Source organism: Myzus persicae, unplaced genomic scaffold (assembly GCF_001856785.1).
Source record: "Myzus persicae strain clone G006 unplaced genomic scaffold, MPER_G0061.0, whole genome shotgun sequence".
Taxonomy (NCBI): Eukaryota; Metazoa; Arthropoda; class Insecta; order Hemiptera; family Aphididae; genus Myzus; species Myzus persicae.
In genome coordinates, this window is record NW_019101277.1 from 23157 (window position 1) to 135835 (window position 112679).

At 27.1% G+C, this 112679-nt stretch overlaps 6 protein-coding genes and 1 long non-coding RNA gene across 12 annotated transcripts; 3 read left to right on the forward strand and 4 right to left on the reverse strand.

Annotated features, from left to right (window-relative positions):
- Positions 1–3384: 3384 nt before the first annotated feature.
- On the forward strand, positions 3385–5990 carry LOC111028531. The gene is made up of 4 exons (XM_022307218.1): positions 3385–3549; positions 4100–4273; positions 4739–4902; positions 5593–5990. The coding sequence occupies exons 1-4, from the start codon at positions 3520–3522 to the stop codon at positions 5735–5737; spliced, it is 513 nt and encodes a 170-aa protein (XP_022162910.1). The 5' UTR covers positions 3385–3519; the 3' UTR covers positions 5738–5990.
- A 367-nt stretch (positions 5991–6357) lies between these two features.
- On the reverse strand, positions 6358–13414 carry LOC111028526 (protein scarlet-like). The gene is made up of 14 exons (XM_022307210.1): positions 13282–13414; positions 12774–12966; positions 10163–10211; positions 10043–10092; positions 9852–9985; positions 9390–9781; positions 9163–9322; positions 9045–9082; positions 8733–8838; positions 7826–8050; positions 7636–7759; positions 6832–6937; positions 6657–6757; positions 6358–6574 (listed from the first exon to the last, which is right to left on the reverse strand). The coding sequence occupies exons 1-14, from the start codon at positions 13300–13302 to the stop codon at positions 6399–6401; spliced, it is 1875 nt and encodes a 624-aa protein (XP_022162902.1). The 5' UTR covers positions 13303–13414; the 3' UTR covers positions 6358–6398.
- Positions 13415–19520: 6106 nt separating this feature from the next.
- LOC111028506 (unconventional myosin-Ia) lies at positions 19521–33546 on the reverse strand. 4 transcript variants are annotated; one of them, XM_022307170.1, is made up of 21 exons: positions 33017–33047; positions 31808–31937; positions 29456–29571; positions 29172–29362; positions 29061–29107; positions 28896–28959; positions 28812–28825; positions 27770–27854; positions 27362–27471; positions 26480–26627; positions 25823–26244; positions 24534–24697; positions 23475–23611; positions 22535–22724; positions 22099–22446; positions 21978–22035; positions 21746–21886; positions 20392–20634; positions 20174–20326; positions 19888–20117; positions 19521–19831 (listed from the first exon to the last, which is right to left on the reverse strand). In XM_022307170.1, the coding sequence occupies exons 1-21, from the start codon at positions 33025–33027 to the stop codon at positions 19708–19710; spliced, it is 3126 nt and encodes a 1041-aa protein (XP_022162862.1). In that variant the 5' UTR covers positions 33028–33047; the 3' UTR covers positions 19521–19707. The 4 variants fall into 4 exon arrangements, with proteins under 4 accessions (XP_022162862.1, XP_022162859.1, XP_022162858.1 ...); XM_022307167.1 differs by lacking the exon at positions 33017–33047 and adding an exon at positions 33431–33546 and having other exon boundaries at positions 21978–22446; XM_022307166.1 differs by having other exon boundaries at positions 21978–22446.
- Positions 33547–42839: 9293 nt separating this feature from the next.
- Positions 42840–50709, forward strand: LOC111028507 (titin). The gene is made up of 5 exons (XM_022307171.1): positions 42840–43176; positions 47450–47502; positions 48773–48944; positions 49007–50280; positions 50441–50709. The coding sequence occupies exons 3-5, from the start codon at positions 48782–48784 to the stop codon at positions 50594–50596; spliced, it is 1593 nt and encodes a 530-aa protein (XP_022162863.1). The 5' UTR covers positions 42840–43176; positions 47450–47502; positions 48773–48781; the 3' UTR covers positions 50597–50709.
- Positions 50710–53758: 3049 nt separating this feature from the next.
- Positions 53759–70547, reverse strand: LOC111028513. Its single transcript, XM_022307181.1, is given in 20 exon segments — positions 53759–54247; positions 54324–54472; positions 54622–54774; positions 54837–55003; positions 55069–55172; positions 55243–55391; positions 55473–55547; positions 56333–56406; positions 57962–58067; positions 58146–58319; positions 58806–58929; positions 60297–60471; positions 65335–65410; positions 65480–65672; positions 65751–65914; positions 65975–66079; positions 66170–66272; positions 66348–66541; positions 67573–68214; positions 70198–70547. Coding segments are annotated over 19 exon segments (3099 nt in total). The 5' UTR covers positions 68213–68214; positions 70198–70547; the 3' UTR covers positions 53759–54073.
- Positions 70548–73342: 2795 nt separating this feature from the next.
- On the reverse strand, positions 73343–77220 carry LOC111028508 (actin-5C). 2 transcript variants are annotated; one of them, XM_022307172.1, is made up of 5 exons: positions 77114–77220; positions 74935–75087; positions 74633–74872; positions 74152–74549; positions 73343–74076 (listed from the first exon to the last, which is right to left on the reverse strand). In XM_022307172.1, the coding sequence occupies exons 2-5, from the start codon at positions 75058–75060 to the stop codon at positions 73710–73712; spliced, it is 1131 nt and encodes a 376-aa protein (XP_022162864.1). In that variant the 5' UTR covers positions 75061–75087; positions 77114–77220; the 3' UTR covers positions 73343–73709. The 2 variants fall into 2 exon arrangements, with proteins under 2 accessions (XP_022162864.1, XP_022162865.1); XM_022307173.1 differs by lacking the exon at positions 77114–77220 and adding an exon at positions 75870–76042.
- A 5482-nt stretch (positions 77221–82702) lies between these two features.
- LOC111028532 lies at positions 82703–103729 on the forward strand. Of its 2 annotated transcripts, none has more exons than XR_002603911.1 (3): positions 82703–82982; positions 103032–103122; positions 103194–103729. It is a non-coding gene; the product is annotated as an uncharacterized LOC111028532 (long non-coding RNA). The 2 variants fall into 2 exon arrangements; XR_002603912.1 differs by lacking the exon at positions 82703–82982 and adding an exon at positions 90905–91148.
- Positions 103730–112679: the final 8950 nt, after the last annotated feature.

Here is a 112679-nt window from a genome sequence, read left to right on the forward strand (position 1 = left end):
CGCAAATTTTCCTTTTTTGACCCGACTAATTACACCACGATTGCGCAAAAAATTTGGAACACGATTGCGCCCCGATCCCTTTTTACCTGTTAAAATCACAACACCATTGCGCACCAAATGATATGTGTATATACTATAAATAATAATTTACATACAATATAAAATAATGCATACAATATACATACAATACATACTTTTTATAACTTGCATATTATACATATTACATGCACTCAAATTATAAATTCACAAAATGCACTTTTTCAAATGAAAATATATAGTATTATAAATTATATTAAAGTCAATATACTCAATATTATTTGTTTGTTGATATTATATTATTAATAGGTAATAAGTATAAGTCATAGACCTAATAACTAGTTATATGGTTCAAGTGCGTGTATATGAAAATGTATTGAATGTATACATTATTTTATGTTGTATATAAATTATTATACATAGTATATAGTATATACACATATCATTTGGTGCGCAATGGTGTTGTGATTTTAACAGGTAAAAAGGGATCGGGGCGCAATCGTGGTGTAATTAACCGGGTCAAAAAAAGAAAAATTGCGCAATCGTGTTGAAGCGGATAAATTCATACACCATATATACTGAGTATAAGGTCAGTACATATTTCTTACAAATCTTTGTGATGTTACGTTTTTTTTTTGTCAGCTGATATACCATATTGAACCATACAAACTAGTCCACAAGTTAAAAAATATTTTTTTAATGCATTTTCTCACCAGTACCCCTAGATTCTAGACAAGATGTTCGGAAAATTACATTATTTTGGAAATTATATTACAAATCGATTTACTTTTAAAAATTATGATTTTATAATTCAATTACTTTTAAGTTTTATTTATTCGGTCAAGTTATGTTATTTTTTAGTTAAAAAAATAACTTCATTACAATATTAGAGTGAGTATTTATTTTTATATTCAATCATATCACTTGAGCTTAATAATAATGTTGTCAATGCATAAACTGAGTACAGTAAACAGTAGATGTCTAGAGAGGTCACTGGAATGGATATGTTAAATTTTAATTCAATAGTATAAGATTTTATATCATTGGATGAAAATTATATACGAAAAATTATTCTGAACGAAAAAGATCTATCATCCTAAAGTAATAATTAATAAGTATTTTTTTGTTAAAGAAAGTTACTTTGTTATTGGTCATTAGTAATATAGTAGGTTCAATTAATTTTTGCCAAAAAATTGCATTTGCAAATGCCATTGTGTGTATACAATATAATAAATAATAATATACTTTAACCCTTTAAAAAGTGAAAAATTTTTCAATATAAGTTTCAAGCACCTACCCACAAATAATATTTTTAAATAATAATAATATAATAACTAATAACAATAAAATAACCAAAATCGTTAATCTTAATTTAAATATCTAATTTTGTCCAAATTGTACCTTAAAATATCTATAAAAAAAAAACTGTGTTTATATTATATTTTTGGTTACTGTAGAAATACTTATTGAAAACCTTGTTATATTGTTATATATGTTCAATCCTTTGCTATAAAAATTGAACAATTTATGCATTTTTAACCACATAAAATAATATGCAAATTTTATCTAAATTTTAAATTCCATCCTTAAAAAAAATAATCGTGTGAAGTTTCCTTATTTATTTTTAAACAGCTATAATAACAACATATAAGTAACCTTGTATTACATTTTCAAGCTTAATGAAATTATATTAATTAATCTATAGAAAATGACAAAATAAAAATTTGGTGAAAATTGCAAGTAGATACTATACAGTGATTCGTTAATTACAACAATGAAAAGTATTAGATGCGAATTCCTTCATTTACGGGTTAATATCAAAACAATTTGAATTTTAAACGATCATCATTGATTAATTTGAAACTTTTATAAAATTTTTTTAAAGGTAAGACAGTTGATGAGGAATCTTGTATTAAGTATTAATAAGAAGATATAAATTTGATTCCAATAAAAATTCCAACAAAAGGTAGTTTATGTCAAGGCTTAACTATTACTAACTGATCATAGATTACTCGTCATTACGTTTCATTTATTACGTCATTATAAGGTCGTCATTTTGTTCTAATGTCTATACTCAGTACTTTTTTTTTTTTTTTTTTAATTGATCCTGAGCCCGGCAACTGTGGCCATTAGCTATTAGTAGGTACTGTAGGTTTTTGTACTGATGGTTTGTATGTTTTTGGTACGGTAGGGGGGAACACGTGTGTGTTTGTTTTGGCAGAATTTCGAATGGGGCACCCGTAGGTTTCTGCCATGCCCCGGGGGTGGGGGATGGCAGCACTTGATCTCCGGTCACCGCGACTTGTCCGGAGAAAAATGCCGCCCGGTGGCCGAGGATCGAACCGCGACCGGCTGAGTCGCAGCGGAAGAGTCAGACCACTCGGTCACCTCGTCCCCCATACTCAGTACTGTATCATAATTTATTGTGGAATGTATAAGCCATAACATGTTATAGTACCTACGCACTGTTATTAATATCATTAAAAATTAGACGTATCCACGCAGTTTATATTTAATCAAACAACACGTACCTACCATATGTCAATTTTACAATATCTTTAATATCTGTATTATGTTCCTGTCATACATTCATACCTCGTATACTATATAATACATAAAATATTTAATTATACTATACTCTGTGCCACGAGATAAGTAAACCTTTTTGAGCATGCAGACTGGCGGCAGTTATGATTGTCATGAGGCCCCATTTCCCCCGTTACCCCCATTCTGTACCATTCAGTGTAGTATAAAGATATTAATTTTATAGTTTTCAAACTAGGAACAATTAATTTATTTTATTAATCTATGGAAAGTAAAAGTACCATTATTTCTCGGAATTAATTTGTTTATTCTCTTTTCTTTCCTGAGCAATCTATAACTTTGAAGTTAAGTGATGTTGCAGTAACGTCATTAACTATTTGTCTCAGTCGAAATAGTGTTTTTCTGTATTGTAGATTTTGAAAAAATTAATGTTATAAACTTCTAAATAATAATATTATTTTAGGCAATACAATTTTTTACAGTTTTAAAATAATAATAATAATAATATAATATGATGATTTAAAATATTGAAATATTATAGGTATTACAAATTTCCTTAAGCTCATTATATTGAATTTATCTCATTAAGACAGTGATAACTCCATTAGGAACTTCCGTGATATTCATATTTTTATAACGTATTATATACCAAATGATTAAAATATTTTATCATTCCTGAGGTCGTTTCGACGTTTTTGCTAACAATACCACAAGGAGGGCCCTTGACTTGAAGTTATTTTTAAACCAATCGATTGGCATCATTCCAAACCTACAAATGTGGATCATGGAACTGGCTGTTCTAAAACATATGACATATTTTGATTTTTCGACTTTCGTTTAGCACACATACTTTATTCCTAGTCGAGTAAGATAGTTCACTTCATTAGTATTACTATTTTAATATTGTTGTTCGTGTAATCGTGTTCGTCATATAATATTATGGACGCCTCTAACCACGGATCCGTTAAGGTATGACTACAAGACCAGTTTTTAATATATGCATACTATAATTTATAACCATGAGCATAATAATTAATAACTAAAAGCATACAAAATTGTTTTAGAATTTTTAATTATTAATCTGATCATTCAACATGTAGAATCATTATTATATCTTAGAAAATGTTTCATAAGAAAATAACACACACAAACAAAGTATAGCTAAAATATGAAATTTATACAAATTAACAAATTTCCAACTTAACAAACAATTTACCCACCAGGTGTGCCTATATACCTACTATATCTACATTTTATTATACGGAAGACCTTAAACCTGAATCAGACTAATTAATATTAAAGCCCATAAATTGTCTTGTCTTGAATTGAAATAATTTTAAAAATCTGTACAATATTTCATCGTTTGACGATTCTGTAATATTACTCCCATACGTTTCTGTTATACTAATCAGTAATCAGCAATCACGATATCTCATCGAGTGGGGAAAGTACAGTACATTTTTTTAATTAATAATCGTTTATATTCTCTGTAATACAACTGATAAATATTATGTTATAGGATATGGGAGACATGGGTGAAGTGCTACGCGACGTGTCTGATTTGTCACCTGAAGATTTGAGAAAACAGAACAGAAATCTACAGAAATTTTTAGTTAAAGTGATTGACTTGTTAAAAGAAAAAGCCGACCGATGCGTCACACAAGAAAAACACATTGAAGCGCTCACGTTACAAGTTTGTGCGATGTTAACCTAATACTATAAATTAACTGTGCATAATAAAAGGTATTAACCGATACCACATAAATAATGAACTATATAGTATTTGGCCTCATACATACCCATCCACCTACTATGTCTACGATCTACCCACTTTCATCAGTCCTTCTAAAACTTAAAAATGTACGTAACTGTTATTACACCTAATGGGAATAGTAATTTAACTATTCAAACATTCACATAAATTATTAGTTCTATAGATTGTATCTCAATTTTTGAGAATCGCAATTTTTTTTTGTTTGATAAGCCAAAATATTCTATGAATGGTATTAACCATAGTTCTTTAATACAGTTATAATTTTTCATATTTAAAAAAATCAATTTGAAAAAAAACAACTCGATAGGCATGTGGTGAGACGTTTGGTGTGTTATTTTATAGTAATAAACCGAGTAATTGTGTTTTGCGGTTTTTTTTCTACAGACGAGTTCATTAAAAGAAGTAGTGGACATCACAAAACACATGTTGGCTATTCGTAACACAGAAGTGAATCGTATGACGGAAGATTTAGAAAGTCTTCAAGGTAAAATCAATGAGGAGAGAACACGCCACAGTGCAATAATTGAAAAAATGAATTTAGCTGCGAAGTAAGTATATAATGAAAATAATTACAAACGAGTGCATTAAAGTATTCAACAATGCATCAAAAATAAATTGCATTATCATTCAACAGTCTTGTTTCGTTTACTTTTGAACTTGAAGCTTATTATGATATTATCAAATTTAACATAGCCCGTTTTTTTTAATGTACCCATAAATAACTGCATTAAAGTATCAAAAATGTATTCATTTTGTGTGGGTAAATACGTAATAAGTAGTTCGATTTAAACAGTTACACCAATAGGTACACCAAAAACCAACATGTTTTATATACATTTTTATGAACATATTCAACATATTATATTATGCTCAAATTCATTAATTTGTACAACATTTAATTAGTAAAATTCATGCTTGTATAGATGTATATATGAGTATACTCGTGTAGACATATCAGGATATCACATACAAAATGTATAAAAAAACATTGCCACATCGCCCTTTAAAATATCTGATATCTTGAATTACATAAAAGTGTAGTTTACTTTTAGCCATAGACCTTATACTCAGTATAAGAGTACAAAGTCTATGCTTTTAGCACACATTATTAACAAAATAACAGTTACCATGATTAGAAAATTCAATGTACGTCAAATACTATCCGAATCAAAAACTCAACAATCTACAATATATTTATATAACATGTCTTCTTATGAGAAAAAAAATATGATTTTCAGATTGAACGATGAACTGAGATCTGAATATAAACAACAATCAGAACGTTTTGAAAATATGCGCGTTAAGTATGACGAAAAGTTTTCAATACTTTCGGAAGAAAATAAAAGATTACAAGATGCATTACCCGCCGAAACGACTGATTGAAGAACTTTTCTAACTGTCTAATTTTAAATATTTATCGAACGTAAACAATAACTATTGTCTATTATAAAACTAATGTACAATTATTTAATATTCTACAGAAAAATAAAGACACCCTGATGCACAAAACTTCCAAGTGCATAATTTCCTAAATAATTAGAAAAAAATCACAAAACTATAAAATCTACAATAAATTTGACTTGACTGTTATACAATGATCTTTATTTATTAAAAACATTTTATACTATTATTGATATATGATGTATATGAATATATAGCATATACTTATACTACTTACCTTTATTAAATTATATCTAATGTATTCGTATTTAGTTATTTGCGTTAAATGTTTTAAATTTTGAATCATGAAAGTATAAAAACAAAAGACAAATTTAGTATAGTTTCAGCTTCAGCTAAAATAATTTCCATTGAACTATATTTCATATCCAACACGTTTTTACAAAATTCAGAGAGGTTCCATTTATTAACTATATTTCAATAATATTTAATATAAACAATTACAAATTATTTAGATAATGAAAGTATGATAAATAATAATTGTTATGAATGTTTAAAGATAGTATATTTTGTTTTCTATTACATAGTATGTATAATTAATTACATTTATATATATATTTGTTATATTTATGAAAACATTTACATTTTAATAGGCTGGTTGTTTTTTCATTTTTTTAAGAACACTTAAGTAACCAAATATATTTGCTATAAGGCTAAAAATAACTAATATCACCATGTCTGAATAAATTTCAGTACTTATGTAGCCATATTTTCTTAACACTGCTTTCCCGCTATCCAAACAATTAGTAACATCAATACACGCTATAAATTACACAAAAAAATATTATTATTTAGAAGAAGTTCCCTAAAGCTGAATTCTAAATTATCAATTAAATATACTCACGTAAGGATTTGATTCTGTCCCAAAATAAAACTGATACTGTTTCACAGCCAAGGAAGAATAGCGAAAAGTATCTTAGAGAATATATCGCTTTTGGTAAAGACCTAATTTTCAAATTAAATATATATTAGCTAACTAATAGCTTTAAGGAAATATTATCAACTGGGAATCAACTTACATAAATGATAGATAAGCACCACTGAGAGGCAATGTCAGGAAATCGTATATTGTTGCAAATATCATAGTGTTTTCTAGACGAATAAAATATGCTGACAAGAAACTTCCTGAAATAACAATAATATTTGGGTAATAATTGTTGATACCTTATAAATAGGACTCGGATTTGAACGGCAGTATAAACAATAAAGGAGCATTTAAAATTCGAAAAAAGGCAACAAAATCATTTAATTTATATAAAACAGCAATTAAAAACTTAACAATGTTATAGACTTTTATACAATTTTACTAGTTTGTCAATGTTATATTTATATAAATTTTGTTCTGAAAAAATAAAAAATAATTTATTTTATCACTAAAAATAATTTTAAATATGACATTGACAATGCGCCGTCTTTGCAAGCTCTTATGGATTTGCACCATTCATACGTATGTCATATATAATATTATAGGATAACTTGAAAATCAAACACTAAAAGGTATTTATAAGTAAAAAGGCAAAAAATATATCCATTAACGCGATATTTAACGAAACACATTTTTATGTAATAATTATTTTTTAAATAAAGGTTTTTGCCTTTAAATCCGAGCCCTGCTTATACATTATAAAATATATATTTTTTTTTTATTATAAATAATTATTTACTGACAATAATTTATTCTTCACGCTGAACAATTATCAAAATAGTCTTTTATATTTACATTCAGGTATGTGTGAGAATATATGATGATGAATACAGTTTGAAAAACCTTTCATTTTTAAATTGAAATTGGTATTATGTATTGATAAGTCGGGTATAATTACCATATGAAAAGGCTGCAAACGCTATTAAATAGAACACCAATAATTGCAAGCTACCCCAATAAGCACCAACAATCCAAAACGCAGATATACAGTAAAATAGCATTTTTACCATTATCCACAAAACCTATAAGATAAATATTTTTATGATATGATTGTTATGTAATCAATGTACATTTATCATGTTGCATACCACTATCATCAGTTCAGACATGTAATATGCACTCAACGGATAAACTTTATTGTGAACTTCTCGGTGGACAATCGCAAATTTAACTTGGTATGTTGATATAGCAGAATAACTGAAGTGGAACACATAGTTAATGACGAATATTAACCAAAATCCTTCCCAATTTTGTACTGCATTTGTATCGAGTTTCAGATTCGAAAATGGAGCAGAAATAATAATACCTAAAAACTATAAACATAATAAATACTAAAAAAATAAAACATTTATCAAACATGTCTGAAAAAAATGGTTAGTTATGTATAGTAAAATAAAACTATACAAATATTGAAGAATACCTAAACTAGAGTAATTTATTACAAACGTTCTCATAACCATCTCCGAAAACTTTTAGTTAATGCTTTTATTTAATCCCACTACATAATATCATTGATTATAGAATAGAGTATTCTATAATTAATGATAATATTATATAAAACATTTAGTTTATTAAAATAAAAAATGTTCTATTTGTAGTCATAAAATTTCAAAACTTAAAATAACTATGCGTTTTGTGTTTTCACTTTTATGTCTATTAAAAAATATCTTACGTAAATGTTAGAAAATGATATATTTCTTTTAATGGAATGCGGATTTATCCAAACTTATATTTGTGACCATTTGCCATATAAATCAAATGAAAAATAAAATTTTAAATATTTAAAATTATATTATTTTTTTTTAATTACATTTTTTCGTGAATTTATTAAGCAAATACCTACTCAAAAAATGATGATATTTTTACACCACATATATATTTATGTAACATAAAACATTACAGTAATTTTATTAATTATTCATTAATATTCAACAACATATTTGTTTTTTTTAAATTTAATATTAATGAAAACATTATTCAATGTATAGTAATTACCCAAATAGTTCCTAGTTCCATTAGATTGCTCTTATAATTTCTTACAAAGCATTTGACGGATCTATTCAAAACCAAACCGAACTGTGTTGGCCATGTTGGTTTTAGTCTAAATAAAAATTAATAAAATCATAATCATTTTTTCTTATATTTTTAATATAATCTGCAATACAAATATGTATTTAATATTATTATTATTATTATTATTATTATTGTAATTCACCCGACTTAATGCATTATAAATATAAAATAATCATGATAAATTGTAAAAGTTACAAAATGCAATTTAACAAAAATACCTACACGTTTACTTACGTTTCTAACGTTTCTAAATTTTGAGTATCAAATTTAATCTGAAAATATTGTAAATATGTACATTATTCGTAATTACTATATTACAAACTTATTTCTAAAACTATTTAACTCTATTTACCTGATTATTAAATAAATCATAGTTTAGTTTCGTTTGCTGGTCCGTTGAAGTTAACTTGCACATCTCAATTACATTTTCTTTCACTTTTTCATTTTCAGAATTAAGAATAGAAATCACAAAGTCAGCTTCGTTGAACATATCAGGGCATTCATAATTGAACCTAAATTATATAATACACATTTATTTTTAATATTTTATAGTCATATACAATTTTGAAGTATTAGTACTTTTGAAATAACTGATGGACCATTTTGACAGGGCCTTGATATGCTAACCGTCCATTTGATAGCAATATTACTTCATCGAATTTTCCAAAGACACCAGACGCCGGTTGATGAATTGTGCAGATCACAATTTTACCCATTCGTGCGACACCTTTTAAAGTGTTCACAATATGCGCGGCCGAGTAACTGTCCAGACCTGTTGTTATTTCATCACAAAACAATATTGGAGGGTCGTTTAACAGTTGAACTGCTAGAGCAATTTTTTTCCGTTCTCCTCCAGACAAAAACGATATTCTCGTGTCCAAGAACTTAGTCATTCCCAACGTGGAAATTATTTTATCTATGTGTTCTTTCAATTCTATTTTGGTTGTTTTGCGAGAAACTTTCAAATTGGCCTTAAAATAGCAAAATAAAAATAAAAATTAAGTTTTATACAATATTACACAATGCTATTTAAGTAAGTACCATAAAAGACAAGTGTTCTAATGCTGTCAATTGATCAAAACTGATATCGTGTTGTGGAACAAAACCAGATATCTTAATCATGACTTCTTCAGATATTGGTTGTCCGTTAAGCAATAATTCTCCTTCGAAATTCCCTAAAAAAAATAAACAATAATCAAATAAGGATAAGATCTTTTATACGCCTTACAAACCTTTAGTTCGGTGACTTATGGTAGCCATCAATGTAGTTTTTCCTGAGCCACTAAATAAAAAAATTATGCTATATAAATGAATAAAAATATTTAGGTATATTAAAATTAATTAATGTATACCTTGGACCCATAATTCCTAGAAGGTTTCCACTTTGTACGTTTCCACTGACTAAAACATTCAAAGCATCAAATTAGTAAATACGTGGCTTGAGGAAAATATTATTTTGTATTGAAAAGCAATAATAACAGAATATGTGTATGTTCTACTCACGATAGTGAATTACTCAAAAATATAAGTAAGTTTATAGGTAGTATTAGATCAATGAAAAATTTAAAATTAAATTACATAGTTAAATTTAATGAGTATTTTCTAATAAAAATAATATTATTATTGTTATCAATGTTTCTTTTGAATGCCGCTATTTAACATTATCTATCCTCATAAATCAATGTATTACTTAAATAAAAAAGCAATTATAATTATATTAAGATTATAACTACAATGTGTTATCAGTAGACAATACATTAGGTGATTTCATACCCATCTAGCAGACTCGACCGAATTCCCAAATCTATGAAGTATGAGTCTAGCCGATCATTAAACTAAGGACTATTCAACATTTATATTACAATTACAAGTAGTTTAAATTTTGGTCAAAGACAGAGTTTAAATAGGTATTACTATATTAGCAGAAAATTAAATTTAAAAATAATACCAAAAATTAAAACTATTTCGAAATATAGTGCAAAGTCACGATTAATAGATAATGAGGGGAGATCGATTACACAGAAATACAATCTTTGATTTATTAATTAGCTTAAACGTTTAATAGCATATTTATATAAGAAACAATTACTAGTAAGGAAAATTACGTCGATCAATTATATCTCTATTTCCTAAACGTAATTTATGGTATTATAATTTATAGTTCTGAATTAAATATAATTATCATTACTCACTAGTTATATTATGTTTTCCAATTCAATTATATACAGTTCATATTCCATAACTAAAAGTCTTAGCCGATAAACATATATTATTAAATTATTAAAAACCCACGATAACGTTTGGCTACTTTTTAAAAAATATTGGACAAACAAAAAAATTAATAAAAATGTAATAGATTGATGTCAGTAAAATAGTATCATATTATGTATATTAAATTACATTGTTTGTGGTTACTACTTTATCTCCCAAACTTTGGGGTTATTTTAGATTTTTTTAGACTAAGAAAAAATGTTGATCGTTTTTTTACAAATAATAAATATTTATTCCTCCAGTGGTCTTTTTTTTTACAATACATAAGTAATTCTTCAGACGCTTGCCATACCTGTTTCATCGAACTGTTAAAGTTAAAATATTAAAAAAATATATATATTGTACTTAAATTAGTTTTTTTAGAAGGGGAGATAGAACTGTCAAATCCCAAACATCCTTATCAAATATCTATGAAAACTAGATGGGAGAAAATGCAGATGTGTAACTCAACTTAATTTTTTATTTTATAGAATAATTTGAAAATATTTTATATGTATGTAGGTATACAGATTTACTCACAATTATTTGAGTAAAAAAAGTTGATTGTGTTTGAAAAACATTCATAAAATCCTATAAAAAATTCGAGGATTCAAAAAAATTGTTTTGAAGTAGGTATTCATATAACTCAAAAAGTCAGAAATGAATATGTAGATGAGAATACTTGATGATCACACTTAAAAAATTAACTTGTAGTATAGGTACAGGAGTTTGTTTTGTTCCTATCATACATTATAAATTATAATAACTATATCATTCAAGAACAGGTACTTAAAAATCTAAAGAATTGCTGATATAATGTAAATAAATGCTATAGGGCTATAACCCTCAAATTTAAAATTCAAATTGATCTTTGATAATTACAATAGATAAGAGTGTGATAAACTATTTTAGTTGTCTGTGGTCTGTTTAATAAACTACATAATCAACTTGTTGTAGGTATTGATATGGATCCAAATAGCTGTTGTTTTGACTTTTATTCTAGTATAATTTGAATATCAACGTCTGTACTTTTGCCCCCGTAAGTGTTATAGTGTTAATGTAAACAAATAAATTAAACACGATTCCAGGTTTAATATCATTAATTAGGAAAACAATTTTTTTTTTATATACATTTGACCGTTATTTGTTATATTAATAATAAAATGTTATTTTTGTTATTAAAAAATCTCAACAACTTAAACAACTCATACGCACTGAAATATAACTATTATTATATCTTAATAACTTTTTATAAAATATAAATTTTTAATTAAGTTTTAGTAAAGACTGAAATAATATATTTATTATATTTATAAATAGGTACCTAGGCATTACAAATAAAACATTATTTTTCCATGAAAAATAGTGTGCGAGCATGATATTTTTGCTATAATAATATATTATGGCTTTGCGTATTAGACACCCCTATAACATCGATATAAGTATTGAAAATGTTATAGGTACCTTTGAACCTATTTGGCATATAATTATACCTTTTTGTCCTTAGTTGGAGTATGTTTACTTTAATATATGTACTTGGCTACTACATTCTTACATAATATTATGTAATTATAAATATTAAATATTGTCTTCAAATTTTATCCTCGTGTCGTTACAAATATTTAAAAAAATATTTTTTGAAATTCAAAAACCGAGTAAGTATAATATAGGTATAATCCTGATACCAGTCAATATCTAACATTTCGTAATCACCGTTGTGTAATATTTGCTTGTACGTGGTTTTCGATGGCTGGAAAAATTTTTGGGTGATTTGTTCCACATACACATTAATTTTTTTCCAAGACAACACGAGGTGTCCGTGTATGGACTCTTTTGGCGTTTGATGTCCATTCGTGCCGTCCCAATCGTTCCACATCTCATTGTACCGCAAATCCAACATTCTTCTCTATAAAAACCCAAAAAAAAAAATTGTCAAACCGGTATGATGGACACGAGTATGAAATTATTAAGAATAGAAAAATCAAGTGCAAATGTACCGGTTTTAGAACTTAAATAGGTAGCTTTTTTTATACTAAATAGTTAGAATGCTGACAAAAATTAAAAATCATAAAAAACATGCTCGTATTCAAAAACCGTGATAATTAAATTCTTTACTCAAATGACTTAAAAAGTACCTATACTTGGGTGGAAATGGATTGCAAGAGGACAAAATGTGTGTGCGCTGAACTATCGATAATCGGATAACGTAATAAACACTCACTTGCAACTTCGTGCCGAACATGTTGAATAGCCGTGGAGATGGTGTAATATTAATACGCCGAACAGTGATCGGAGATGAACTCGCCGCCGTAGCTCCAGCTCAACTGGCGTCTCTGAGCATCTTTCTAAATCACAACATTTAACTTCAGTACAATATTTTATCCGCACGGCCGGTCTTGCCACCTCTATAGTCTATACATAATTTTACGATTAACGTATACGTATATATATAAATGTCGCATGGCCGCGTGTACGGTAAATAATACAACATGGTTGATACTGACTATATATCGTATAGTGAATGCGTTGTGAAACCGGTTTAGAGGTCAATCCAGGAGATAAACTCACTCTGAAACGCGTTTTTGAATAATTATTTTTAATTTACCACGCATATATACTTATATTTTTTAACTATTTCAACGTGGTGGTAACTACTTTAATATAATGTTATTTTTGTTATGTAAGTAAGTGTTACGCCTTACATAGTTTCAGTATCACGGCATATTATATTATTATTGTTGTTGTTACTCATCATTTTGGCATGGGTTTTGAAAAAATGATTTGTCTGGACACTGAACAGTGGACGTGCACGTTTTGTTCCACCAGTTTTAGTAAGTTGTGTGAAGTATTCGAATATAAGGAAATGTTTATTGCGTTTTCGTTGTGTCTTTTGCGGAACGCAACTAATGAGATTTTTGAACCGGAATTCGCCAATTCACCTATTATTTAATACTGTAAATTCAAGATTCACTTATTATTAGAAGTCATAAGATTTTAGAAAAAAAGTTACCAATTTTTAAATCTAATTTTCGTCCATGGATGATTGATACGATGGACTGATTTTTGATAAATTTCTGATTGTTATCGCATGTAGCAAACGCATAATATGTTACAGCGGTGATGGTGCAATTAATGTATACACGAACATGTATTATACATTTATACCTCACATATTATAGTGGACTACTAATGTGTATAATATAGTCATATTTATACCTTTCGGTGCAATTGACGTATACGCCAACCAGTAGGTATTAAAACCTTTACGAATCCCCATATTTTTTTTTTTTACATGTGATTTTTAGCGCAATTCATATAATATTATATCCATTTGAACAGTAATAAATACTAATAATGAATAATGACTAATACTAATGTAATTCAAATATTATTCTACGAACGTAATAGTTACATAGCCTTCCACTCAAATTAAACCCAGACACCCTAAAAACTTCAAAAATCCCAGTCCTAAAACTCAATTTTTTTTGGAAACCTAAGTTAACCGAAATTTGAATAAAGCATACTGGGTAATTTGTTTTACAAAATTGCACATTATGTAGCATTTTGAGTGTTTTTTAGGTTAATTATATTTTGTTGTTAGATTCTAATAGTTATTTTTGTCATGAATAAGTATACAATTAATAGGTATTAATTATAACATACATCCATTATTAATTGTTTTAATTGAGAAGCGACCTCTAAATCTTGTGTAGGATGCTACTATGTCATTTTATTTACCAGTAAAAATACAAGTCAATATCCGTAAATATAAAACCGTTTTAACACTATCATATAAACTTACTAATAGATTAATTTTTAATAAATCATAGTATGTATTTTGTTTATTGATTTCCGTTTATTCGGTGGCAAAGAAAACGTTACTCAAAAAAAAAAATTGGCTAGAAAAAAAAGTTGTATCAAGCCCAAAAACTAAAAAACATATTATAAATTGCTGGTTATTAACTAACAAATAGTTCCAAACCATTTCTGAACGTGGCGGAAACAATATTAGGTGGTAAAAAAATTAATATGAGTAAATAAGTAGGTATCTAGTATCTACCTGCTTACTCTACAGTTCTACACATTGTTTCACAAATATTATTTTTCTTATTTATTCCTCAAGAAAATAATGGGCTAAGGATCTTATTAAGTATTATAGTAGTCCGATAAAAATCAATGTCTATACGAATTCATTTTAGAAAAATCACACTTCTCGCCCAATACCACGTCTTGGTCAAGACAAAATATATAAATAACGTTTAGAACTTAAGACTTTTGGGGCAAAAAAATGGGAATACTGGAAATTTATTATAATACATGGAATGTCTATATTTAAAGTATACAACTTAGTAATAAAATACAGAATTTAAAATAACATTTTCGTTTTCTAAATAATTAAAACAAAATTTGATTTATTAAGTCTTGTTAAACTAAAAGTCAAAAACTTTTATTCTTACATCACCTAGAAAAGAACCTGATAAATGCATACATACATTCAAAACAGTAACCTGGCATCAAGAACTACATAAACTAACCTTCCACTTTTTCGTCCAAAACCACATAACAGCCTTAACATTTTTTCAATAGTTTAAAAAAAACGATTGTGCATAATATTTTTATGTGATCGATGTGAGGACAGGTGATGATGGTGGTATACTCCCTAATCCTATAGGTTTCTACTGTTTGTCGATTATGCCACAAAATGTGCACCATCCCCCTTCCCATCTATAATTTATGAATGTAAAAATGTTTTCATCAAGAAGCATCATGATCATAGGATTCAGTGCATAATGCTTTTCCGTTGATCGGAGTAATTGGAAAATAATGAGAAAAAAGTTTTACAACATGACCACAACATTTGTTACAAAAAATAACAATTCAACAAAAATATCGATTTTATTCACATCCATCGTACTTTTCAGTGGTTATTATGTACCACTGCTTACACTCATTCACAGCCCACTTCACGCCATCGCGCATCGATATACATTATACATCATACACCATAATATAATAAAATACAAAAGGTGCCAGGAAAATGAAAAAATGATGGTGATGAACCTAAATTGCCTATTCATAACGCCGTGTAACCATAATAATTTTAGATTTTGAGCGAAGTGATGAGTGTATTCATTTTATAATGTTTTTTTTTTACTGTCTATCATCATTGTTTAGGGCAGTAAAAATGCTTTAAATTTCTACTTCAGCATCTTTTTTGGTAGTAAAGTAATTCTAGTCGGCACTTGGGGGGTCAAAAGTAAAAAAAAGCAAGTAATTAGTAATTACACTAATTAGTTATTTTGTTGTAACTTAAAACTTTTATATAAGGATACTTGAATTTTTTAAGTACATATATTGTTATATTGTACACACTCTATGATATTTTAAAATTCAATGTTTAAAACAAGTATACATATAGTCTGATAGCTGAGTCTACTCAAAATCGGATTTCGTATATAATGATTTTATATCATTGAATTCAAATTCAACACATCCATTACAGTGACCGTCAGTCGACACGACTCATAATGTACAGCAGAGTTGTACCCTTTTGCCCACCTTTTATACAATGGCATTTTTTGAAAAAATATTATACTTATGAATATTATGTATTTTAATACTGATTAGTTGTAAGTCCTTACCTTACATAATATACTTATAACTTATATGTTATAATGTATTTTATTAAAGTAAACTTGAATGAATATGAGAAGAATTTGGAGTATCGAGATACTTACATTTTAAATATTTAGATACTCGCGATCGAACTCGATACATTTGAAAAAAATAGTCATAGCCTACGACGTATAGGATTTTTTTAAACATTTTTTATACACAATTAGGTAGGTTATGAATCTAGACACATGCATTTAACTTTAAATTTTCAAATATTAATTAAGTATAAATGTATCATAATAAGTCAAATGTTAAATTACATGAATTAATAAAAATAAATTGTAGATATCATATCGAATAAAATATGACTCGACAAAAAACTTACAGCAAAACGTAAAGTCCCATTCAACGTGTATGTGTGGTGCGTCACAGTACACAGATATAACTTATTATCACCAGTGCTGTAGTCCTAAAAAAAGCAGAGGGTATACTATGAGTTATAATATTAAACATTGTGTTAAAAACAATGTTTTTTAATTTTGGTACGAAGATTTGATAGTTGGCTGGTACGATCTTTCCCAAAAGCCTCAATTAAACCATTACTCCACTCATTAGAAATCCGTAATCTTTCTTTCTTTGAAGCCCCCAAGCATGTTATAGACGAACAAATATTACATCCAAATTTTCCATCTGCATTAACAATCCACGGATATTTTTCTTTAAATTCGATCCATTGAGACTCATTCCATACCATTGGCCATTTTTTGCTTTCGATATTACTACTACTACTACTAGGACTCACTAACGTTACATTATCGATGGTTTTAGATATTTCTTATTTTATTCGATGGGTTTTCATTATTTGCCGATTTTCTTTTTCTTTCTAATAAACTTCCCATTTTTAACCAACTATCCATATTATAACTGCTTATTAAAATAGATTTGCAAATAAAATAAACACGTACCTTTTTATTGATCGACTGGACATAACTTATACACAGATATGATAAACGAATCACTTTCAACGGCAAAATGAAAAATAAACGAATGCATACACTACACAGTACACAGTATTGAGTATATAGTACACACAATACATACGGTAATGTGCGACGGCTGGACATTTTATTTTTATCTAAAATACAGAAATTACAGCACTAATGTTATTTGATTGTTATATTATCTAATCTACAGTTCATTGCCGTAAATCGCCCAATATATATATATTTAATTATATATATATATAAATTATGTTTTATACAAATTGTCTAACTTAACATTCTTAGTTTTTCTATCAAAAATTTTTATAATAATCTAATGACTTTTATCTTTATATTATTTGTTAATTTCACTACAACAGAGAGTATACGACTTTAATCAGAAGGTATACGGAGTTTATATTAAAAATAACCAGAAAGTGTATACCGCCGTATACCCTCCAGTCTCCACTACAGCACTGATTATGACTAATAGGTTGAAAAATAAATTCGTACAAGTTGTACTGAAATTAAATTTTGGATTTATAAATTAAAATTCATCGCTCATATTATTTTACACATATTATAGTATTATACTAAAACATAGTCAAGCAGTCGCGGTTAGTAGATAGGTGAGTAAAAATAATCCTAAAAAATTAATTTTTTAAAGTATAGCATTAGTATCGAGTATTTGTTGACAAAATTATTTTGTAAAATACTCGAGAGAGTATGAACTTTTTAAAATTGTATCTGTTATCCATTAAAAAAATGTGCTCATTTATCATAAGCACTCTAGGCTCAATACAACCATTGTGATATTGATATATGTAATCGAAGTTCATGTGACAAAAGTAGGTATGCATACGTGGAAACAAATAATTACATAATATTTAAATATTCACATAGAATTGATACAGTTAAACAATATACAATGTTATTGATGTACTCATTCATTGCTCATTTGCTCCACAGTAAAATAATATTTGACTGCTCAGTATTTTCTTTATTTTTGCACCACAATAAAATATACAACAAAATATATTTGTGCAATAGGTACTGTTAATACTTAATACGAACCAATATTATCTTATTAGTTATTATGTATAGCTAGCATAGGGTACCTATTTGATTTGTTCTTGTAATATTCCTAGCAAATATACAATAGTAGTATTAAATAAGTACATGAATATGGTGTGCCAGTCTTTAAAAAAAGTGATGGGGGGATATGACACCCCAAATCCCTCCAAACTCTCCCCCCTAATTATGCCACTGTATTACGCACTACTTTATCATGTGCCAAGGTGAGCAGACAGAAAACAGTTTAAGAAGATAACAATTAACTATCTCTATTTCCTGTAAAGCTTTATAATTTTTAATTTTTTTCTATACTTTGTTGGTGTCGTGCAAAAAGTGATAAAGTGAATTTATTTCAAAATTTGAATTCTCATTACTTTATAATCATAATATTATTATTTCACTTAGTCAATTTTCAAATGTCTAAATCACAACATAGTTGCCAATATACAAAAAGTGACAAAGTCAAAAAAACAAAAAATATGTTATATACCTAAATTTTAAATTAAAAAAAAAAATTATAAAATGTACATTAATTGATCACTTTTTGAACGAGGTCGGCAGTTTGTATATTTATATTATTTGACCTTTGCTTTTTTTTTTACAATTTGCAAAATATTTTTGTAGTTCCATAATCCGCACTCTTTACAATTTGAGCTAAAACGTTTAATAACATAATTATGTTATTATATATAATTATATAATATTTAAAACATAAAAAAACATTTTAAATGAAATAAAGATGATTTTATTTCATATTATTAAATTAACAAATAATAAAACATTTTCAACATAGTGCAATACTTTATAGTTTATAATAAATAAAAATGTGATTAATTTTATATATTTAACGGCTTTACAACCAACATTTCCAACATGGCTTACTGATACTACAACAAAGTATTAGCTACAAAATGGCAGTGTCAGCCTCAAATATTAATATTTTAAGGCACATAGACGAAACATTACTGACTGTCTACTTATACAAATATCTCCATCTTATTGGTTTTACGAACAATTTTGATTTGACCGGGTGCTATGTCTGGTAATCCTAAATATTTGAATGCTATAGTTACAGTTTGGTCACCAAAACTCGCATCGAACCTGCAGAAGGATCATTAATTAATGGTTTTAAGTTGTAAGGTTGACTAAAAAATTACCTAGTAGATATGTTTACATCTGGTGGACTACCAGACACGTTTTGAATAACTAAAAACAGTTTGGTGACTATTTCTATGACGTGGCTAGTTTGAAGAACAATATCTCCCTTTTTTTTATAAGAGCTATCTGAAGGACCAACAACAGGTCCTTGGTGAAATAAGCATCCACTTGGTGATGGTGACCACTCTCCACCCAAATCATCTTCTTCTTCGGGACATCTCACATAAGCCTAATGAAATGTTTTTACATACAAAAAATGCGAACTTAAATAACTATCTAACTTACTGATTTTATATGAAATACTGCAACATTATCTAAAAATGGTGATAATGATAATCGATAAATATCTTCAGCCGGTACTCTGTATTTAACTTGTAAGGTTCTATGGTCTAATATTAACATAGACTTTGTTGAAATCACAAGAAGAGTTGGTACAAACTGAACAAAATAAAAATGTATTATTCCTTAGTAAAATGTTAAGAAAGCAATCACAAAATAACTACTTTGCCGCTACTCCGAGTAATTTTGTTTACTATATCAGCAAACACAACATGATGATCATCACACTGCAAAGCAGTCTTTTTCCATTGAATATGTTGCCTTAGGCGGACATAATCACCAATAAATGGGTGTGCAACACTCTGACTATAGCTTGCTTTACGATTTTTAAATATGATGCTGGCAGTGACTTTCTCACGCATACGATTTCTTGACGTCTGATCTAATTTATCCCGATATTTATGACACTAAATTCAAACATTTTATTAATGAGAATAGAAAATTCATTATATTATATTTTTTATTTGAATATTTTACATATTTATTATTATTTATTAATATATTCAAACTTCTAATAACTTGTTATTCAGTTACATAAAATCAAGATTTTAAAAACATTTATTATTTTTAGTTGGAAATAGAAATAACTTTTTGTGGTTTAAAAATAATTTTTAAAACATTTTCAGAAAATGTTGTTTTCAAATCAATGATTGTACCTCTTCATCTGGTGTCTCAAGTTGTTATCTATACTATCTGTTTTTATTAGTTAATAGTGCAAAATTAAATTTACTAAATGTACGCTCATTGGCTTATTGCATATATTTATGATATGAAACTATGAAAGTATTTCTTTATATTCACTTGATAAACAATTTTCAACTCCTTCAAAATTACTAAAATTGACTTTTCTTGGGCCAGTTCTTTAGATTTATCTTTTAATATTTCGTAGTGTCATTCCAAAACATTTACTTGTATCAAAAACCCATTGATATCTTATTCATTGATACACTTCATTAATAGTATCTCTGTTTTATGTCCAATTAAGTTTAATTTGTGATTTAGGTTTAATTTGCACGTTGAAAGTTCAAGTGGAAAGGTATTTAAAAATTAGAGTTTTATTAAGCAAGTTGCAGGTGACTTTAAATTGTCAACATATTTGAAGTCTATACACTGCACATTGCTTAGGTCAATATTAGAATATGGTTTTGTTCTAAAGCGAAGGTTCTTAACCTATGGTCCACGTAGATGGTTATTTGGGGGTCCTTATCTTTAGGGGTTTATTTACTATTTATCACAATTTATAGTTGCATTGTTTGTTACTAGGTGTTAAAAAACTGTATGGCGTTTATTGTCAAAAATAGAATTACAATTTTAAGTAAAAATTCAAAAAAGTTTAAAAGGATGCGATACCCATATTTGTTACCTCAGTCTTACTTATACACCATAAATGTACACTTGGGCATGGTTCATACTTTTTCTTATTATTTTTCTATTCAATTATTAATAATGACATTTATTCAAAGTACTTTTAAATAACATACTCCTGTTTTTTTATATTCATACAAATCTAGAACTTACTCTCCATTTGTGATGTAGTGTCTCTAATAAATAATGTGTGTGCGCAAATCGAGCATTAGACAATGGTACCCAAGCTCTACAAATAGGCGACTCAGTAGCTTCACTTAAGCTTCTTGATAATCTCATCAAATATTGACGTTTCTGAAATTAAATATATTTTATATTATTTATTAAATTCAATATAAAACTTATATTTGTTTGATGTTAAAATATATTTAATATTATTTCTTACCTGCCAAGTTAAAACTGTTCTAGTAATGCATTTGGCAGCTGAAATTGTATCAGTAATCCTATACCAAAACAGTATGTTTAAAAACTTATAATATTTTTGATTAATATGATAAATGATATACCTAAATTGTTGATATTTATTTGATAAGTTTTGAGAAGAATTCTGTCTTTTATGTCTATGCCAAGCTTCTTGCACCAAAGCTGCAAGTTGGTTAAGACGTTCTGCTCTTAACTGTTCTAATTCCCATACGGACCTTGGAGAACGTACAAATACTTTGGATACACCATACACAAACTCTCCACTGGGTATTGGTAAGCACACAACTAATGCCCGTATAGAACGAGCTGTGTTGCCATACCGAGGTCTAGGCCAAGTAGCTGGACTAAGCATTTTATATCGTGCAAGAAATTCTTCAAATGTAAGTCGATAGCAAAAGCCTGATCTACGCAACCGAACAATTTCAACAAGGCTAAAATTCAAAAAAATAACATTTATAGTTTAAATCAATGAATTGAAATTAAGTACAATTAATTATTTATTATTTATTTAGTGATTACCTAAACCATCTAACTTGTTGCTGTACAAAAGAAGAGTCAAAAGAGTTTACTTGACAATGACGATTAGGTGATATGCATGTTACATAATGGCAACGGCGACCAGATAATGTTGCAGAAAATGCTTCTGCCCAAACACGTAATTGACTAGCTGGATTGGAAACAGTAAATGATGACATTCTTTCTGGATTTCCTGAAAAAAATAATTAATAAATTTCAAAAATGTGTTTGATTTAATAGAAATTGATTATTTGTATTTGATTGTATTTTAATTAATGTATGTTCAAACATCAAAATTTACCATCATGAAAACTTTAATGCTGTAAAAACAACAATAACATTATATTTTTGTTAACATACACATATTTTGTTTCATTTTTAAAAAAGTTTAAAATATTTAAACAATATAAAGTTCATGACCATACGTTTTTGAATTGAAATAAAAAGCAGGTACACCTTACATAAATCAAGGACCTTATAAATACTATGTATTGAAATATTGAATAGTATCTAGTTGATATAAATATATAAGCTTTCATAAAATAACCTACATGGGTACAAGTATACTTCATTCAAGTTAAGAAGGAACCAACTCGGCCAGTTTTTTTTCAGGCAACACCTGTCTGTAACCACCGCTCAGTCATGTTGAAGTACCCTATTCCTGCTTACAATTCAGCCTCCAAGATACCTTTTAAACATGAGTGGAGAATAAAATAATATGCCCATACCACATTATGTTAAGGTTAGGTTTACCTAATTTAAACGGTTTTTCTACAAAACAAGAAATACAAGAGTAGCTTTGCTAGTTTGTAGGTATTGGACACTGACACAGATAACAGATATTATGCTAACACCCTGTTAATTTATAAATGATTTTGCAGACTTTCATTATATGGTCAAGGATTGAATTTAAAAACACAAACATTACAATTTAATATATTACCTTCAGGAAACAAAGACTTCAATAATGGATGTGTACCATTATACATAGTAGAACATAACAAAGGACTCAAACTGTTTTTATTTTTGTCAACAAAAGTATTAATATTATACTTAACTGGGCCCATAAAATGATTTAACCTGAAAAAATAACAAATTAAAATCAAAAATAACAAAAAATACTCTAAGAAATATGAATTTAAAAAATATTATTGTAGCCAATTTTTTTTTTTTTTAAACCACAGGTATAATATATAACTATGATAACTTAACAATTAAATAGATAAAATTTTAAAATAAATAAATTTTAATTTGAAATGTAATTTAACCTTAAATAAAAATTGAAGGTAAATTAAAAATAATAAAAATAAATGATAAATAAAATTCATTAAGAGGATGCCACACCCGCATGTGTTGTCTCCGTCTTACAAACGTACAACATAGCAAATACTGTTATGAGCGAAATAGAACCACTAAAACTGTAATCTAAGCTAAGTTACCGAATTTTTACACTAAACAATAGAATATTTACCGTGCAATATTGCTTTTATTTTTTGATATCACAAATACAAGAAAAGTTTTTATTGTTTAAAAATTCATTATTTCAAACTTTAAAAATTTGTTTTGTATTTGTGATATCGATTAAATAAAGACGATATCGCACAGCAAATGTTCTCTTGTTAATAGTGTGAACATTTGATTGCTTAGATTGGACTACAATTTGAATGGTTCTATTTCGAGCATAACAGTTTTTGATATGTTGTACGTTTGTAAGACGGAGACAACACATGTAAGTGCTGCGTCCTTTTAAATAAAAACAACTGTTTAAATACTTTAAATACTAGTAAGTGAATTAATTTAAATAGGTGCTTATTTAGTTTTATTTAAATAATTTGATGACATTTAAAATTTAAAACATATTAATAAGTAATGATATTCAAATTGAAAATTGATATAAAATGTCAGTAGTATTATTTTATTTTGCAAATTAATTATTTTTTAAACAATGTAGTCATTATTGGCAGTAAAAATTATCTTATCATAAAAAAATTATTATTTTTACATGAAACTGTCATTCAATGATATTTGCTCAACTGCAGAACTGATTTGGTCTTCAGAAGATGATGAACTGTACTGTCGTTGTAATGCACAAATTCGTTTAAAAACTGTTATACTATTACTATCTAATATTAAATCATCCATTATACTCAATAATCCTCCATATGTCTAAAAATGTACATTAAAATTACTATAACTAAATGTTACATAAAATGTATTAAGTTAACTCTCGATTATTGGCAAAATAGGATGGCACAGCACCCCAAATAAAGGAATTTCTCAGTTAATTCGCAAAATACAAATTTAAACAAAAATGCTATTATTGTACTAATAAAAAATTATATTATACAGGGTGATTCACCAACTATTCTCATTCTTTTTTTCTTCAGTAATGCAGTTATTTAAAATCAGATTTTTGGCATTTTTAAAAATATTTCAACCATATTTTTAAATTTTTGAGGTTTTTTGTATTACTTAAGAAATGTCAACTGTAAATTATTCAGTAGATAATTTTTCTAAAAAATTAGACGTATCAGAATCAATACACGCACATGTAGTTTTTGAGTTATTTAACTTTACTTTAGGTTTTTGGTAATGTATATATAAGATAACGGAACTATGGTGATTTGAAAATTTTAGTCATTTATATTATTCTATCGATATTAAGAATTCTTAAAAATGGCCCAAATACAATAAATACTAATTCCAATATTAAGTCCATTTTATATTTTTGTAAAACTATTTTTAAGGGCTACTATCCTTAGTACAAACACTTTAATAACTAAGAAACTACTCATTCAAACTTTGAATTAGGCATATCAAAAAAAATTAATTTACAGTAAAAATAGGAGGGGGGATCTCATTTGAAAAACAACAAATTTGTATTGCCATGAGTTACCCCTCAAGTAGTACGAAAAATTCAAGAATTTGAAAACATATTTATTATATTTAATTTTAAATAATTTTTTTCAGAATTTGAATTAATTCATAATTATAGAAAAAAATAGGGTGAGCATGCTTAGTGAAAAACTCTGTATGGTATTAATAGTATTTAAAGAAAATTAGATATGTACATTTTGTATTTACTATTTGTATTTAAACATTCATATAATAAATATAATGTTTATATTTATTTTTTCCTAAAAACATATTATATTGTACATTAACACTATTTTTAGTAGCTTCCGTGGTACCCTGGGGGACCACAAATAATCGAGAGTTTACTATACAAATTTAATTGTATGTAGTTTTATCCAGTAAATATTTTATCTACTAATCAAACCTAAAACATACCTTGAATATTAATTCACAAACTGATGTATTATCATAAAATGGAATAAGACACCATTGTACTCTTTCTATTGCATATTCTTGTTGCTCATCTTTTAATGTTGCTGTTATTACTAAATTATGGATTTTATCATTACAGGAATTCAACACAAAATTATCCCAATCCATCTGACTATCAGAATAATCAAAACCAAACGCATCTAAAAATCCTAAATTTCTTCGTTTATATTTTGCTTCAGCTTTAACACTTTGGTTGAGTCTTGTTATCAACCATGAAAATAACCTAGTGTACAATGACTGAGCAAGCAGGTCCTTGATGTAACGAGCTTCTTTTGCAGAAAGTCCAGATGATAATACTGATGATGTAAGAACTTTTTTTAAAGCCTCGCCATCAGTTCCTAATAATTCACCAAGCTCGTATAACTCTGAAAACAAATGTAATACAAATTTTATTAATAAGCACTTAAAAAGACTTATTTCTGTTATCCTGAATTTTCAAATTATTTTAATGACTTATGATTATCTAAATCTGCTAAAATGTTTTCTTCAATTATTGAGCCATGTTTAATGTATTTAAATAAATACTAGTTAAAGAATACCAACTATTGTAAATATTAATTATTAAAACTGGGAATAATTTAATTAATATTTAAGTCATACCATAATCATTTGTAATAATACACCCTTCAGTTCCATCGATGTTATTAGTAGGTACCAAATTCAAATTGCCCAATTTTAATATACTGCTAATGATCTTAAAAATACTAGTTATTTCAGATTCACTAAGTCCCAAAATCTCAAATCCATACTGTAAAATGCATATAATAAATATTTTAAGTTATTATTAAGAATACGAGTATAAAATGTACATAGTATTACACAAACATTAATTAGTAAACATGTTATTTTTTTACTTAATACATAACATATTTTTTTAAATATTAAAAAAAATAATTATATTAATTATACCCATCAAATTAGGTCAAAAATACAGAACTAAAACAAATATATTTAAAAAAACATTAATTTTTTACCTAGAAAATACAAAATACTTGAATATTTTTTTTCTTTCACATCAAACAAAATATGAAATAATACAAGCACTAAAAACATAAAAATAAAATACTTTAGAGGGTATGTGCCAGAAAGACCTGACAGATAAAAATAAAAATTTGATACTTGTTCAACGTATAGCAAAAATTATGAAAATCATATGGATGATAAATAACTTATGTAATATACTTGTAAAAAATAATATTTTGAAAAAATTGAAAAAAAAAATAAAATATTGGACTTAAGTAACGTTTTTACCATACAATTTTTTTTTTATAAAAATTAAGACTTACAAATGCTGTAAATGACTTTTTTGTTTGGCTAGCTTATTTTAAATGTATGTAAAAAAATTGGATTAAATATTAATTACAACAAAAATTATTTAATTTTTCAGGTCATTCTGTATATCTAAAAACTAAGACCAACAACTATGACAAAAAAAAAACAAACTTTTATCAAATATTAAATCATATTATTGAATACAATTACCTTTATTGATTGATATTCTGATTGAAAATTAACAACATCAATTTGTCTAATACGATTACTGCATTTTAAGTAAACATAGTTTTCTGAATTTCTGGTAAGTTTTAAGGATTCTGAAAATCAAAGAAAATTAGTTAAAAATTGATTAGAATTAACCATCCACCTTGTGAACACAACTGAAATAGAATGGTTAAATATTTAAGTAATAATTATCTGAAGTAGCATAGTTTAAAACCGCTATTTTATTACATTTAAGGATACACGTAAATAGACCAATTATTAAGTTATTAATTATTAATATATAAATAATTCTTTACTAATTATTTATAAATATTAAATAATATAATTTAATTGGTAAATATTTTTAGTTTTGATAAAACTATAATATTTACTATTTCAATTTAAACTTACTCAATAAATGAATATCAGCACCATAAATGAGTTGATAAAATATATGAAAATTCCTATTCAATGCACTTTGCGACGTTACCCTCGACTATAAATAAATAAATGATAATAAAAAATTACAAATTTTCACACTTTAAAAACATTCAAAATCTTAGTATAAAAATAATAGGGATATCATACAAAACTGAAATCCAAGTCATTTTCGAAAATAAATTTTTCTTTTATACACAATTTAGTCAAATATTAAATAAGCAAAATAAATTGGACATATTAAAATACCACAACTTTTTGTATGCTAATATATTTAGCTAGCTGTATAAGTGTATAACCTGACTTTGTTCTGGGAAAAAATTAACAAATATAAAATACAATACTATACAGGTATTTCAGTTTTAGTGTATCTCAGTTTACTAGCAAATTGTTGATGTACATAGCTTAGTGAAATAATACAACCGGAATGGGAAACCAAAAGTCGCAGATTGTATTAAGTACTTGCTATATTTTTTAACGTGGTTCAAACTTCTAACTACTCTCAAAGCTTTTATGATCTCTAAAAACAAACTCTGAGATTTTCGTCAAAATCAATAGAGTATATTTTGAGTATACAAGCTAACAAACGTATACATTTGGTTTAAAAATACAGTTTCTATAATCAAGATCATGCAAACTCTATGAATTGATGCATGATCTGCTCAATTAAACCAATGATAACCATTTAAAAACAAATAAAAAAATTGAATTTCCATCATAAATTTCAAAATCATAGTGTGATAACCCTCTTTAAAATGCTAACTTTGAAAATCATTTTTAAGTACAGGGTCGTAAGAAAGGTACTATAAAAAAATGTAGACTCCAGCTATCACAGTCTCATTACTCAATTAAATACTTTGTTAATTTGATTCTCAAAAAGATACTAAGTGCAAAAAAACCACACATGATATAATAAGAGTGATGTTAAATCAATTGCTACCCAATAAATATGTTTGTTTGTCATTTATCTTTTAAAAGTAGAAGATAAAATTATAGCCAGTAATCAATAACTCACTTTATCCAATAAATCTATTTGCAGCATACAGAAAATGAACAAATTAATTATTTAATTATTAGAATAAACCAGAATTACACTTACATCCTGTAATTGTAGCACCCACAATATCTCCTTTAAAATTTAATTCTAGATCAACATGTTTTATCTGAAACATACAATTAAATATCAATCATGAATCAAGTAATTTAAATTAAATTAAATTATATATTTAACTAGTAAAATTACAAAATAATTGTAATTACTTACAAAACGGGAAGCATCACTATGAATATGTGTTTTGGCATTCCCAAATGCTGAAATAACAATCAATACAATGAAAAGTTATTTACAAAAATTAAGTGTTACAATCCAACTTACAATTTAATATGATGTTAGCATTCAACAAACGTTGATTGAGCAAATTATTATGATTATTGGTCCCACATAAACAATGCAGCAACATTGAAATAGAATGGCTTTTACCTGAGCCAGAAATACCTTGTAGGACAACACATTGATCTTGAGCAGCATCTACCAACCATCGAAAAGCCCAACTAGCTATAGCATAACTAAAAAAACAAAATCAACATTAACACTGCATTATTATTATTTTATACAATTGTATAATAAATAGTAAATAGATATATTAGAAAGATCATTACAGATGTGGTGGTAAATGGCCTGATCTTGGTGACATATATATTCGACATAGAGGTATAGAAACTTGATGTGCTTCTTTATATGGATTCACAGCAATAAGCATATTTCCCATGTATGTCTAAAAAATCAACATAAAAAATTTATTTTTAAAATACTATTCAAGTATTATGAATGAATAAGAACATAGTTTATTATGTAATAAACAAATATTAAACAATGATTACTCATTAAAAAAATTAAAGAAACACAAACAACAATTAACACAAACTATTTATAAGCACCTTAGACATTAAATTAAATAAAACAGAATTTAACATTATAAAAACATTATGTAAGACAAAACAATTTAAAATTTAATTTAAAAAAGGTAGACAACTGGGTACCCCCTCGTGCTATACAGTAGGCGTCGAGTAGGTCACTGTAATGGATGATATTACATTAGAAATACATGATATAGGATTGTATACAAAAAAAATAATTTTTAGTGGAGATGGTCTGTCAGCATATATCAAGTAAATGTCATAATATTATGTTTTTTGCTATTGCTATTAAAGTAATTTATTTTACTATCAGAATTATTATAAGTTGATTTAACTTTTTCTGAAAACATTAGATTTATTATATTTTAATATTTAACTATTACAATAGTTTATATTTCTTTTATATCATATTACACTTATGTTATTACCTAAATTTTGAGTCAATACCACCTTGCCATAGAACAAGTACAAGTAAATACGATCATGGTATAAATAGCTAATAGCTTAAAATTAATTTATATAGGTATTTTAAAAATATCATTCCATACAATTAAATGTATAATATAAGTGAAAGTATCCATAAATAATATTTTCAAATTACAACAATATAACTAATATTGTAATTCTATGTTTTAATTTCTAATTTTGTTTTAATGTTAAATTAAAATATCTAAAAAAAAAATCTTTGTAAATATATTTTTTAGAAACAGTATGAAATGAAAAGTTACTAGAGAAGATATTTTTTAGTAATAATCAACGACCTATGAGGAAGGAACCTTGTATTCAATTTTCAAGTTTTTTGACTGCAAAATATTAAAAAATATAAAAAAAATATTAAAATTAAAATTAAAAAACAAAAAAAAAATTAAAAATTACATGTCTTTAATCAGCTCGTGTGAAAATATTTTAAACATTTTAGCTCTTAATAAAATTACATTATAAATATATGGTGAAAATTTCATTAATTTAAGGTTGGTCATTTTTGATTTACACCAAAAATCCAAATCAATTTTTTTTAACACTAGAATTCTAGTTTATCATATTTTGTTTTTTGTTTCACCAGGCTATTTTGAAAAGCTTTATAATCCATATTTATGTTCAAATTAATAAATATTAGATTTAGAACATTTAATCCTGTTTAATACTTTAGAAATCTGAAACAAGTTCCAAATAAAAAACATTATTGTATAAAACCAATTGCAAGAGAATTTTCAAAAAAATGTAGTTTAAAATGTATGCATAGAATATAATATATATTCGAATAATAAATAATTGTTTATCTTCTTGACCTTGTTAATAATAAATAGTATATAGGTTAGGGTTATATTATACCAATATTACATAGTCGATAAAAATCTTAAATTAATCATTGTATCATAAGATACATAAATACATTACTATAGCCTGTAGGCAATAGATCAAAATAAGATAACTGGTTTTACTGACATAGTGTATTAGAGCCACTATTAGTGGTAGTGTATGTAGAATATAGACAGTTTATATTCATAGCCCATAGGAAATAAATCATTTTCATTAACATTTAATAACCATACAAATATAAAGATTTTTTTTAAATACAATTACATAATGAAAGATTTTAAAAAACCAAGTAAAAGGTGAATGAAATTCATAATGATGTTTTAGGTCGTGGGTAAAAATTAAATTTAAAATAATTAATAAGTAAGTATTTAGATCATAAAATGTTTTAACTGTAGTTTCTTGTTGAAATAATTTTTAGATTGGATTAACTACCAATAGTATGATACTTATATTTTATACCACCACGTTTAATATTATTTTATTGTAATAACTCATCTTTATTTTGAATTTTAAACTTAAAAAATATTTATACATATCATCGGTTTTTAATATTATATTGTAATGTTGTATTATTAAATGAACCATATAACTGGTCAGATTTTTTATATCAGTTGCAGACGTTTCATAAGTAATTAAATTAAATTATTTATATACTAAGCAGTATTATACAATTAAAACATTTTGAAATACTGACTTTATCTACAAAAGTCTCTTTGTAATCAAGGATAAACATATATTTTAATTTTGAACACTTATAAGAGTTAAATTACTTACATAATTAGTATTTGAGTCATATCTACAATTCAAATTTGAGATAAACGTTTCTTCTGTCAATGGCTCTAGCAATACACTGTCCCAGATTCCATCTTCATCATTGAGATCCATTAGGAAGTGAGTCTTATATCTATAAAATCCAAACTGAAACCTTTAGCATCATAGAATACATTATAGGCATGAAATGTTATAGTATGCCGTGGCAGGCACTATCTGGTACCATATTGATTGTTCACATCTAATCCACTTATTATTATAACTTATAAGCACCTGTCAACTATAATAGTTAGGTATCATTCAAAACAGAAATATAATTGTTTTCATCTTATGTATTAATTTATACTAATAAATTGTTAATGAAGATATACAACACAAATATTTTAAATAACAATTTATTAAACCTTAATTACCAAACATCAGATGAATACTAAATATAAACTATTAATAATATTATACCATAAACAGATTTTTAATTTTGATCAGTACCGTTTTATATACATATTTAATAAATAACTTAATTTTCTAATAGATTAATACTTCATAAAAAAAATATCAAACGCTCATTTCTCATTACATTTCTTTGAGTAAAAACTTTATATAAATCCAAGCAATTTAATTTTATGGTTAGAACAGACGAAATTCAGTATTCTACTATAGTAATATTTTATTGACAATGAACATGAAATGTATCATTCTAAAATAATGACCTTCCAACTTCAATCCTTTTCTTTGTTAAAAAATATTCATAAATGGCTACACAAGTGTATCAATAACAATGTAGTTGCATCATGATTTATCTGTTAACACTTCTCATCTATTTATATTTTTACTTTATGAAACTATACATTTTAAAAAAAAGTAGAAAGGAGAAACTTCAATCTGTGATATACTAACACTAAACAACTAAATGTATGATTAATTTTTAATTCAAACAACTATATACCGATCAATAATAACACATGTCTTAGCTTAAAAATGTATTTAATAGGCCCATAAATAAACAATTATTATGAATTAACACCTGAACTATAGCATTCAAATAAAGAAATTAATTTAACACTGAATGTATATGAATACGCTTATTTTAATGAATTCAATATTATCAATTAATTAAAAATAAACCACATACCAATATTTATAATATTATATTTAATTTAAATTGTATAGTGAAACGCATATCCATTAAACACTTAGACATATTTTACTTACAATAGGTACATTATTTTAATACACTTAAGTAGGTAGTTCCATAAAAATCAATGATAAACTCAATATTTCAAACGCCTAACTAAAAAAATAGGAATTAAATATACTAAAATGAATATTTATTAGAACTAGTTAAATGACTGAGTATTATATTATATTATAAAGATTAAAGGTGGGTACATACAAGATAACTCAAGTTTTAAATAGGTACCTGCAATTTCATTGAATATCAAAAATTAAGTGTTTAAATATTTAATACAAGTGCAGTTATCATAAGTGCTAATTTAAAAGTACCTAATATCCACTAAAATAAGTGCATATTTTAGTTTACTATTTAAGATAACTTAAGCACATCAAATATTTGCTACTTACTAGTAGGTAACTACCAACTATCAAATTAAAAAAAAGATAACTTACTTTAAAGTCAACAAATTGATGGAAAAAGTTAATAGATACTATTAAATAAAACTAAAAAAAAAACAAGAAATTTATAGAAACTAAAACGTTTTTAAATAGCCTAAATTTAAAACAAAATTTTTGAAGAAAAAAACTAAGTATTGATAAAATTATCGGCTGGTACAGTGATAACTGATAAAATAAGCAGTGCAAGTAAATCTGTGAGAAATTAAAAAAAAAATTATACCTTAATTATTACTGTAATTGTACAAATATATTAGGCGTACAATAGTTAAATCCTAAATAATTAAATTATGCTTAAATTTAAACGATTTAAACTCTTTTATTAAGATATTACATTGTTGAAGTATGATAATTATTTATTTATTTCTACTCAAATCGTGATTAAATAAAAATCGTGTATATGTTTTTAATAATGAGCAACAATGGATGGATATCAAACGATAGACTTATAATTGTATTTAAATTTTAAATCATATTATGTTTGTAATTACTAATTATTCTTAATTGATTTTATACATTACCCATCTACTATTTACTATTTGCATACAATTTATGTCATGTTACATATTATTAAAGTTATAATGTCACTATGGTTACCTATAGTGATTGGATTATATGCTCGGGGTGTATATGTATAAAAGAGAAAGCTTAGAATTAAATCTTAATAATAATATATTGATTTTCTTTTCTGGGCTTCTGCTCCCCTGCTTTCGTCCACCGGTAACGTTGTTATGTATTCGGGTGGTCGCGGGGTAACAGTACCTAGCTAATTTGAAAAATAAATAAATATTCAGGCCTAGCTAAAACGAATTGGTTATTAGTTATTAGGTACTTAATAATTACTACCATAATGAGTACCTAATAATTAAAGTCAAAATACCTAAACATATTATTTAAGACCGAAATACATACAAAATTCAAAATCACTTACAAGCTACAATGTTTTCTATTGCTGGTATAGTTTTTGTACATATTGAAATAAGTAATAACTATAAAAAACAATATAAAGTTTATATAAACCTGCCTAATTAAAGTGTTTCTTTAAATAAAAGTATTTTATAGAATTATATTATACCGTACGTGCCCACACATTATATATATACTTTTTCTATTGATAGTATGGTTTACAATATACATATAGATTATACAATGTCTATAATGGCAGCCTAATTTTTTTGCCAGTGAAACAAGAAAATTTTAGTCGTAATATGTTGTGCCACCCATACGACTCACATATTTTATTCACTCGGTACCATGTAAAGACCCTCTTCTCCCAGACAACTTAACTTGATTTCGCGTCAAATGTATTCTACAGGAAATTTGTATTTCATACTTCAATAAAAATAATTGTTTATGATTAAAATAAGTAATTTCTTATTAGGAACAGATGTAGTTAAGCCCTCAAGCGATTTTTGGTGATTTTTTTTCAAAATGTAAATTTTTATTTACTTAATTTAATAAAACTTTCAAAAAAAGTTATTCAAATTGTCTTTGGTCTAAATACTCCAAAATCATATTTTTATGTTTAAAATTAAAAAAACAACTTTTTTTTTAGATGTGAGTTTTTTATCCTCAACATTTTGATGAAGTCAGAAATTACCTATCGCCCTTACCCACCTTTTTATGTTTTTATTAATAAAGTAATAACGACAAAAAATTCGATGGAGGGATCGGGTGAGAATATGGTTAAATTGACCAATGATTACATACATGAATAGGAAGGTGTATTTATTATGATTACCTATAATGTTTTAAATATCAGAGGTACCTTCTATTGAATAAAGTTTTAAAATTACTTTTTTCGGTTTAGATTCGTGGGAAAATCTGCGTTAAAATACGTAAAATCGTGAACTGCAGAGGATTTTAACTTTAACCCGAAAATCGCTTTACACCTATAAACTGCATTTATGCTTTATATAAAAACTGCTATCATGAAAGTCTTAATCATTATTTATAAATAAATTAGAATTATGAAAATTATATGGCCTTTAACTTTGTGTGTGTGTGTGTGTGTGTGTGTGTGTGTGTGACTGTGGGTCAGCTTTTTGTAGAAAAATGTTTCAATCTTCAACTTTGAAAGCTTGTTGCAAATTTGCAAAGTAAAAACAAACATTTTTCACCAAATACCTATTTATATAGCATTTTCTAGACTTGATAATTTTCAAAATGTTTTGGTTCTTTTTCCTTTATAAGACTAGAATTGTTCTACTTTTTTAAGTTTTTCGCTTTATGTATGGTAACATTTTAGTTTGTAGAAAAAAAAGCTTGAAAGTGTAATTCAAGCCTTAAAAAAAAACATTTTTATACTTTTTGATTATTTTTCTTTTAGATTATTTTGTAATAATTGTAAGAAAAAAGCACCATATGAAGGGAGAGTATTAATAATAATATATACTTATATTAGTATTTTAAAACCTATGGACATTTTTTACTTGCAATAATTATGTTTTATAGAAATTGTAAATATAACTTGGAAAATAATTTTTTCATCTAAAAAAGAACTACCTGAACCAAAAAAATACATTTTTATAACTTCTAATGTGAAAACCCAGTGAAGTCACTATGCTGTATAATATACTTTATATACTATACCTATATATATATTAATATATCATCTGTAGTCCTGTAGACTATAATTCAGTGTCGTCATTGGGTAGGTCATTAGTCATTACTCAATATAATACCTATGGATGTGTTCAATTTTAGTCAAATAAAAATTCTTTGCATATAATAATAACAAAGCCGTTGTGTTGGCTGTTAAATCCTAAATACACTATAATATTTATTATTTATAAACTATAAAATATTTATTATTAAGCAAATATTGAACTTACAGTTATTAATATATCAACAGTGTTGATTCAACACTTGATACACAATAACCATGACCAATTATGATTTTCTCGTTCGAATTTCAAGTATACCTAGATAAAAAGTTGTTACAAAAATAAATGCAATCAAAATATAACTTTTATTTGCTAAAATACGTGTTCAGGTAGATACAACTACGATCACACACAGAACCATGTATTAAGCTCGTAAACCCAGGTTTTCTATATATTTCCTATAAGGCTATAGTTAGAGCAAGTTCCTCGGTATTTTTTATTTTAAATATTTATACATATTAAAAATATAAATAATGCATAGTATTATTGCATACCTTAACTTTTAACAGTAAACACGAACAATGAATTTTTTGCAGTGAATTTAAATAAAAGTATATAATGTAAAAGCTAGATGCCGAGTCATATACTCATTACTCATATGGACCTATATGGCGACTATATGTCATATTACGGTTATAACTTCAATTACACGAAAACAGTGATTTTGTCTTTGACGAAAAAAATTTCAAATCTATTAAAAATGCCGCATGCATTTATTTGAGGTTAACTTAACTTGTTAATAAAAAGTAATCTAATTAAAAAGATACTAACAAGAAAAATTATGAATTAGGTATAAAGCTTACATAAAAAGTAATTTCAATAATCCTATCATATTAATAATTATTGCAGTGGTTTTCAACCTTTTTTCGAACACGGGAAACTGTGCTTTTTGCAATATTTTTACTTCACAAGCCAGTGAGTTTTCTTCATCAAAGTCGAAAGACCACTATTTTAGGTCATTATTAAATTTTTATATCAAATTAGATTAACGAATTTGTATTTTACTATATATATATTTATTATATTTATTAATATTTTATTACATTATATTTTTATTAAGTTGAATTATTTAATTATTATAAAAAAAACTCTTGAAAGCTCGTGGCACACCGCCTTGAGCATTCTTGAGGCATCTCCTGTGTGCCGCTGCACATCGGTTGAAAAATACTGAATTAGTTAAGACTTTAAGAGTGATTATCATATATTTTACTGCATATTAATTTGATATATTAATAAAACTGTAATTGCAGTATTTACTAAATAATATCCTTAAGCCATTGTTCATCATCACCACAAAGGCACGAACTAAGATGATAAAGAGAAATAGAGAACTTGTCATAGCTCACAAGGATAGAGGCCGTTTCCCTAAAAGTATGTACACTAATACTGCAGTTGCGATCTTTTGAGTTAAAGAAGATTTCACCCTTTAGCAGTTTAGCTATACTATATAGTAGGTACTATCATCTATACATCCTGGCAATCCAAGAGGGGATGGATGTTGATACCTTCCAAATTGCACCCAATTTGGAATACGCAAGTTATACATTTGTCTATTTTAAATTCAATATTATAGTGATTTGGCCCTTGTTAAATTTCTTGGCCATAAAAAATGGATAAATTCCAGACAAGATTGTGGCCTGCCTAAAAATATGTGCTTCAGAAAAAAAATTAATAACACCACTGCTCACGATTTCCTGGTAAATTTGTATAAAAATTCTCAAGTATAAAACTTACAATTTCATTATTATTTGTTTTGTTTAAGGTTTTCTGCGAATTAACAAGCGACAAGAGTGTCACAATAACCTGCAATGCATAGACAGTCAGAGTCGGCAGTCAGCACTGTCAGCAAATATTACTTTATGGCTCTTAGTCTATACCTACAAATTACATTTATATATGACTAGTAATTTATTTAATATGGATTATTATATGTATAATATAAAATACTAAAATTCTAGAATTCAGATATAGCTACAACTATTTATAATAGCGTTGTCGGTTATATCGCACGTGTAAGACGCAATCGACGAGGGGGGAGGAGTCGCTGAAAGTCCATGATTAGATTCTGAGAGGAGCGATGCATGTACAACGTACTTATTGGTTTCACAATATGTGTCTTATATTTGTTTGTGTCGGTACTCTGTGTCACCTTTAGCCTTTGGGAGAAATTACAATTTTTAACATCGAGGGTGGCTTCTAGCTGGTAGATAAAATTTAAACTATAGTAGGTAGGTATTCTGAGAGTCCAAAGTTAAGTTTTAAAATAATTAAGGAAAAAAAAAATCAAGAAAAATGGGAATTTTTAGCAGATAATCTTATAAAAGCTAAAATAATCCTTAGGGATAAATAACATAAGGTAGTATTTTACTTACATAATTTTGTACAAAATTATTTAATAAAATAAAAACCTACTAAATTATTTAGTTACTATTTTCTTATATCTAATGTATGGTACCTATACCAGGTGCGGATCCAATGGGGTGAAGGGGGTGAACGCCCCTCCCCTCATAAATCCCTAAAAAAAGGTTTGTACCTCCTATGTATAATATTATGTATATGATGAATTGAATCCAATTTTTCTTTTAAATATTTCTGGTGATTAAGTGGGCAACATGTTTTTTGACTTCAGTTCCTTTTACGTGTTTTGTTACAATTTAGGCGGCTTAGTAGTAAGTTTAAAGACAATTAAATGTTAATTAAATTAAAATTTCCATTTAAATTCAATGGAAAATTTTCCATTGAACATTTCTGGAACCACCTATACCTACACCACAAACATGACATATACTGGTATTTTAATGTATATATATAGTCTTTGAGCAACACTAGGACACAATTATAAGCCTACAACTTTTAAACCTATTTCCTATTAGTTAACTAAACACTGTACGATTTCGTATAAGGTATATAATTGCATTACGATTACATTTTTTAGTTTATATAGTAAAGTAGTAATGTAGGTACAGGTACACTTATATAGTTGTAAAAGTGCTGAATAATCAATAATATTCACTTTTAAACCTTGTACAACTGTATACCTACCTACAATAATAATAATTCAAATAATCAACATAATTATCGTAATATTAATAAAAAATATTTTTAGGCTATGAATAATGATTGTTTTATACTAATATAGTAATATATAGTAATCGTATACTACTAATATATCATATCATTTTATTATATATTATAATATTATGATTATTGATTAGTGTATTTGTATTAAGTAATTAATATGAATATTTTGTTTTGGTAGAGAGCTGTTAACATTCGTTTCTATTTAAGCTTTTGTATAGGCATAGATTAAATGTACACGTATGTTTAATCTATAGTACAGGTAAGTCCTTTGTTCAAAATTACAAATCAATATTATAGTAAGTTTATCACTCACAGATAACCGCTTAACAGCCAACAGGTGAATGTCATAAAAAGGTTGTGATTACTGATTAGTGATTAGGTATTCGAAACATTGACATTTTTAATTAACATTATAGAAATATATAAAATTCGATTAGATATACATTTTACATATTGCATAGTATGTAAATCTGTACTATAGGTATAGGCGTATTATAAAATCATATATTTCAAATATTATAGTGTCTATGTATAGGTACCAATAAATATATGAAATATTTTGAAATGAGTTTGTACTTTCTAGATTGATATTAATAAAGACTAGCTAGGTATTCGACTTTAAAAGCTCGTCTAGGCCGAAGAACTTACTTGCAAATATTTGAATGAAGGTAAAGGGTCAAATACATGGATATACATAATCAATGTGTTGAATTTGAATTCAATGATAAATCACTGCATATGAAAAATGATTCTGAACGGAGATGATACATTGATACTTATACCTATAATATGTCTATTCCGTACTTTTTTTGTTTGAGTGTGGTGTAAATAACCATACTAAAAAGGACACAAAATTATAAGTATTTTCCTTTGTAAATGTTTCAATTTTGTTTTTTTATGTAAACTGAAAGTTTACATTTTCAATTTTATTGGTGTGGCAGTTTTGCAGTGACTACAAATTACAATGGTGTTTAGTTTTTGTATCTTCTGCTGCAGCTTATAGATAAATTCGACATGGTTACATAGTGCCAAATCATAATGTACCATTGATCGGAACTATCTTATTAATTGTTAATTACATTTTATAATATTAATATATCTACCTATTATGATTAACTTGTTCAAGGTTCGTAATACTTATTATCGTTTACAGTTTTACTGCACCTAACACATATGTACGGAGTAAAATTGCACGTAATGTTGCAATTCTTTTTAGAAAAATGTAATTACTTTTTTTGCTTGGTCGGTATCATAGTTTTTGACTTGACTTATTTTATCTATTGACTGTTAATATTCTAATGATCATCAAACTATGAACCTTTACAAAAAAGATACACAAGCAATATTGTTATTTACAATAACAAACATCCTACTATAGGACATATAAGTGTATAACTCTTTATATGACTATAGGTGTCTAGGTATACAAACTTGGTTCATAGTATATTTGTGGTAGGTAGTAGGTACACAACAAATATATATATATATTCGTACATATATAAATTATATAATTTAGGTACATATACAGAGCCGCCAAAAATGTTGATAACGTTGCATAAAAAAAATGATTGATAAAGATTTCGATTGAATAGACTAAAAATAAATAATATACGTTTTGCGCGTTTACATTTGAAAGTACCGACGCATTATTTATTATATATACATATACATATGTACGATCAGCGCAAGGTTCGAGTTGACAAATTAACAGCAGTCGATACGTTGGCCGGGATACACCCACACAAAGGCACAAAAGCTTCACGAGGGCAATGCACTCTCCAACATGGATTCCTGTGGCCACCTCAGTAACTAAAATGAAAACTACCCAAAATTGAAAATACTTACGTAATTGTTTAATTGTATATGTATTATATTATTTTATTCGTATACATAGGTCGTTGTACGATATGATGGTGGTCGTTCAATACAGATATAACTGTATCATACATACATGATAAATGTAATGTACTGATATACCATATACCTACTATTTATATCAACTTAATATGCATGATTTATTTTTATTTTTTTTAACGGTATTTATGTATAAATACGTTGTACGGGTTAAAAAAACAAGTATAGATAGATGGTATTTATTTTTCCACAAAAAATTAGGTATTGGACGACTGCCAAAAATCGAAAACCTTCACATTCTATACATGTTGACCCCAAAGGCCTAATTTGAGTAATTACTGCAAAAATGTAAAATATAATAATATACGAGATAAAGTATTATAATGTACGAACATTATGTTGACAAATTGTACACTTGTATGTATAATATAAATAGTGATGTTAAAAATAACAAACATCTCAACAGATGGTTTATTGAGTAAATATTAAAATATGGGATGACATTTGGCTAACTCTGTGACTTCCGACTTTGTATACCACTGGTCTATGGATTATTGTTGACGATCGCGATCTTACTGTGGTATTTTGGTAACCAGTAACTGGTCTATGATAATACCTTATAGTTTATAGCTATGTAATACATGTTACATACGAGGCGTTATATTATATTATATTGACATATTGTTATGTATACATATTATTATACAAATATATCAATTAAATACGTATCAACGTATGATATATTATTATTTATTGTGTCAGTGTATAACAGCATAACGACTATAACAACGTTGACATTTTAGTGTCATAATAAGTAAAAACAATACTATGTTGGTTTTCGAATAAAGAAAACGGATTTTGCTACGAAATATTTGTGGAAAGTAAATTGACTTTTGCTATAATATAATACATTTTCATGTACAGGGTGAGGCTATGAGGTTTCCTCGCAAGTGTAACACTGAAATATATATAACATATGCAATAAGGCTCCAGTCGTCATGGAAACCGTAATAATAATAAATTGTACTGTCGATTAAAAAAAAGATTTCGTGAATTTATGTGTCGGATGAACTGGTGGGAAAACAAGACCTAAAAGTCAAAAGACAAAATATAAAATAATAATATGATGTTTTAAATTATTTTATGATGAGCAATTCGCTGAAAATAGTCGGTTTATTGCAGAGACGACGGCAAGACGCAACAGACGACATATTATTATAATATTACTGCGTTATTATCATAACCGACTAACCGAGTGCAGTGTTTCATTGTCTATTTGTCTAGCGAGTGTAGTTGTTATCTAAACGTAAAATAAATAAATAAACACGCAACGTCGTTTGATGATAAGTAATAATATTATTTGCACAATAGTACAATACTGTACATAAGTTAAATACACGAAATACACACATCAATATGGTCGTAATGTTGTATAATATAATATATATTTATTATTATTATTATTATTATTATTCCGAAATGGTCACTGCTCGACGCTCAATTACTATTTACTTGCTGGTCGTATAATCGTGTGCGCGCGCACTCTCGCTCAGGTCGATCTATACATAAACGTTTTACACACGGTTCGGTGTTACAGCCGTGTTTGTGTGTGCGAGTTTGAGCGTGTGTGTGCGTGTTTGTGGGCATGTGTGAGCGTGTTTGAACGTGTGTGTACGACGGGGCTTACTTCTGGTGCTGTTGTGTATGGTGTTGCGACGGTGATCAATACGACGCAGTTTGTGTGACGTCAGCCCCCCGAACGAGCTCGGCGACCAATGGTGGGGGTCTGTCGGTCGGCCTGTAAAACCAAGAGGAGAACCCGATCAGCTGGCTTTCATCTGTCTCTCGCTCTGGTTGTCGGTCCGTTTTCATTTTTTGTTTTCGTTTTTGTATTATTGTTTTTAAATATATACATACATATATTTTTTATTTTTATTTTAATTGTTTTTAATCGTAATAATATATTATTATATCACACTCATAATATATATATACAATTATATATAGATATATTAATTTATTAATTTCTTGTACAGTATAATAAAACGTTAGTCTTAATTTTTATCGTATTAACAGTTTACGAAGATCTCTTGTAAATATAAAAACATTTATATTCTACTGCTATCTGCCATAGTATAAAAGGTGAGTCGTTTTTTAGTTTTCTAATATATTTAATTGTCCCAATTGTATCGGAGTACTGTAATTATTTATGCGATCTGTGAAAACAATTGTAGATTAATGGGCGTTTTGCGTTATATGCCATCCTTTGTTCTCGTTGCGTGTAATAATATATACTTTGCGTATGATAATTTACTTTTTGAAATAAAACATTATTGTGTAGATTAATAATAATATACACCGTACGTCAATTATCGACATTGGTATTATAAAATATTAGAATATTATATTATATAAAAAGGTATTTAAATATTTAATGTAAATAGTTGCACTGTGTAATGGGTAATCGTGTCATTGGCTCACGAGTATTATATCTTCTTTGAATTATTTATTATTACGTCTCTACATTTAACAATACGTCCCATTAACCCAAATATTATCGCACACAGAGGAGTATGACACTGTACAGCGATGATATCGCCTTAAACTGGTTGTCTGTGAAATTTCGGGGCTGTTGTACAGTGTTCGATCGTCGGACAGCGATAATGATTTAGGTAATGGACGAATAGATAATATTATTATGTAAATAGTGAGAAAAAAAATCAAACAAAAACAATAATAATTTTCAATAAATAACACGATCAGCTGTGATCTATTTTATCATCCGATCGTTATAAATATTATAAATAACATATCATCGGCCGTTCAGGGTCACGTCACTACGGACATCGTTGACGGATTCGAACCTTTTACAGCTTATCGTATATTACCACCTAATGCCTATTGAATCGTACAAACGCAGTATTTTACCGAACCCGCAGTTGTCGTTACAAACGCGCGATTGCCGATTGGGTATGACAACAACAAAGTATAATAATAATAATAATAATAATATTATATTTTACATATTTTAATACTGCGATCGAGGATCGTCCGGGCCCTGCGCGTCGTGATGACAAGTGAAGAGACAAAGGAAACGCACACACACACTTGACGGTGTCGTCGAAAGTCAGTAGGAGATCGGTGAGCGTCGAAAGAGAGAAATAGAGAAAGATGGTGATGAGAGGTGATGATATATACAGAGAAAGAACTAAAGAAGGGGTTATTTTAACAGCTATGTATACAATATACATCATATTCTATAATATATTGTTTCTATATACATACGAATGTCTTTGTTCCCGTTCGCCGCCCGAACGCCGCGCGCCACCGCCCACCCGTACTCGTTCGGTCAGCTGTTTCTGTCGCTTTTGTTCCGTAACGATTTATTTTTCATTTTTATTCTCCGTTTACTCGCTACGGGTGCCTGCTATTCCGTGTAATAATAATATAATGTATACATTTTTATTACTGTATGCTGTATACCATTATTCGTTACCTCAGCATTATATTAAAATCGACTTCGAAAATAAGAACGAAATATTTTAACAAAAAAATCGTTATTGCGTAGGTACGACGACGCTAATATGGCTGTACTAGTGTACGACGCGGATATCGTCCGAGTGTCTTATTGTGGCCCTGACGATCGGACTCACCACCTTCCTTCATAATAATACAAATTATAAACACACTCGCGCGTCGAATATAGGACGTTCGGAGGTCATCCGAGAAATTTTTAACGTTAAAAAAATCCGCAATAATAAGTATTTTTAATGTTATATTATTTAACTTGCAAATCGTGCCTACTTTCCCAATTTGATTGAACGCATAATATAATTACTATGTATTTTTACCGTCCTACTATTTCACGTAGGTATATGCCTACGAGGCGACCAATGTCGGTCATTGTTTTCCGAAAATGCATCGCATTAACGATAATTATTCGGATGCAAAATACATTATTACGGCATTATTTGTGAGATGCCAATTACACTCCGCCGGACCGTATATCCCCCGGCAGATAACAGATCTAATATGGTTAGAATAATAATAATACAACTTATAAAACCGTTGTCAGTACCTATAGTACCTACTCACTAGTCAGTTGCATACGGTACAAGATTTCGTCGCAGTGCCATTACTATTACAGAAATACAGAATTACTCATTATATTCGTCTTTGTGTTGCACTGTTGCGATATAACTTGAGGAAATCTAATGCAATACGTATATAATTGCATACCGCCGATTCAGTATTATGGGTTATGACTTATGAGCAAGATAGAGCATTGATGCACAACAAGCATTCTTGTTTTGAGAAGCGCATCGGATGACGATCGAAGAAAATATGACAATAAAATATAATGACCTTGTTTTAATTGTGAATGCAATTTTTGTTTTTAACAAAGCTATATTGTCTCATTCTGTATTTCTTCCAATAACATTTTTTAAATCTTTTTTCTGGTAATATTGATTTTTAACGTGTTAAACTCAAACGAACACTTAAAATATTTCCCGAAGTCATTAATATTTAATCGTTAAAAGGTAAAACATTAATCGCCTCGGGGTGTAGGTGCCCTTGACGCTATTGGTGCTGGATGATCACCTTGTTGTATTTATAGGTAAATAAACAAAATTAAATGTGTATGAAAAAAAACTTTTGTATGAACATTTGAGGAAATTCCCATACTGAGTTATTGTGTTGAACTTTCTCTGTTATCGCGTGTTAATAAACTCTGATAAGTAGTTATTTTTTTTAATACGCAAATTCGTTCCGATGGTTGACCTATGTTATGGTCTAAATTTCAATATACGAAATTATTAACTCATGATGTTGATAAGCGATGCGTAACAACTAACAATTGTTTACCAACTTAGTTCAACAGTCAATACTAAATAAAATAATTAATCCCATTTTTAAATACGGATAATGACCACATATCTTCATCGTCTATTCGTCTGTAATCTAGTCAATAATATGTTTCATTTTCCGTTTAATATAGAAATGAAAAATGCATAAAGTAACCATAATAAAAATACCCAATCGTGTACAAAAGAACGAATCTGGTGAATAAAGGATCTTTTTAACTTGCTGCGCCATTTAAAATGAACGTATCAAACGAAAAATGTCGAAGAAAATAGGTTGGGTAGTGGGAAGATGAGCGAGTGAGAGAGAGTTGGATGATCCACAAACCGGTTTGCTTTGTTGCCTTGTTGTATAAAACTTTGTATAATATATAACTATATACTCGAAATGTACGATATAATGATATTACGACGAATTTCACAATGGCTCTAAAAATGATAATCCGAATCTAAACCAATTTTGAGAATAACTACGTGCTCAATGCTCATAATCCTTTCTCGGATATTTGTAGTATACCTTGAACAATACGATAAAAAGAACACTGTTATACAGTGCGATAAAACCCTTTGTAGAAATGTAGAAGTAAATCAACATTTTTTAATGTTTGTTAAAATTCTTTAGTAAAATGTATTTGCTTTTCGTTGGTATAACTAGTGATAGAATAACAAAATATCAACAAATCTGACTATCTGAGTTCTCGGTATAAATACAAAACTACTGCTGATGAAGTTTGCCAGGAAACTCACTCGAAACACGACACTGAACATTATTTGTACTGATATAAATTATTAATGTATTGATAATGATAGGTACTGCAATTTCAATTTCCGCTTTAAATAACGTTGATGGCCACAGAATCCTTGGAAAATCTGTATAATGTATTAGGAGCACACTCGTTTTATAATTAATTCACAAACAAATATAAAATATCTATTATATTAATTATTACTATTGTATTTAAAAAAACTGTCTTTAATGGACTTTGCAAATGCGCCGTGATTAGTTTTATTTATTTAGGTATCCTACCAACTGACAACAGCGTTGTAATTTTATTTATAATTAGATAGTTACTTGTTAAAGATATGGGTATCTACTATGTGCCGAATCAGATAAAACATATAATGCCCAGACCTAATGAACTTTATTCTTATGTGAAATTGCGTTGGTTTTTGATCGTTGCATATAAGTTAAGACTTCTAACTTAATAAAAATGCAATTATTAACGTCGTATTTGCTAAAAGTTTCGCAGTTTTTCCTGGTCACTGTTTGGCAAATTATAATAGATTAATATTTTGCTTTGTGTTGGCAAAATGTATTGGCAAAGCTCAGCTCGGTGCCCTTGGCTCGAAAATGTGTCGTGTATATGTATATTTGTTTTTGGTGCGTTAAAGTCCACTTGTTTATTAATTTTCGTTCGCTTTCACTTGCCAAAACTTTTTTTCGACATTTTAATTATAGACAATTTTCACTATTTTATTTGCGCAATTTATGATTTTCCTATAAAAATAAAACTTTCAAAATTTATAGTTTTAAATTTTTATTTTTGTTACAGTTCCTGACTGACCACAACTATTCGTGCCACAATTCTACAGAGATAAAATAAAGGTATGTGTACTTGGGTGCTCATAGTTTCTATACCTAATATTATTTTATAATTTTAAATACGACGGTCTCTTGTAGAACTTTAAATTTTAATATTTTACTTAGAATATGTTTAAAATACTAAGTACTGCTGTATAATTTTACATATTTTGACTTGAGTACATCACGCATGTACTCAATGACATACCAATTCTTTTTATGCCACTTGTAGGCTCAATTCAGTTTAACAGGGTCGGTAAACTCCATATGGCCTATATTTTCGATACTTCAAAGTTATTTATTGAATATTGTTCAAACACAACCATAGTCTATTATAGCTCGCAATATATAATGTGTCTTTTACAATAGGTTGTTGGTATGGCATATAGTATACACTATACAGTTAACAATATTTAAAGAAATTATGCTTTGTAATAAAATATTTGCTGCTTACATAATTTTTATAAAAATTAAAGACATACAACTACACACAGTAATAAATATATATATGGATTAATATCAAATTACACAAAATAGAAAAAAGACATATTAAACGTTTACAATAGAACAAATTAAATCTATATTCTTGAAGATAAAACAAAAATAATTCATTGTTTACATTTTTAATTGTTTGTTGCTAATATTAGTCATCATGTAATATATATTATGTCTTAGTAAAAAATAATTCTACTTTATAACAGATAGGTACCTGTTTTAAACATAATATAATCCACATTTAATACGTTCAAGGTCACTACTCGCCACTTTCCAATATCAACAGTGTAACAATATTACTATTATAATAACAAATACGCATAACATAAATAATGAAATATGTATTAAAACGAAACTAGTTTTACTGAACTTGACATTGTTTATTTGTATGTAACTATGACACGTGCAATCAAGTTGTATAATAATTAATTAAACAATTTAGTTTGCATTGTATTTTTTTTTCATAATTCGGTTTACATAAGTCTAATGGGTCAATAAAACTCTGCAAATAAACCAGCTTTTATTCGTTGTTAGCTATAAGTTTATAACTATCATATTTTATCAAGTATTCGCTGTAATGTCAACACATAAAAAAAACCAAAATGATAAACTATTTTTAAGTGTACATACAGCTAATAAAACTGCTATCTTGAAACCATTACTACTTATTATACTTACTATATCTAGTATATCTACTCCGTTTTAACTATATCTTACTAAACTCACGTCATACTTAGGTTTAAGAGTGGTTTATAATTTTTTCTTATTTCTTTTCTTATAACTTGAGATTTGTTTACAGCGAGCCAAAATGTTTTCTAACTTATCCAGCTGGTTCTACGGAAGTAACGCTACCGAAAAAAGTGACGATGTGGTCGTCACTGATCCCTGCCCAGACTCTTTAATCGAAGTTGATGAAAACTTCGAACCCATCGAAATTGACGAATCTGACGACTGGGTTATCCTTGGAAAAGGTAAATTAAATTGAAAAAATTTGTTTTGTTACCAATTTAGTACTTATTCTCGTTTTAAACAGGTGAATCCGAGTCGGATTCTAAAAAGACTGATGATGAAGGGTGTGGAGGTGTTGTCGATCGTCACAGTCGATCATCTTCTTCCTGTCAAAATGAAGAAGGCTGGTTTGTTACTCCTCCTCCTTGCTTCACGTCTATTGGTCCAGCAGACATGGAGACGACACCTTTGGAGAATCTACTCATTGAACATCCAAGCATGTCTGTATATCACAGCCCCACTGTGAGTTCAGTAATGCCTGAGAAAAGAACTCTAGCTTCAATTGCGAGTAATAGTGAATCGTTTGATGACGATACACCAATAGTCTTTGAAGCCGTGAAATGTAAAGAAAAATTACCTAAACATCCCAAGAAGAAGACGTTGAAAAAATCTGTGCCTCTTGATGAATTCAAAATTGCACCTGAAACAATTTTAGGCAATGTACCAAGTGTTTTGTCATCTCCTGTAGTTGAGATGAAAAAAGTCGAACGTTCTCAAACAGAAATGTTTCCAGTATTGGCTCCAATTTCTAACCCCAAAGTATGCTCTCCGCCAGCTATTCGTAGCTATAAAGAAGTAGCTGCATCATTAAAACGGAGACAACCAAAAAACGACATGTCTGAAGTAAAACATGTTAAAATTGAATCCAAAGTCGAAGTTGTTGAGGCACCTCAAATAGTTTTGCCTATGGAAGAAGAAACACAGACAGCTGTGAAAGTCTTTACTCCTAAAAAAGTCATGAAAAAAGGCCGCAAACCACCATGCCCATTGCCTCATCTAATGAAAAATGAGTCGCAAAAGATGCCAAAAGAAATAATTGTTCCTAAAATCCGTGCCCAAGAACGGTTGGTCAGGTTGAGTTCCTTTAGCATCATACAATCTGATGTGCCAAAAAGCTGTAAAACGCCAAAAAGAAATGCTATAAAACCAGTCATTGAAAAGCAACAAAAGTTGATCAGTAATTCAACAATTTGTGTTGAAGCACAAAAACCTGTACCTGTTGTAGATACTGAAGAAAAAAAGAAAAAGAAGGTACAACAAAAATCTATTGTCAAAGAAGTAAAACATGAGATAATAGAGTCTCGTCCGATTACCCAAACAGCAGTGGTAAGACCGAAATGTGATGTAATTGAAAAGAGGGACCAAAAGTCTCCAGTCAAAAAGGAGAACATCATCATACCATTGACGACTTCCATTGCCCTTAATTCTTTAGTGTCTCGACCTGAAGAAAATGCTTACAAACACGAGTTGCTTAAAAGAGAGCTGGCTATGATAGCTGGCACCAATAAAGCACAGAAGGTAAGATCAGCTACTTTATTATGACCATTTAACTTTGAATTTTAAATCAAAACTTAACATTTTAGAAGAAATTATTCCATGATCTTATATAAAAATAATTAACAGCATAATTTTTTTTTCTTATAAAATGTATTAATTTACTTAAACATATCATTTACAGCTGCAAGCTCACAGAGAAACTCGTATTTTAAGTCGCAACCAGCTGACACATATCAATCGTGTGAATATGATGTTGAGTGCAAGTAACAAAAGACTGAGGAGGGCCGACAAGAACATGCGACCGTCTGGTGCTAACAACAATCGTAAATGCTGTTAACTCTAAATAATATTTAAAAAATCAATTATACTGGCTTCTAATATAATCAGTTAGTAAAATTATAATAGGTTGAAATAATATTATTTTAGCTTACATTGGGTCAAGGGAAAAAATAACAAAAGATACAAAAAAAAGTAAAAAATATTAACAAAATAGAAAAGTATAAAAAATTAAAACTAAAAAAAAAATGCGTGGCTATTAATTATATAATTATTATATCCAGTTTATAAAAATTAGTACACAGCATGATTTATAATTTTTAGTAACTGATTAATTAGGAAATTACCTATTTTAAACAATTTATTTCTTCTTCAATATATGCACTAATAACTTTTAGCCAACATTTGGCTATTATATTGCTATTGTATTTAAATAAAATAAAAATATATTAAAAAATAAAAAAATATATTGATGATTTATATATTTCATGATTATAAATCAGATAGTTATATTATAATATATGGTAAGTGTTTATAACTGAAGAGAAATAAGAAATAAATTATTTAGAATAATGTAAGACAGTGTTAAGTGTTATTAAATTTACCTAATATCACACAAATGTTGTTTAAGTTAAACATTCATTGCTGTTTAAGTTACCAAGCAATAAAAACTAATATTTGGCCAGTATACAGATATTTTATCAAAAGTATTTCCTCCATACATAAAAACCAAAATAAATTATTATTTGTACCTGATAAAAATGACCAGCTTTTTGAGCAGTTCTATATTGTATGTACACCTTTTTAAAAATTAAGTTGTATTTTAGGTTCTTTTTAATTTATTTAAATTAACAATAATATTTAAAATGTATGTAGTTATATTTTTAAATGTAAGGTGTAACATCATTACATTTTTACTCTAAATCGATTTTAGTAAATGTGGTGACTATTCCTTACATTTGTGTGTATAATATTTATTTATTAATTTCTATGATTTACCATATTATCATTAATTCAATATATTATATTATCTAACGCTGTAAGATTATTATTTAAATGAAAAAAAAAATATTATATTATATTATACATAAATATTATATAGCTGTACATTATATATAGAAAAAAAATCATATTATATAAGAAGATAATATTATTTTATATGACCATAATATGTCAAAATATGTAACATCTAGTTTCTATATATTATAATAATTAGGTACATATAAGTATTGTTTTACTTCTTAAATTTCTTTACTATATTTATTATGAGCACAGATATTGGATTTGTAAACAATTTATTTTAGTAATTTGATTACACTACATTATTTTCTGAATTTTTCAGAGTTGTCTGAGTTAATTGTTAAATATTTGATAACGTTTAAAATCATACATATATAATATTAGATAACAGGTAGATAGTATTGGACAGTTGTTCATCAATCACTACTAAAAATCAGCAATAATTTGAGTTCATAATATTGTTCATTGATTAGAAATATATATTATCATATTATTGAGATCATTTTAATTGTCATTATATAAGTATGATTATAACACTGTTTTAAATATTATAATAGAGATACCTAAGAAATCCAATTTTAAAAAGGCTTTCTATTACATTTTATGTAAGTATCATAGTTGTGTTAACTATTCGTTTGTAATGTGTTATTGAAAGCATTTTTCAAAGAACACTGTGTTTGGTTTGATATTTAATTATAAATGGTATTGGTATTAATAATACTCATAAATTATTTGTTAAATATTACCTTTTTTAAATGTGTACACTAATATACTATTTATAATATTTATATTTATTTCAAACATATAATTTACATCAACGTTGTTATAAATTGTTGATAGCTTTTTTTTATTTGAATGACTATTTAACCGTATACACAATCAATAAAATTAACGTGTACACAAGACCATGAGATTGTAAATGCTTTATTATAATTATTACTATTATTATTATTGATATTTTATCATTTTTCTGATTTGGTTTGTAATATTAAAAATAAAAGTATGTCAAAACCTGTGATCTAAAATAAAACTTCTATGAAGCAATAAGATAAAAATTATGTAAAAATTAGAATGACATTCTTAAAATGTATTTAAATCATTTGTTCGATTTATATAATATTGTAAAAAAAACCTATGAATGTATCAACTATATTTTGTAGATACAAAACTTGTTAAAAAACCGCTGATTGCACATGTCAACTATGTATTAAGCGAAGAACATGTATTGCAAAATGAAGCTATATAACGACTTTATTAATATGTATCATGCTGTAATTAATGTACTTAACAAATTATTATGTCCACCATTATTTTATTATTTGATTCATAAATTTCCAATTTTGTTAGGTATTTTATTTATTGATTTAGTGACACAAGAATCATATTTACATTATATATTATAATAACTCGTAGGGTACAAGTTTGTGTTCAAAAGAAAAAGAAAAAAGATTGATAAAATAAAAAAAAGTATTAAATTATCTGAACATAATTTTCCGTGTTCTTTATTTACGTAATTATGCTATTCCTATTCTTTATGTTAATCCTGTTACCTGTGTTTCATATGTTAATTTTCAATACTAAATGGTAACCATTATTTATTATTAGTTTCTAATTTCCAAAAGATATTTTATTTTTTATTTAACTGGAGGATTACTGTAAATTATGATAATTATTAATGATTATTAATATTTTATAACCTTTGTTATAATAATAATTCTGTACCTTTATTTAATCAATTTGCCACTTCATTATATATAGCTTATTGCCAATGAAAATCTCAATATTTTTTCTTGCTCATTCCCCTTAGTTGTATCTTATAATTTGTCCTATGCAATTAATATGTTTTAATTAAATAGTTTAAGTAGAGTTTATTTGTTATGTATATTATGTTTCTAAAATGTTGGTTTTTGGATCTTTGTCTGTATGGCTGTTAATATTAAAACATTAATTGTTCTATTTTTACGTTGATATTGCAAAGCTTATTCTGCCCATGTACCTCAAAAATTAAACCTTCTAAATATGCACATACATTAAATATAATTCATTAAATTTCAAATTAGAAAAAAAAGATATAATTGGAAATTCTATACTTTGACGATCAAACAAAAATTTAACAGAATTTTCAAGAAAAAATTTTTTATTATAATATTTATATAAAAAAAAATGTAGATTATTAATAAAATAGGCAAATCAACACACTCAGTATTATAAAGTTGATATATTTTTATGAAGAATGTTTCTATATTAGATGCAATTACTTTTTTTCATAAATAATTAATAAACAAAATATTATACAGAAATAATAACAAATAACAATGAATAAAAAAAATACATGTAATGCTCTGTTGGTATGCAATCATATTAATTAATTACATACACACATGAAGCTGAATAATGTTGATGTCAATAAGAGTTTATTAATAAAAATAAATATTCTCATTTAAAAAATAATAAATTTGAATTGCACACTTTTGAGATATTTTGAGCTGTAACGGTTTTATTGGATGATTTAATTCACTTAAGTTGAGCAATTTAAATTGGCCATTTGCATGGTAGAACACAATTTTTGTTTGGCGTTTGTTAATATTCTTATTGTTTCACCCATCAAGTGTTCAGCTTCAGTATGGTTTACTATTAACAACCACGATACATTGTCATTAAAGTGTAAGCCAAGTGTCTCTTCGTTTTTATCCTGTAGACAAGAAACCAAAATGAGTTAATTTTAGATTTTTTAAAAATAAATGTAATTTTAAATTTGCATAACTCACAATACGATTAAATGTACTCATTTGCTGAACATGAGCTAATGTTGGGAAATGTTCGTCGTAAGGTATAAGCCAAGCACATTCACCACCTAATACTACCAGTTCATATTCGGTAATCACAATACCTGGCAAGTCAATAATTTCTACAAGTCCTAAAATAAATATTATATGCATTCATGATTCATTATAATTGAATATTTCTACAATAAAAGTATACATATAATTTTAGTTTAGGCTAATAAGTGATAATAACCATATAAGATTTGATTTAAAGTAAAATAATATTAAACTCATTAATTACCATCATCTGTGATGATTGTCGCACACTCACAGAACACAACATGAATAATTGGTAAGTGCAGTTCATTTTTGTAAAGAATATTGTTGACGTATAGGTAAGAATTAGTGTTTGGGGAAGAAACTAATACCTCTCGCTGTCCAAATGGTTTAATCCCTGAAACAGTGGTGAAAGGTGGAATAGAATAATTGGTATTCAATATTTTAATAATCACATACTTTCTAAAAATGCAATTAATCGTAAAGTGATATGTGACACATAGAGAACAAATGTATATTTGATGTCTCTTTCTGGTTGACTGACACATATGGCTAGACCAACATTCCAAGGAAGAGAAGCTATGGATTTGACAAGGCTCAACCGATGTCTAGACACTTTTTGTAAGCTATACAAAATTATAATTTAATAAAGCATAGGAATAACATATTAATCAATTTTTCAACTGCTTACAGTTCGTCTGGTTGGCCAATGAATTTAAATACATATAACGATTTGTTGGATATGATCACACACCCATCAAGTCGGTGATCTGGGCTTGTCATTATACAATTACACTGTTAAGTAAAAAAAATTGTAGCTTCAATTAAAAAAATATTTTAAAATAAATTTGATTATACAACATACTCGGAAAACAAGTACAAATTCTTCATTATCCCCAAAAAATTTATGTTGAACATATGATTTTAACCTTGGGTCAATTGATACAAAATCATCATAAGAGAACTTAATAGGCACATCTACTACTGATGGAATCCTAGAATCGATGCTACTTCCTGTTTCATAATGCAAACAATATACATACTTGAAATGTATTCAGTAGACAAGTATATCATGTTTAGTTGTTAATACAGTACCTCTCATTGTTGATGAACTGTTGTTACGTTGTTTTCGACTTTCATAAGCAGTACACACACTATCTGTCATTGATCCTAATATTAATATTAATATTAATTCAATTAAAATGCAACAAAAACCGCAGTAAATACAAATGTAAAAGATAAATTTTTGAGGCGTTAAAAATGGAATTGGTTAATGTTAGTTATTTTATTAAGATTTGTACTTATTTATGATAAAATAACTCAGCTATTAGAAATATCTAATTATTATATTAACTTGAATTAAATTTCATATTTCATAAATATCCAAACAAAATATTTGTAAAGTATACTTATAATAAATTAAGGACATTTGGCTAAAATTCTAGTATATTTACATAAACAATTATATTTTAAAAAAACAACATGGCATAAGTAACAAAACTATGATCAACTTTGATATATTATTAAAATTAAGTATTATGTAGTAAGACATTTTTCAATTAAATTAAATTTTTTAACATTGATGACGATACTCACCAATTCACCATGCCAAATTTATACAATATTCAAAATAAGACTATGACCAAAATTGGCACATAACTGCACTGTAGACTACATTTTATTATATTTACGTTATGAACAAATGAACAAAACCGAGCAACACATACTACCTATTACACATAATTTATATTATTATTATAAATTATAGAGAGAATTAAATAAAGACATTAATAAGGAGAATCAAATAACTGACTCGACGCATAAGATGGATACAACATGCGGAATAGGTCTTTGTAGTCTTAAGCAGTGGAGTAGTGGTTTTCGTCATTTTCTTATTCCCAACAGAGTAAAAATATTAATGTTATAGTCTCTAATTCTATGATTTAAATACTAACCTGAAGAGCTACTTTCAGTTAACGCAGTCCGAACATCAATAGTCAGCTGAGGTTTTTCGGGTTTAGTTTCTGCACTACAATACAAATGCAATTGAAATTAAAATACAAATAAAACAATCATTAAATACGCATAAACTGGGATCTTTACTAAGTCTTTACTAAATATTCTATCAGTTCTCCCATAACAGTGGAAAAATTAAAAATTAAAAGTAAGGAATAAAAAATAAAAACTGAAAAAATTTGAAATGAGCAAATTTTTAAAAGGCTGGTGTAAAAATATTCAAATAAAAAGGTAACATGTCTCATACCCTGCCTAAGATATCAAAATATTAGAGCAAGAATTTTTGTACACTAAAAAATTAAAAAATATTCAGTTAAATATGTCCTAAAAAATAAAAAATTGCAAGCCCATGTTGCTCAATAAAATTACGTTTTTTCTTTAGATATTTTATTTATATAATATTATTATTTATTAAGTTAGTACATCAATTAAATATTCCATAAAAATAAAATTACATGCAAAAAATTAATTTTTCTTTAAATATTTTCTTTATTTTAATTTATTATAATTTATTTTACTTAATTTTACTTAATTCAATTTTCTATATACCTATACGTAAAAAAAGAACAATAATACAGTCTGTATTGATCTCATTCTTCATTCAAATTTAATACAATTGTTGATTTAGATTTACGAAAAATATTTAATGAAGTGATTGATTTTTGAAAAATACCAAGATTTCAAATTATGCTCTTATAATCAAAAATACGTCTTTAAATCAAAATATGTCAAAATATGCAAAAATTTGGGTTTAAAACATTCGAGTATTTAGATCACAAACCTTGTGAAACATGTTGTGTACTTACTAAGCATACAATTAAGTTAACTAAAAAAATATGCATGAAAGTCCTTGCTCTACTAATAATGAATTATCCATTTTTTTAAAAAAACATTTATGCATACATTATTTTTTTCTATACATTATATATTATGGTCAAGAAGGCTTTATTAAATTATTGTTTTTGATAATCATTAAAGTACATCATAGTATGATGGGAGAGTTTTCATGGCATTGTCGCATATTGTCTAATCAGATATTTTTAAAAATCAATAAGGTTTGCCCAAAATTTAAATTAACCAGATTAGTTTGTCCAAAATAATGAAAAATATCAAAACTAGTTATCTGGATAACAAAATGTATGGTATCTATTAGCAAAAAATAACATAATCTGAAAGAATATTAAATTGGAACACTATGCTGAAGTGAAAGATTATAAGTGTCTTTAATTTTCCTGTTGGTTTGTTTCTTTTATATGTTAATAATCTTAATAACTTTTTTATGTTATAAACAGGTTTTTGTTTACTTTTAATCATTTGGATTTTTTCAAGTGATTTAAATAATATACATATGTACAGTATAATAAATGAACAATTGACATTGCCACTAATAATTCTAAATACACTATCATTAGGTAATCTTAAAACAGAAAAAATCATTTTTCAATTCATTTGTATGCATTGTGAGAAAAAAAAATTGCACTGTGGTGAATATTTTATTTATTCAACCTATACTGCTAATTTAGGGCCACAAAACCTAAAAATATTACATAAATAAAGGACAGTTATACCTTGATATTACTTCTAGAATTTCCACAGATTTCTCACTAGGATTACTTATGACTTCTATATCACTATCATTATTAGAAAATATTCGCTCTTCCGGTTCTTCTGAGCCTTAAAATGTTTAAAATTTGATATTGTTATTAAATACATATAAATTATATTATAGACAAATATATTTTTTTATCTTACTAGATCTTGAATTAATAGGTGTTGAATTATTGGAATTATCTCTTTCGAAAAAATTTTGCTCATCTATTTCTGATAGTTTCTGTAGCTTATTAGAAGTAGATGGAAGAAGTTCTTCCTCTATTTGTACAATGATACAGCTATCACAACTAGGACAACAGTTTTTTCTTTTTTCCTCTAGAAAAAATTTGATTATTATTTCTTGAATAACGATTAAGATAAATATTTAAACAATCACAGCATACATATTACCATTATACAAAATATTTTGTTTATATGATATTAGTCTGTTTTTATTTAAAAAAAATATATTTACAATCTGTTGTTTATAACATAAGGATATAGTAAATTTTACAACAAATAGTAATACATAATACAATTACACTATGTTTGGTGAATAATATTAGGTCAGCTATTATTTAACCGATTCTCCAATAATAAGAAAAAAAATTGACAAAACATTTTCCTTCAAATATTAAATATTCAACCGATATTTTAGAATTATTTGATATTTTATTGTGATATCCATCAGTGTAACTAGAGATGAGATGTGAGGGATGTTAAAATGATGTACTTATATATTTATAAGCATTAAGTACATTAAGGATATAATAAAAAAAAAAATTAGTTGCATTTTTTTTTCTTTAAATTAATTATACTTACTAAGAACACTTCTATTACTTTCTTGACAAAATATTGTTGTACATTTTATACATTTAAATACTAATTGGTTCATTTCACTTAAAGTCCTTGACTCTAACTCCATACTAATAATATTTAAAAATTCCTGAAATTTTAAATAAATAAATAAATAAATAAATAGATCAAAAATTATAAAATGTATTACATGATAAATTCTATAATTTAACTTAAACAACAAGAACCCATCTCAAACAAATCATGTTTTTGAGTAATGGATTATAGATGTAAATAATAATACTTAACATAATTAATTATATAATCTAATGCAAAAATGTAATGAATTTAAATCGAAAAAAATTGTTTCTAAGTAAATGTAAATTTTACTTTTGAGATATACAGTACTCTACTAATGTAATTTTCCACTTAAACTTAAGGATAAAAAATCACATCGTTATGCCTTCACAACTAATAATGCTCCTTACCTACTTATAAAACTCAATATTAATGTTATATTATTTCCTGCAAATTTGAGAATTTTCAACAATAACTCTTATACACAAGCCAAACAAACCCAAAAATGAGGCAACACATTCCCTTCTGCCGATAAAATTCTAATTGCCACATATGCAGATGACATAGCAATATTAAGTAAACATGGGGTAATGTTGATGCATCCTCAGCCTTCAATTACAACTTGTTAAAATAGAAAAATGGACATCCAATTGGAAAATTCAAAATCAAAATTAAAGCCAACAAATCCTTTTACCTTGAGCAGCAAATCTCACCTGTCCTTTACTTTGGGAGAACAGAAATTCTAGTTGAAACCCAAATTAAATATTTGGGCTTTATCTTAGATAAACGTCTCACCTGGGGACCACATTTAAAATTATCAAAAAAAAACTTAACAGTAAACTATACTTACTCTACCATATCCTTAAATCTAACCTTTTCCCACACAACAAAATAACTATTTACAAATCAATGTTAAGGCCCATTTGAGCTTATGAAATACAGATATGGGTTTGTGCCAAACTATCACAAACCAAAACAGTTCAAGTATTTCAAATTCAATCCATTACTTTCAGTTTACTAACCTCTGCCCTTTGGAACGTTTCCAACAACTGACTCCAAACAAACTTAACATTGAAATCATCAAAACAGCTACATTTAACCAGCATAAAAAATTCTACATACTACTAGCCACTCATATCAACCTACTTATAGCCATTCAAGGTAGAGAAAACATTCCAGAAAATCCCCTAGTCGGTTAAAAATGCAGGGATTTATTCTTCTTCTTATATTGTATTGGTTCATTGTACAAATTCTGCAGATGTTAAATGTTTGATAAAAATACAAATAAAAATAAAACCAGTATAAAACAAAAAAAACAAGACATAACAATAATAAACTATTTACTTAAAAAAACTAAAAACTAGTAAATATAAAGAATCATTATTTAATTCACATAACTTGAAAGTCTGTTATTGCAAATTATTTAATAATTGAGCTTACTTTTGCATCATCTTCACTCATTGTATATATTCTTTGATTTAGGTTTTTTCGAGCGGTCATAAAGTTTAACTGCAGTTTAATAGGATCAAAACCAATTTTGACACAACTTTCAATGGAATCTAGGCTCCAGGTAGCAAGCAAACGACCATCAACAGAATGTCTTTCTTTTAATTTTCTATACCAAATTGAAAAAATTATTGTTAAAAACATTATATATATTTTATTTTTTTGTTTTAGTTTTATAATATAAATTTATTATTTTCTACAGAATAGATTGTTAATATATAGAAACAAAAATAACATTATTATACCTAACTAAATATGAGTATTATAGTATGTGGTCTGCCAATGTTTTGTGTTTTATTATAGCTAGGATAACTAAATTTTTATGGTTGTCATATTACTGAATTAATTATTTTAAACTGCTTAATACATTTCTCTTTATATCTTCTTCTTAATGTTATAAAACCAATTCCATGGTTTACTCTAAGGCAGTGTTTCCCCCCTTTTTTGTTATGATGACCCACAAATTTACTCTTTGTTTGGTACGCAACTCCCCCACCCAAACAAAAATAAAAAATCAAGTATACCATATTAAAGTATTATAAAAAACAATTTTTATTAAAATTAATTTTATTATTTGATATTAATACATTAAATAATGAATACCTATTTCTGTTATATTGTTTTTAAATTATAATGTATTTCATACATTATGTATATTTTGAAGTTAAAAAATATAAACAATTTGATATAATATGATGATATTATAATCGACAACCGTAGTAAAATAATACAAGTTAATAAAAATAAAATTATATCCAACAACAGTAGCGGCTTAGCCAAATGAGAGAGGCAGCAATATTGCCGACTGGGCCCCCTTAAATAGTTAGTTGAATAAATATTTTCAAGGCCCCATGTCTTCCTAATGGCACCTAAATGGAGAGACACTTTTTTATTTAGCCAACCAAGTAGTGTGTGCTAAGTCTGCCACTGTCTAATAATACTAATTATACATCCAAGGCTGGTTTTAAGGGGAGGACACTCTTTGGGGGTAAACAATTATCTCATATAGAATGAACAAAAAATTTAATTTATCTTTATGAAGAGAACTTTAATCTTAAAGTATATGTGCTGAATAAATAACAATGATATTGATATTTTAGTTTAAAATTTTAATATTATTCATGTAATCTTATGTGAGTGTGACTCACTGATATTTTAACTAAAATTTAAAAATGTTAATTTAATGAAATAATCAGTTTTTTATTGTTGGTGTATATAATAAGTATATCGTTCTATTTCTATTGTTTTATTGTGTATGTGTTTGATTTTTGGTTGGAAGATTATAATTTATTAAAAAGCAAGTTTATTTAGTTTATAGATCATAAGTTGTTGCAAATTGCAATTGCGTATTGTACTTACTAAAATACATTTAAAATTAGTGGTTAGTTTTGTTGGCATTCAACCTCTTAAGTTTCCACAATTTCCACTATTGGTTTGTGTACAGTTTTATTAGATTCTTCATATAACTATCAGAAATTATATTTAATGATAAATGTCGCCAAACTACAGTTCGGCGCTGTCATCATTTATTATCTTCCCCTCAGAAGTATTTATGTTTTAAATGTTCAAATTTAAATTACCTTAATTTCCACTTATTTGGCCAAGGAAGAGAAACATCAATTTATTAATTCTTTTTATGCCCTCTTATTAAAAAAAAGTTTTAGCATCATCACTGGCATCATCATTACTATACTAATTTACTATGACATAAAAATGTACCTATTAAAAATGGGCATCATGAATTTTGAGCTCGGGGGTGCAAATTGTCTAAATACTGCCCAGTATACTTCACATTACTATTATAATTAGGTATAGAGACATCAGATAAAATATAACACAACAATTTTTAATCAATTTACGAATACAATTTTTTTCATTTTTCTTTTTATAACCAAAGTTTTCTAATTAGTTATTACAAACATCACGACCCATCAAAAATATTTCTAGACCTATAGGTTGGGAAACATTGGTCTAAAGTACAGTTGAGAAAATGTTGCACAGTTGAAAATCATTTTTTCCGCTTTTGGAAAATTATGTATTTTCTATTAATCATCAAATTATATAATTATACAAAATCATGTTTTTTTTATTGGAATTATTATGAGACATTTATATAATTATAAATTTATATAGGCATACATATTTTATTTTAGGTCTAGACGTGGAGTATAAGAAATTAAATGAAAAAAAAGAGGTGGAAGAGGGATAATGTTAAGTTGGTACAAATATCAACTAAGAATAGAGGACTAATAGAGTTAAATATTACAAAAATCGATTAAAAAAAGGTATAGGTTAGAAATTTTAGATATAAAGAATAAGGTGCATATGATTATAATATGTTATAATATAACACTTACAATTACATAATACTGTATATTTTCTGAGAGTGTTGAGATATATTAAGGAGAGTAATTTTTCAAAAGAAATTTTTTCTTTATATACACATAATATGCATACACTACATGCAATGGATGTAGAAAATCTGTAATTTTTTTCATCTAATCTATCATACACTTTGACATATAGGAAGATTCAACATATGCAAATCTGACATACCAAAGTAAATTAACAAGTAAATCTAATGCTTAATGATCAGAACTGAAAACAACTTTAATATATAGAAACTTTAAGATAGCTTAATTCCATTGTAAATGATTTTTTTTTTCTTTAATCTATAAAATTGTTGGTAATGGATACTTAATTTCTTTATTTTATTTTGATTACTTCATTTATATTTTAATAATTATTTATTTGGTGTAAAATTACTGAATTTATTCAAGTATGTATTGTAGAACAGTAGACCACATACTTAACTTAAACTATTATTATTATTATTATGGTGGATTGCATATTAGAAGATAAGCAAATTTTTAAAATATTACGTAATAATAATTATGGTTTTATACATCATACTATATATTATACAACATATTTAAAGCAAACAAGTGACAGTTATATCTGAAGTTCTACTGGGCCGATTTTCACAATTTTTTTTTTAAACGAAAGTACTCGGTGTGTAGATGAGCCAGAGAAAAGTCCAAAAAGTTAATTATTTTAATAGTAATTAGAAGTATAAAGTTTGTTGTATTATTTACACCTATATATAGGCGGCGGCCCTAGGGTTTCCATAGCTACCTGTAAGGCTGTAACCTGGCCTTTTTATATCGACTTGTAGATATGAATTGTTCCGAAAAGTTGATCAACAAAAATTATCTCGCACACATAATACAACTACAGAGCAGTGCTGTAATATTGTGTCTTCGTCCGTTTTTTTTTTGTATCTATTGTTTATTTGTGTTTCTTATGACAGTTATACATCTTATTTTTTCTAACCCAAGTACTCGGAGCCATCAAAAGAGTAACGCCCAAAAAAATAATTATTTAAATAGTTATTAGAAGTGTAAAGTTAACGACAAGTTTTACCAGTTGTCTCACATGGATCTAGACAGCTTACAATACAAAACTGTATAAAATATTCTCCGATTTGGCCAAATTTTAAAATTCTTAAACTCTTTAGAAATAGGCGAGTACACCAAAGTGAAATTGAATTTTACAAGTTTTTTTTTTATTGAACTTAAGCCCGGCGACTAGGTCCATTAGCTGTTGTAGGGGTCATAAACTGTGGCAGGGGGTAAGGTTGGTTGGTTGGTTTTTGTTTTTTTTTTTTTACGATTGTTACGGTAGATAGCAAACACGTGTATGTATGGCAAGGTTTTTTACTACTATGAACCCGGGTGGTCACCCATCCGGGAATTAGTAGCTGTGGCCGTTGCTTACTCCCAGTCGCATTCCGCGACTGGTAGCAGCCAACTCGCCACGCCGAGCCACTTACAAGTTTTTGTTACATATTGGAAATTGCAAATACCCACTAATAAATCTTTATTCGGACGAATATTCAATTGAAATAAAACCATCGCTATTATCAAGTAATATAATAAAAGACGTTTTTGAAGATATTATTTTTAGTTTAGAAAATGTGTCTACTTTTTCACAATTTGCTATTCTTACATCTAAAAATGAACATTGTGATGAGATGAATAATGCAATTGTCACTATGTTGCCAGGGCCAGGAAAAAGGTATTTAAGTTTAAGTATAGTGTCAAAAGAATGTGACGATTTTTTGTTTCCTACAGAATTTTTAGATAGTTTACATTTAAGTGGTTTACCTACAATACAGTTTGGTACTAAAGAAAGGTGCTATTGTAATACCCTTGAGAAATTTAAATGTAATCTCCAATCTAATGAATGGCACAAGATTTATAGTACGAAATATGTACGATCATTCTTTAGACTTGGAATCTATAACTGGTCCCTTGACTGGTCAGCGTATTTTATAGCCTATAATTGATTTAACCCCGACAGTTTCTACTCTTCCCTTTTCATTTACCAGACGTCAATTTTCGAATAGCTTTTGCACAGGGTAAAACATTGGATAAAGTAGGTTTATATTTACCCCAACCTGTGTTTAGTCATGGACCATTGTCAACTTTGTGTTACCATGTCCAGAGTTAGATCTTTAGAAAAGTAAAAAATCCAAATAATACCAAACAACAAAAAAAATACAATGAATATAGTTAATAAACAAATTCCATAATAATAATAAACAAATTTGTTGAAATTCATTTGTTTATAGTGTTTATACATTTCTTTTGTTTTGGGTGAAGTATGTATCATTTTCCCATTCATAAAATAAAAATATATCTTGCGTATACCTATCTATAGTATCTATAAATGTAATTAAAGCTTAAAAAATTAAATTATTTTCCATTTTATGTTTTTTATTAATTGCATACTATTCTAACGATGTATACATGATACATCCTTTATATTTATTTATATATACACAATTATTATTCAACTATTTGATTTTTTTATTGTAACCCGGCAACGACGGGTATTTTAGCTAGTATAATAATAATTGTATGACAAATAATAAAAAATCTATTATTTAATTAAAATACTGATAACTGACCTTTCAGTTAAACATAATAAAATATTGGAATATTCGTTTGTTTTCATATCAATATTTTGAGCTCGCCAATAATTTTCTAAAAAAACAAAATATATACTTAGTGTTTACAAACTGATGATAGAGACATCAATTGGTTGATGCTGACCTGATAATTTTAAAGGTTCTTCGTTTTTGTTTAACGTGTTACAATCTAGATTTGAGTCATCATTTATTGTTTGGATAACTATTTCTGGCTCTATATCTATTTCTAATCGAGATTCATTTAATAATATAATATCCTCCTTTTTATCTGTAAGATCATTAGATTTTGAATTACTGTCTTCAATAATTTGTTCAACCTATAAAAAATATAAAGAAATAATTTAACTGTATTATTCATATTATATAAAAAAGAACTTTAAAAATAAAATCTGTACAAGAACTTCTTCAGAAAAGGATTCATTTTCTGACTGCTGTTTGATACCCAAAATATCTTGAACATAACTTCCAGCATGACTATGTAACCAGTTATCTTCTCCAAACATTTCCCGTACATTTTCAATTTTTTTTTTGGTAGATAAATGTTCCGACTTTAGGATTTCTAAAATTATAAAAAAATGTATGTAATTACATATACACTATATGTTAAAATTAAATCAACCTTTTTTTAAAGTTGCTGGTACGACGGGAGTTTGAATAATGCAACTTTTTTCCCATTTGTGGTCTTCAATAACTGGAGACCTTATTTTTTTGGCTTTAACACTTGCTATAAAAATTGCAAATGAATGATGTTATAATAAAGTTAGCATTGAATTCATTAACTCATAATGGTTTTTTTTATAAATTAATAATTTACTAGGAGGTTGTTGATAATGTAAAAATGACAGATCTAACGATCTGGAAGACTGTCCAACAAATTGTTTTTCTGATTTTGAAAGAAGCCGATTATCAAGTTCAAACTGTAATAGCAGGTTAATAAAAAAGATATAGTAAACAGACCTTTTAATTTATACTTATATTTTTTAATTTCTTACAAGTTCAACAGCTGCATTTTCATGAAGAAATCCACAAGTTATTTCTCTATGGTTTCTTATGTAAGTTACAGGATTATTGTTTAAATTTAAATATTTTAAAAAAGCCATATCACCTACTGCTGATATTGATTCATGATGAATAATCATGTTATTTGACAAATCTAATACTTTTAAATTTGTCAATTTAGATAAACCTAAAAACAAATGAAAGTAAATTAAATGATAAGATATACAAATTTTTATTTATTTGAAATATGTCAAAAAAAAGTATTTAAGTAAACAAAAATACATAAAAGAAATCAAATTCATTGCCAAATAGTAGTTAGTAAGGTTTGGTATAGGTACAAGATGGAATCTGCTGTTGATTTTCGTGATCTACAATGTTTAGTGATCTGCTAATTAAAACAAATTTAATTATTTAGGTAATTTTGTATGAAAACTAATATATGATAGGGCCAGCAAATGGATACACATGATAAAAGTCGGTGCACGGGTTTCGACAAATTAAAAATCTGGGAAAACACAATATAGACAATAATATGTTAATATAAGAGTCAGACAATAGTTAAACTAAATAAAATATAAATTGCAAAATATTTAATATAATAATTAATAAAAAAAAAAATAATTGTTATGATTATTGTTAAAAAGTAGCATACTACTGGATGTTTTTTCTCAGTAAGGAAAAAATGAGGAATCGTGGATATGTTTTTGGGTGTTGTGATATGGAAAAATATCTAGTAGCGTGCTACATTTTGTTAGGAACAATGAATTTCTATAGCAATAAGCAAAGTATCAGTTAGAAAAAAAAGTTGTATCCAGCCCAAAAACATATCTATGTTAAAATGTATTCCATAATTACCATATGATAAAATATATATAATAATACAAAAATCAAAACCGGTTACTTCCAGTATAAGAAAAATATCTTTAACATTTTTTTTAATGTATAAATAATTATAGGTACAATACGCCAAGAGACTGTGAACACTTGTTAGACAGAAAATACAAAAATAAAGAAATCATAATAGAAACTGGTAGATCACACCTTGTACCAATGCATAAAGTTATACTGAACTCATTAAAGTATTTAAAAAAAAAATAACAGATGCATTTGAAATAGAAATTCCAAATCTTATAATAGATATAGTAAATAGTTATTTAAGTTTGTCCATAGGGAGGCACATTCAAGTTTTTAACTAATAATTTATAAATATATAGTTACCTGTTAAATTATTTATGCAATTATAACTCAATATTAATACAGTTAAATTTCTAGCTCCATAATCACTTAATATTGGTACTTGAGTCAGTCTATTTATGCTTAAATTTAAAATGTCTAAACATTCTAGTTTTTCAATATTTTAGACTTCAGTTAGTAAGTTTCTAGGGGCTTCTAAGTATGTGAGATAAGGAGCTAATAATATTGACCTATCTAATGTCTTGAGATGGCTACCCCTAAGTGCTAAATATTTGAGGTTAGCCCATTTTTTATTTAACAATATGGCTAAAGATTTTAATGAGCCATATATAATTAGAACTTCAATTTTTTCATAATTCAAACCTATCAACCATTCTATATCTATATCATAAAGTTCTAAATAAACTAGACTATGAAAAGGGGAAAGTTCGATAGAATGATTGAGATCAAAGTTAGATGATTTTAGTAATTTTAACTTGGCAACTTTTTTTAGAATTTCAGATAAATAGTGATGATTTAAAATATGATCATTGTGAAGTGATGGTAATACTCTTGTGTTAATAGTATGGAGAATTTCTGTATTAAGAGTTAATTTTTCACGACTAGTGACAAAATATTCTCCTTTGTGTTTTAATTGTTGAATCAACTTATTAACGGCTTCCATTACTGAAAATAAAAATTGTTAAAATATTACCGATGGAATAATATTGACAGTGCATAAAATATATGCTATAAACAATATATGTACTTTTCCATTATCCCTACTACTTGTGACTACCACGACCACTCAATTCTATTATCTCGACTACTAAAGTAATAACCAGATAGTTCTATATTTTAGTACATAAAACACATGAATTGCCATTTATATAATAATGTATATTAGTACAACGTCATGCTTTTCACAAAATTTAACGGAGGTCAATTCTGCACTCCAACAATATATAAATTGGAGTATTGTTAAAAAAGACAGACGACTATTTTTAAACCAATTACCCATACGCATATTGGTTTTATACTGGTACGTTTTGGCGTTGCATTTCTAAAATATTTCTTTTTGGCAGATGTATAATTTTTTTTTATGACCGTTTTTACATTCAGTCCATTCAGGGTGCCCCAGAAGTAAACACTTCTCTTGAAAAAATTCAATCGCATATTTTTCACTGTTCGGTAAATTCCACAGATTCATAATTATTTTAAAATTAATAAATACAACAACAGAAATACAACAACTCTCGGCAACAGGTAATCCAACAGATCATAGTCGTAGCATCGGCGTGGTAGTCAAGATAACAGAATAGAGACTCGCGGTAGTAGGGATAACAGAAAATTACCACGATATATTTTTTTACATTCTAATTAAAAGTTAGTTAAATACAATTTAAAAAAAACATTTTATTTCATTTATGTAAATTGTAAGCAATTATTGTATTGTTGTATAAGTATGATTACGAAAGTAATGTACCAAAATATTGTTAGGCATTTCTGTATTTTACCATTTACACTTTCCTTTTTAAATTTTATATGTTCACAAAATATTAATTATTGGTTTAATATTCAGTAGGCATCCATTAACATTTTTTTTTTTTTTTATTAAATAGCTACTTCGGATATAAAATTAAAAATATTTAATGACATTCAATAAAATTACTCTGATAAATAATAATGAAAAATACATTGTCTTACAAACAGTATTGCTATACACATTTCTAAGTTCAATTTAAATGATAACATTAATTATTTTGTGTTTCAAACAAAAATATTAACAATTGAGTGAAATATCAATAAAATAAAAACATTAGTATATACATATATATATTTTTAAATCTGATGACACTTAGAAAGACTGAATTTAGTTTAACTGTTTTTTTATACAGTTTTTATTAAATAAACAATGTAAAAAAGTTGCACTGTTATTTTAAATTATAATAATTTAACTTTAGTACCCATATATTATAAATATATTACATGTACCTATAACTATTAGTACTAGCAATAAATAATGATTTATATTAATACACTGAAACACTATTTACTATTGTTTAGACAAAAGGTCATTCATCTGTAACTGTGTTTGAGACTATATTAAAATAATTGTGCATATTTTGCTTCTGAAACATTTTATATTGGATTGATATTCAGATCAGACCAAGTGTATAAAAATCTGATATTATTTTATTATTTATCTAATATTCAGAAGAAACTATTTATGGATCTATAACTGATACCTAATAAACTTAGGTATTTGCTGGAATTTAAAATAATACTGTAGTAACCAAAAAAATTATATGATATGAAACATAATATAGGTACTCTTTTAGTTTTAAATATAATAGATATTATAGACAGGTATTTAAATAACAGTTATTTTGACTATTTTCTATAATATGTAATAATACAACAAATATCATATACCTACTTAAAAATATTTACATATTTTTTTTCCCAGGTAAGAAACAATAGTTAGAAATCTGAATACTTATAAATTATAATTTTATCATTATTAGGTACAATTGGAACTTGGTAAATATTAACTTCATTAAAAGATAATGTATACATTAAATAATCTAATAATAAACCTCACATACCTAAGAAAACAATATGAAAACTAAATTAATAACAACAAAACAAATAAAATATGGTACATACTCAGAAACTGATCCCAATCATTAACAACAAAGAGCTTTTGCTTTTGAGAGCTTGGATGGTCACTTGGTCTTTATATCATTAATTGAACAAAAATTAAATTACTTGTAATTCTATCATGTTAACAAAAAGTTAATTAACAACACACAATTGTTAAGCCAATACCTAACTGTAATGAACATAAAAGAAACATAATTTCTAATAATTGCAATAAATATAATAGGTAGTTTGAAAAGGTACCTATTTAGGTATGTGTTAATGTGTATACTGAAAAACAACAGTGATTTGATTTTGATTAACTCTCGAATTAAAAATAAAAAGTTCAAAGCCTCAAAGGTTGAAAACTGATAAGATAATAACACATCGAAGTGATAAGAAACAGGTGTCGTATCTTGGCGGCGCACTGCGTAAGTTATAACCATAATATAACCACAGAATTCTGTGATATAACCATAGTTCCCATAGTTACAACCACCAACCAAGGCGAAGATATAATATTTCCGAGATCGTGGTTACAACTTACAAGTTACAACTATGCTTGGATCATAATATTATAAATAAAAATATTGAAATAAACAGTACAATACACATTAATTATTATTGATTATTGAGTTATTACTCCATTATTAGCTATTGCGTTGTAATGCATACAACCATTGAACAAAACTTCATTTTTTTTAATGGCAACCCCTATTTTGAGTATAATATTCGGATTGATCGTTTTTTTCAAGTAATTTTGATGGATTAATTTGTATTCTAAACTCAAAATTGCTAAATTAGAGCTAGGTATATAATTTAAAAAATAAATAAATAAATGTACTAAATTTGATTTTTTTAACTGTACGTATTTTTCCTTCTAAAAACGATTTTAGTGATTTTAGTAGATAATATCATTAATAATTATACAGCCGACTTGCGTCCCCAAAACGGGACGCAAGTTACCGGTTAAATTTACTACCTGAAAAATATACCTTCTTTTGGGAGTTTGGGACGCAAGTAACATGCAGCCCTAAAAACACCATGGTTACTTAATTCATAAAAGTAATTTATTTATTACTTTAATCAAAACAAGTTAGATTGTATTATTGCATTTATAAGGAAAAATACGTACAGTTAAAAAAATAAATAAAATGTAGTAAATTTAATTAATTTATTTCTATATCGCCTATCTCTAATTTTGCCAATTTCGAGTTTAGAGTTCAAGTTGATACATCAAAATTACTTGAAAAAAGGATCTATCCGAAAATTGTATTCATAATAGGGGTTATCATAAAAAAAAAATGAAATTGTATTGACCATGCCCAAAATACATGAGTTAAAAAATTGTAGATCGTAGACATTTATGATCCATTAGTCATTAGTCTAATTCAATGTACCTCAGACAGATTTGAAAATTGTTTACAGGGTAAGGAGAAATAAAGTATAGGTATTCTGTTTTTGCGGACACTCGGTATAGTTAGGTAGGTATTTATAAATGATAGAAACAAGTTTGTAAACAAAACCATAACCTACGCCCTACAATGACTGAGAAGTTTTTTATTCGTAACTAGTTAATAATAATTTATTAAGAAAATTACTTATACTAACAATAGGTACCTACCAACTAAATAAATATAGAATTTTAGACACTTATTATTTATTACTTATACACAAAGACACAGAGTACATATAATACACATTTTAAATAAGTGACTGTATAGGTACCTATAAACCTATTTATAATTTAATTACTTAAATCACTTTTTGAAATATTGATTTAAATACCTACCTACCTCAATTATACACACATTTGTTACAACTAATACCCAATAACTGTGTATATAAAACATTAATAAGGTAATACGTACTTTGATGAACAATATTTAATTAAATAACATGTATAAAGTATATTAAAAAAATGCATTGTTGTAGAAAAAGTACTATATATCTTACATTGTATAGTTGAGTTGATCTTAAGTGTCCTCTATTGTCGGGGTAATATTCAATATTTTATTCAAAATTGGACTTAACTATCAACAATTAATCCATGGGCAGCACCCATTTCGCCGAGCATATGTTTGGACACATAAAATAATAACTATACGGAATTATGACAAACTATTGCTTTTATTATTGTGGTGCTCACGACAATGTCATGTTCTTTTCCTTCATTAAACACACATACACAGAGACATGCATACACATTACATACATGCACGTAGCACATCTCCACATGTCATAATATAAATATATTCTATCAATTATTATATATAGTTATAAATATTATCTAAGTTTATGCAGATTCTAGGAAAACAATAATTTAGTGTTTTAGGCAAAATATAAAATATAGACGTGTAAATAATCAATTTCAAGTACTTTTTTAGAAAATATACCGGGATATTGTAAATATAGAAGTATTTTTTTTCTAATACATAGGAACTATAACTCGACTTTCAACTAAATTTGAAATAATAAGACTGAGCTATATTTAAAAAAAAAACCATGTCAGTAGTGACAAGAATTAATCAATTACGTAATACATATTTAGTGTAAGGCGGGCGCACACCAATACAGTGGAAAATATCGGCCACGGCCCATTGCACTGACCTAGCCTATTTTGTACTGCAACCGATCTGTGCCCGGGCTAAGATTTATAAATAGGGAAACCAGTTTTTCTTCCCATATTTCACTCATTATCCATTGACCTTACAATTCCAGTTACAATTAAGGTATTATAAAGACTAACGAGATTATATGGAATAACATTAAAATATCTGCCAAAAGTTTAGTACAAATTTTTATTTTTGAAAAGTTAAGTAATATAAATAACTTACTTTCTTAAATATTTTTAAACATGGGTATATATATTATATACGTAATGATAACAATTTCAATTAGGTTGTCATGGGTGAAATACAGAGGTTTAAATTTACTGTATGTGCAAAACAGAAAAAATTGTTACTAACCACACTGTGGGTTTCTCATCAATTTCCACTAATATTTTAACTTTTTGTAGTAGACACTAGTTGAAGTAGGAAGGACATTTTAAATTTTTAACATCAAAACTCAAGATGTTAAACACATATGTATCACTTTAGGACTTGTAGCAAACAAGGATGCTAGTAATTATTTCAAGATAATTTAGAAAACCAATAGACAAAATGACATGTATAATAAATTACAAACATTTATTTTTCAAATATTTTTAGAGAGAATTTAATAAAATTATAATCCTAATATTTTTGCCTATAAGACAAGTTTTGATACTTAGGAATGTCTAAAAAAAATTCCATATACGTAAATAATTATCAAATAAATACATTTAATTATATTCTCTTTTCATTCAGTCAGTATAAAAAATTATAAATCAAAAGCAGACATGCTATGATCAAGGAATGCTTTGAGCTGTAAATAACTTACTGGAATGTAGGCCTAATGCATCGGATTTTTTTTTATAATTTTGATTCTTATTTAAATAAAAAATACAGGAAAAAATAAAAAATACAGTTTTTTTAGGAAAATAAATATAAAAGTATTTAGAAGCACTTTCTGTGCACAATGGATGGGCCTGATTCGTCGTACTCCTGTTTGGAGATCCACATCTGTTGGAAGGTAGACAGAGAAGCCAAGATAGATCCTCCAATCCATACTGAGTATTTTCGCTCAGGTGGAGCAATTATCTTGATTTTCATTGTGGATGGAGCCAAAGCAGTAATTTCTTTCTGCATTCTGTCGGCAATACCAGGGTACATGGTGGTACCTCCAGACAATACAGTGTTGGCGTACAAGTCCTTACGAATATCCACATCGCACTTCATGATGGAATTGTATGTAGTCTCATGGATACCGCATGCCTCCATACCCAAGAAGGAAGGTTGGAATAGAGCTTCTGGGCAACGGAATCTAGAAATAAAATATAATTATTAGACATCATTGGAAAACAGAATACAAAATCAATATATTGGGTATAACAACTACCTTTCGTTTCCGATTGTGATGACTTGACCATCGGGCAATTCATAGGATTTCTCCAATGAGCTGGAAGAAGCAGCAGTAGCCATTTCTTGTTCAAAGTCCAAAGCAACATAGCACAATTTCTCTTTGATATCACGAACAATTTCTCGTTCAGCAGTGGTGGTGAAACTGTAACCACGTTCGGTTAAGATTTTCATTAGGTAGTCGGTGAGATCACGGCCAGCAAGATCGAGACGAAGGATAGCATGAGGTAAAGCGTAACCTTCATAGATTGGGACAGTGTGAGATACACCATCACCAGAATCCAAGACGATACCAGTGGTACGACCAGAAGCATACAATGAAAGTACAGCTTGGATAGCAACGTACATAGCAGGGGTGTTGAATGTCTCAAACATGATCTGTAAACGAAACAAGAGGTTAGCAAACTATTACGTATTTTGTGTTTAACAATAATTTATTTTCAAATAGGATAAATATTTACTTGTGTCATCTTTTCACGGTTAGCCTTGGGGTTCAATGGAGCTTCTGTAAGTAACACTGGGTGTTCTTCTGGGGCTACACGCAATTCGTTGTAGAATGTGTGATGCCAAATTTTTTCCATATCGTCCCAGTTGGTAACGATACCGTGTTCAATGGGGTATTTCAAGGTAAGGATACCTCTTTTGGATTGGGCTTCATCTCCTACATAGCTGTCTTTTTGTCCCATACCGACCATGACTCCCTAATAATAAAAATAAGAAGTTAAATATTTGAATGACATAACTTGAAAATTATAATATTTACCTGATGACGGGGACGTCCAACGATAGATGGGAACACAGCACGAGGTGCGTCATCTCCGGCAAAACCGGCTTTGCACATACCAGATCCATTGTCTACAACCAATGCGGCTACTTCTTCGTCACACATATTGAGTTAGTTTTTAATTTATTTAAACTGTAACAAAAAATTAATACATTTAACTTTTATACATTTATAACTAAGTATAAACATATGAAATTATTTACTAATCAATTATAAAATATTGAAGTCAATAAAGTAACTAATAATGAACCTAATAAATTGATAAGACCATGATCTGTATAACTGAATTACTAATAGAATAAAAAATATGTACCAATAAGAATATTTTCAACCATAAAAATTAGATACTACTAAGTTACCAGTTAAATTCTAGAATCAAAAATGACTACTACTAAAAAAATATTTTATTTAATTATAGTATCATTAAATTATGTTCATTTAATACTGTAATCATTTGCCATATATAATTATGAGAAAAGGAAATTTGAAATAGATTATCATGAATTTATTGACACTTAAAAAAGATATTAAATTTAATTGGTGAATGTTAATACATCCCAATGAATTTAATCTAGTAACTCATAAAACACAAACTTAAGGAGATAATAAAAAAGTAATAAAATTTTAAATTAAATACGATAGGTAGTTAATGGAAATTATATCATATTTTTATTGATCAATTTGAAAAAATAAAATAACGGTTGGAATCTGAAACGATTAATTAATTCGTTTGAAATTTAAGTAAGATGTCACACAAAAATAGTTTATAATCACCACCACGATGTAAGTTTAGAAAAAAAAACAAAAGAATGCAAAAGCCGTATGAAAATAAAATGTAAAAAACCCAACTAGATATAACACACGATAATATTAATCGGACGATGATAATAATAGTACATAATAATAACACGTACCAGAAATAATAGTAGAAATTCCAAGAGTTTGGAACACGGAGAAAATATATAGTTCGAACGACGAAAAATGTGAAAACGAAAAGTTTAAATTCGATTTAAAACTTTTAAAAGTGAAAAAAAATTATTGGCGTACGTCGACAGCGAACGAGTCGATCATCGAACAAAACTGGTCTTGTGAGAGTACCGACACCGGTATAAGTAGCCTTCCTCTCACTCTGGTACGGTCGACGCGATACCCCTTCCCATGGACCCCGCCCTTCGATACCGGCGACTACCACGTAGTCATCGTCGTCGTCATCAACCCCACTTCCTCCCTCCCACCCATTCACCACACCACCATTGACGATAGCAAAAAGGGCTGTTAAACGCAGCACCGGGTGTGTACACGAGAATATATATAACATGGTAACCGGAATATAATATAGTTTGAAAACCGTGAGAAACGACGAGTAGTCAAGTAAAAACTGTTAGGTACTGTTACACTCGCAAGGACACCCTATCCCTTATAATTTGGCATAAATTAATATCGTTAAAATAAATTATTGAAACTAGGTACATGTATTTTCTGTGTGAGTATATTATTAGCCATGTTTACATCCTGACAAATTGGAAATTCTTCATGAATTCTCGAAATACTTGTAGAGTGCACGAAAACGAACGTCTAAATTTACGGTGGATTTTAGATTAGCAATTAAAGTAATATCGTTATCAATGTTAGGCCCGGACTATACGAGGCGTTTTCCGACCGGTATAGCCCAACCCAATTTAAAATTAGAAGTTTGCGTTTTTATCACTTCGGCGTTCGTCCCCAAAACGCAATCCAACCGGTGTTTTCCGCCAAGGATGGAACCGCGGCGGAATACGCCGTGTATAGCCTCGGCCTCATACCAAATTCGTACGCAGAAGAACCTCGGTGGAACTACAGAGGGTCTTAGGCAGAGGTGTTCCCATTAATTTTTTTGAGAGTACACATACTAAATTACTAATGCGTTAAGTACCAAAATACTGCCGTACAGTACCATATATATAAACCCAAATTGTTGTAAAAATATCTTGAGTAAACGGCATACATGTAGTATACACTATGGGAACACCCCTGGTCTTAGTAAGTAAGGGCGTCGACCGGCGAAGGATTTTCTAACTGCTATGGTGATTAGTTTTCCCCCAAAACGCGGTAAAAAAACAAAAACCTAATGCACGAGAAGGAGAAAATTATACAACAATAAATAATCAATTATATTTACCTTTGAAAATGAAATTGACGACCGTTTCGGCTGGCGGAGCTGTTGAAAACGACGAAATCGCGTTTCGGTGGCAGAGCGGTTACGGAAGTTTTTCGTAAAGTGATCGAACGGTCCGGGGCCGGTGTGCATCCTGCCGGACAAATCCATTGCCGTCGATGAGGTGGGGTCGGTAACGGTGCGCGCCGATGGACCGGAGACGCGTGGTGCACAGTGCACGCCGATCGTGGTCCCCTGCCCCGGCTACGGCGCCGCCGTCCGATGGACTCGCCCGATGCACCGCCATTTTCCGCCCGTCCCGCGGCATTACCTTATATGGGCATAAAACGAACAGCACCGCGCGATTGGTCGAGACCCGGCACAAGCCGGCGATCGCTGCCGAACGCATTCCAAACCGCGAACGGTATCAGCAGCCGCCGCCGCCGTTGAGACGTTTTACCCCACCATCACTCCCCTAACTCGTGATCAGAAGTCGCAACCGTCGTTGCGGTAACGCGTAGTGGCGGTGCGGTGCAATGACGTGTCGTCTAGACGCGAATACGCGATAGTGGTGCGCGCGCTCGATTCATTTCAAACAACCTGTAGACTGTACAGCGGACACGCGAGCACCGATGATAATGGCGATTGGCGACGCCCGCCCGTCCGTCCGCCACGTCATCCACGATCCACCGAAGATCCACAGAATTACGATTTTTTTCATCAAACCCATTCGTGCCAATGCATCGAATTTTACTCGCCCGACGATGACTAATAATCCCGCTCGCCGTAGATACCAGTCATTTGTGCGATTCCGTTTAATTCAAACTTTCCTACTTCCCGTATGCGTAATATTTTTGCATAATGCACTGGCACCGCGATAGCGTTTTTCTGGAATTACATGATATTCGGTTTTTTCATCGTCTTCAACGTACGTCTGGTATATAATGTACCATATACCGTATATTGTATGTACTGTAGCCATGTTGTAGCTTAAAGAAAAGTTCTCATTGTGTAAAAATGCATTATTTTAAACTTGAATAACTTCTTTTGTATTGGTGATATCGAAAAAATAAAAACGATGTTGCACACTAAATGTTCTCTTGTTCGTGGTGAGAAAATTTGGTTGCTTAGCTTGGACTATACAACTTGTGTGGTTCTGTTACGAGCTAAACAGTTTTTGCTATGTTGTACGTTTGTAAGACGGAGACAACACATGTGTAGGAGCGTCCTTTTAAATAAGTTATCTAGCTATCTAATAAACAAATTATCGTTACAAAATGTGTTATCAGCCTATTGCATTACAATACTTACCTACATTAATATGGGAATATGCCTCACATATTGTAAGGATTAATTTTTAAGTTAATTAGATTAGAATGGAAAGAATGGTCAGTTTTATGTATAGTAATATATTTTCAAGAAACGTGGCATAACAATAATCCTTCCTACCTTTCAACGTTTTTAGATTTATGTTTGGAGAATATTCTTGCAACCAGAGTGAGGTCGTCACTCCGAATACGTCTAAGTTCAATTTGAGCGTGTATGGATATAATAAGGTCTATAAATACGAGGTGAATAGACGATTTTGTGTTGACAATAAAATGTATAAAAAATTGTAATTATTGTATGTATATTTGTTGAATATTATTATTTTCCGTATTGGTTGTAAATGCGTACAGTATACGGTATACCTGATATAAAGACTTGTAGAACCAGTTTTGCACCTCAATAATGATGACTAAATGGACACGTTTCGAATTTTCATACTTGCACTAGTTGCATTTTACAAAACGAATTTGATTACTAACTATTTATTTTATCCTACTGACTGTTTGTAAGTAAACTGTACAAAGTACCTCATTAATTAAAATGTAAAATTAAATAACGATTTACGCTTATATTTGTAAATTATATTTCCAGTTGATTTTGGTTAAATTGACGAGCAGTTAAATTGAACAATATTATTGAGATTGATAGTTCTACGCACAACTCTTCGAAATATGGATAGAAGCCAGAAAAATGTATTTCCTGTTCACCGTTTGTTTTTATGTGGCTATAACTTGTATATATACTGACATTTTATTGCAGTTATTTAAAAATTCTCAAAATTCTTGACTAGCTTTTAATTGGCTGTATAGCTGTATGCCTGTTTAGGTAAATGCATGCTAAAGGTACAACCATTTCACACACCTAATATATAAAACATTTTAAAATTGTGCGTAAAATATAAACTACTTTCGAAATTAATTTATACATTGTTGCTAAGATAAGTAACTAAATTAATTTATCCAATTGCTACCTATACAATTACCCAATAGTTTTAACCTGTTAACTATTGATAGATACGTCAACATAATTTTACTGTGAATTTTGTTATTTATATTTTTAAATGTTATACATTTACATTTTAATCGTAGGCACTGTTGAATATTAACATTGGAATAAAGTCAGTTTGCTTTATTTAAGAGCGCTTCCTACATAAATATAATTATAATTATGAATGCTAAAAAAATTAATTTCGCGTATTACATAATATCAGAATATATCTTAGTTTTAAGTTTTAATTAGCTTATATTCACGGACCACGGTAGCTCAGTAAAATCCAATTATTGTACAAATAAATTAGTATTATGACGTATATTGTGTACAGTATATTAGCCACTAGGCGGTATATATGAAAATCTTCTTGATTCAAACTTAATAAATTATTTAAAGAATTTTAAATGCAAACCGGTTAATTTTCATGAGTAGTGTTTCAGTATAGTGAAAATAAAGTAGGTACTTATATATATATATATATATATATATATTATACACTACACGGGTACATAATATTTAAGGCAGTCAGATGACGGTCAGTCTATAGAAGATAATATTTTACCTTATTAAAAATAAAATAAAAATACGAACATGTTTAGATGCATTTATACGTGACTTAATATGGTTTATTTTATAATTTATAATTTTATTCTTATGATACAACACACTATTTTAACTTTTCAGTAAAACAAAAATGCTTATACAATTATTACATAACTATACAGGAAGGAGCAAATTGTAACATATTGACTAAATTATGTTTTTTAAGAAAACATTACTGATTGTATGGTTTGTTTCCGTGGTTACCATATAATATAATCTCTGTATTCATATTTCATTTAAGTATTTGACTTTGTCTTCAGAATGATTTCAAACTACATATTGAACTATTAAAACCTGTCTTCTTGCGTATATAATATAGCATATATATCTACTCTATAATTTATAGGTACCAATATTAAATATTTAAAATTCAAATATAGGTACATATAATTATTATCAGTTGCATTAGCTGACATTTTTGCATTGGTATCAAACATCCAAACAATTTTTAAGTACCTATTATCTTTTCTGTCTGTGGGTGTGCGAAAACAAATAAAATTACATATTTATTATTTATATATATTGCCAACTTGCACATGATACATCGACGGATTTAGACAATAGACCATAGCGTTGTACTGCTACTCTATAATTTAAACAAAAGACACAGAAGAAATATACATAGTACATCAATTTATTGTAAAAACGTAAAATATCTGTTAGAAAGAAATTCAACATGTATTGAAGCTTATACATGTTGTGAAAGGCACAGCCCCAGTATAACACATATATATGTTATGAAAATATTGAATTACCTATGATACCATAATATGTTTGTTGTTTATGGTATCTACTAATGAATAATGGTTAATGACAAATTGACTAATACATTTATATTTTACATACAACAATGTATAAATGTGAAGATTGATTTATATTAAAAAACTTAAACTGAAAATCAGGAACTCGCTTTCCTGTAGGTATAATTTAGGTTACGTTAGGGTGTACCTTGTTATTGAATAGGTCACTGAAATGGATGTGTTGAATTTTTAATTCAATGTTAAATCATTGCATGTACCGAAAACGATTTGGATGGTCTGTCAGCCTTTATTACTATAGTATATTTTATTATTTGTACTATGCCTATATTGTATATTGATATACCATACAGTAGATTGAATTATTTTTTTGAAAAAAATAGCATTTATTTTGTTATTAATTATAATAATTGTATTAATCAATACAACATTACAACATATATTGATATTACATTTTGAGTCGATATACCAACTTTGAATTTACCGTAAAATGGTATGAATATATGTGTGGTATTCCGAAATAGGTATTAAAAAAGGCTTAAAGTTGATATAAATATTTTGAAAATGTCATTGTTTACTTATAGAGTATAGGTATAGAAAAAAAAATAACAACAAGCTTGGCGCTAAACTATTTTTTTAGTAATAAATTATGAAGAATGTTTTGTTAAATGTTCAAACTATAATTTTACATAAAAACAAATATTTTATCGTACATATAACGAATAAAATGTCTAATATTTTAAATATCTATAAATTTGCTAAAAAATAACCAATATATTTTGAAAACTATACCATGTCTCATGTCTGTACCAAATGTTAATATGAATATTTATAAATATAAAATGTCTAAAATTAGTTGAGTCCCCAAAACTCTACAAATCCCTACTAGATCCATTTTTCTACCAAAAATCACACTTAACGTTGAAGATTAAATAATTTCGACTGCTTAAAAAAGTGATAACAGAAAAAATTAAAACACATCTTTATAAAATGTGCAATACATTAACTGCTCCGCCCAGAATCAGTAAGGTCTGGTTTGGATTTACTGCTCAACTGTACGTCGGTTATTTATCAATTATCATAATTTAGTACTGCAGTATTTTGCAACTATATATTGATTTTTCTAATCGTATCACAATGGACCAAAAGATGAAAATAGTATATTCAATTATAATAACTGATGTGAGCGAGTGGTGCAAGTGTACAACTATCATGCAAGAGGGTTAGAAGTGCCGATCATCGGAACCCCAATATGGTAATATTATAGCTTACATCAGGGACACAAACTAACAATAGTTTATTTTCGTATTTGATAATAAATGTCACAACAAATATCCAAATCATAATAGTTTGGTATACTTGTGTAAAAAATTTCAAGAAATAAGGTCCAATACTTTAATAGTAAATCATTAATTATAATAGCATGCTCGACACCTACTGTACTGCAGAGCGGTATACCTACTTGACCATCATTTTTTTTTATGTACTGCGAACATGTCCCCGACGACTTATCGCATAGAAAATTCGAAAACAGACGTATCGTGATAAATTTATAATGATAATGTTAACATAATAGTGTATATTAGTGCAATAGTGCCTTAAACTTATGTACCTTTATAATACAATAATATAGGGAACAATGTTTTATGTTTAAAATGACGTGCAGTGACGTATTGGGGGGACACCGCGCCTCCTATATGTGTCACACGCGGTGTTAATAACACAAATAGCTACTTCCGATACCTATATCTCCTATTTTTACTTTACACTGGATAAACCTTGACTGCAGCATTAGGACTTTTAGAGTCCACAGATTTTAGATCCGAATATGGAAACGTCGGATGTATCTCTCAAGTCGTAATGTGCGCGCACACACACACACACACACACACACACACACACACACACACATAAACATGCGTGAGCTCTCGTACAATATTCTATACAAACAGTAGTCGTATATTCATGTCGCATGTACTTATACTGGCTATACCGCAGGTAATAATTCTGTATTCTGTATACACACACGTATAATGTATAATATAATATATTGTACAATTGGCGGAGAATTAACATGGCCGAGGACAAGCGTTTGTTCTACATGAAGTTACTTTTGGAACGAAGAAAACCTTCATGGTATGATTGCGTTACTACCTATATACCTAAGCTCGATCGCCTATACTGCGGACCGACGGTGCAGCACAATGAACTCTGTAACTATATTATATTATAATAATATTATATGTGCAATGAGACGATTTTGTTTGATTGGATTTTTGTTACCTATATATAAGTTATATATGTTTGGACTCGGGGGTTGCTCAAATTGGTTTTCGTACAACAAATAACAATGCAGACTGCTCAATTTAGATGTTTGCTACTGAGTGTGTGTGTGCGTGTGTGCGCGCTCATTTACAGAGAGTTAGGTAGTGTATACACTTTTGTCCTCTTCGTTCCAACATGGATATACGAGATAGACAAATTCAGTGTACTGCAAATACTGAAACTTCATGTAAGTATAGTGATGTATTGTATTGTACATATATTATTTTACACGATATTGGTAAGTACGGAACGCAACTTTTGTGAGTTGCACACAATGTTCGTCTTTATTCGTGAAAACATTTTTAAATTTAAATTTTGACATTAGCACGTTTAATCTAAACTTCAACCTCATGTTCTAAATACTTGCAGACTTAAACATATTACAATTTAAATAATTACACTATAGAATACGTCAATTTATATAAAAGTGACAAATTAAATAACGATGAGTTAATTCATTGTGGTTTTTATTTTGAAATTTAAATAATATTGTTCAATTATCAATAATATAAATATTAAGCTATCATAACATAATACATTAACTGCAGTAGTCTCTGTATGACATGTACATGTTCTACCAAATGACTAAATGAGAAAATAGATTTTTTAAAAATTATTCAATAATAATACATTACGTAATAGCTTATAATTGGTACATAAATATTAAAAAATATGTTTAGATCTTTTTTTTTCTTGTTATCGAGAACCGGAGGGAGGAACTGGTGTTGGCATTGCTTCTCCCCCGGTCCCCATCGTTTATTGTGCAGAAAAAAAAATGTTTTACAGCAATAGACATCTAGGTTAATTCATTGCAGGATAATATAAACAAATTACTTTACTATTTAGTATTTATATTTATATTTACATTATCCCAGTAAAATATACATAAAACGTTTAAGTAAAATCAATATTAAACGTCTATTATACGTAGGTACTTATTTAACAGCTTACCTAATGCTTGCAACACATAATTGAAATTAATAAGACATTTCTCTTAAAAAAATCCAAGCGAAGAAATACGCAGATAGTTGAAAGGGTAATGGAATTTATACAAACAATGATTTTGTAAATACTAAATATATATCCTATAAGCGAGTCCGTATGGGAGGGGCAGAGTGGGCAGCTAACCTAACCTACAGCCTAAATTTTTTTCTACAAATATGGAATATTGATTGGAAACATTCGAAGAAATTATATCTTGAACGATGACTGATAATAGTAAATTATCTTTAAAAATACAAAAACAATTTACCACGGATTATGCTCCCGAAAATTCTGTCTATGCCAGCAACGCCTAAAATTTTCAATTTAGACTATTATATAAATTGTTATATATAATACTTCACAAAAATTATTTTCTACATTAATAATGTAATAAACACATTCTGCTTTTGTTTGAAGTTCTATAATATAACCAATTTTTATTTATATAAAATAATAAAACAATAATATTATGTATCAATTTTTTTTCAAATATAAATATTAATTGGGTTAACCAACACTTCAATAAAAATGATAGCTGTCCTCCAAAATCATTAAAGCACGTTATATTATATTTCAATGTATGTGTACCAGGAAAAATGAACTAATAAAAATAGATAAATATGTATCTAATTGATCATTATTATTAAAAATTAATCTCATATTTTAAATTATTATAATATGACTAATATTTGGACTCAGCATATGAAATATTTGTTATTTACTTGATTATATTCGTTAGTTTTTAAACCTGGTACTTATTTTAACCATAATAAATAATAATGTAATGATGGTATTTATAATATTTATAATTGCGGAGGATTCATAGCTAATGATGAATTCTAAGTACCATGATATTTTTGTACATTCTACATATTGTAGTCATAGAAAGTAAGTTAAAATAAACAACTAAACAATTAACATTGAAAAAAAATCTCAAAATAAGCTTTCTTTCATAGATTCGATTATGAATATAACTTACCGTCCTGTATTTAAAATTGTTTGATACAACATTGCAATAGGTAATAAATGAATTTGAATATTGTCAACAATAATTATTATTTCATAATAATAATTAATATAAGATTTAAGTTCTGCTACTGTTTGATATGCATGTGTTGCACGTATAATACCTGTTATATTAGGTATGAGTTTTAATTTTTAATTTAAGATAGCACTATATAAAAACCCTAGATTAGTGCTTAAGTAAATATATAATTCAAAATAGAGTTCAAAATATAGAATATATTTTCCAATAAAATACGAAATATATTTTTAAATAAATACAACGTATACAGCTTACAATAGTATTAATTGTCTTGTTAGGTTATCTAAATAAATAGATGTCAAAATAAAATATTTTACATAGTTGTTATACAATTTATTACTGTCACCGCCCTTTATGCACGGTAAACTGAGTAATTGTAATCTTTCAAATAATACTAACTTGTGAGATACCTTGTAAATTATTTGAAGAAAAAAATGTTTAATCGTATTTCCTAGGAACATAAAATGTTCATAGATTTATATTATAGGTACGATAACATTAAACAAAATATTTTACCATGTTAGGGCTAGCTGTATACGAAAATAAAATAATTTTTCTTGTTTTCTTTTTAAACAATTTTTGGTTTGAATTCCAAAGAAATGTTGAAACTAAATACCTATACAAGCTTAGCTATATATTAATATATTATTCTATTATTTTAAGTACAGAGTAGTTATGATAGTTTTTTTATTAAAGTTTATGTTTGAATAATCACGAATTGTATTCATTTTTAGTATTTTACACGCTATGCTGTTATTATCAACAATTTTTTTTTTTATAAAAATTTGTAATACATTTTGGTTTAAAGTACCGAAATTAAATATAAGATTATTTGTTTAATAACTATAAAATATAACTACTATTTTATGAATTTATGTTCAATTATTATTGTTAAACTTTACATTATGTTTGTTGTTTTGGATTCATAAATATCGTTTTATAAATGCAGTTTTTCTATGAATAGCACTCATTTATGTTAAATTATTATTTTAATTTTTATAGTATTTTGATAAATATCAATAATTATAAATTGATAATTAATATTGAAGTGTCATGTTTGATGTTTATTATATTCGAGTATTGTATATTACACATACACAATAATTTAGTTGGTTTTAATTGTATGTGTAACATATATTTAGTATTATCATAACTGACAGATGATCACAGTGTTATATTATTATATACCAACTTGCAACTCGAAATCAGTCTGAATACTGGTTAGTACTCTAATGAGTAATGAATAATGAGTTAACATAAAATAAAATTAGGTACTCGTCATTCTAACGTTTATCGACTGGATGACCCGACCAGAACAGTAATCAAAATAATTTTTAAGCCTGTACGACATATGAATGATGATGTAATATTTTATTTCCAAACAGTATCTATAGAATCATACATAAAAACTTTTCCTGGACAATTTTATTATCAACTGAAAGATATTATTTAGGAGTTTTTTTACTTTTACCAATATTAAAGTACTTTGCATATTACTTTATTAATTGTCAATTATTTTGACATTTTATTTCGTTTTGATATGAATGTGTGAAATCACTCATGTGAGTTTAAAGTAACAGTATACATATATGATATAAGCCTTTATCTATAACAATTATTTACAAATGAATATACTGTGACTGGACATCAGATTAGTGGTAATATAATATATATATATTATGCCATATAGGCTTATTATAATATTGAAATTCTATGGATCATTCATTCCAAAACGAATTAGCCGTGTTCTGTTTCCCAATAACGGAGTTGATGGTTTAACCTTTCGTATGACAACCAATCGAGTAACTTTATTTCCTGTCATTATTTTTCAAATCTAATCCACATATAGTTTCCCTTCTAATAGGAAAACGGATATACACTCCTACAATAATCAGCAGTCAGCACGATAATGCATGAATATTACATATAGATTGTGGAAGTTGGCACTATATAATGTATATAAATTGTCAAATACAAATTATATATTATGCGTAGTTTAAAGACCCATATTGGTGTGACAGTATATTATATTGTAGGTATATTGAATTATCCTTATATTGTTAGAATAATTAGCACTTGTTAGTTCTTTATTTAGTAGGTATAATAAAACTCAAATGCATGTAATAATTATTAATACGTCACACAAATGAGTACTTACCTATAACTGTATTATATTATGAATCGTATTTAACAACAATAGCTATATAAACAAAACAAAGAAGTTTTATAAAATATCTATGGAGGTTTTTAAATAAGAATGAGAATTTCATGTTCTCAGAAGTGGAGGGATGAATGTATTGGCTTTACACTAAATATTAATGTAGTTTTTTAAATTCTGAGCGAAACGATGAATGTATTGATTTAACAACTATGCTTTTTTTTAGTATTTTGTAAACACAAATTTATGAAATGTTCAATTTTTATAAATAAGGCTTGAAAATTTAATATTACATTTTTCATAAGTAGATCTTACTGACACCTGAAAATCTAAAAAATATATATGCACAATTTTTTTTAGACATTTGAAGTTAAAAGTTGGATATAATTATGTATGTAAACAAAGAATACCAATAATAGTTATTTTGTTGTAATTTAGAAACATTCTTTTGATGTTGAAACTTTTACTTATACTATTTTATTTTTGTTTATATACTAACAATGACTCTCCCAAGACATTTAGATTCATTTTAAGCTATTGCCAGTTTTTAACACTACTACACGAACCTATACTTCACATATTTCTACCGTAAGACAGTATTGATTCAAAAACTAATAACAATTGTATATGATATTGATAGAAATAAATATTATTATAATAATTAAGTATTAAAAGTATAATAAATGCAATGTTTTCGGCAAAAAATAATTTAGCCTATTGTAAAACGTATAATAATAGTAAAATGAATTAATACCTATAAATTATAATATCAATATAAATATATTGAACAATATACTTAGTAATATAGGCTGACCGTCTCTGCTCAGAATCGATTTTTGTATGTAATGATTTATGATTTATCGTACAGTAATACGTTGACTTACTCAATGATGAGGCACCTACAGTACAGGGTGATTCAAAATTTATGTTACAGGAATGTTGTCGGATACATTTTCAAAATAGTGAAAAATATATAGTACAAAGTTTTTTGATTAGGAAACATCTATTATTTTATAATTTTATGATTGTTTATAATATTTTAGGGGGGTTTGGGGATGTCAATTTTAGAAATTCAAATGGAAACATATAATTTTTTTTAATAGCTCTCAAGAATAGAGTTTTGCATTAATTAATGTTGTTCATGCACTGAAACGTATTTAAAAAATGTCTTCACATTATGTTTGTAAAAGAAGTAAAGAAGTATGGGTAGGTTTGGTATACCAGTTCCTTTTTTAGTTTTTTTCTGTGTACATACCTACGTTTTATAACACAATAAATGCTTAAATCATTAACTTAGAGGCTGGCTTCTGGTAGAAAACTTTATTTAGCTTGTATTTTAGGGGAGAAAAATTCCCAGTACTTTTCAAAATAATGTGGGGAAATAAATAATAGATGAGGGAAAAAAATCCTAAGTACACTACAGTTTTCGACAAGATTGAACTTGTTTATTTATTGTAATTTCAACATAATATATTACTGACTACTGTAGAGACTTGAAATTCTCACCTAATATTCATATTAGAAATGAATAGGTGTGATACAAATTTCAAAATATTTTACTCTATTTATAGAAATTCATTATTATCACGAAAATTTGGTTATTTTTTTATAGTTCAAGTTCAATAATTTTCATTTAAATATCTAAGATTTGAAATTGTAACACAAGATACCTCATATCATAAGTTTTTCTCATTAAAATTAAAAAAATAGTTTGGCGTAAAAACCCGTAGGTGCTTCACTTTCCACAATTTTTTTTTAACGTTGAAAGAACATTTAATATTATAATATTATATTATTGCTATCATCGATTCGTTAACTTGAATAAGAGACTCAGCCTCCAAGGAACTCTCAATATAATAATAGGTGAGTAGTTTATCTGGTTCCACCAAGGTAACATCAACAACAATACGTCAATACATCTAGAGTATAATACTATATAATGAATACATATAATATTGGAAAATATAATTACACTGTTTGTAATAGGTAAAATGCACATATTATGACATGATAATAATACACAAAACACTAATTGCATACTTGAAAACAAGATCATATTCTTATAAAATATTTGGTCAACATTGACTAGAGGGGAGTGCAGGAGACAGAATTCAATCCCTTGAATCTCCGACCATGATACAATGATACCTGTATATTAATATTCGTGTGTGTTTTTCTGTGTCCATAATGGAAACTAAAAAATAACTTGGTAGCATTTTTAATAACTTCGAAGGATGTACTAGAATATCGTTCATGATTTAATGAGTCACCTCACACATTTACAAATAACCCATTGCAACGCAGGCTATACTACAAATCACTTGATTAGGTACGACTCTGCGTTACTCGAATACTACTATTGCTTAAGAGTAACACGATGCACTGACGTAATAATTACTATGCGACGTCATACTATTAATATGTGTGTCATATGAAGTTGAATGGAAACTATAGTTATCCTTGTTTTTTTTTTTTATTATTGATTGTAATACATTTTTAATGAAAATCTTAGGTATTTTTATTACTATTATTATTTTTTTTTTTTTAATAAAAACAACAATTTATGTTTATTGTTTTTTGTTTTTTATTTACATTGTAATATCAGAATAGTTGTCACGGTGATTCATATCTACATAACTATTTTATACTATAAATCAAATGTTATGTATACAGAACGATGTTAATAATTTGATACATGTAATTTTATCTACATCGTTCTATAAAGACATACATATATACAGTATACTTCTTACTATATTAATTTAATTACATATTGTATTATTTTAACACGATAAAGAATAGGTATCTTTTATAGATACATCAATGAAGTACCCGCAGTGCAAACATTTCGTAAACACCTACCAATGATGTCGAGCTATAAGATAGAACAAATTTCGGATTTATTGATTTATTGCAAAATTATGATTGAACCAAGTTTAACTCAATAATTAATATATAGTATGTACATATTATTGTAGGGTGTGTGTCGTTTTTAAATTTAAAATAAATGTAATTTTGGACAACGGACATTGTTATTTGCAACGGATATGTTTACTGCATATTATCGTAAACACTTAACTGAATATTTATAATATATTAAACCTTCACAGCTTGAAATGGCCAATGTTCAAGTAAATAAAAAAATCGCATAACCTTCTTTATCATCCGTATTGCCATTTCATATAGTGTTCGTTTATAATAGCTCCGTCACGAAACCTTGCTGACGAAAGGACATACCTATAATACACCTATTATCCGATTTTCCTGAAGTTTTAATTAATGTTTTTGTTTTGGACAATAAATAAACATATAAATCAAACGGGAAAATATCAATCAGTGGCTTTTCAGTAACTTTATAGCAAAGGAGTCGGCGTGATTAATATTTCGATTTATAATTTATAATTATGTTTAATAGGTAAATAATCAATATATTGAAGGTGTATGGCGTAAGGTGTATGGCGCTATGTAAGACATACTTAACATATTAATATATTGATAGGTACTATGATTTATAGTTCAAAACTATCAATTCAATTTAACACTGATAATTTTTATTGTAAATAAGCTAAACACGTATAATATATACCTATCAATCGCGCATTAAATTTGTGTTTATACTTTTTATTTCTTTTGGCTAGCGTTGTTTTATGCGTAGGTAAACCGTTACGAGCCTCTTAAGGCTTAATACAATTCTAGATCTACACCGTTGATATTAACACGCGTTTAAGTATCCTTGTGCGAATCATTTTAGTTGGTTAATTGTTGATTTGTGTTTGAATCAACATTCAACACGATTGCCTTCTCATCTGTACGGTGCACGCTATATTATGTATGATAACATTTCCTCCGTGATCTATCTATATACAGGTAATAGTGACTATATAGAAATCCCATAGAATAGCTGTTTATCTACAAATACACATGCCTAGTTAGCTAGCATAGCGTTAAATTTTATTTTTATTTTCGCTCCCATATCTAACAATTTTTAAGAGAAAGTCCACTGAGCATTATACATAATAGCCACTCGAAACAGAGATTGATAGTCCTATTCGTAGATTATCATATTTATTATCCGACTGCTCAGAGATGCGTGTAGTTTACTAGTGTATAGTATGTATGCAAGCGTCGGGCTATTAATTTAACGAACATTAAACATTTATAAACAATTTAACTGTTCATTTTGGCGCAATTTTCATATTAATACACATGCATTCTTGTATCCTATGACTTATACAATTATACGATAATTAAATGCAATTTGAAACAGGAGAAGATTATTTTTACTCAATAATATAGTAACACGTCTTATATAAAATTAAAATACAGCCTCTTCATAATTACCAATATTTATGTATAGCTGTATAATGTGTATAGGTCATTCGTACCTATACTGGTGTGGTTTGTATGCTAAAATATAAAGTGCATCATGTTTAAAACCCATTTTACTTTTTCGTGTTATTTTGAATATAATGTCTGATATTCATATGAAAAAAATCATCACTAAAGTCACAGTGTATGTAGGTACCTGAGTACAATAATATCAAACGCTCTGTATAACTTTTTTTAAAACCAGTTTATTGAAATTACTTGAGTTTTTTCTAGTGTCCAACACCCGAGTGCTTTTTTATTGTTTTGTTATTATATTGAAAGCAAAAGCAGTACTTCCATAGTAAGGTATAAAATGTAGGTGGGTATATTATGGATCAAAAGGGCTTTGGTTAATGATAAAAATATAACATAAGGTATCAGTTGTCGGTTGTGTTATCGCTTATAGCTTTTCAAATTATTTGCTTCACGGAAACGATGTCAAGTACGAGATAAAAGTACAGACAAAGAACTAATTTAATTCAAGGGCACATTATTTATTAAAATAAAAATATTTAAAAACTTTGATGTTGTAGCTATTATTTATAATTTACATTTAATAAAATAATAGTAAATAAATGTAACGTAAAGGGTAAAAAAATGAATGTATTTGGATATTAATCATAGATTGGCCTGGAGGGGGGGAGTTATTATAATGTATGAGTTATTAGTTTCTTACATAGTTACATATATAGGAAATTAATGCCAATCGTGGATTTATTAACTTGATTAATATTTATAAAAACAAGATAAAATAACAATTTTTTATTATTACTTATAAAATGTTGTTTGACTTTTACCCCGACGTCACAATAACTCTAAAGTAAGGTTTAGTTTAGGTTATGATTCACATCATAATATGTTTAGTTTAGTGATTTATTAAATCCTCCTAGTGCTATTATTGGTACAATTGTCCCTTGTAGGCTGTACGTTTCACTTAGAAAAGTATTAGGGTTGTTAATATAATTTTATTCGAATATTGGGGGGGGGGGGGTTCTTTTGATTTATTAACTACAAATTGTTTGGAATTTCCCAAAATCATCAAATATTTTAACGATGTCATAACAAACGGACCTATAAATGTTTGATAACAATTATAATACACTAAAAACGAATAATGTAAATTTGAATAAATTTGATTTAGAAAGGTTTAAGACATTTTTCTAACAGTATCTAAAATTTTAAACAATTAAAACAAACAAAATTATTGAGTATTATTAAATACATTTAAAATACCTACAAAAATAACAGCATTTTGGAATGTCATTTTTATAGATATATAGGCGCGTTGTTTTAACTTTATCGTCGGTTTTAAAATGTTTACTATAAAACTATGTATAATATTTATTAATTGAAAACAAATTAAATAAATGAAATATTTTTCTATTATAACCTATCTATGTATAGTGCATCTGGTTATACCGTCTTCATTATATTATTATATATTTTGTTTATGGTGTTATATTAGTAGGATACCTATATAAACACGCGATATTACCCGCCCATGTTTTCACCTTCCCAACGCTATGTGAAATGTGTATCGCATATAATAACATACGTATAGTGCATATCGGTCCATGTTTGGTGTGGCCGGTTATTCTCCACCTCCTATAGTTTGCCACTACCAAGCCACGACAAACCCATAAAAAGAACCGCTGCGTTCAAATGCCCAAAACTAGTCATATCGCTTAAGTCGATGGTTAAAAACCTTTCCTGTTAGGCCGTTTAACGAGTTAAGAAAGCGATCCGTCATGTCTATTGTATATATAGCCTTATTTTACCATACACAACCTATAAATCCGATAGGTACGATATTAATTACCATTGATGTTCATATGCGATTGATTAATATAAAATATTTGTAGCAAACTGCAACTTCAGCTGGGTAAAATATAGAACAATATTTTGTTCCTAGTCTTTTAAATTATATTATTATATAATATGTAATTAATGTAGGAATGTGTGCCCAAAATAATATGGTACCTGTAGGTATTTGTTAACTTCAATTTTGCTGTTATTTATAGAATGGATTTTACATATATATATATAAATGTAACGATGCAAATATACAATAGATAGGTTAATTAAACACATTGTTATTTGTTAAGAACCTGTGTTTTTAGTATAATATACAAAATTACACATTTAAAATCGTTCTTAGTAAAAATGATTGCTTCTTGAATCTTATTATTACAAATACTTTTTTATTTTTTTATTTTCAAAAGTAATTAACAATCTGTATCTATACTAGACACAATAAGAAAATGTGATAAAGGTTAACATATCATGAGGTTTTGTTGAGAGAAGCCACCCATTGATAGCACTTTCTGCTAGCTTGATAATTATTTATTTATTAATTACAAATACTAAATATAAAATTTGGATTTTCCTTTTAGTTACAATAAATCTACTTTGTATTAGAGTAGTAACAAAGTAAATATTAAATACGAGACTATAAAGAATATTTGTATATTTCTTACGCTACAATAAAATCTTACATTAGACAAAAAATATGATACGATGCACTTTCAACTATATAGGTTCAGTTGAAAATCAATTTTAACTATCATCAGAATGTTCGAAAGTTTGAATAAATACTTATCGTTACTTAACAAAATCATCACAAATGAACAAATTATTCGGTTACAACTTACGTTGAATTGTAACCTTTTGTGGTCAATATTGACTTTGCATGTATTATTTGTTTTGTAGCTACATAATTAATTACACTATACATTTATTTAATGATTGAGTAAAGTAAATTTTTATAAAAAAAACTGAACATTACTAGGAGTTATACATAGATATACTCTTTGTAATATTTCGTAACAGTATACAAACAGTTTAAACACTTTTCCATAACCCAAACATTTTAACATAATATCAAAATTAAGTAAGGCAATTGAAATCGAGTTCTAATTTTTAAGTATTGGTTAGTTATTAGTGTTATTAATTATTTTTTTGTGTATATCATATGTACACGTGAAATTAATAAAAAAAGTCGTATTTTCATTTGTAAAATTCTATAAAAAGTTTTTATTTTATTTAAAAAAATAAGAGTAAGCACTTACAAAAAAAGGCATTTGATAATATTATTATGAAGGTAAACCTTTAGTAATTTTTCAATACTTCTAAAGTGTGACGCATAATATTTACTTTGAACTTTGACGCATATATAATATACTTCTATTACCTAGGAATCCATAATGAAACACAAAATAGTACTTTATTCTGTACTCAACAAATCTTTAATGATTTTTATTTTTTTCATCGAGTTCATATTCATAAATAATGACGTACAATTTAAAAGCTTCTTTTACCAGCCTTTCAAATTTTAATGGAGTTGTACTCTTGGTAAGCTTGAAGTATTAAAAAGTGTTTACTAATACGTTATGAATGTTATCATTATGACTACTACGGCGTTATTAAGATATAAATTTCACATTCTACATTTCTACATACCTACAGTCAAAATAAAACTAACACATGATTTTGCATCCACATTCAGCTGCATGAGTGCAATATTGTTCATAGAATCATTTTATAATTTTGATTTGGGAATTTTAACTGAGGTTATATAAATAAAAATTAAAAAACTACAAAAAGGGAAATTCACACTTTCAAAGAAACGTATTATTATATTGCAGAAGAAACTCAAATATACCTTTGTACGTGTTGTGTTCGTGTCTTAGTATAGTATATTTAGGTATTTACACTTTCGTTCGTTTATTATATGAGTCACACAAAGAAAACATACGATCTAACAGCCTTACAATGACTCACCCAACACCAAAACAACCCCTAAGGACGAAACCACTATTTTGTCTGTCACATAGTCCAGGATAACCCGCACTAATGCAGTTAGATATTGGACAATATGGGCATTACACGTGCGTACATCTCGTAAACACGATGGTCTCATATTATATGACTCGTTGATATTTTCAATTTTGTGTACGATAATGATAAATGTCCAATTAATCGTGTTCGTACTGTTCGTAGACTTCAAATTGTAGCCTATTTGTTAATAGTTATGAGTAATGACACTATTCAGTGTATAGTACATAGACAATTTAAAACTTCAGTTAGAATTAAAAGTTAAATTATCTTTACTTTCAAAATTATGTACTCATAGCATAACTATAAAAATAAATTACGTAGGTACTCGTATCTTAAATATTTAGTTCCTTGCGCATTTTGTTCACAATATAAAATAAAACTATAATGTTTACTTGAGCTAATCTACAGAAAACCAAAAACAATTTTTACATTTGTACCTATGTATTAGTATAAAAATTATTTTAAGAACTATTTAATTTAAAGATCTTAGTAACCATATGAAATAAAATTTAATTAATTTTTTTATAGAAAAGTTTTATGCAGATTATGGGCATAGAAAAATATTTCAAAAAATATGTATTTCAAAAATTTAAATCAAATTCATGTGTTTAATTTTTTAGTGTTGAGAAAAATTTCAATTTCCTGAATAGTTATGAAAACATAATTAAAAAACACTTACCCAGTGGTTATTTTAATTAAGTACTTGCATATAGTTTTCACTATTATTTTGTTACAGCGTGTGAGAACCAAATGTTTTCAAAAGGGAAATCTCATATCATTGTTATACTAAACTGCCTCTTTATTTTATGGTTTCTAAAATCAACAGGAAATGGATATAATTCAAATTTAAATAATTTTACTCTTCATAAAATGATAAAAATATAAAATGGTTAAAGATATTGCATATATTTGTTTCATATTAAAATAAAATGTAGTACTAAATTAGTACTTTAATAATAAACTAATTTATTACATTAAAATTAGTATTCTAATATTGGTCTACGATATATTATACATACATATCGTATTTTTATTTATTTAAAGAACATTGACGAGAATTTGATTGTTATATTGCAGTCTAAATAATAAAATTAATATTAGTGACCAATAATAATGCTCAAAAACATCGATGAAAAAATGCAATAGATAATATAAAAATACTGATATTAAAATAATGGTTGTATGTTATTTTTTTTATACTAAACTTGGTAGATAGGTAATAATTATTGTAAAACAATTTTTATGTTCAACAACAAAAGGTTCATAAATCACAGTTTTATCAGTAGGTAACTCTGAGGTTACACGACTGTCAACTTAAAATATTTTCAATTGTTACGAATATATATATATATAGACGTGTAGTGTACAAAAAAAGTCAAGATAATAACTATGGTCATGACCACGAATACTGTTCATGGCCTACTGTTAAACAAGTTAGTTTAGTTTATTTAAAAATATTTATACAGCACAATTTGAACTGTAAGAAAGACTATAGTATAATACAATACCATATATGGAGTAAGACTTCTTCTAAAAAATAGGTACATCTGGCTTTATTTTTTTTTGAACCCGTAGACTTAAATATATCTACATGAGCGTTTATAATGTGTTGATATAGTATTTTAGTATATAAAAACTCCAGATTATGTATAACTATAAGAAATGACTCAAGTGATCAACATATGTTAAACTGTAATATTGTAATAATTATGAAACTATAAGACTATCTTTATAGTTTATGCTAAGTATTACGTTTTAAAATACATTATTACAGGTTTCAAAATGAAAGTTTTTTAAAATATCTGATATCTGTTATATGTTTATTGAAGTAGAATGAATCCTATACAAGGAGTTCTGCTAAACTTTAATATAGTAATATAATTTTGCTATATCAGTTGTAAATATAGTTTAACAAGTATACGATTTTACGGTAAGCAAATTTGTTTTAAGAAAATTGCGAAAACTGAAGAAAAAGATGATGTTCATTATTTGTGACTTATAAATCTTAATTTTATTTTTGTTGATTAAAGCCGTTGAGCCTTTAAATGCAGATAGGGTATATATTTACTATTTAGGCATAATAAAATCATCTGTAATACGAGTTGTAACACTTCAATAAATACACCTGTAAAAGGAGAGTTTAAATGAAAATTATAAATAAAAAAATTACATTTAAAATTTGTAAATTACTAGTTAGCGACTATAACGTTTACAGTCAATATAAATAAGTATTTTGTATCGTTTAGTAATGACATCACCACATACCAACAAATGTGATTAGCTCATTGCCATATTACACAGTTCAATTATTATTTCCTTATTTAGTAATCAAATATATTATTATTTATTTATTTATATTACTAACTGTTGATTTATTCATATGTTAGCCCACATTAAATTTAAATATTTTAAATACACTTTGTTTGGTCCCTTGTAATGTCATATTTAACTTAATTGGTAGTAAATATTTGTATATATATATGTACATCAAATGTAAATTTGAATTATATAAAGAATTCATTTTTACAAAAGATGGTAGGTAATTTACAGTCATTAAAATAAAAATTGATATTAATCAACAGCTACCTATATAGGTATAAACGTAAATTAAAATGGAACATTTCATAATGATAAAATGAAAATTAATTATGAGTGAAACTCAGTTAAAACTTAAAACTGCTTATTGTCGAGATTATGATATAGTGCTGAGATTTCTTAAAATATTTTTATGGTTATAGAAATGTGATTATGTAATTTATAACTGTTTTAGTTTCTGTTTATTACAAGTTTAACATAAAGTATAAATGTATAATAATGTAACGTAATAATATAATAAATAGGTAACGATATCATATATTTTGAAAACACAGAATGATTCAGTGTTGATGATCATTTTCATTATTAAAATATAAATATTTCTAAAATAATTATGTACATTCTATTAAGAAAAGTAAGTATAACACAATAATGATTCTAATGTAAATAAAAACATTGGTAGTAACTAGGTACCAAATGCATTTGTTTTTATAAAGGTTAAAACAAGATTCTATTTTTTTTTTTTAAACAAATAGCACCTTGTATAGGATGTAGGTTACCTATTTAATTGACACCTCAATGATTTAATGTTCCAATTTGTATTCGTGTAAACGAGTCTAATTAGTAATTCTTATACATTAATGTATTTACAATTATAACTTTATAAGTTATTTTATATATTTTAAATAATTAGAATTTAAGTAGATAATAAATTAATAATTCTATTAATAATAAAACGATGACATGAACGATTTAGAATTTTTAATGAAATGTCGGTACTATTTATAGATCTCTTTCAAATGAAACTATTTAATAATCTATACATTCTATACCAAAAAATACATATCTTAAAATGGAATGATGAAACTTACTAAATTTGTGTATAGCGTAATTTATAATAACGTTTTTCAGTTCAAATTTTAATTATTTTGTGTAGACAGTGGACATTAGACAATAGTTATTGATAACCTATTCAATTTGTTGAAAACTCAAAATATAATATGTGAATTGAAGAACAAATGAAGAGGTAATACAGTAAATCTTAAGGTATATTTGTAGTAGGTATATACACTCATAAAATAATAAATTTGTACACAGGGAAAGAATTTACAAACAAATTAAATAACACAACATATTATTTATAGGAGCATAATGATAAATATACCACTATATAAATTATACATCTAGACTCAGAAATCCATCGTTAAAAAAATAATTTAGTTGTGTGCTTGGGTAATTTAAATATAGATCGGATTTTGTTCAATAATTAATTTTAATATGATAAAATAAGTTTGTGAGATAAAAATAATATGGTATAAATTATTTTTGGGTAATATTGTATGGATTAACCAGTTTTGTCATTTGATCTTTAGAATTCAATAAATATAATTTAATACTTTTGATTTGCTATAGATTTTAAATTATATCATATTTTATTCATCAAATTAAAAATTTTGATAAAAATTAAAAACTTTTATTATAAACTATGTATTTATTTTCTGTAAAACGCTACAGGTTGATTGGAATTTAAAAGATATTTATATTTGTGAACCTGCGTAATGCATACGGTATAACTTATAACTTATAAGTATTATTACAGTGCAATTAACTAATAATATTTATAAAAAATATATTTAACTATACTTAAATAATTTTTGAAACACAAATTATAATGGATTAGGACGACAATATTTAAATGGTTTCTTAATTATTTAAGTACATTACATGATGTAAGTAGAAATATTAAACAAAATTATAGGTACCTACCAACTAATTTAATAAGAAACATAGAATTATAACGACATTTCTTATCTGAAGAAAAAAAATGTTTAAATATGATCAGTGCTTGATTAATGATTTGGTAAAACATTAGAATAGGGGTTCAAAAGTATAAAAAAAATGTGAATACTTAATACCTAAATATTTAAATGTCTAATTGATTAAGATATAACTAGTATACCCACGCAAAAAAATGTTTCTTAAAAGAATAATTCCATTACCGCACGCCCTCCTCATTTCAAGCACTACATATGATTTTAATTTAATCATGGTTTAATCATGGTAAAATTCATCAAACAATATTAGGACTACTAGAAATAATTGTAAGAGAAATATTTAAACATTTTTTATGATAAATTTATAACGCTCGGTTTTTTTATTATAATTTTTTATTAGGCAATCTGTTACAGTAATATAACAATAAACTTAATAATTGATATAATATTAGTATACACAGGATTACAGCCTACAGGAAACACAGAGTGAACCATAGACTTCTCAGTGGAGGTACATCATAAATTGATAATTATAGTTAACTTATATGAGTTTTCACTTACATTTTTTGTGTTCGTATAATTTAAATTTAGATTCGACCAAATAAGATTTAATAATACATTTGACTGTTGTTTTAAAATAAATTTGTTTAATAAAAACAACTGTAAAAGTTGAAATAAGTTTTGTTCATTGGCATTTCATAATAGCCAAGAACTGAAATTAAATGGAGCGAATATTGTTTTATTTTACATATGCATGTCTAATGTCTTATAAATATGCTATATCACGATTGGATATTTGCTGTTTGCTTGTGAGTTAAAATTAATTTAATCTAAATGAAAAATACATGTAGGTATACCTATTTGGAAGAATATTTTTTAATGGGCAAATAAGTCGAAACGTTTACGCTTTTAGTTAATAGGGTAAATATACGATTAAGATTCCATAAAATGAGTTTCATACGTCATGCCTACCTTTGTGGCAACTGATTTTTTTATATAACGTTATAGTATTAAGGTAGGTGATGTGTAGGGTCCTATACATCAATGTTTTTGAGGTTTGTTGACTTATACAATTATACAAATAGTAAAATGACTTACGAAGAATTTCTTATCATTAAGAGTAAAAATATTTGGTCATTATTGTTGTTGTTGTTACCGGCTGTATATGTAGGCATGATTACCTATTATATATAAGCCATTAATATATTTTATATGACAACAAGAATTTCTAGATGTAGGTAATGGACTTTTTAGTAAAAATATTCAACGCTAATGTTATAGAAAAGAATTATAAATTAGATTTATTAATATACATTATATTTGTAAATAAGTGTAGTTTCTTAACCTTTTTGATCATGGTTCATCTTTGATACCAATATACCATTTTATCTTTTGAAATAATTTTAACAACATGTAAACCGACTTTTTTTGGTGTATCTTCATCTTGTATCTTGGTTGATTTTTTTGAGTTACTAAAAGCAAATAAAAAAATCATTTTATTAGGCAATTCAACGAAAAAAATGAATAATTTATTTAAATAAGTTTTTAATTTCACTCATATTATTTCCATAGATGATTCACAGAATCAGATAATGAATCATGAAACAAGTTTAAAAAAGTGTGCTGCAGTGCATAGTACAAATTAATTTTGAATTTTTAACAAAAATAAAAGATATTATTATATTGAAATTAGATAATATTATAGGTTTATCGCCCTAGGTATCACACTACCTACTTATATTAATGACAAATATTTTAAACAATAATATTATCGTCCTTAGTTTCTCTATGTTATTATTATATAAGTTAATATAGTATATACTGGAGAGCCTAAATTATTAAACAAAATGTATCTTGTATTATACGTGTTAAGATAAAAATATGAAGAATCTAGCATTTTTTAAAAATGTTTCTTGTACCTTGTTTGTAGTCATCTAGCGGTGGACATAGATATGTCTAGTATTTTATATATATATGTATATAATTGTTTACTATTATCTTGCCTATTCATATTTTTTATGTAGGTACCGTGTACCTAACCTAACCTTTTCGACAATATTGTCACTCAAATACTACATAAAATATTTTATTTCTCCACGTTCTCTTTAAATTTGCATTCATTGACAAAATGCAAATTAGTAACTCGGTTACTACATATAAAACATTTCTCTGTCAACCCACAACTCTTTAACATTTAAAACTGTCAGCAATCAAAGAAATATAATATACTATATTATAATTGCTGATATGAATGAATGACCAAGTAGTTTAAAATTGAATAGGTAAGGGACCATTAATAATAATAAATTAATAATAAATAATAATAATAATATTAATAATAATAGTAATAACCAATAATCAATTATTTTCTTCACAGTACAATTATATTGTATGGACGTATGGTTATGGTATGAAAGAAGTGTAGATACCTAAGGAAATGATTTCATATGCCCAACTACATATTAATAATAAAAACAAATTATGAAAAAATAGCATTCATAACTATTAATTTTATACCAGACTAATTAATAATATAGCTATTAAAAAAAAATTAATTGGTACTTCAAAAAATACAAAATGACTAAAAATACGTGGGGCCATTGTGTTTTACCTTTAAATTTGATTTCACTCTTATATCAAAAATAACAGTAAAAAGGATTCTTCTGAACCTATAGTCTTGTTAACCTTCAGTTTTGTGTTAGTAAATACTAAGACAACACACTCGGGTGCGAGTGTACGGCATATTCTTTTAATGATTTATATCAAATATTTAATTACCTATTAAAATTAAGAAAAGAAATAAGAACAAAATTAAGAACACTAACACAATTGATAGACTTTTGATAAATGTTAGTTTTTTTTTAAATTCGAACTAAAAATAAATTAAATATATAAAATTCTAATTATTGCATAAAGGAGAACGATCTTCATTAAAACTCATAGTACTAAGTAGACTATCTTCATGTAGAACAATTGTTGTTTCCGTTATAGATCAAAAACCCTCGTTATTTTAAAATGTGTTGTTATATATTTCGAATACACGGTCACGGTAGGCAAATTTCCCTTTTTCGTTGTGTGTCAGTTAATTATAATGCCGTTCTCCTAAAACACATACTATAATATACTGACGTACTGTTCTCAGAAATTAATTCATAGAATCAAAATAATCTAGTACTTTGAACAAATTCTGTAAATATAGATGAAAATATAAAAACAATAAACTATTTTTGTAAAGGTGGACCAGCTGAAAACGTATTCCAGTCGAACGATGCTCGTTGAAGTATGTCGTTCCGTTGGTGGACTTCCAAGTAAAATTCACTCGAAAAGTAAGTTTAATGTACTCATAATAATTGACGATACGATACGAGTCATGGTTTTCCAATCAATCGCCTAAAAGGCATACACAGGTCACAGACTTCACAGGATCATTATCCAGATACAGTGCTTATTTTTGTGTGTGCAGTATAAAGTGTGCAGTATACCATTATTTCACTGTCAAATTGTAAGTATACAATGGAACAACCATTAAAAAAAATGTAATTATTACTTTAATGTTGAAGCTTAAAATTTGCATGGAATTTCATAAATGTAAGACAATATTCATAAAACTTCATTATATTGCTTATTCATCATATTGCTTGCAGTCTCTTGGAAACTTTAACCCATCAACTAAAGTATTGAATAATTCATCATTAAATTGGATTAATAAATAGATTAAATTTAAATAAAAATCTATAAGCTTGAGAACAATTTGTCATGCTTTTATGGAAAACGTTTTTATAACATTTTGTTCTGCAGTTCAACATTTAGTAAAATAGTAAAACCGTGTATTAGCAAGACGCCGGACTTAACCAACAACTGAAAACTCTTTAAACTTTTAATGAAGTTTTAATATAAAATAAATAAAACAAATTATTATGTATTTTATACAAATAAAACCATAGTTCATAATAAATATTAAGTTATGAGCATTTGTTGTAATACCAAATAAAAATACTAAAATATGAAAACATAAGCACCTATTTTTATAAAGGATTTCCAATATTTCCATACATATTTCATTATTAGATTTGTTAGAAAACACTAAAAATATTAGGTATTTGTATTATTATAATTTGTTTGTTATTATTATATTTTATCTCTGTACATCAATTATATTTATGAATATATATTTAGTTGGTCAATTGTTTTTTAAACGTTAATCGCTCTTAACGTATTTTAAACGTATGTTATTCATGAAGTTAAATGAGTATCCATTGAAACTTTAATTTTATTTATGAAATATGCATAATTAAAAATAATAATTTTACATTATATGCACTTCGCCATAGATGAGGCAAAGGAGCCATGTCCGGAGCCCCATCCATCGCCTGTATTGAATACTTAAATCTGAAAGTCCATGTTTAAAACTTTTAAGCCCTTAATTCTATATGATCAACAATAATCGCCTTATAAAAAAATGAGTAAAAATCTCAAAACCAAACATGTCATAAGTTTTTGCTCCAAAGCGCTTAGAAGTTCCAAGATGTATTCAATTAATGATATTTAGACTGGAAAAATAATTATTTAAAAAGCATCGACTTTTTTATAAATTTATAATATATTTAGTTATATCACTATAATACGTTATTTATTTTTTTATAAGTTAATCTAGGTTGAACAACTCAAATGATATTTTGTCAAAAGCACCGCATATATAAAATAATGTTATAATAACTTCAAGTCAATAATCACCTGCAGGTTCGTTGTGTAATAAATTAACAGTTTAAAATAAGTTCATCGCTTTGCAAATGGTTAGAGTAACAAGCAAAAATTCGAAAGAGCCTCAAAAAAACCATTGAAAAATATTAAACTGTGTATTGAATATTAACAAAACCTGTAGACTGAGAACTTATTATTTTTTTTTAACGGGATCACTACACTTATTTGTTAAAATAGCATTTTAATTTATTTATTTTTGTCGACTATTATTTTAGTTAAATAAAAATAAACCTTTACTTACTTCCTAAATAAGGCTCAAAATTAAAATTTTGAAAATTCTGCTTTCCACAATATTTTCCATAACATTGTCACATATACTTTTTTATTTTAGCATAATGATTATTATGTGTAATATTAATAGACACAAAATATTCACTGATATTTTTATAGACATAAATAATAAAATATTTTAAACAATTTAACTCAAATTAAATAATCTTTGAATAAAATTCATATACAGGTACTAAATTTACTGACGCGTATACAATTTTATCGGTAATTTAATATCTAAGTGACTATATGACGTATATGTAGAAACTGGAACTATCTTTCTTCAATTAACTTGCAAAGGTTGCCGGTTGGCAAAGCACTAATTATTTTAAACGTTTTTATATACTAGGTACATTAATAAAGAAATTACAAACAATAAGTAAAATTATATTTTATATTTTGTAAACTATGTTCATTATATTATATCTAAGACCTCAGTAATATTACAGGCAGCCTCATAATGTTCATTCCCATCAATAACTTTTAATAATTAAATGCAATTGTTTGAAATTATTTTAAGGTATAACTATTAACTACTGAATATGCGAATCATAGACATATAAATAATAATATTATAATAATAATTTATATATGTCTATGATCCAAATGTATTATTATCTTATGTAGTTTTACATTGATGTACACATTAAACACTAAATGGAAAATGAATATGTTTAATGTTTGATTCCGTATTGTTCAAAAATCTAATACTCATTTATAAGGTGTTTATATTTTAAAACCGTGGAAGTCGGGGAGCTCTTTTTACTGTATAGATTATTAATTAGGTTAAGTATTTTTTGTTTTTATGGTTTTATATACGTACATATTAATACATTTATAATCCAATATACTATAATATAAACTTAAATTGCTATTTGATATAAAAATATCATATTTATTAAATTATTAATTGATATGTGTATAGTTTAAATATTTAAAAATTATGTAAAGTAAAATATGTTTGTACACTGTTAATTATGATAAAAGTTCAATACAATTGTTTATTATAATTTAGGAAGTTTGAAAGAAAGCAGTCACTCTTTATATGATCCATCCACATATTAATTAAAAATAAATAAATTAACATTTTTATACTGAATAAGATAATATTTTTTTTCATATTATCTTTTAATTTTCCAAGTTAAATTTATGATTCATTAGAATGTTAATTTCTAACTTATTAATAGGTAACAACCTTTTTTGTAGTACTAAGAACACCACCTGTATATATAGTAACTAGGGGGGGGGATATATACACCATTAGTTGACCAGAGATGCTAGGAACAATTTTATGCATATGGTGCCGTTAAGGCAAGTAAAATATGGAAATATAAATGCAGCAGTCAACAGTAAGCACTCACATACGTCCAGTAAAATAAAATTTCAAAAAAAAATTTACCCCGTCGGAGTCGGGTGGTACAAAGTATAAAAAGCAGTAACCTAACCAGTTTTTAAATTAAAGGAAGTAATCGTTTTTTGCTTAGAAAATGTTCAAATGAATAAAAGGAGAAGAAGCATAAACTTCGATATCGAAAATCGAACTGTGTGTACAATAAGAAATGCAATATTTTAGAACGTATTGATTTTGCAACTAAATTGGTTTTTAATGTACAACGAATATATTATATGAAATAATTGGACCAGACTGTAAGCCAGAAAAAAAATCGGTTTTAATGGTCGATACTATAGTATTATATAGTATTATATATTTTAAATTTTAATACATTAACTTTATAGGTATAGCGTATAGATAAATACAGCGGATTATAAATTATTAATATTCCAAGGCAAATGTTGAGTGAAAGCCGAAAAGTAAGATTTAAAAAAAATAATAATTATTTATAATTGTGTAATTATGAACCTAGTATTCATATGTTTAACAAATGAATTGTTATGAGATTTCATAATAAAACGTGAAATATATTTAAGTAGTTTTTAGTACACAAATATGTTAAAATATATATTATTCAGTATTTACATTATAAAATATTAATCATATCAATAAGTGGAGTTGTAAAAAAAAAGTTGTAGTGTTTATTATTTAAATTATCTATTATTTATAAAATTATTTTAATACACTTCATATACAACTTAATTCAAAGGTTACATTATTAGGTTATAGGTGAGTTTATTCTTGGAACAATATGCTTCATATTTGTTCGTACATATTATCATCATTTTTACAATATTTAGTATCAGTGAAGAATATTAAATTCAAGTGCCAGTAGCGTGGTGAAGAGGATAATCTAGAGACAGCCGTCTTTGCAGTGGTGAGTAGGTGGGTTGTTAATGGCCAACAGGTGAAAATTCAGTATTAAATGTAGTATTTTAGTAATAAAATAATATATAGTTACATAGATAGTTACAATTAATATGATAGTGGATGTTTTAACTGGGTTATCGGTGCTGCAGGGTGGGTAAAATGTGAGACTATAGCATCTGAAAAATTTAAAGTTTGGCACGCCACTAAATTCAACTACATAGATCCTCTCTCACATTAACTTTAGAGTTTCTTGATCACACCTTTTGCGATTCAACTTCACAATACTAACCACGGTGGTAATGATCCAATTGATCGAATTCTGCGATTGGCAAATGAGCACCCTACCACTTTTAGTCTTTTTTTATATAATTATATTTAGCTTAAAATTGTATTATCTAGCCTATTAGTTTCTCAAAGTAAACATCCAAAAATTTCGTGCTTTTATATAACATTATTTTTATTCGTAGAAGTATAAGTATTTGCTATTTAGTGAATAATTTAAAAGGTCCGTGGTGAAAAAGTCCGGTACATATAACTGGGTTAAAGGAAAAAATATGATGTGATGCACAGTCAAACTTTGAATCAGTATTAATATAAATTGTAACTGAATGATTTACCTAACGAAATGAATAAATAATCTTGTAGGTACCAATGTCGGCAAAATATTCGCAAAATATATTTTTTAAATATATTATTTCAAATATTGTTATACATACACGTATACCGGAATTTTTTTTTAGTTAATACAGTTAATACTTAATTAAACTGAGGAATCATTATGATTTATTACATGTATATGATGGTAATGATACAAAGTACCTAATTTTAATCATTTAATTTTTTTTTGAAATGTATTATTTAAAATATTGTTACATACATATACTGGACTTTCTTACCTCGGACTTTTTTATCCCGGACTTTTTAGGCTTAGGACAAATCTACTTCAAACTTTCATGCCTCGGACTTTTTTCCTTAGGTCTTTTTTATTCCGGACTCTTTTAGCTCGATTCCTATTATCTATGTTAATTCTATTTATTTAAAAACGATCATAATATAAAATATTTATGTGCTGTTTCTATTTCTAACTAAACACGAACTGATATTGATTATTTGTATTTAATTGATTTCCAATATGTAAGATTAATTCTAATCCACTTAATATGAAAAAAAAATAGTTAAAGCAATTAATAATTTGTGCTTGGAATGAATCAAAGCACCCTTTTATTATTATTCTTCTTTTGTCTGACTGAGTACATTTTGTACAAAGTAGAATAACTACCTACCTATACATAATATCATATTTGTAAATAAAATATATTTTCATTGAAAAAAACAATAATATTTTAACTTATCGTTTATTTTTCAGTTTCAATTGAATTTATTTTGGAAATACTTTTGTTGACGAGTAAAAAAAAAAAAATCAAAACACAGTTATAATTAATTGTTATTTTAATGAAAAAATTATTAATTATAATTTTTATTGTTGAAAATAATGAACCTGACACCAATGTAATATGTAATTACCGTTTTATGGTAATATTAAAAATACATTACCTATGTTGTGAACTTGAAGACGTTCTGTGCTTTTCAAATAATGTCAATGCATTTTCGTATAACTATCTATAATAATATTAATATGTATTATGTAGTTAGTAGTGGTACAGGTGAAAAGATGATCATTATGATTATAGTTTTTTTTTATTCGTTCTTCATTGAATATTTCAATAGTAATTCCATTTATTGAAAATGAATCAAATGTACACACCTTAAAAAATTCTACTTCTGGCTTAGGTAGGTACCCGCTCACTAACGGCCCCAAAAAAACTATTTAGTCAATATTATATCATTCAAATCCTATTATATCACTTGTATAATAATATTTTAAACGATATTATGACGTATTGGTGTGTCCGTGAACTAGAATATAATAACTGTAACTAAGAGGACGACGTGATGTCCACGTGCGTGTTGTGTCCGTTTTTTCATCTTTGTACAAACGTCCAACATAGGACATTTGAAGTTTAGCAGAATCCATTTTGTATTTTGTACTACAGCATAAGGCAAAAATAAAATAGCCTAGGCTATCATTAATATTACAGTTAATATTGAACTATCATCAAATTTAAAGGTAAGAGGTATATGTGTTCTCTCGTCGGATTTTTTTGTTGTTTTGATTTTATATCGATTTATGAACAGTTTTAAATTCGTATATTTTACATACATAATAATATACTAACACGCTTTAAAATGATTAAATTATAAAAAAAACCAATGTGGAAGACGCAGATAATTTTCTTACCTTCGAATTTGATAATAATTGGTCAATTAACAGTAACTAACTATTACAACATATTATTAATATGGATTCTGCCGAACGAAAATTTCCCCTTGTTGTACCTACGTTTGTACAAGACGAAGCCAACTACATATGCGGGCATCACGTCCTGGTTTATTGTACCGGAAACGACCCGTACCTTGAAGTGTTAGCATCAAAAGAAGGGGACAGTATTTTTCTCGAACTTGTTGGTCAATATTAAATTTACAGTTTAATCGCGTGCGTAGGTACTGTGTATTGACGGCAATGGAAATCATCAGCATACATAATATTATTATAATACGGATCTATACCCGTGTTTCCGGAGTTGTTTGTAAAAAGGTACAACATTTACTGTCTTATACGCACATTGTTTATAATATTATGATTTATGATTTATGTTTGTCATATCGATGTGACGTTGTCGCCGTGTCACTTGAGGTTCGCCATTTCGATCATCCTATAATTGTGTTCCATATAACTATTTAGGTATTGATAATAATGTGTATGTATTCGTAATTTGAATTATTTTTGTTAAGTAAGTAGGTGCAACATAATCAAATTACAGTAATAAGTCACTAAAGGTTAACTTTGATTTCGATATGGGTGATGGCCGATGGGCCTATGATATTTTGTTTAGTAATATATAAGAGATGTTTATTCAATATTTAAAGGTTCATAAATGAGTCAAATGGTCATCGCAACAATAATTAATATTTTTATCTTTATGTCGTCACTCATCAAGATTCAAGGTTTGATGTTTCAGTTGTTAGTGTTATTGATAAACTTACTATTAAATTATAGTTTTAATTATAGTTTCATATTATGAATTGACGAAACAAATAATAATATCAAATTTTAAATATTAGCTTACGGTTTATTTTACTGATTAATTTGAAACATAACGTAGTAAAAAACAATAGTCGCTTGTTAAATTAATGAATATTTTTAAAACATTTAATTTTATTTATTTATACATGTATTCATGCATTTATATAAAAAATATAGTAAATTGTGGAAACTAATTGTTTTGTACTAAGTTTTTACTTCTTATAAAAAATGTATTTATTTATGTTATATACAAACTCTAAAATAGTTAAACCCAATATTTGGTAATTAGGTTTCAATGTATTTTATGTGAATTTCGTTGTTATTAGAATTTAGAATATTTTAAATGATATATTTTATAATTAACTCAGCGAAATTTAAATTTAAATTGCTCTTATACAAAACATGTTCATTAATTAATTATCCGACACTATACATTAAAAGACGAATATAAGAAAAAAAGACGTGTTAAACAAGTGTGTATTATTAATTTTAATGAAAAATAAAATAAAAAATAAGTAGCATTTGTTTTATTTTTTCTCTAAAGTCTCAGATATATTCAAATTTCAAAGCGTCTGATATATTTTAATTTGCTCATAATATATTTTAAAATTACCTCACCAGGTCAACCATATTAAGAAAACTATAACACCGTGAGATATCCTATAAAAATATAAATGAATACATGAACACTTTAAAATACCAAATGGAGTTCAATTATTAAGATAGAATCTCGTTGATACAAAATGATTATATTATAATTTTAACGTTTAATGTATAATGTATATTCGTGTTTAGAAAAATAATTAAGTATATGTTTAGGTAGGTACTTCATTAAAATTCTTCTTTTATATACCTAATGGCCAATAATGATTATACTATAATATATATATATATATTGCTTTCAACAACATTTTTTCTAAGCAATCTGTTGAGCTGAACAATAAGCTTGACTATTAAATAATAATTAATAATATATGTGTATGTATAGTTAGCCGAGATCTAAATTGTTATACTTTATATTTTTGATAAGCTGGTCACGAAACCACTGTCTTTTGAGCCTCCTGATTATTAAGTAATATTAAGTCCGATGTTTAATCCCACAAAAATATGATATAAGAATTTATGAAATATATGTATTAAAACCAAATGACCACTCACTACTCGTACTAGCTAGAAGTTAGTATTTGAATATATTAAAAAAAATTTTTTTTTGTTGTATCAATCTATTAATAATTATTACCTAATTAATATGTTGATTTCATTGATACTTATAAATAAGCTAACGCTCACGGTGCAGCATGTTCTTACGAGTTAAAAATTAATTCGCATCTTATCTTCTACGAGTAAGAGGATTCAACACTGCAGTACTGCACTATTTATTTATAAAACAATTAATATCAAATTAGTAATTAAAAACATGTTTGTTTATAGTGTAACTAAGAAACACAAACTCATTGCCTTTATAAAGTGTTAGAAGTACATCGAGTGTGAAATTGGTAAATTTACCGTTTAAGAATTCTGTATAATGTAATGTAGAGTTTAATTTCTCCATGTTCATTATATTATGTATGATATATATATGAATAATTAATTCAGATATTACTTATTTTTAATAAATATGTAAAAGTTAAGTTACATGACAATTTTACCATTTTATAATAACTTATTGAGTTGTATAATTGTATCAAAAATAAACCTTCAACAAAATGGATTACAATAACAAAAACCAAAAAAAGGGGGCAAAGTATGTAACTGCTCTGCTATCTAGTAGGTATCGAGTGCACCTAGTTATTGAGAAAGTCACTGTAATGTATGCGTTAAATTTAATTTGTTGATAAATCATTGCATACAAGGTATGATTATTAGCGAAGATGGTTTGTTAGTCTATATTAGTAGATATTTTAGTATAATATATATTTTGTAATGCCATTTTAGTTAATAATTTTACTGATTGTAATATGGTAGGTTAATTTAATTTTTGGCAAACATTATATTTATTATTTTATATTTTGCAAGGATAATCATATAGATAAAAGTTTCAAACCCAAAAAAAAATATAAAAATGAACAGCAAAATAACTTCGTTAAAATTTAGTTTGAATAAAAACTACTTATATTTATATAGATTTTTTAAAATTTATGGCTCCAGTATTAATCAAAGAGGAACCTTGTATTGAGTTTTTAAGACTTAGTTATAAAAAAGGAAATACATTTTTTACTTCAAAATAATTTGCTAATTTTCGTTAGCTTGACGAATTTTGTCAAAATTTGAACTTTAAATGTTGAATAAAATATATCTCTAATGTTTTTTAATAGCTATAGTAAAAAATAATCAGAAAACTTGTAATAAATTTCGAATCTTTTAAACCGATCGAAAAATATTTAAAGAAAAAAAATTGAAATTGTTAAATGTCTATAAATAGCTCAAAATGAATGTTTTGAAAG

Excerpts from the sequence above, each read along its gene's own strand:
- LOC111028508 (XM_022307172.1), bottom strand. The coding sequence starts at position 75,060 with ATGTGTGACGAAGAAGTAGCCGCATTGGTTGTAGACAATGGATCTGGT. Across the intron at positions 74,873-74,934 it reads TTGGACGTCCCCGTCATCAG|GGAGTCATGGTCGGTATGGG; the intron begins GTAAATATTATA and ends TTTTATTATTAG. Across the intron at positions 74,550-74,632 it reads ACCGTGAAAAGATGACACAA|ATCATGTTTGAGACATTCAA; the intron begins GTAAATATTTAT and ends TTTCGTTTACAG.
- LOC111028507 (XM_022307171.1), top strand. The coding sequence starts at position 48,782 with ATGTTTTCTAACTTATCCAGCTGGTTCTACGGAAGTAACGCTACCGAA. Across the intron at positions 48,945-49,006 it reads CTGGGTTATCCTTGGAAAAG|GTGAATCCGAGTCGGATTCT; the intron begins GTAAATTAAATT and ends CGTTTTAAACAG. Across the intron at positions 50,281-50,440 it reads GCACCAATAAAGCACAGAAG|CTGCAAGCTCACAGAGAAAC; the intron begins GTAAGATCAGCT and ends TATCATTTACAG.
- LOC111028526 (XM_022307210.1), bottom strand. The coding sequence starts at position 13,302 with ATGTTCGGCACGAAGTTGCAA. Across the intron at positions 10,093-10,162 it reads CTAGGAATTATGGGTCCAAG|TGGCTCAGGAAAAACTACAT; the intron begins GTATACATTAAT and ends TTTTTTATTTAG. Across the intron at positions 8,839-9,044 it reads AATTTAGAAACGTTAGAAAC|ACTAAAACCAACATGGCCAA; the intron begins GTAAGTAAACGT and ends ATTTTTATTTAG.
- LOC111028531 (XM_022307218.1), top strand. The coding sequence starts at position 3,520 with ATGGACGCCTCTAACCACGGATCCGTTAAG. Across the intron at positions 3,550-4,099 it reads CTAACCACGGATCCGTTAAG|GATATGGGAGACATGGGTGA; the intron begins GTATGACTACAA and ends ATTATGTTATAG. Across the intron at positions 4,274-4,738 it reads TTGAAGCGCTCACGTTACAA|ACGAGTTCATTAAAAGAAGT; the intron begins GTTTGTGCGATG and ends TTTTTTCTACAG.
- LOC111028506 (XM_022307166.1), bottom strand. Across the intron at positions 29,572-31,807 it reads ATGACTCAAATACTAATTAT|ACATACATGGGAAATATGCT; the intron begins GTAAGTAATTTA and ends TTGATTTTTTAG. Across the intron at positions 20,118-20,173 it reads CAGTATTTCATATAAAATCA|GCTTATGTGAGATGTCCCGA; the intron begins GTAAGTTAGATA and ends ACATTTCATTAG.